Below are 144,179 nucleotides of genomic sequence, written 5' to 3' on the forward strand. Positions count from 1 at the left end.
TTCCCCCCTGGCCCCTTGACACAGTGTCAGAGAGATGATGTGGCCCTCCTGCAAAAACTTTGGACACCCCTGCTCTAAATGGACAGAGCCTTCATTATGTCAGGGGTTCTCCCCTTCAGTACAAAGCGCCTCAACAATTAAGATCCACCTGTGAGACCCTGCTTCAGGGTCCATTAGGTAAGGAGGCACTGAATCAGCCTCCACAAGCAGGGCCTTCCCCACTGTAATTTTGGAATGTGAAATGAGGAATGAGCCTTCCTCTTTCGGGGCACCTTCAGTAACTGATTAACAGCCCAATCCTATGCACACTTTCCTGAGAGTAAGCCCCATTGACTGTAATGGGACTTACTTCTGAGTAGACATGCATAGGATTGGGCTGTTATTAAGATGTTTTTATATAAACTGTATACACACACAGAGAGAATCTCTCTCTCTGCATTTTTACACTATGTATTTTCTCAAGTTTCGTTTTAGCCCACAGTTGGTCCCTGTTGCGTATATGCAACGTTGGGCAGAAACGGCTTAATGGGCGTGGGCGATGCGCTCTTTTCACTGGTGTAGTCTTGGAGGAAGGCCCTGTCCTCTTAGACCTGGGAAAGAGTCACGCGCGCTGATGGGGACCTTGTGGCACTCCTTGGCACCCTCTGCACGTCCTCAGAGGCCCTCTCATCTCCAGGCAGCGGGCCTGGGCAGGACACCTGAGTGATATGCAGTCCGGAGCCGAAGTCGAGGAGTGGGGCACTGAGGATGTGGGGCGGGGGGCGCATCGCACCCCGCGGCTGGGTAGTGACTCCGGCCCCGGCTGCAGGCCGGTGCCTTTAAGGCGCGCGTCTCCCCTCCGCCGGGCGGCTCTGATTGGGCGCGCCGCCTCCCCAGGATGACTTCACGGCGGCAGCCCCCGCCCGCGCCGCGGCTCTGAATGAAGACGGGCCGGTGAGCTAGAAGCGCAGCCTGGCGGCGGGGGACGCGCGTCTGGCAGCTGCAGCGGGGCGCGGGGACACGCGGCAGGTGGATCCCTCCTTCCTCCGCACACCTGTGCATCTGCAGCAGCAGCAGCATCCTTCCCTCGGGGCAGCAGCGGGAAGAAGCCGCTCCCGGGTCTCGGCATCCTTCCTCTCTTGGGTACCAGCATCCTTTTGGTCCCGCGCCTGCTAGTTTCCCGGGTACCAGCCTCTTCCCTCCTCAGCATCCCCGGCTCACCAAGAGGGCCGCTCTCTCTCTCTGCCCCCCATCCTTCCACCCGCTCCCCACATCTTGCCTCCCCGAGGCCCCCCACAGCAGCCAAGACGCCGCGGGCTGTGCTCCGAGTGAAGAATGGGGCGTCGAAGCTGGCCAAGCCCCCGGCGGCGGCCGAAGCCCCCGGCGGCGCCCCGGGCTCCGGGCTCTTCATGGAGCGTTCGCAGAGCCGCCTCAGCCTGTCGGCTTCCTTCGAGGCTCTGGCCATTTACTTCCCCTGCATGAACAGCTTCGATGAAGAAGACACGGGTAAGGCTGGTGCGGGGAGCGGGCGATGCACAGTGAGGCGTGGTGGCGGCAGCAGAAGGGTTAATCGCGGGAGTGGTGGAATAGTTGGGGGGCTGCACCCCACCGCACCCCTAATTTGTTGGCAAGCGCTGTCACCAATAGTCTCTCCAGCATGTGTTGCACAAGATCACCTTGTCCCTCCCTCTCACCTGCCATCTCACCCCCAGGTGAAGATAAGGACAGAATTGAATGGCAGCAATTCAGGGCTTGGAAGACAGGTGTTTGGACAGATGTTGGGAGCTGGAAATGGGAGGGGAAAGGCTCCCACACCACCCTTCGCCACTGCCGAGCATCTCTTCATTGTCAAACATGTTGCAAGCCCCAGGAGTCCTTCTCTGTGGTCTCCCCCCTTCTCTACACTTCAGCCTCCCACCCATCTCCAGCTGTGCATTTGCTCCCGAATGGAACAAAAGAGAGGGGGAAAGGTTTTGGAGGTGGCTGGTGGCGGAGGGGCACTTTGGTGGCCCTTCTGCCCTCCGTTAACGCGAAAGACACGCGTGATACTGAAGAAGTGGGGATGGTGGGCAAACAGTCGGTTAACCTTGCGCCTGCCAAGGGCGTTTTGGGGGCAGGCGACAGGGAGAAGGGAGGGTGGGAGCCCAGCGATCTCAAAAGGAACAATATGCCGTGACGTTCTAATAGGTAGAGATGAATGAATGGAACAAGGCCGTTGGTGATTGCGCAGGCTGATGAGTGAATGGGTCTGGGGTTTTGAATGGAAACAGTGGGCAAGGGGCAACCGAAATGGGTGTAAAGTTGGGTGGGGAAGAAGCGCGCTCTCTCTCTCTTTCTCTCTCTGGCTTTAATCTCTTCCACTACATCCCAAACGGTGTTTCTGGAGGTAGGAATGCCAGTGCAGCTAGTAGCTGCTGTCAAGATATTGGGGTAAGAAGGATTGGAGGGACCCGATTTGGGAGCTGTGCTTGGCGTTCATCAGGACAATGTGGTCATAGATGCACTGACTCAGCCTGACTCAGTATGAGGGGCTGATGACACCCCATTTGAACCACCTGACTCCCCGTAGCAATCTGCCATCTGCTGCCCACCACACACACACACACACACACACACACACACACACACACACACACACATGTATGTATGCATGCGTGTGAGAGAAAGCGAGCAGAGAGGGGCATCCTGGGTCAGGATCCTGAATTATTGTGCCGAGATTAAAAGGTCATTCTTACACATAATCAAATGAAGTCCCTGCCTTTTGGTTTATGCTAAAGTCAATGTATTTACAAAAACAGGGTACAAGTCTTAATCCTTCTATTAAGCTCCTCAGCCTTCTGGATAACGTGATGAAAAGGAAGACTTTAAATATGAAAAAAGAGTTCTCTCTGACTGTACGTTCTGTCCAAGCATTGTGAACACCAGCAATGACCTCACAAAAACAAAGTGATAAAAATACATTGCTTTGGCTACTCACACAACAAGCCCTACTGATCTCAGAATAAAAATTCTTACTGTAGTTACTTAGAATCAGTTTGTTCTGTGAAGGTAGAGAAATTCAAATATTGTTAGGGTATTTCTGTTTGCAAGCTAGGTGTCATGTTTAGTGAGCATAAATTCATATGGGTTGTTTGGTTTGAAATAACATTCAAAAAAGCCTGGGAGAAAGATGCTTTTATTGCTTAATTGAAATGGATGAGTGAATACTGAAACTACTTGACTTTGAAAGAGGGGGTCTTTTTGCTGTGGAATGTTATTAATCCATCACATTTAAAATTGTGAACACGTCTCCTCCCGATACACTTGTCAGGAGCCAGGATTGGCTAACTGCAGCTGCCTGTGTAGTGTATTTTTGGTGACATTGATCTGCATACTTTCTGAAATGACCCTTGGCCTAAACTGATCAGACTGTACTTCCCTCCACTACCACCTGGATCATTGGGTGAGGCCATTCCCCATTCCAGAGGAGGAAGCCTGAGAAAGTGCCAGAGAAAAGGCAGTATAGTCCCTCACCTTGGGGCTGGCTTTTCTTCCAGCAGCAGGAACTATGTCACTTACCCCTTGTGCCACAGCCTTGTGCAAAGTTTCACTGGCCAATTGTTGACAGAATGGGGGGGGGGAGGAAACAACACCACTTCATTAAGATATGTGTGTAGTTGTGTACAAGAGTTTCTCTTTATTACATTGCTTCAGATCTCTTTTATTACAGTTTTGTCTGTAGCTGTCTTATGACAACAGTTATAGCCCACATGCTATTAACTTTCCTCTATGGGAGGAGACTTGGATTGAACAGTGTCTGTATCTATCTAGAAGTAAATCCCATTGTAGTCAATGGGGCTTATTCTCAGGTAAGTGTGGTTAGGATTGCAGTCCGAGACTGTGCAATGTCAGACAAAGAAGCAACCCACCTGAAAGTATATGGGCAGCATGAGCTGTGCACTGGTGGGGTGGTGGTGGAATCAGTGCATATTAGATGGGTAGACATGTACAAATTTAGTTTAAAAGAGCATTAGACTAGAATTAGAAAATAATTCTTATTTGTTAGAATTAAAAAAAATTTAAAAGACTCCAGCAGAGACAAAGGAGCAGTTGAGTAATGTACCAGATAAGGGACATCATGAATTATCTGCAAGAACAAACATGCATAAGGGCATCACACAAAGGTTAGTGTATGTTAAAATCTGGACATGGTTCATTAATCAACACGGAACACGTGAGATGATGTGTGGATTGCACAAGCAGCTTGCAGTAAGTATGCTTTCCTGTTTGGAGAAAAAAAATATATTTTCCTATTTGGAAAAAAACAATGTATGACTTGTTTGGAAAAAAAGTGTGTAGATATGCCTTGATTCTTGTCTGAATTTCTAAATTCAATAACTCACAAATGCTAATAGCAAAATTTCTAGCCCAAAAGATGAACATCTTTACTCTGGGTCAGAAAACCTAAATTAGGATTTGCTCCACAAAATATGTGCCGTTACATAAAATACATGTTGCTAGACTAGTTTATTAAATCCTGAATGTCAACACAGATCAGAAGTAAATAGTTTGGGGCATGTGTTTGTACAATTGGTGTTTTATTTTTATGATTGTTCTTCAATTTTGTTATTGTAAACTGCCTTACATCCTGTGGGGAGAAAAGCAGAATACAATTTTTTAAAAAAGACAAAATAATAGTTATAGTGAGCTAGTACAACTAATCTGAAAGAGCTAATGTGATATGGTGGATAACATTTTGAACTTGGAACTGGGAGACCTGGGTTCAAATCATAGCTCAGCCATGAAGCTTGTTTTGTGACTGCAAGTTACTATCTCTAAGCCTGATCTATTTCAGAAACTAGTCTTCCTTTCAAGGCAAGTGAGTTGAAATGAACAAATAGTCTGTCAGTTTCAACTCTCCCTCTCAGTCCCTCTCTTTGGTTATACAGTCCTAGAATTGTAGAGTTGGAAGGGACTTTGGAAGTAATCTAGTTCAACTCTCTGCATGGTATAGGCAACTGCCGCAGCATAACCGACCAGGTGGCTGTCTCACCTCTGCTTGAAAACATGCGTGATGGGGAGCCCACAACTACATGAGGCAGACTGTTCCAGGGCCAGACAGCTCTTGTATGTCAAGCTTAAATCTACTTTTTGTAGTTTCAACCCACTGTCTTAGTCCTGCCTGCCCTGGTCACAGAGAACAAGTCCTCTTCTTCTGTGTATCCCCTTCAGATACATGGAGACAGCTGTCATGTCTCCTCTCAGTTTTCACTTCTTCATGCAAAACACACCAAGCTCTTTTAACTGTTCCTCGTAAGACTTGGTTTCTGGATCCCTCGCTATCTTACAACACAATCCAATGCTTGTCCAGTCCTGGTGGAGCATGCCCCTCCTCTGGGGCAGACTGTCAGAAAAGTGTCATAAAGCACTTTGCATCAATGTACGAATTCATGGTGCTAGGTGAATGGGGAGCCATTCGTGGGGAGTCTGGTACCAGTGTAAGGAAACACCATGCACCAGAGCAAGTAAAGCCTGTGCTGGGAAGTAGAGGGGTGGGGAGGGGGTGTAATGGGGGAAGGGGAAGGGGAGGGTAGCAACAGCAGTGGATACCTCCTGTGCTGGGCAGTAGAGGGGTGGGGAGGGGGTGTAATGGGGGAGGGGGAGGGTAGCAAGGGGAGCGGGTACCTCTCTCCAGGTGAATGAACAGCCATTTATTAGCACTCTTTGGAAATGGTGGTTCAACCAGTTTTGAATACATTGAACAGAAGTATCATCAAGCCCTCATCTTACCAACAAGGATATTAGGGGAAACTAACAGTCAAATGCTTTGCTGAAATCAAGGAATACTATGTCCATGGCACTTCCATGATCTCCAAGACTAGCATAAAAAAAGACAAGGTTAGTGTAGCACAATTTGTTCTGGATAAACCCACACTGGATCCCAGAAACCACCACACTCTTTTCTAGGAGTTTCATTTAATAATCTGTTCCAGGATCTTTTCAGGTATTATTGCAAGCTGTCCAGTCTGCAGTTCCCTGGTTCTCATTCATTCTCTAGGAGAGATTGCAGACAGTGACTTTGAGTCCACATCTGCAAACCCTCTTAGTACTCTGGGGTCCTGGAGACTTACATTCAGTTAAAGTAACTAGGCATTTCCTTACCATCTCTTTACATTTCTTGAACTGTGATGTGTCTGTCCGTCCGTCCCCCCAAATCAGGGCAACTATTGTTAGGTTGGACCACTTTTCTGTTGTGGAGAAGACATGCAAAAATAAGAAATGAGACTGTTAGAGGGGCTGCGGAAGTGTGTGGTGGGAGGAGCTTCTCAACTTTACTCAAAATAAGCACTATGGGAAACCTTCTTTCAGCACCTTATACCATTATTAGGACAATGGCAGAGTGAAATTGACAACCTGCGGTCATTTTCAGTCAATAACATTTTGCTTTGGCTGGGTAGGAGCAGCAAATACAATGTGGGAGCTCTGCAAAGGAACATGCGAAATTGCTTAATACTCATCAAACCAATTGTCCATCTCTACCCCACATGAGTTCAAGCAAATAGGAAAGGTCTGGGCAGGTGAAGCTCATCCAACAGAAGTGACTGATCCGGGCAGCAGCAAGGCAGTGGTGAATGCTCTTCATAGGGAAAGGACTGATCACTTGAAGTTTTCCTTAGTGGTGGTGGGTGAGGTATCCCTAGCATACCTGTCCCAACCGAAGAAGGTGATAGCATTGCATGTTGTGTAGTTAGGACCGCACCAGATTAGAATGAATACTGTGCTTTCAGAAAACATCATTTTAAATTTGTTGCATTTACAAGCTCTTTGGGGCAAATTGTATGCATGCCCCCAAATTCTCTTGGCTGAGAAAGATTGCAAACATGCATGCACATACTCCGTATTCAGATATCTGGACACAGTGGCCTTGCTTTTTGTCCTGATTAGAAATAATAGGCTTTTCCACTTCAGTTGTTCAAGATTTGCATGAGCAAATGCTATCTCTTCTATTGGCCATTTATGCCAGGGAAAAATATCCCACAAAATGAATGGGTGGATGCGAACTTTGCCTGTTCATAAAAGCACAGAATTCTAAATGGCTTCCTTTGTCCAATAATTATGGTCTGGCAAAGAAAAACGTTTGTGTGTCTCCATGTTGTGACATCAAAAAATTAGATTCACATTTTAAGAATGCTAATGATCTAGTTAAAAAAAATCTGAATTATCAAATGGCGACTTGTGTCATCAAACCCCAAAGTACATCTAAGAATATTCTGAATATGAATGCTGCATCTGAGAGATTGATATTACCCGTCACTTGTGGCAGAATCAAGTGGCCCTGAGCTGTGAGAAGAGAGCTGGGACACCAATAACAGTGGAAACATCAGTACTTTGGCTTGTTAAGGGTGTTTACTTGGTCTTCCATTTTCTCATTCATGGCTATTCCAGTGTTGTTTTGAAGGAAGCAGACAAATAATTTGTGAGAGCACAGGAAATGACATACAGAGTCGCAGAATACAATGAACACAGCCCCTTCCTTCCAATCAAGTTGAGGCTAGCAAACAATGTAGACAACATATTAGTAGCCTGAACTGCTTTTAGGCTTGTAACTATAGGCCTGTGGACTTCTGTGGTTAGCACTGTAGGTTAATGTGACTAGTAGCATAGCTGGGGGGGCAGGTAACCTGGGGCAGGATGATGCCCCTGTGCCATCACGTCATACCCCACACCTGTGCTATTGCCCCCTCCTCTCAGCGTGCATGGCTCTGGCCCTGAATATGACTCCATTTGGAGCTGTACAGCGGTGAGGGCGGGCAGAAGGGCCTATTTTGCTTGTTTGCCATGTACCTCTGGTAACTGCTGTCACCCTCTCAGTGGAGGTGGCAGAAAACTGCCGCTTTGCTGGGGGTGGGCAATGTACCCCTGGGCCCAACTTGGCCATGCCACTGAATGTAACAGCTCAAAAATGTATACGTTGAATTAAAGTTAATTTATTAAATAATTGTAATTTTTAAAGTGTTTAGGTGTTCACTGGTCATCCTAATGTCTTTGCAGTGTGAAGATTAGCAGCAGTTTATTCCTTATTGAGCAGTTGAGTACTATTTGTATGTTTTCCTGATCTCGAAGTTAATTGGATATTTCCTGATCTCCAAATCCTTAATACTCTTTTTTTTTTCTTTAATGAAAACAAAAAATTCTTGGTTAAGGTCTGAAATATTCCTGATGAGTCAGACCCTGAAGTTGTCACCTCCATTATGGTTCCTTTCCTGTCCAATCCTGTGCCCCTTTGCTCTGAAGTCCATTCCATTGGGTTCAGGGGGAGGCTTATTCCCAAGTAAATATGCATAATGGATAATTTGGTTAAAAAAAATGATCTTAAAAGAGATGATTTTTTTTTACAGACAGGTAACTCATTTTTTCAAAGCTCTGTGGTACAAAATGACTTTTTTTCTAGTGAAAAAAGCGATTTCACTGCTGAGTAATCCTCAAAAATCCATCTCATAAGTTCTGTCTCTGTCAGTCCACAGTGTAAATCTTGGCGAGACCTTCTCATATCTCCTTGAAGATGCCCAGCTATCGTCAGCGGTGCAGGATTAACAATAACAAGGAAGTAAGCTGAAGGATAGATGCTCAGCCAAATAAGAGCTCTTTTTCAAGGCCAAGGAGTCCAACTCAACTATTCTGGAATGCATACCATCCAGCCATTTAAAAAAAGAGTGCAGCCTGCAAATACATGGAACCAGGCAGTAAAAATGCCATAGTCAAAATAACTGGGACCAAGTATCTTAAAAAATGGTTGCCAATGACTTCCTTTCTTTATGAGAGTAGGATCCTGGCTAGAAGGGAGCAATGGGGAGAACTTCTTTTTAGCCAAGTCCAGTAGCCTCTTCATTTTCTTTTGCATAAGATGGAATGACAGATATTGTTTAATTAATATTAATGTTAAATTTAATATTTAAAAAGGCAGGTATGTATTAGAATATCTTGTGGGGCTGGCAAGACAGGAAGGAAGACAACTGACTGACTGTGAAAGCCCCAGCAGCTGCTAGTTCTGGTCAGCAATTTGTATATTATCAGATATGGATCTGTAGTTGAAAACATGAATTTGAAACAGCAACTATATTAATTACAAACATTTTGCTAATATGGGGGCACAATTTATGACAATGGGCTGCTAAGAGGTTCACAAGTGAAAAAACATAGGGAACCACTGTTTTAAAGGAAGCATTTTTCATTTGTGCACATAGCAAGGGGGTGATGTGATGCAGTGTGGGTGGGAGTGCATTTTGCAATGAAAAACATAGCAAACAACCCTGAAGGTTAGGCAGCTGCTTTGGAAGGATTATGGCCTTTTCCATTGCCCATTATTGAAATGCTGTGATGTACAGACCAAAGTTGCCCAGAATTCGTAGGGAGATATTGTTTTTACAAGTCTGTTAAGGAAGAATCCATTCAGAGATTTTGGGGCTCCAATTAAATGAATGCGTTTTTCCTACCCATCCCTGAATAAGAAAAAAAGTGTCAGCTATGACAGCATAAGCGCATCCTAACTTATCCATACCATGAAGAGTAATCATCTACCTGGTCTAAAATAGCTCACTGTTGCCAGTGTGGTTTAGTGGTTAGAGTGTTGGACCTAAAACATATGTTCAAATCCTGCTGAGTAACAAAACTTGCGGTTGGCTTGACCTCAGAAAAAACATATGAAGCTGCCCATTCTGAGACAGCTCATCAGTGCATCTGGTTCAATATTGTCTTCACTGATTGACAGCAGCCTTCCAGGGTTTCAGGGAGAGGTCTTCCCAACCCAGAAGATATTAAGGATTACCTGCAACCTTCTGTGTTCAACACATGTGTGTTACCACTGACTTATGGACCCTTCCCCAAAGAGAATAGCAGCACACTGAGTTGTGCTGAGGATAAAGAGGTGGGCAGCGCAGTCTTATGGTGGCTGCTGGTGCCTCAGTAGAGCAGAGCCAAAACGACTGCTGCTGTATCCTGTGGGGTCAACGAGCCAACTGTAGCCCTGTGGGTGTACTCAAATCCACACCATTGAAATCACTGATGCAGATTCGAGTGGGCCTTGTAGAGCTTTCATGTGCTGGAGGGGGGGATAGGATTCAGTGGCAGCCTCTGCTGCTGTCCCTGCCCCCTCCCGGACCTGAGCTACCCTCTGAGCTGCCTTCCCCCACCCAGTTTTGCCCCTTCCCCCTGCATGGGAACACCTTCCCACTGCTTGGTGGTATACTTACTACCATGGGCTCTTGTAGGACCACCAACCGGAACCTCTCCTGGCTGCCACAACAGGCCTTATGGCGTATTTGCGATATGAGATAATACACAGGCCGCCGGCACTGCCCTTCATAGGATTGGGCCCTCATGTACACTACCCTGAGCTCTTTAGAAAAGTGGTGAGATAAAAATGTATTAGTAATAACATTACCTGGTGCAGCGCATGAAGAAGCAGGGAGGGAGTCAACCCTGAATATCACATAGATTTCTTCTGAAATGTGGTGTGGCATATTTGTGTATTCTGAGACTACAGGCCAGGGACAAACCAGAGAATTAAGATACCTTTTCAATAATTCTTTTTGTACTAATGTGCTATGTTATTATATAATATCAAGACTTCTTACTGAACATTTTCATATGCATTCCTTCAGTTCCAGTATATGACAGATAGTTGTCAACTTCCTAGAGAGTCCTTGCCAACTTTCAATCAATCAATCAATCAATCAATCAATCAATCAATCAATCAATCAATCAATCAATCAATCAACAGTATTTATATACTGCTGTTCAACTAAAAGTTCACAAAGCAGTTTACAGAGAAAAATCAAATCTATCCTATAAACATTTGTAATATGTTCATTTACACATCAGGAGCTGTAGCTAATCCTCCTTGGAACAGAGGTGTTGCTGATTCCCAGCAGCACGCAACCCATTTCCTTGCCGGAAGCAGTGTTTTCCTAGTGCTTCCCTTTCTCTAAATAACATCCTTACAACCAGTTACAGGAGAGCATTTCATTTATTTTTATATTCTCTAGGCTACATTTCAAGTGTTTCCGATACCTCACTGCCCCCTTTAATTTTGCAGTATCCATGATGTGGTACTGTCTCTGACTTAGTTTTGTTTTTGTTGTGCAAATTGCATCCCAGGCACTGGTCAGAAAAGGAGATATATTGGACATGCATCTACACTGTAAACCTTTGAAGTGCATCAATCGTTACATTTTATAAGGCAAATCAAAAGTGGCACAATATTAAAACTGTGCTTAAAATCTTTCCCCCCCCCCCAAATGCTTTAGTGATCACTTGACAATTCTCCCCTCCAAACTCTTCCCCCCCCCTTCAGTTAATATACAGTACCATACACTTTCCTCACTTTAAATGTTCCCATATCTCTTTCAGCTAGTGTGGAATAAGATGCTCCCCCCATTTGCCTACCTGGGATGTTGGCCTTTAAACTGCTCAGTGACTAGAAACTGATGCAATTGCATCATAACAATGTGGTGATATTTGCTTGGTATGTTTAACCTCTCTCTATACATCTCCTGCCAACCCCCTCCCCTCCATTTCCTTACCCTGCATGTCTCCCCTTTCTGATACCCAGTGAAACTGACAAGGTCAGGGGAAAGACATGTCAATTTCACCAATGCCTCCTTACTAAATGCAGGTGGTGGTTGAAAGGGGGAAAACAGGCCAGTGAAATTGCAAAGGCTTTCTTTCCTCTTGAGACCAGAGAGTAGGGAAGATGATGGGAATGGCTAAGCTACAGTTGCTCAAGGTCATAGAAAATGAAAAGCAACTGGGTAAAGGAGCCATGCCTGTTAACAGGGAACAAAGAGACACTTCAATACACAGATGAAAGGTTGAAGCATTTTTTTAAAAGCAATTTCTTAACTCTATGGAAAAAAGTAGGCAGAAGATTAAGAGTGTGCTTCAAATGGAACACATCTGTTGACACAAAACAGGAAGGCTGAAATGCAATTGTCAATTCATTTTCCTGCATAGTCATCAAATCAGTTTTTAAAAAACTGACAAAAGCATATTTAAAACTACATTCCTTACTTTCACACATGCATACCAAAAAGAAATGTTTTATGTGACATGTAATCTGTCTACGAAGGGGATTGGGATGGAACTTCTCCCCAAAGATTTTTGTGTGGATCTTTTTCGTGTAATTTTATTCGAGATAAACATTTCCCTGGATATCTTTCTGTCCAGGAGCAAATGTTCTCCTGCCACTCCTGTAAAATTAATTCCAGTGCAATATTTATTAACTTAAAACTATAGCTCATTTACTTTAAAGAAAAGCCTTTGGTCTGTCTATTTTTTCTACATCATAAGCACTTGTTTTATGATTTCCACACCTTTTTTAAAAAAATGAATGCATGCAGCTGCTTTGTAAAAAAGAGATGCTGTTCAATTGTACCAGTTGTTTTTGAGGAATAATTTATTTGTACTGGTCTTCTGAGCGATGAATTACCTTTGCTGACTTCTGAAGTCTCAGATGAGAAATGTGCATGTTTTCCTTTCAATTCAGTTTTGTCAATCAAAAAAAGGTTTTAACCACAGACAGTGACAGCATAAAAAACATATGCCACTAAATGCAATCTACAATCATAATAAAAAAATAACAGGCAAACGTCTACTTATCACTACTTTATACAGTGTCAGTCTATTTTATCTATTCCAATGTTCTGCCTGGCAGTGGCTCTCTACCATCTAGGGTAGAGGGGTCTTTTCAACACCTCCTTTGAATTTGAGATGCCAGGGATTAAACCTGGAACCTTCTGCACATAAGCACATGCTCTGCTACTGAGCTATAATCACCACCTCCAAGTCTTCAGTGAAAGCCTTGCCTCATTTCTGGATCGGGGTGGAAGTCTGGCCACTCTGAACATAGCAAATGTATTACTGTGGCAAAATAAAAACTTAAACCTCAGCTCTTCCAGTCTAAGTTAACTTTCTAAGCAATTTCTTCACATAAATGGGACAGCACAGATGAGAGTGACAACACCTTCTTCAGCTTTTGCTCATGTTTCAAATGAGAAAATCTGGAAATTAGCAGTGTGTTTCAACCGAGTTTGCCATCTGACCTCTTTTAATTATCAGAGTTTTGATTCTAATCATTGCGGTCTTGACCTCTTGTTGGTATTTCTGGCTTTGAAGTGTTGCCCAGGGCAGTTTAAAAATACATTAACCAATTTGAACGGAAGCATTAAATTATCTGAACAGCTGTTTAGCAGACTTTTGATGCTGCAGCCCATCACCCGTTGCTGCAACATCATCAGTTTTCATTTCAGTGGAATTGACCAGGAACAGTGATTTATGAAAGTAAGTCTTTCATGGTACATTATAGCTGATGCTTTGTGTATTGCAGGGGTGTCCAAAGTCTTTGGCAGGAGGGCCACATCAGCTCTCTGACACTGTGTTGGGTGCCGGGGGAAAAAGAATTAATTTACATTTAAAATTTGAATAAATTTACATAGGTTTACATAAATGAATACATTAAAGATGAACTTATATGAATGAATGAAGGTCTTGCAGTAGCCCAAGATCTATAAAATACCTAGCACAAGGCAAGGCCAGCCTTTCCTTCACTGCCACTGCTGCAGCACAGACGTGAAACAGCAAGCAGTGGAGGGAGCCCTCGTCCCACAGCTCACATGAGAGATCAAACAGTCACCCTCATGCTGAGATCAGTTGTATGGGGCCAGAGCGGGCTCCAACAAATCTCCAGAGAGGCTCATTGGTGACTGAGGGCTCCCTGAGGGCTGCATTGAGAGGCCTCGAGGGCTGCAAGTGGCCCCAGGGCTGGGGTTTGGGCACCCCTGGTATATTGGAAGTTCTTATTTATCACCTGAATAAGAGAGAGGGGACTGTGAAAGTTATAGATGAACAAGAAAAGAGAGTCCAGGCACATAGCTTAAGAGCATTTTGCATAAACAAAACAGGCATATATGCAAACTGGACACTTAACATCCATCTGTATCTCTGTTGAGTATCAAAGGAGTCATATTCAGACAGCTGATTTTCAGAGCTCCTTTGACTTCCCAGTTGTAAAAATGCTCTGTGGAAAGTGTTCTAAGGAAAAAGAGGCACATTTCTCCTGGGGAGGTCTTTATTCCACTGGTGATCCTGGCTCTGGGCCACCCAGGGCCAGCAGTGCAGAATGCTACTGCTCCCACCATTGTGTCTGGGGCATTCTGAGGGCCAAAGGAGGCCATGCACTGCCTCCTCTAGCCCTCAGAGGACCTTCCAAAGGTTGTAGAAGGCCTAAAATGTCACTTCTCGTTTTTGGAAGAAAACTAGAAGGCCCTCCAAAGGCCTTTTGAGGGCTGGGGAGGCCGAGGAAGGCAGGGGCTGAAGAGGCCGGTGGCAGTGCCCCTGGAGGCATGGTGCCCTGGGACATTTGCTCCCCTTGACCCCCTCTGGTATGCCAGTGCTTTTCTCATGATATGAAACCAGCTGCAAATGTCATTGTGGCCCAGTGCCAGTCCACCAAGGGATGAAGGCAAGGCACCAAACACAGGAATAAGAATGGAAGAGACCTCAAAGTGTAGAGATAATTTCTTGCCCAATGAAATTTAAGTATTGTTAAGTCTTCATTAAGAGCAGTGCAGTTCTTTTAAGGAGAAAGATGGTGCAGAAGATGATTCTGAACCCTTCTTAAAAGGATCAAATTAGAGCAATCCCCCATGAAGAGTTGCAATACTCAAAACACAATAAATGGTTTCTCCTTTATATTGAGGACCCTTGAGGTCTACTTCCTTTTTGTTCTAGTGCTGATCTCTGTCAGGTATGTGGATCAGTATGTATGCCTTTCATATGTAGATTGCAGGATTCTGAAGTATGTGAGCAGCTTGCTCTGGAGTTGGGGAATTTCCTTATAAGGAAATGTTCCCCTAAGGAACAGTCAGGGCCAATTTGGAGGTTCATACAGGAGTCAAAAATTACTGTGGACTTGTAGAGGTGAACAGCAGCTATCATAGCTACTGCTTTGTACATGTGTGAGCCAGCACTTTGAATTGAATCCAGAAAGAAATTGGTAACCAATGAAACTGTTGGAAGATCTGTCCAATATTATTTGAACAGCCATGTTGGGGGGGGGGATGGATCACATTTATTGACACACCTGTGTTGTCACTGACTGCTTACCACCTGTACACACTGCCATGAAAAAGATCTTGGACTGTAGCAAATGTGTGCCTACATCTAGCACATTTTAGATTGTGCCTGTTATACCCTCCTGTGTTTTGGAAACGATGCTATTTACTTTCTCTTAATCTTATCTCGCATCTCCTCTCTCAGATTCTCATCTCCTTTCTCAGAGCCCAATCCTGAGCTTGGCGCTCCGGCTTTATGCCGGAGCACACTGTTGCAAGTGTGCCATAAAGCACATCTGCGAGGCTTACTGCCGAACCAGTGCCTGTGCTAGCCCAGCGGGCACAGTAAGTGGGGGCAGGGAGGGGGGCAGGGAGGAGGAGATCCGGGGAGGCATGGGGAGGGCGGAGAGAGGGCAGGTGGGAGGCGTGCCAGGGGGAGGGACCGGGGAGGCAGGAGGCAGGTCCGGTGGAGCTCCACCGGATCCTGTCCATGTAGGGCTCAGCACCCTACACAAACGGGATGGAATTTTTTTAAAATCTCATTTTTCTGGGCAAGTGTACTTAAATCTAAAAAGCGAATTGTTCCCAAGGGTCCTCTAGAATTAATTTAACACTTTTATGACGATAAACTGATTCCAGGAGCGAGATCTGGGAGTAATTTCTTTTTAGGTCTCTTCCATACTTGCAAAATAGCTAAGATAAGCACATCCTGACTATTTTAGCCTCCTTGCCTTCTCCTCCTTGCCTATGAGGAAATTGCTCACTGCTACTACTTTCTCCTGGAAAAGAAAGTCTCAACTTTAGCCTGTCTCAAGCAACTGGCTTTAATTTACTGCTATGCTACAGATATACATACGCATGAGCACATGTGTTCACAATGCTTTGAACATTTTCTTTTTGGAGGGGCTACTGTGTGTGCCTCTCACCCTTAGCCATCAAAGGCCATTCAAGCCAGCTCTGGCAGCAATAACTGATCATTACTGCTTGTTAGCAAGCAATCAAGTATACAAAAGATAGTCATCCTAATAGCTGTAACACCATTTAATTAGACCATTGAAAAAGCCTATGCAGCCAGTAAGGATTTTTGCCATGTTCTAACCAGTAAATGTTAGGGACTGAATGTCCTGCTAAACAATGCAAATAAAGATTTAGAGTTGCTATTCCTCCTTCTGATCTAACCTTCTGTGCTGTGTTTATACATATCCCAGGCTCTGTTTCCCATCTCAAAAATCTGGAAATGGGGATTATTACGTCTGAAACAATCCAAAGACTACTGTGAGTTACAGAAGGAGGCTGAAGACCTAGTACTGAGTTATGTACCCACTCTGAATGGGGTTTCACTCCTGCAGGAATAGGTGTGCAGCTTGGAAATTCTCCTGGACTCTCAGCTCTCTCTGGAGAACCAAGTGTCAGCAGTGGCTAGAAGTGCGTTCACCCAGCTTTGGCTGGTGCACCAACTGAGACCAGACTTGAGCCGAATGGATTTAGCCATGCAGTTTCATGCTTTAGTGACTTCAAGACTGCTGTAATGTGCTATACATGTGACTGCCATCTAAGATGATTCAGTATTACTATGATTGCCCTTTCGTTTCAGATTATCACAGTCCTATTTGACACCTAATGGTTTCCTTATGAGTGACCCTATTTTGGAAATCTCTGTACCCTTTTAAGAAAAATGTGAAAACCCCATTCAGTGGAATATCATATCATCTCCTAGCTGTGGTGGAAGCAACAGACTTAATGGGATAGGGCAGCAGTTCCCAAACTGTGGGTTTGGATCTGATTTTTTGTCGGTCATGAAACTGACAAATGGATAGCTCACAATGAAAATGTCTTGAGCTCTATGGAATGTGAAACTGAGCTGTACGTGTGTGTTTACTCGTGAGTAGGTGACCCTGCCTCAAGTCTATTTTGAAGGGCTGAAAGGAACACCACCAGAATTGTCCCCATCCAATGAATGCAGCCCCCCAAAAACTCTTGAGAAAAAAATCCCCCCTTCAAGGTGACAAAGACAGTGTATTGAGCTGTATGAAAAGTGAAACTGACCCACTGATGCATATTTACTTGTGAGCAGATGAACACGCCTTGATTCTTATCAAAGGCAAGTCGTAGGGGAACGCAAGGTCCCTGGAATGGTTCCAGTCCAATGAATATAGAGCCCCCCCCCCCCCCAAGTAAAAAGTATGCAAACAGAGGCTTGAATGGCTGGTAAAGTGAAACTTTTTTTTAAGGCTGGTAAACCTAGGTGGGTCCAAATTGAGTGTAGTTTTTAAAAGCAGGTCCTGGTGCTAAAATGTTTGTGAACCACTGGGATAGAGAAATTCCAGAGGAGATTATGGAAAATGCCACTTGTTTACTCATCATTTCTCTTTGCTTTTATGGATATTTTTGGGTCAGCACAACTCCTGAAATCCCTTGCACAGATGTTGCCCAAGAAGGCTATTACATCTATTGTCTGCATTGTTACATAAATCAGCTATACTATTCTGAAGAGATAAGGAGCTGGCTTATTCTGGATCAGATCATGGGTCCAGCTACCCCAGTATTAGATGTTATGAACATTGACTCGTCAGAATTGTTTGTTCTGAAATTGCATTTGCTCACAATTCCTTTTTTTAAATGGGGAGAATCCAAATGATGGGGTTTGCTTTCCTGTATTATCCATGCTATCCTCTTGTTGTTGTTTTTGTAGTTTTTCTTTTTGGAGTGGCGATTGGTAATGTGTGTCGTGTCCCCAGCCACCCACCCACAATTGCAGTGCCAATCTGCCCAGTGTGGCCTGGCACAGTGCTATGGGAACTATTATTAAGAATATTTGAATACAGCTTTCCAAGAAAAAGTAGTTGACAAAGCGGTTTACCTAGCTAAATGAGTCTCTGTTCCCAAAGAGCTTACAATCTAAAAAGTTTTAGGAGTGCTGTGTCTTTAATTTAAAAAAATTCTTTTTATTTTAGATTTTTATTGTTATGAACTAAAAATCTAAAATTTAACCCTCCAGATTAAAAATCTCTTAGGGTAATATTAATAATATATTATAAACATGAAATCAGAGGAGGAATACCAACAGAAGACAACCAAAAACATTTTCACAAGTTGCTAGGAAGAAAAAAAGAAATTCTGAAGCTTTTCCACCTTCTCTTGTTTCCTGTTTAGTGAGTTTAGCAGGTTTACTTTCTCTTATTAGCACTTTAATTACTCAATTCCTGTTCCAGGGCAGGACAGCTGTAACAGATGATTTTGTCTCATTATGTTTTTCTTTTTCTTTAATTGCAAAATAGCACTAGAAATGAAGTAAAAAATAATGAGTAGGATATCGGTAATTAAAGCTCTCCTATGGGAAGGAAGAACTGACTAATTGTACAGCAGTTAAGGGGCAATTCATTTGTTGTGCTGCGGCTTTGAACAGGAAACAATGAAAGTGAGAGAAGCTGCAAAGACAAAGCCACTAATTAATGTTGTAGGGGACCTTTGAATGGAACTTGCCTGTGACTAAGTGTTATAGGAAGATATTTGCCATGAGGATGGGCATTGATGGATAATAAGAATGCTATACAGAGGGACTATATAGAAGCATTCTGCCCCCTTCCCCCCATACAGAAACCGCAGATATGGGGGAATGCTATTAAAATAACAGCCTCCCAGCCCAATCCTATACATGTCTACTCAGAAGTTAGTCCCATTAAAGTCAATGGGGCTTACTCCCAGGAAAGTGTGGATAGGATTGGGTTGTCAATGCCCCCCACACATTTTACATTGCCTTATTTTTTGTGTAGCTGTGCTGAAAGTGCAGGTGTTTCGAGCTGCCCTGCTTCCTGTTAGTTGCTCTGTAGTATGCAGCCTGGTCTCAGCACCACAAAAAATAAGGTAATGTAATGGGTGTGGAGGGCAGATCTGTGCATAATAGAATCCGCAGATACCAGAGGTGTGGATACAGAGTCCTTTCTGTATTGAATTCTATGGAGAACTATCCTTTAAGGGGTGATGCCTCAACAGCACTAGGGAACCTTGACCTGGAAGTAACCTTGGGTTTTACCAATATAGGATCCTTTAACTGATATCCTGGGGCTTGAACCTGGGTCATATTTGGGACATCTGCTCTACATGGAGCCCTTCCTCCACTCTCTTGTCTTTCCATTGTTTGGATATTGAATACGGAAGTCAAACATCAAAAACTGCCATCTTATATCCTTGAATAAGAGCAGTTTTGGTTTATGCGAAGAGGAGAGCTGCAGCATTTCTCTAATGTGCTTGCTTGCTAATAGGATCTGATGTTTCAGAGTTAACTGAAGTCATTTTCTCACTGGCTGGGGATGGCTATAGCATTGTTCTTGTTTCCTGGTTGAGCATTAGTGTCTGGTGATTACTCAACTTACAGCAACACCTCATGCTTGGATGGTTGTTGGGGAGAGAGTTGGGAATAGCACTGTGGGAAGAGATACAAGCCTTTGCTTCATAACTGGGTGAAGAATGTGCAGCTGACTCTGAGGGACACTGTGGGAGCTAATGTCGATGTCAAAGACTAGCATGTTCGCCCTGCAGGCTTGCCTGTTTCTCCTTATGTGCTACACTTGGATCTTTGTAGCTAGATAGAAATCTTTAAAATGCCATAGTTCTCCAATGCTCACTCTTCATAATGAAACACATCTTCCAAAACAGTAATTTTCAACCAGTGTGCAGTGGCACATTGGTGTGCCATGAAAGGTCTGCAGATGTGCTGCAGGAGTTTGGAGAACAGCGGCTGAAAATCGTGGAAAAACTCTTCCGGGTTCTGCGGCTCTGATTCTAGGGCAACTGGCTGTAGTAACGAATTGAGGGACAAACAATTCCCTAGAATTGCCCTAGAATCGGAGCCACAGAATTCAGAAGAGTCTCCCAGAAGTGAGAGAAACTGGAAGCCAGAAAACCATAGAGGTCAGTGTGCTGTTAGACAAAAAAACATTGAAAACTGCTGCTTCTAGAAAGTGTGGGGCCCAAGGTTTTCCACCAAGAACTTTTCAGTGAACTGGAACAAAAGAGAGGGTGAAACCATCTTCCTCACTTTTAGATGGGCGGTTACGCGGGTGTACTTTTTAAACATGTGCACCGAGCCAAATGGAGCTCTGGCGAAATCCCACCAAAACTGTCATCCCAAAAATCACTGGCCCGCCGCCAGCCAGATTTAAAAAAAAGCTATCCCTAGGACTAATTCTGGCCACTAGGAGAAATGGGTGGGGGGAAAATGAATGTGTACAAAACAATATATACGCGTGTATTCTCTCCAGTGCTGTTTCATACCTTAAGTCAGCAATTTTCAATCTTTTTATCTCATGGCACACTGACAAGGTGCTAAAATTGTCAAGGCACACTATTGACTATTTACAAGGCACACTGCACTGCTGGCAGGGGCCATCCCCCAGTGGCCCTCCCCCATATTCCCGTAGCACACCCGTGGACCATTGGCAGTGGTTGAACTGCCTTAAGTAGTTGCAGGGTTAACGTCATAAGCATTCTTTGAATTGTTGAAAACCAAGGATGCAAGTTAAATTGGTGACAGGTGGACAAGCCGCTGTTCATTCTTGCAGGTAACAGATGCTGGGTCACACAATGATTTATGAGACTGTTCCTAAGAAAGCCTCCTCATATGCTTAGAGCAGCCAGGTTGGTCAGGATCCAATAGCCAGGCAGTTTGAACTGACTGCCAGCCACTGTAGTCATCGTGGCAAACTCTAGAGTCAGCTTGATGTGAGCCATATTGATGCCGCTTGTAATGAGACGGTCTGTGTCAAAATGCTGCGCCGTATGAGGACATTTCCATGGCAACATGCAGATCCCATGGTACACTGCCTTGTACTTCAGCATCAGCACGCAATAACCCTGGCTGCACATTCTTCCCCCATGAGAGGGTTCGGAAATGACACCATAATCCAAAAGAACATTGAGTAAGGGTGCATTGGTGGAGATTATGAGACTCTGAGCGACCAGATGCAGAGGAGGAAAGGGCTTCTTTTCACAGATGGGTGGAATGGGGAGAACTGGCAGTTGGATTTTATTGTGCAGAGGTAAGAAAACTTGCACGTGCTCATACTCTCCCTGCTACCCAGGTGCAGGAGCCCCATCTGGTCATCCTGGGTACTTTCTGCTACCTCTTCAGCACAGTTTAAACGCACTCTTGTTCATACAACATGCAACGCTGACTTGCGTGAAAGCTTTGCTGAAAATTGATGGCCAGGATGTCAGCTGGAATTACGATTATTATAATTTATTATTCACCAAATTTGCAGTCTGCCCTTCAGCGGTTTACAACATCGATAATAACAATTTTTAACCAATTAGGATTCAACAAAAACACTGAAAACATCCCTAAAGCAAGCCTATGGAATAAGTAGGGCTGATCCAAAATGAGCTTCCCCATTTTGCCATCCCATCTTCAGGGCCTCTGAGAGGGAGGGTGCAGGGGGTATATCGTACCTGGGCCTGGGGTCAAAAAGGGGGCCTAGGAGCCAATTTCAGATTTGAAGGGAAGAGACCCTAAAGAAACTTTTTACCCCCTGATACTAATAATATTCCTCTTAGTGGCTGTGCCCATTTCAGTAAGGCAATCTTTCTGCCTTTTTATTTTTCTAAGTAAAAGATTTTTTAAAAATATTGTCTCATAATTTCTCATTATTTGATTAAAAAGGAGATCTTTTTCCTTTCTACTGTATTTTACAATATTTGCCTATTTCTATCCAGGTAGCTGATTTCGTATCTGTGCCTGTGGAAGTATCTGCCACTCCCCCCCCCCCCACACCCATACCCAGAGGTGTGCAATTAGGAGCTTCAACAGTATAATTCCAAGACTATTCCTGCATATTTTCAGACCCAGGCTCTTTGCTCCACCTTTTGATTGCTTCGCAAACAATACAGTTTTCCATTCGCAACTTGACAGGGTGCTGATTCTGCTGTTGTTCAACACGAGATGACAGCTGTTCATAGACACCACTGCCTGGGAACATCTTTTTTTTTTGACATAAACTTATGGCCTGGATAGGATCTGCTTGTTTTCCTCCCGCGTAACTCTCTCCTGGTTTTGCCCGTATCGTAATGTTTTCTGCACGCCTATCAATTAATTCAACCCCTGCTGCCACTTTGGCATACGACACATTCCCTCCAAGACTCTTTGTTTCCCTATTTATGCGCCTTCGGTATGCAAATAGTTTATGGTGTTTATTTTCTTGTATTGCAGTCCTCTACTTTCTCCATGTGTACAGTCATCATGCAGTCTCTCTTATCTGTTGCAAGACATATTTGCATTTCCTTCCCTATTTATTTATAAATAAGAAGGGGGAAGGAGCATTTGTATCACTTTAGCATTTGCTAACATTGCTCATCAACAGGCCTTTACTAGAACAATAGTTTTAGAAGATACATTGAGGCTGCAGTCCTGCACTCATATTTACCTGAGAAGGTTCCACCAAACTGATGGCCAATCCTATTGAAGGAGTATGCTGGTGGAACGCTGCCTACCTTCCTATATGGCTGTCACAAACATGACTAGGCCAGTGTGCAGAAGCTGGCTGCCACTACAAGCATTGAGTGGCCAGCTCCACAGCCGATAGATGCTAGATGCCTACCGGAGGAGGTATGCTGGCATGGGGAGGGAGGATGGTGGAGGGAGGGGGTTGAACTGGGTGAGGAGGTGGATGGTACAGGGGAGGAGGAGCAGAATGGTGCGACCAATGGCATTATTATTGGCTGCAGATTAAACAAATGCTCACTACCTGCCTCCAGTGTGCTACTGGTGGAGCTGGCCATATGGTTTATTTAATCAAGCAGGAAATGCAGAGCACACTGGGAGCAATCCCAGCCATCCCTGTTTTGATTAAAGAGCCATGGAGAAAGGAGCCAGGTGGGGGGTTGGGGAGGTGTCACTGGGAGAGTGGAGGACGGCATTATTGGGCTGCCTTAGGCTTCCTTTATCTCAAAGAGGCTACCAGGACCCAAAACTCCCCCATAGGATGCAGCGTTTGCCCCATTGGTGTAGGTGCATATGTGCCAGGGGAGTTAAGTAGGATGGGGCTACCTGTCTCCTGCTTGTGAATCAAAGCTGGGAAAGGGGAATAAAATATGAGTAGTGCTTTGAGCTTTGGCAGTGAGCACTAACACAGTGGTTCTCAAACTTTTTGCACTGGGACCCACTTTTTAGAATGAGAATCAGTCAGGACCCTCCAGAAACGATGTCATTACCGGAAGTGACATCATCAGTCAGGAAAATTTTAACAATCCTAGGATGCAGTCATACCCACACTTACCCAAGAGTAAGTCCCATTTGCTATCATTGTTAAAAGCATACACATAGTAGCCTGGTAAAAGTACAGATGTGTAAAATTTTCCCCAATACAGTCATATACCATGACTAATCAAGTCTAATATATTAAAAATAAAATATTGAAATGAATGGGGACGCACCTGAAATTGTCTCACAACCCAGCTTGTGGGTCCTGACACTGCACTAGCAGATGATCTTGAATTAACGTTCCTTATGTTTCTTCTGCTTGCTGCTCAAATGTGTCCATTGACAGTCCAGGAAATCTAAATGTTGTGGGTACTGAGATAGTTGTAACTATGTATCTTGGAAATAGTTTTACTTCTGGTATTCAAGGAGTGAGTCACAGTAGCAATGGAGCCTTGTTTGGACTTTCTGCTGTGAGCAATCGCTGCTGTTGATGACAGCAGCCTGTGCATATTTATGGAAAACATCCCCCCCTTGCATATAATTGTATACGTTGAGGGCTTTCTCTGTGCATTTGGGAACCTTACTTTTGGAGATAGTCCAAGATATTCAGTTATCCAAGAAGGGGTTCTCTTTAGACATAGGAATTATTGTGCGTAGGTCAAGGGGAGAGCCTGCCACCTCAATGCTGCACACCACCCCATGTGCATTCATTGTACATTCTTTAATGTTTGAAAAGAACTTCTAGTGAAGGGCTCCCAATTCTGTGTTGTCCACATCATGCAAATGCAGGCATGGGGACAAGGATTGCCCAACTAGGTCCTCTGCCTGACACCAGCCTGACCCACTGCTTCCGCCTCTGCCAGGGTGTGAGTGCATGTGCCCCTTCCAAGAAAATTCTTTTAGCGCCTCACTTTGCAAAAGCAAAAATTGTAGGACTTTCTGCTTTATCTAAAGAGATTGCATGAAGGAGGACCGAGGTGAGGGGGCAGGGAAGTGCTCCTTCCTCTTGTGGTCCCTTTAAATAAAACAAGAAATTCTGCTCTTCCTCTATTTAAAAAGAGCCATGTGAAGAAGGAACAAAGTAAGGAAGAGCATCAATGTGGCTCTGTCCACAGCAGGCTGGAGTGAAGTGGTGGCAGATTTGGGGTGAAGGACACCCCGATCTGCCACTTCCCACTCTAGCTGCTCCTGATGTTAACAGTTTTCCTGCACGATGATGTCACTTTCAGCCATGATGTCACTTCCAGGTTAATGACTTCACTTCTGGTGGCTCCCAACAGATTGTCATTCTAATAAATGGGCCCCGGTGCTAAAAAGTTTGAGAACCACTGATCTAGTCAAGTTTACTGCATGCTAAACCTCCTCCCGTCACATCAGTCAAGAGAAGATTCAGTTCCTTTGGTGAGGGAAGTTTGCCCACAGTATCTTTGTGCAGGTTCCTTTTATTTTAAAGGTGCTGGATCAGAGAAACTACCCATATGTTGTGGCAATTGTTTTTATTGGTTTTTAAGGAATAGTGCACACAGTTGCACTTTGAGGCAGTGCTGATCAATGACAACCCTAGATTAATTCAAGGGCACATCCATGTGAGTTCCTTATCACAGCTCCTTGATTAGTTTATCCAGTCCACTCAGACTTGAAATTCCATTTTGAATGTCGAATGTGAAGCTGCTTGTGCAGCAAATGTCGAGCTTTGGAAAGCCCACTGCCTGCCAGCTTGTCACATGTTTGGCCTTCAACTCAAAGGTGGGCAGGGTGCCCAAGGCCTAGGGGGATTTTTTTAAAACCTACAATAATACTAGCATACCTGAAGGCAGGAATCTTTCCTCTTCCTGATTACTGTATTCTTGCCCCCAAATATGTACTGCACAATTCTGGGTGTGTTTATTAACTTGCACAAAACTCAGTGCGACTTACTTTTGAGTAATTGTACATTGGATTTTAGCCTTACAGTTATGATCAGAGCTTGAGTGCACTTTTCAAAATAAAAATCCTGCACTAAAGTAGATCTCAAATTGTCCACCAGCTTGACTTCTATTATCTGAATAAATTAGGGAAATTTCCTTAGTTTGCTTATGTTACATAATGTATACTGCTTCTGCTGGTCATATGGAAGAGCGATAGATTACACTGGAATCTGAAACCTCACTAGCTGAAAAGTGCACTCAAGCTCTGATCATAACTGTAAGGCTAAAATCCAATGTACAGTTACTCAAAAGTAATTACTAGTCCTCATGGCTGTGGAGACACATCTAAAATGCATTGGTAGCAACTAGTGAGCTTATTAGCTTAGTAAAATTTACAGTTTCACTAGTTGCTACCAATGCATTTTAGATGTGTCTCCACAGCCATGAGGACTAGTAACATCTGTCTAGCAATCTGCGATTCAAAGAGATTTCTTCAGTTCAAATGACATATGACCTTTTGGCACTCAGAAATTGTAGAATACACACAAGCAGACCTTACATATAGTGATTCTCCCCATCATGTCAGGCAGGTAGCCGTATTCTTTAAACTTCCTTAATATGGAAACATGACAGTTCTTCCCATCATGCAACAATGGAATAGCCTCTGTGTTCTCTGCTGTGGGGACTTTGAAAGGACAGCACTTGGAACCAGAACAGGACAGTTCTCAACTACGATAATAACAGCCAGCTCAGTTGGGGCCCTATATAATCACATCCATGTCCTAGTTGGTGAACCAGCCTTTTGATCTGGAGCTTTAATGTGATGTACCTGGACATGGAAATGGGGGCATGTCAAACTGACGCTGCAAAGAGTTGGGTTAATGTGATTCACAGCAGCACTACTGTTGGAATGGACTTGTTTTCAAAGAATACTTTGAAGGCATCTTCAGAGCCGCTTCCCATGTTCCTGGGAGGGCTTTGTAGTGTTATCTTCCGTAATGCAGGGAGTATGTTACCAGCAAGTTGAGTGTGGCGTGAAACAATGCTATCAGGGATGCTGTTAAAGATAAAGCAAGAAACTGGTGCTGATGAGCCTGGTGCTTCCCAGAATGCAGTGCTCCCTTTAGCTGTCAATCATACCAGGACAAAGAACAGTGTGACAAACTGTGTTTATGGGAAACCAGGAACGTGGGATTTCTTTTACACTTCTGGGGAGAAAACATCTTGCCTTATAGTGAGAAGCTGGCCATGAAGGCAGAATAGTCCAGAGTGGTTCTATGCTCAAACTCTGTCCAGGCCCAAGCCAAATTGGTGCCCAAAGCAGTACCAAAGTCTGTGCTCCCTCATTCCTTACACCCCCCCCATGCTGCCTTCCCCTCTGCTTCCTCATCTGAACCCCACCTTGTGTTCCACCTCATCCTCTGCCCCAAATCCACAACTCTCTGCTTCTGAACCAGATGGGCAGGCAGAGCCTAGGGAAAAATTTGACTGTTCTATTCCCCCCCCCTTCCCCAAGCCTATTTACAGCAAAGAGAGCTGGGAAGAAGAATGGCGGGCAGAGAATGACGTAGGGTGCCTCAATCCCTCTCACGCTCACCTTGCTGTCCTCCCTGCAAGGGAAGGGAAGCAAGATGGAGGGGGATCGTCAGTGCTGAATTTAGGCATAAGCTAAACAAGTTGCTACAGCTTAGGGTCTCACAATCTGTAGGGGCCTCTAAAAAAGTTCAGATGGGAGGGTTACAGTTTTATATGTGCTGAAAAATGTATATTTTATGTAGACCTTTTTAAATAGTGTGTGCAGCACATCTTTGGTGTAATTTTTTAACAAGGGCCTTTAATTTTTCACAAGGGTCCTCCAAACTTAAGGGCAGGCCCCAAAGTTACCATGATCACGGTGCCCTCCCTCCATGGTGCCCTGTTGCAGCAGTGCCAACTTCTTGGATCTTGCGAGAACTCACGCAATCCAAGATGGTGGCACTGGAACAGCTGCTAAGAAGAGACTGCCTGCAGGGGCAGATCCAAGGGAACTGTCTGCCTGCAGGCAAGGGTGCCTGCCAGGCTGGGGAGCAAAATCAGGTGCCAGGGGAATGCCCACTGGGTGGGTGCCGGTGAGATTGTCTGGAATGGGAGTCCAGGTCTACCCAGCTGTTAGATCTGGGCTTCAAGGCCAAGCAGGAGCCCAGGTCTACCCACCCAGCAAACCTTGGCTATGGAGGCCATCAAGTTCAATCAAAAGCCCAGGTCTACCTGCCTGGTTGACCTGGGCTCTGGAGTTGGTAGTGCTCATGCCCCCCCCCCCTGAACACAAACACTGGACCCACCCCTGTGAGTTCAGCATGGTGCCTTGAGGTGCCACAGCACAATGTTTGGGAACTACTGGCTTAGGACCTCACTGAGTCTAAATCCAGCACTGAGGATTGTGGTGGTGGTGGTGGTCCTGTATCTCCCCCCTCCAGCACAGCCATCAGAATCCTTCCCTTCCCTTGTGGGACAGGGAGCACGAGAGGGTTGTGGAGGCAGCACTGGATGAGGAGGCTCTGTTGCCACCACTCTGATCCTCTGTTTGCCTACCTCCCTTCCCTTTCAAAGCAGGACAAGTGGGAAGGTAGGCAGGGTGATTGGCTGCGTGAGTGGCTGCTCAGGCAGAGGGTAGGTGCTGGGTGTGGGACACCCCCAGTAGTTCACTACCTTCCCACTTGAAACAGTTGCTTTACCTGGCCACATGTGTGAGTTGGACCATCCTTGGACCACAGGCAGTGGCAATAGGTTTGTATTGCTGCATGATTTGTGAGGTTCTGTGGATAACTGTTTCATCAGTTAACTGGTGCTTACAGTTATGGAGATGTCATCTTTATGGAGGCTCTTTATCTGAGACTGCGACTCTGAAGTGCTACCATATAATTGTGATCAATTGCTGGAGAAGCTGTCATGGTTCTCAGCAAGCAACTGTAGAGGCGTTATTGTTCCTTGGTTGACAGAAGCCAGACAAAGAGTCACTGTGCACTAATCCATTGTTCATGGGTTGACGTTCGTAGAGAATGTATTGACCCAGTTTTTAGACTTGCCTTATATTTGGATAGCGGAAAAACAAGTGCATGGAATGAATTCTGTTCATCATACTAACCCTGTAGTCATACATAGTTGATGTGGTTTTGTCCTGGTGTCTGTCTGTCTGCTTGTGCCATGACTCCTGCAGGTGTTCAACTCTTAACTCTACTTTTATGATTAAAAAAATCAATAACTAGGGCAAATCTAGGTTATATTTAACACTGTTCTGTTTCAACTTGACAACCAGCTATTGAACACCTACAAGTTTTTTAAATCTGCGAATCACTCCGAAACTGATGTCACAGTTGTTGCTGTGTATTAATAGGCACATAATTGTACTCACATTTAGGAAACCGCTCTGTGAACAAGCTTCCTCAAACACATACCGTTCCCGTGATTGAAAAGACCAAAGGCTGCTAATCCTGTTGTTTACAGGCTGTTTATCCAGGTACGCACCCCATTACTAAAGAAAAAAGAAACAAAAAAGAATTTTGGGAGTAGGATGAATTTAAATTTTTTAAATTCACATTCTGAATGATGGGGCTGATTATGAGCTCTTAACGCTAGTTCACCACTGGCACTGAGTGTTGCAAAGGTGCTGTAAGGCACCGGTCCAGCTCAGCATCAGCCGGCACTGGCTAGCACTGGTGGACCGCTGCTGCTCCACTGTTCCACGGTTGCCCAAACTGCTGGGCGGCGGCAGGTGGGGGCATGGGGGGAGGCGGGGAGGAGGCATTCCAGGGCAGGGGGAGGCAGGAAGAGGGCAGGGAGGAGGTGAGTGGAGGGGGAGGAAGTGGGGCAGGAGGGAGGCAGAACCAGAGCAGCTCCACTCCTTTGCATCCAGAGCCTCTGTGTTGGGCTGCGGGCCTGACGCAGAGGCTCTTGATTCTACGGCAGCCCAAGAATCAAGTAGCCCCATTGCGGGTCTGCTTGCCTTACTCGGGGGAATTGGAGCTGCCGCCGGCTGCCCTGTTGTGAACAGGATGCCCCGGCAGCCTTTTTGGCACCGCAGCAGTCCTAGTGCAGCTCAGGATTGGGCAGCTCAGGATTGGGCTGTAAGAGTCCTGAGTTTCTTGTGTTATACGTGACATATTCTTCCAAGCTAGGAAGCCGAATGCTGAATTAGAAAGCTTGAAACTAGCAGCCTGAATGCCTGATGAAACTAGATCTAATGCTTAACAGGAAGCAGAAGTTATCTGCTTCCTGTTTAGCATCAGATTTAATTCCTTCAGGCTTTCCACAGCCCGGTGTCGCTGCTCTATAAGCTTGAATGCTTATAGTGACCTGTTTAAAGCAAGAAACACTTCCTGATAAGCCTTTACGGAATATTAATGGGTGCACAGGGGAGGCTCAGATTCGTGGATACCTGAAACCACAGATACGGATCTGAAGATATGGGGGGGAGCTAATTGAATTGAGTACACAAAGAAACCACAGAGAAGGGAGCAGTTGGGTCCAAGCTGTTGTTGGAATACAGCAGCAGCAGCCCAATCTTATTCAGGGTTTAGGATGATGGATCTCATGATCTGCCCATATAAGCCCTGGATGAGCAGCCTGAAAGCCTCGCTGTGGTGATGCACTTTGGAGCTGTTTGTGCAAATGGCTGGAGGCGCTACACGCATGACAGAGTGTCCCAGATACCCCACTGGCACAGTTAGGTTGGTGGCAGTGGTGGTTTGGGGAAGGATCAGGGGCTGTTCATGAGAGGGAACAGGCAGGCAGAGTGGCAGTTTGAGGATGGTTTGGGAAGCATGTTGGGTTTAGAAGTGAATGGAATTTTACAAATTCATGGAATTTGTTTTATTCATGAACATAGATTGGCATTATGAATAAGGAAAAATAGGTGAATAGGGGAGAAACAGGACATTCATCGCAGGTTTACAATCTCTTTCTCACACTCACTCACACACACATGAGAGACAGACAGACAGACAACAACAAACAGCCACTGGGAAAGATGCTGAACTGGGATGAAGCTGGGCTGTTGCCCTCCCCTTGCTAAATATGAGAGAACCATTGCTTAAAAGGTGTCTCTCTGAGGTGATAAAGAATGAGATCTGTATATTACGATGCAATCAACATGGTACAATTTCCCCAGGGCCCTTCTAAGAAAAATCTACAGCACGTTTAAGGTAATTGATGAAGAACTAGGCCGTAAATAGGTTTTGCTATTTGGTGGCATAGAATTTATCAAGAGGGTGTGGTCCGCTGGTCTTACAAAGCAGCCAATCAATGAATGTTTGATTGCATCCTCGATCGTAGTCATACTTCATGGGCCTCGGACATTGGACTGTGGTTGCTCGTAATTGGCCATGTTTCCTTCTGCTCCTCTGCTTTGCCTTTTCTTGGTTTTCCTTATTTTTTGACACTGTTGACTCAACCATGAGGTGAGTTGAAGTGGGCTGTGTTAGTGGCAGATTGCGAGAGGTCCAAGGGGGCAGCAGATTCTGAGTGCCCTTCACCCCAAGCCTGCTGCAGCCTGCCTGCAGCCTGATTGATGCAAACTGTATGATTCGCTTCCTGTTTACCCATGCAAGAAGGGGATTGTCCCTCTTCTTACCCTACTCCTTGGGCAGTTTCCTTAAAGCCAGGCATGTCAGACTTCTGGCTTTATTTACAGGTTGTTGGCAACCTTCAGTCTTGAAAGACTATGGTATTGCGCTCTGAAAGGTGGTTCTGGAACAGTGTCTAGTGTGGCTGAAAAGGCCAATTCGGGAGTGACAATCCCTTCCACACTGGGAGCAAGTGCAGTCTGTCCTTGGTCTGTCTCCCTGGCTATGGGCCTTCCTTCTTTGCCTCAGACTGTTGGCCAAATGTCTCTTCAAACTGGGAAAGGCCATGCTGCACAGCCTGCTTCCAAGCGGGCCGCTCAGAGGCCAGGGTTTCCCGACAGCGTGAATGAAGTTGCCCGCTTTGGATACATGGAACTAGTAGTGTGGTTCTTTGAATTGCAGCCATACATTTTAGAAGCTCATGAATAAAGACTGAGGTTGAACTGGTAACTCGTAGAGCTGAGCTGACCTTTGGTGTCGGAGTGAAAGCAACAGACTTGTGAACTAAGCCAAGTTTGAAATCGGAGCCCAACTGAGGAGAGTTGCAGGGATGGGGTTTGACAGAGGGGCACCTTGTTTACCTTTCCTGAGGACATGTGAATGTTCTAAGAACATTTACTTGAATGAAAATTACGTATCTGATGGTCATGGAATTTGTTTTATTCATGACATAGACTGGCAGTTATTAAGAACATAAGAAAAGCCTTGCTGGATCAGGCCACAGGCCCATCTAGTCCAGCTTTCTGTATCTCACAGTGGCCCACCAAATGCTCCAGGGAACACACAAGACAACAGACACAATCTGTGTCCTGGTGCCCTCCCCTGCATCTGGTAATCAGAGGCAGCCTGCCTCTAAAACCAAGAGCTTGCACATACTTACGATGGCTTGTAACCCGTAATGAACTTTTCCTGCAGAAATTTGCCCAGTCCCCTCTTAAAGGCATCCAGGCAAGATGCCATCACTACTTCCTGTGGCAAAGAGTTCCACAAACTAATTACAAGTTTGTGTATTGTTTGTGTATTGTTTCTTAGATAGTCCTTACAGTATTGCTGTTATCTAGCTTATGTGTTAACGTTTACAATATATAAAAGGGTATGTCCACTTAGTGTTTCATATGCAGACTGAACTTATTTTGCTCACCCTTTATATTTGGTTCTACAGTATCTCTGAATGGAATATCTGCATGATTCCCATTCTCTGCAAGCATGTATGGCACTTTCCTACTTTTTAAATATGTTCTTATACCCAGTGTGTAATTAATCTGTGGAACTCCTTGCCACAGGAAGTGGTGATGGCATCTTGCCTAGATGCCTTTAAGAGGAGAATTGGACAAATTTCTGGAGGAAAAGTCCATCACAGGTTACAAGTCATGCTAGGTATGTGCAAGCTCCTGATTTTAGAAGTAAGCTACCTCAGAATGCCAGATGCAGAGGAGGGCACCAGGACACAAGATGTGTCTTGATGTCTTGTGTGCTCCCTGAAGCATTTGGTGGGCCACTGTGAGAAACAGGAAACTGATGGACCTTTGGCCTGATCCAGCAGGGCTCTTATGTTCTTAAATGTGAATCAATATGATACCATCCTTGTATTTTTAAGATTTGACTATAAGTGTTTTAAAATACTAACCAGTCAATAAACAAGCAGGAATTCTGTGAAAATTATATTGGGACACTTCATTGCTGCTCTTACCCTTTTCAAATCTACACAAACAGGCTACAATATAAAGGGTCCATTCATTCACTCCCCTCTCCTGCCTGTGTTGCCAGTAGTATGTCTTTCCAGCTTAATTTTATTTGAATATCTTCCATTTATATGGAAGATAGTCAACATTTTCCTTAACATTTTCAGAAATTGGTTCTATTGTGTGTGTTTAATACATCAAGCCGTCCTTGAGCCTCAACCAAATAGGTTTCAGCAGCATGTGACAGTGAAAGGTGTAATTAGCAAGGCTTGTAAACTTGGTGTGAGAAGGAGATGTGAAATAAACAGAAGCATTTGAAAAAGGCAAAGTAAATGGTATATAATTAATGCCAGGTAAAAGGGTTCACTAAAATATTATGGTTTCACAATGGCTGCACTGAGAACATGGCTGTTCTAAGAACACCTTCAAGAGATGATTCCATTAAGCTGGACCTAAATGAATGAACGGGTTTAGCTGACACTAGTACAAGATGATGTAGTGGACAGAATGTTAGACTAGAACTGGGGAGATCAGAGGGCAAATCTCCATTTCCCAAGCTCATTGGATGACTGGCTCCTTCTCCCTCAGCCTAGCCTACTTCATAAGGTTGTTGTGATGGCAAAAAAAAATATTTTTTCATCTTGAAGTGATCATGCTTCTCAGAGTCCTCTGGGGAAAATATGCAATGCCATTTGATGGGTCAAACTGATGGTTCACAAGGTTGTCTTTAACTGAACACCTCAGGAAAAGTGTGGAGGGTGGAATGATCTGTTCCATGATCCATTTATCTCCAGTGTCCTGGAGCCAAAGGTTTATGAATACCAGTCTGGAGATCAGTTCGTTTGTCTTCTCTGACAGGTGAGCTGAGGCCTTGTTTGTACTTGCAACCGAATGAGGCCTGGTTTGTGTATGCAATTGAGTTGCAGTAGACTAGAATGTTCCACTTTGGGTTGCAGGTGTCGGGTGTCAGTTCTGAACATTCTTCTCTCCCAAAAATGTAAGCAAAGCACCACCCAATGCTATTTGGGTGCAAATAGAAAACTACCACATGTATCAGACTAGATCAGAACTTTTCTGCCTGACAATGATGACTAGTTTGCATGTAGTGGGTTGGTTTAAATGTGAGAGAGCATCAGCATTCCAAAATCCACCACTGAAGTTTGAAATGATGCACAATTAATACTACTGCATAAGTGGACCTGGCCTGAACCTTTCCATCGAAGAAGTTTCAGGACAGAATCCTTGTTGACCAACCTGTTAAGAATAGAGGTGAACACACTGAATCTATTGGCCCATCTAGGCCATATAGACAGGATCTTTCCCAGGTGGCTGGGGCTGCCGTCTCTATACAAAGCACACATTTTATCCCTGAGTTATGCGCCCCCCCCCTACACAGACAACCACTTGGTAAGCTGCTTGTCTGTCACAACCTGCAAATAATGAAGAGAATTTTAGTTTACATTCCCTTCCAAGGAGAAATCCTGAAGGTTGGTTAAAAAAAAAAAATTCCTCTCTCCATTTGGCAGGATATGACAGACAGGCAGCTGACCAAGTGGCTTCACACACACCCTAAGAACATAAATAGAGCCCTGCTGGATCAGGCCAAAGGCCTATCTTGTCTGGCTTCCTGTATCTCACAGTGGCCCACCAAATGCCCCAGGGAGCACACAAGACAACAGGGGAGCACACAAGACAACCCTGCTACATTGCTGCTTGTTAAAAGCATTCTCCATCTTTGCCCATTTTACGGTGGAACGTGGAACAAAGGTGCCATCCCACCTCTCATTGTCTCCTTCTTTGCTAAACCCTCCTGTGTTTTGTGGATTTGTCATGGAGGTCTGGCAGTGAGAGCTGTAACAAATTGACAACAACACAGTAAATAATTACGTCTTGGCACAAAATGTCCTCAGCACTTTCATCTTGTCGGTGAGGCATTATTAAAAGCTGCATTTTAGGGACCCATTAAACTTCAAAGATAAAATCTCCCCATGAAATGCTTTCTGACACTGTGAGATGACTGATGTCACAGCAGGAATACCAATTATGCTTGGGGATGAACACATTTTTTTAAAAAAGTATAAAACAACGTGTTTGTTAAATAAAACCTGCATTATCCATTTATGCTTAACGTTGCTTCTGCACTGTAAAACGGTGACAGTGCTTCCCAGCAAAGCAAAAAGTAAGGATTTAGGTGATGTTTCATTTGATTGAACTCAAGGCCTTCAGTCTGTCTTTGATGCAAGTGCTGTTTCCAGTGGTGTTAATGGGAACTGCAAGTATTAAGGAGAGAACATAAGAACATAAGAAATGCCCCACTTAATCAGGCCATAGGCCCATCTAGTCCAGCTTCCTGTATTGGTCTAAGAGCCCAACTGCTTAGTTGCATTGCTCTATGAGAAAGAGTGTGAAGCTTGAAATTTTGAAGGTCTCCCCACCTTTGATTTGATTAGTGGTCTAAAATTAAGACAGCTTCTGGAAGAAGGGAACTGAGATCTAAATTCTAAGAGGTCTTTTCTAGGAAGATGTCAGCCACCAAACCTCATGTACAGAGTGCTTGATTGACTGAGTGCTTGATTGATTGAGTGCATGGCTTCTGTAAGGGTAAGTCTTGCCTCACGAACCTTATAGAATTCTTTGAAAAGGTCAACAGGCAGGTGGATGTGGGAGAACCCGTAGTCATTATATATCTGGACTTTCAGAAGGCGTTTGACACGGTCCCTCACCAAAGGCTACTAAAAAAACTCCACAGTCAGGGAATTAGAGGACAGGTCCTCTCATGGATTGAGAACTGGTTGAAGGCCAGGAAACAGAGAGTGGGTGTCAATGGGCAATTTTCACAATGGAGGAAAGTGAAAAGCGGTGTGCCCCAAGGATCTGTCCTGGGACCGGTGCTTTTCAACCTCTTCATAAATGACCTGGAGACAGGGTTGAGCAGTGAGGTGACAAAGTTTGCAGACGACACCAAACTTTTCCGAGTGGTGAAGACCAGAAGTGATTGTGAGGAGCTCCAGAAGGATCTCTCCAGACTGGCAGAACGGGCAGCAAAATGGCAGATGCGCTTCAAAGTCAGTAAGTGTAAGGTCATGCACATTGGGGCAAAAAATCAAAACTTTAGATATAGGCTGATGGGTTCTGAGCTGTCTGTGACAGATCAGGAGAGAGATCTTGGGGTGGTGGTGGACAGGTCGATGAAAGTATCAACTCAATGTGTGGCGGCAGTAAAGAAGGCCAATTCTATCCTTGGGATCATTAGAAAAGGTATTGAGAACAAAATGGCTAATATTATAATGCCGTTGTACAAATCGATGGTAAGGCCACACCTGTAGTATTGTGTCCAGTTCTGGTTGCTGCATCTCAAAAAAGACATAGTGGAAATGGAAAAGGTGCAAAAGAGAGCGACTAAGATGATTACGGGGCTGGGGCATCTTCCATATGAGGAAAGGCTACGGCGTTTGGGCCTCTTCAGCCTAGAAAAGAAGCGCCTGAGGGGGGACATGATTGAGACATACAAAATTATGCAGGGGATGGACAGAGTGGATAGAGAGATGCTCTTTACACTCTCACACAACACCAGAACCAGGGGACATCCACTAAAATTGAATGTTGGGAGAGTTAGGACAGACAAAAGAAAATATTTCTTTACTCAGTGTGTGGTTGTTCTGTGGAACTCCTTGCCACAGGATGTGGTGATGGTGTCTGACCTGGACGCCTTTAAAAGGGGATTGGACAAGTTTCTGGAGGAAAAATCCATTATGGGTTACAAGCTATGATGTGCATGTACAACCTCCTGATTTTAGAAATGGTCTATGTCAGAATGCCAGATGCAAGGGAGGGCGCCAGAATGAGGTCTCTTGTTATCTGGTGTGCTCCCTGGGGCATTTGGTGGGGCTGCTGTGAGATACAGGAAGCTGGACTAGATGGGCCTATGGCCTGATCCAGTGGGGCTGTTCTTATATTTATGTTCTTATGACCATTTGTGCTAAGTCTTCTGTAGCACCAAGCAGGTGTGCAAATCTCAAAAATGTGGATGGTGCATTTCTTTTGTTCCCTCATCAGGTGACCTGGGCAGAAGCCAGCTTCATATACTCTCAGTATCTTTATTGTAAGCGAAGGAGCCTTCCGTATTTGCCCCTCCAATTTTGTTACTTTCCAAAGTGCCCCTTTTGGAAAATGAGCCAGGTTTCCCAAATGGTAGATGTTCGTCGCAGTGTCACCCTGGGGACAGGCAGTTTCTTCCAAAGACTTGAAAGTAGTTTGGAAGAGAGCAGTGGTGTCACTAGGATTCGCGTCACCTGGTATGGGAGGCCTGCGCGTCACCCCTTGCAGTGGGCAGGGCAACGCCCCAGGTGGTGGGTGTGGTGCTGTAACATCACCCCGCCCCCACTGGTTTTTTTGGCTGTACCTTTTGTTAGAACACAGATATTTCAATATGGTTTGTTTCATTGCATTCTGCATGAAATTACGCATTGATTGATATATAGCATGATGGTATTATTCCTCCAAATTCTGATTTTAGTGATTTTAAAAACTTGTAGAGTCACACACACACTCACCCGTGTCAACTTACTAACACCTTATTGCAGCAGTTCTCAAACTCTTAGCACTGGGACCCACTTTTTAGAATGACAATCTGTCCAGGACCTGTTGGAAGTGATGTCATGGCCAGAAGTGACATCATCAAGCAAATTAAAATAAATAATTATAAATTAAATTAAAATAAAAGAAATAATTAAATAAGGAGGAACCAGTCCTGTTCCACCAAGTAAATCTACTCTGAAGTAAGTCCTATTGTGGTCAATGGGGCTTACTCTGAGGAAAATGTGGGTAGGATTGCAGCCTGTGAGCCCAATCCTATGCATGTCTACTCTGAAGTACGTCCCATATGTTCAATGGGGCTTACTCTCAGGAAAGTGTGGGTAGGATTGCAGCCTGTGAGCCCAATCCTATGCATGTCTACTCTGAAGTAAGTCCCATAGTGGTCAATGGAGCTTACTATGTAGTCTGCCTGCATTAACACTCCCCCCCCCCCCCAAAAAAAAAAAAGAATTAGTGAGATTTCCAGTCCTCCCCAGTGCCCAGTTTAAAGTTCTATTTCAGGCATATCAAGATAAAGACCCAACTGGCTTCTCACGTGCAAAATAGAAGACATTCCCCTTACCAGTTCAAGCCTCTTTTTTGTCCTTCTTAGTGGAGGGGGGAGGCTGCCTTCTGGAGCATTTGTTGTACTCCAGCTCCATCAGATTGGGACAGTTCTGGTGTCCTCACATTCCCCTTTGCCTGGCCTGACCACCAGTCAAGGTAAGTTCACCTACTCACGAGTGAACGCGGCCACATGGCTTCGTTTCCGGCTCAATAGACGCAGCTGGGAGGGAGGCAGGGACATCCTCGGGTGTTTTTTTGGGGCTGCATTCATTGGATCAGAACCATTCTGGTGTCATTGGATTCCTCTCAGCCTGCCCTTTCCGAAGGACTATGGCAAGTACGCCTACTCCTGAGTAAATGCGTGATACGGCTCACTTTCACTTTCCATAAGGATCCATGCATTTTTTCCTTCTGGTATTTTGGCCATACCTTTTGAACGAAAGGAGCGATTTCAATTGATTTTGCATTGCATTCCACTGGGAATTCCGCATCCAATGGTGTATGGCATGACGCGGTAGCTCCTAATGCTGCAGTTTTAGCGCGTCTTCCCCCCGGGGCATTTCGCCCCCCCGGTGTGTCACCTGGTGCGGCCCGCACCCCCCTAGCAATGCCACTGGAAGAGAGGGATTGCTGCTCATGGGATATATGCTCATCCTATTTCAATCTGGGCAAGCAAACTTTGCAGGCTGTTGTGTTTCACTTCAAACCCTGCCAAATCTGAATGCTAAATGTGTCAATGGGACAAAATAGAGCAGTGTTTCTCAAACTGGGTCGGGACCCACTAGGTGGGTCACAAGCCAGTTTCAGGTGCGTCCCCATTCATTTCAATATTTTTTAAAATATATTAGACTTGATACTACCATGGTATATGATTGCATTTGGGGAAATGTTACAGACCTGTATTTCAACAAGCTACTATGTATACTCTTTTAACAATGATAGTAAATGGGCTTACTCCTGCGTAGATGTGAGTAAGATTGCCACCTAGGATTGTTAAAAATGGTCCTGCTTGATGATGTTATTTTCGGTCATGACATCACATCTGGTGGGCCCTGACAGAGTCTCAATCTAAAAAGCAGAAAGTAGATTGATTGTGTGCGAACGTTCACACACTAAATGTGTGCGAACCACTGAAATAGAGGAATCTTGCTTGGGTATTTGTGCCTTTCTCAAACCACTTTCTGTTTTCTTAAACATGATTGTCACCAGCCTGAGCCACAAAGGCTGTGATAGACAGGTGGATGCAGAAAGCCCTTGGAAGCTTCTGTCTGTTTGTTGTTGTTTTGATCATTTGGAATGCCTCTTAGTGGCAGTGGGAAATACAATTACGGTGAGACAATAAAGGTGAAACTGCAGTAAACGTAACAAATAACCATAACAGGTAAGACATCCCTGCTGATTTTCACTGGTAGAAAAACTGCTTCAATGCACTGACAATATTTTGATAATGTCATTCTTAGAGATTAAATGTAGTGGAGTCTCAGCATTAATGGTAACTTCTCTCATTAAAGGCATATTGACTTTCTCGCTCCTGTGTATAAAAAATGTCATTGGTATTCTTACTTTAATGATAAAATCAGAAACCGGTGGTTCCATCTCTGTCCGTGTTTGCTAGACTGGCAATTCACAGCACATCGATAAAAGCGTCCCCAGGCAAATCAGATTCTGTGTTCCTTAGCTCCTGGCTTATGTAGTTTAGTTTGTGTCTGACTTAGTAAATTGCTTTTTGCTCAATAATCCATTGCCCTCCAACTGTTTTATTGTCATTTTGATTTATTAATGAGTTAGGCACGGAGAGGCGCTCCTCCTACTGGGTGGCGAAGAGGATCACGCTGATCACATTTTGCAAATGCAGCTGGGCTTTCTTTGAAGAATACCGTGCCTGATTCAGACATGATGCCAAACCTGGTACTACATGAACAAGTCTGGTACCTGTATGCTCCCTCTACCCTTCACATGTTCCCATTTCCTCCCTTCCTTTTGGGTTAATGGCAAACCGGTTAATGGCCGGATCCCAAAGGATCTGCTCTATGGAGAACTCGTGCAAGGAAAGCGCCCTACAGGTAGACCACAGCTGCGATACAAGGACATCTGCAAGAGGGATCTGAAGGCCTTAGGGATGGACCTCAACAAGTGGGAAACCCTGGCCTCTGAGCGGCCTGCTTGGAGGCAGGCTGTGCAGCATGACCTTTCCCAGTTTGAAGAGACACTTTGCCAGCAGTCTGAGGCAAAGAGGCAAAGAAGGAAGGCCCATAGCCAGGGAGACAGACCAGGGACAGACTGCACTTGCTCCCGGTGTGGAAGGGATTGTCGCTCCCGGATTGGCCTTTTCAGCCACACTAGACGCTGTGCCAGAACCACCTTTCAGAGCGCGATACCATAGTCTTCCAAGACTGAAGGATACCAATATATATATATATAATGGCAAACCATCGCAGGTTATTACTTCTGAACTGGACTTCCTCTTACATCTGCCTCTGCTTTCAGTCACATGTGTGCTTAATAGGGTATCAGTTTAAATAGCAATGGGAGAGTGAAACCTTGGTGCAATGGTAGTAGTTTGTCCCTGCCACAGTTTGCATCCTAATTATGTGGGAGCCCCCATGCACTATTTTTAAATTTAAATAAATCTATTGACAGATACTGTTTCTTATTGAAAGGAAGTCAGAAATTATTGACTTAATTCATATTCCACCTTTCAATATTCCACCTTTCACACAAGCACAAGGCGACTTGTTATGACCAAGGACTGAAAAAAACAAACCAATACAACAAATTTCAAAAAATTACAACCATAAAACCAGTATGAAAGTAGCAATACAAATAGTCAGGCCAGTATGAAAACCAGTTTATGCACTAACATAAATCAAATAATTTCACTGTCTAATAAAAGCCTTAACAAAAAAAGGAAAGTTTTCAGCTGCCATTTAAAATGGCAAGAGAGAGAAGGAGCCTGACATATGACTTTGGGGAGAGAGCTCACATATATGGTATCACTTCTGGAAAGGTCTTGTCTTTGGTGCCTGGCAGTTGAATCTCAGAGGCAGGGCAGAGAGCAGAACCCCTGACACAGATTTGAAGGCTTGGGCATGTTCATATGAGAGCCAGAGGTCCTTAAGGTAACTGAGTTCTGGGTTGTTCAGGTCTGTAGTGAATAGGAGAGAGGAGGGTTGGAGGGCAAAATGAGTGCAGTGCCTAAAGTTTAGCAGTGGCTCTTTCTCCCTTGCTCTCGCTCTGCATTCTTCCTAGTGTTCAGACTGAGGTTTGCACGGTAAAATGGTTGCTTTTACTGCCACTCCCCAAGGAAGCCTGCTTTGGGAAACCTCTCTTCCAGAGTCTCAAAGAGCACTAAATCTAACGGGGGGGGGGTCCCCTTAGAAAACAAACAGTAGCAGAACACGGCAATCTCAGAAGCATGGGGCATGGACTTGTTTGATTGGAAGATTTATGGTCCCTCTACCCCCCCCCCCTTGACTTGATCAGGTGTGCTGGGTTGCCCAGTAGCCTGACACATACCAACCCTAGCAAGAGAGCTGACCAGGGCATATTGACCTCAGAGAAACAAGTCAGGAAGGCAGCAAATCCACTCTCTGACCCAACTGCCCTGATGCTCAACTCTTCTACTGAATTCAAAGCAACCATTGCAGCTGGATGCCTCAGCATGTCAGTGTTCAGGCAGTCAAAGCATCACAGAAGCTCCTTGGTCAAAGCTTAGATGGTTGAGGCCAAAAACAGGCAAAAAATAGGGGGAAATCAGGGATTTTTTTTTATCACAAGGGCTTTAAAGTCAACACTGGTAATGGAATTACACACAAACTCTTGAAACATGAAACTTAGCCCTTCTCTGGTTATTAGTCACACAACATGGAAAACATGGTCCCTGGACAACTGTGACAAGTGTAGGCACCAGATGATGATTGCACTTCATGTTTATTCGTGTGTAAAGTGTTTCACAGCACTTTTTCCTCACAACCACTCTTTGGGTGGTTGTATAATTCCCATTTGCATCATTGTATAATTCCCATTTCACAGATAAGGAAAAGAAGAGGCTGACTGTGTCTTACTTATGGCCATTCAATGCATTTCTGGCTCTGATCTTCCCTGTCTCAGAGTGAAGACAGATGGTCATAATATTTCAAGAAAAATCCTTGAAGATCCATTGCCTGCAATGTGAAGCTGTCTTCCTCTCAGCTTTGCACTTAGCTGAGAGATGGATGTTTTCTTTCAAGAGTCATGCTCAGTCAGATGTTGGTCTTGCCTTGTCTCTCATGCTTCAGGTGGCCTGCCCACCTTTTTAAAAAAATAAAAAATAAAAAATGCTGCATGGAAGCCAGTGTAGTGTATTGGTTACAGCAGCATTTCTCCAACTGTGGGTTGGGACCCACTTGTGGGATCATGACCTGATTTCTGGTGAGTTCCACAGAGCCTCCAATGAAAACACGGGTGATGGAAAGATCAGATAAATAATTGCCTCAAGCCCTGCAGGTATTAAAAAATCAGATAGTTGCTAACTACTCTGCAAAGAGCTGAGCTCCTACAGTTTGCAAATTTGTGTAAATATAGGGAGATAAATGTCTGAGCATCTTTTTTCTGATGTGTTTTTCCCCCCAAGTAGGTCAATGGCAGGTAGTGGGGTAGGCGAAGGTTGGGTCACATAACAAAACCCCTCAAGCCTTAGGGCTTTTCTTTAGGACTGCCTCATTATGAGAAATTATTGAGGTTTTTGCAAATAAATAAATGTTACTTATAAATAAACCATAATTTCTTTCTAGATCACCTTTTAAGTCTCATGAAGCTTGATGGATCGTGACAGAGTGTCATTTTTAAAAGGGGTTCCCAGTGCTAAAAGGTTTGAGAACCACTGGGTTAGAGTGTTGAATGGGGGGGGGGGAGGCGTCCGAGGTTCAGATTCCCACTCAGCCCTGAAGCATGTTCTTCAACCGTGTTCTCTAGTCCCAAACTCACAAAATGGTTGTGAGGATACAAGGGGGAATCGTGTAGGGGAAGGATGGCATAAATACATAAGCAAATGGCGCACTTGCATTTGTATTTATTCATCCTTTGTGGCATTGTTTAAAATGGCCATTGTTAAAGAGATGTTTTTTAAGACTGATGTGGGGATTTCTTGGGTCAGAGGGAGGAGCTGGGCCATTTAGAGTTGGCTTCTGCAACAGCCTTTCAGAGCCTCTTTTCCTAGATCTGGACCCTGGAGAGAGAAAGGGGGAATGGTGCCTCTGTAACAAAAGCATTGACGGTGCTTTTGACCCAACCCTTCTGCTCTTCAAATATCATGTCTGTTTTCACCCCCAGACAGTTCAACACATTATTTGCTCATTGATTATGAGTTTGACTTTGACAGCTTTCCACGTTTGCTGCTCTAGTTGAAATCCCTGCCAGGAACAAGCAGAACATCTCCTTTTTTTATTCTGTTTGGTTAACCAGATGAGACCTTTTGACTGCTTCGCTAACAGGCACGGAGAGTGTTTGCCACAAATGGAAAGACATGCAGAAAAGGAACGGGAAGCCGTTCATACTGATGGATGTTTGGAATCACCTTGCAGTTATTTTGCCAAGCCCTGCATTGTGAATGCTGTTGAGGAAGGATGATGAACTGTCTCGGCACAAGCCCTCCCTCTAAAGGTGCAACATGTGCTACTTAGCAGTATTGGAGCAGATGCATGCAATTCTTCCATCTCACAGTTATGACTTATAGGGCACAATCCTAACCAGGTCTACTCAAAAGTAAGTCCTATTTTGTTCAGTGGGGCTTACTCTCAGGAAAGTGTGGTTAGGATTGCAGCCGTAGATGTTTTACGCCTCTGTATGGTGGGCAGAAATCTCACATGTCACATTGATGAGCAGCTGCCACCACCGTTTTCACTTTTGTCAAGGCAGCACAACCCTATCATACTTTGCCGTGGATACTTTGGGCCAGAATTGTACATGGTTTCCTCCAACAAACCATGGTTGGCTTTTAATGGAAGACTTCAGTGCTACAGGAACCTGAGGGGCCGAAGACAGTTATTGTAGAGTGAACAGAAGCCGAAGAAGAAAGGGCTCATTGACATAATTCATGCCATTTCCCAGATGAAAAGAAGGACATGCTTGGAAAACACCTATTCTCCTACCCAGGATGACTGCTGGAGCCCATCCTGCTGCCCTACAGATTGCAGAAGGTTCTTCTCAATCTGCTGAACACTGTATTCATTTATTCTACAGTAACTTATCCTGTTTTTAAAAACCAAGATGTTGTTTGTTCTTTTGGGCAAAGAGGTATTAGAAACACAGAGTTGCCCTGTAATACGTTATCAGAAGTTGAGACCCACTGTGGTGTAGTAGTCAAAGTGCTGGATTTAGGAGCAGAGAGACCTTAGTTTATAATCTCCACCACTGGGTGAACTTGGGCAAATTGCTCTGTCTTGGTCTTCCAGGGTTGTGGGAAGAATAAAATTGGTCGGCGAAGATCTTTTCTATTGCCCTGCACTCCTTGGAGGAAGAGGAAGATAGAACTACTGTATAACAAATAGTAGAACTTCACATTGAAGCTCTGGAGCAAGTAAAATAGCAGGGTGGGTACTCTATGACAACTTAATATTCATGCAGTCATGTATGCATACTCAAAAGAAAATACATCCAGACTCCCAACTCAAGAGAATTGTATTCTGTAGACCTGAGGTAGAAGACTGAAACTGGAATGGCATATCTAGCCAATGCACTCTAGAAATATATGAAATCCCTCCACTTCCTCACCCTATTGGCAGCCTTCATTCTTGAAAGACTATGGTATCACGCTCTGAATGGTGGTTCTGGCACAGCGTCTAGTGTGGCTGAAAAGGCCGATTCAGGAGTGACAATCCTTTCCACACTGGGAGCAAGTGCAGTCTGTCCCTGGTCTGTCTCCCTGGCTATGGGCCTTCCTTCTTTGCCTCTTTGCCTCAGTCTGTTGGCCAAGTGTCTCTTCAAACTGGGAAAGGCCATGCTGCACAGCCTGCCTCCAAGCAATATGCTCAGAGGCCAAGGTTTTCCGTCTGTTGAGGTTTATTCTTGAGGCTTTCAGATCCCTCTTGCAGATATCCTTGTAGCGCAGCTGTGGTCTACCCGTAGGGTGCTTTCCCTGAACAAGTTCTTCATAGAGGAGATCATTTGGGATCTGACCATTGCCCATTCTCACAACATGACCAAGCCAACGCAGTGCTCTGTTTCAGCACTGTATACACACTGGGGATTCCAGCTTATTCCAGGACTGTGTTGTTTGGAACTTTGTCCTGCCAAGTGATACCGAGGATGCGTCAGAGGCAGCGCATGTGGAAAGCGTTCAGATTCCTCTCCTGTTGTGAGCAAAGAGTCCAGGGCTCGCTGCAGTACAGGAGTGTACTCAAGACACAAGCTCTGTAGACCTGGATCTTGGTATGTTCTGTCAGCTTCTTGTTGGACCAGACTCTCTTTGTGAGTCTGGAAAATGTGGTAGCTGCTTTACTGATGCGCTTGTTTAGCTTGGTATCGAGAGAAAGAGTGTAGGAGATCGTTGAGCCAAGGTACACAAAGTCATGGACAACCTCCAGCTCATGCGCAGAGATTGCAATGCAGGGAAGTGAGTCCACATCCTGAACCATGACCTGTGTTTTCTTCAGGCTGACTGTCAGTCCAAAGTCTTGGCAGGCCTTGCTAAAACAGTTCATGAGCTGCTGGAGATCTTTGGCAGAGTGGGTGGTGACAGCTGCATTGTCTGCAAAGAGGAAGTCACGCAGACATTTCAACTGGGCTTTGGACTTTGCTCTCAGTCTTGAGAGGTTGAAGAGCTTTCTGTCTGATCTGGTCTGGAGATAGATGCCTTCTGTTGCAGTTCCAAAGGCCTGCTTCAGCAGGACAGCGAAGAAAATCCCAAACAAGGTTGGTGCAAGAACACAGCCCTGCTTCACTCCGCTTTGGATGTCAAAGGGGTCTGATGTGGAGTCATCAAAGACTGCAGTGCCCTTCATGTCCTTGTGGAAAGACCTGATGATGCTGAGGAGCCTGGGTGGACCTCCAATCTTGGGGAGAATCTTGAAGAGGCTGTCCCTGCTGGTCAAAAGCCTTCGTGAGATCTATGAAGGCTATAAAGAGTGGCTGTCATTGTTCACTGCATTTCTCCTGCAGCTGTCTAAGGGAGAATACCGTATCAGTGGTGGACCTGTTGACTCCAAGTCCACACTGTGATTCTGGGTAGACACTCTCTGCAAGTACCTGTAGCCTCTTCAGTGCAACTCGGGCAAACAGCTTTCCTACAATGCTAAGGAGAGAGATGCTGCAGTAGTTATTGCAGTCACCCCTGTCGCCTTTGTTCTTGTACAGCGTGACGATGTTTGCATCCCTCATGCCCTGTGGTACTCCACCTTCTCTCCAGCAGAGGCAGAGGATTTCATGCAGCTCAGTGGCAATGATCTCTTTGCAGCACTTTAGGACTTCAGCAGGGATGCTGTCTTTCCCAGGTGCCTTGCCAGAGGCGAGGGAGTCCAGGGCCACGTGAAGTTCTGCTAGGGTTGGTTCACTGTCAAGCTTCTCCAACACAGGCAGGCACTTGATGTTGTTCAGTGCTTCCTCGGTTACTGCATTTCCTTGGGAATACAGCTAAGAGTATTGCTGCATCCAGCATCCCATCTGCTGCGCCCGGTCCTGGATGACCTCGCCTGTGGCAGACTACAGAGGGACAGTTTTCTGTGTTGGACCTAGGGCCAGCTTGATACCGTCATACATCCCCTTGACGTTGCCTGTGTCAGCTGCTATCTGTATCTGGGAACAGAGTTGGAGCCAGTAGTCATTAGCACATCTCCTGGCAGTCTGCTGGACTTTGCTGCAAGCAGCTCGGAGGACCTGCAGGTTGTGCTCACTGGGACAGGCTTTGTATGCTGCTTGAGATCTCCTCTTTTCCTCAATGACTGGTGTCAACTTCTCAGAGTGGGCTTCAAACCAGTCAGACCATGATGACAGCAAAGCTCTAGCAGGCGTTGGCCATTTTCGTTCATCCTCCCAGTGCCGATCTGGCCTAAGCAAGTCGGCCACGAACTGTGATCAGCACCAACTGAAATCACCAAGGTTGAACAATGGCTCTTTTTCGGGGATTTTCTTGATAGTGGTGGCCAGGTCATCATAGAATTTGTCTTTAGCTTATGCTGAAGATGACAGAGTCGGTGCATATACACTCATGAAAGTGACAAGTCCTGCTGATGAGTGGAGCAGCAGGGACAAAATTCTTTCACTTCCTGCAGAAGGTGGGATGTTGGATTCCAGCAGGGTATTTCTGACCGCAAAGCCAACACCATGTTCCCTGGTCTCATTTAGTGGTTTTCCCTGCCAGAAAAATGAGAAATTTCTCTCCTTGACAGACCCTGAATCCGGCAGCCTGTCTCTTGAAGGGCGACGATGTCCACCTGCAGTCTGCTCAGCTCCATGTCGATGACAGCTGTTTTGTGGGTGTCGTCTATTTCTTGCAGGTCGTCAGATAGGCTGTTACCCATGCAGCAAGTCCCCCCTCTTCACGTCGCTGAAATGGTCCAATGGAAAGGCAGAAGCCTATACAGTTGGTGCTAGTGGCATCGCAGGAGTTGCCAGAACGTGAGTGTGTTCAGCCGCAAACTGCCTTAGGGACTCCGGCTCCGGATTTTGCTTCAAGGTTGACTCCTGAAGCCTTTTCCACAACTGGATATAGCCACAAGGCAGTGGAGGTTTGAGGTCAGAGTTTCTTTCTCTTAGATGAGCTGTCTTCCTAGGCTGACGAGCCTCATCTACCCGGTGGCTGTTTAGTCGCCTCTTATGACAAGTACAGCCAAACTGGGGTTGTAGAGGGAGAGGATTGCAGAATTATGGTGGATATAGAAGAGATTGTGGGACATGGAGGAGGGAGGGGAGGATTGTGGGACATGGAGGGGTGAGGGGGCAGTCTGGATTGTGCTGGATAGAGAAAGCAGAGGGAGGAGAGGATTGCAGAACATGGAGGGGTAAGGGGGCGGGCTGGATTGTGCTGGATAGAGCACAATCCTCACCCACAGCCTTCCAAAAGGCTTATTTTTGTTTATTTTCTCCGAGAAGCACCTAGGAGGTGGCTTTTGTTCACAGAGTCAAATGAGCTGTGCAAGCATGATGTGGTCACCCATTTTCCAAGGAGCAGTCAAGGTTCCTTCCAAGTTGGAAGGGGAGGGGAGGGGGGATAGTTCAGATAAGAACAAATGTGACCTTTCTCTTGGTCTGTGGCCCTGAGATCTCTTGCCTTCAGTCCTGCTTCTGAGTCACATGACTGGCCTGGATCATTCTCCCTTGCCAGGCCCCCAACACCACATACCCATGGAGGCATCTCTCTCTGCATGTATCAAATAAAAGAAATAAAAAAGTTTGCAAGAGAGCAGCAACCGAAATGATGTTGGCGTATGAAACACGGTGCCATGTTGAGCTTCCTTTTTTCAAAGGCTGCTTTTTGTAATTCTAGTTTTTGAATAAAGCATCAAAGTGGGTGAGGTTATTACATGTGGTGCATGCCCTAGTTTAAACCAAGGACTTGCCCTTGCAGACATTTTTTTTCTTAACCCATTTCTGGTCAGCCCACAGTTGTACACATTTGAGTCCTGTTGTGTATATGCAATGTTGGGCAAAAATGGCGTAACGTGTAGAAAACCTTAGCACAAGTAGACATTTTTCCACTCCATGCAAACTCCATTTCCACAGCCTAGATCTACTTTTACTGAACCTTGTGCTGTCCAAGCTCAGTCAGCGTGCCAGCTGTGAACCCTTGATTGGAAGAGCCCTGTAGTTAGTGCAACAGATGTTAGTTGCAGGAAAGGTTGGTACACCTTCCCTTCATTTGGGTTTCTCATTTTCTTTTGCTAGAGCACTGCTCCCCACTGGCTAAGCTGGCAGCAGCTCAAGGTTTTTATGGACACTTCTGAGCTAGGCCTGTCACAGCTGCTGCACCAAGAACATTTGCATTTATGGACTTTTTCTGTCCAAATGAGTGTAATCTACCTACACTTGGCAGTGCTCTGCCATGCATAAAAGTACAAATTGAACCAGCATTGTCAAGTGAATACAACAATCAAGGACAGTGGCATAGTTAAGGGGGTGCAGAGGGTTGCAATTGCACCAGGCAACAAGTTTTATGGGAGCAGAAACCTGAGCTTGAAACTAGTGGCCAAAATTGTGAAAACCTTAGTATTTTCGAACAGTACCATAATGTCGTATGCGTTTCGATGTGGAATTTAATGCAGAATGCAACGAAACAAACCATGTCAAAATATCTCTATTCTATCAAACATTATAGCTAAGTAACCAGAAAATAAAAATACAACTGCATTATGTAACAAGAACTAGATTTGCTTCACTCAAAACTGACCAATGAGACTGATTGTTCTGAGAGCCAATTAGGTGTTGTTATGATACTGTAGGGAACCAATAAGGTGTTGATATGGGGGGGGGGAAACTGGGGTGGGAGGTGGCAGAGCAAGTGGGAGGTGAGCTGCTGGGGGAAGGAAGCTAATTTTCCCTCCACTTACAGGGGATCATTGTGAGCTCAGCACTGGGCTACACGATCATTAGCTATGCCACTGATTGGGGCACACATACAAACCCCATTTTTGCCAGGGAGCCATTGGTTGGCCCTATGCAAGCCCCCATTTCTCACCATTAGCCACAAACTGTTAGCAATATAGGTCACAATAACAAAAAAACAACTAAACAAAACACCAAACCAGTGCTTTGGGAAAGATGAATTGTATGACAGTAGGGTGAGCATCTGTCATCCAACTGCCTCATTTTAGAAAAATGGATGTTTTCATATCGCTTTCTAGGGGCAACAGTAGCACAGGCTGCAATATTAACTTTAGATTTATAAGGTTGTCCCCAACAACAAACTGTGCAATCCAATCATTCTGCTTTAGAGCTGAACTGCAGAGAGTTCTTTCACTTGCACCGCAAAATTCTCCAGACACAGAAATGGTGAAGTAGGAATAGAATTTTATGACCTTGCGGCTTACCTGCCAAGCCCTGGAAGCCAAGCTTTGGTGCTTTCTCTGTGATGTGAAACAGTACAAGTGAACACACATTGATTTTCAAATTGCCCAGTGGAAATGGAGTATATTATACTAAAAACAATTCGTATAGTTTTTTGGATGTAAAAACTGTCCATACTAAATAAGAAATCTATTATTCAAATATTTTCTTATCTATCATATATTTTTGGATGTAAAAGCTGTCCATACTTTTTGCTTCTAAAAGCCCATCTGCTGTGGCGCACACTTTGGGAACCCCTGCCTTAGTTGGAGGACTGGCTGTTAAAAGGGGTGGTGGTATCCACTGTAGGGCTTGTTTGAAAAATGTGCACTTCTGTTTCTTTGAGTGTTGTGACCTATGAGATAAGGGAGTACACAAGATCATACAGAGAACATGCATCTCTGTTTCACTGGGGGATGTGTAAGAATGGTTGCCTATCATTTGTTTAGCCACTATTCTGTCTTGAGGCTGATGTGATTATTCTCTGTACCAAACTGTATTCAGATGAAATGGTCTAGGGAAGGCAACCTTAACATCGGTGTGACCAGTTCTATTGATGGCAGGTGATCCTAGGAGACTTTGGGCAGGCAGGTTGTCAGCTGAACCAATTGTATGGCAAATGCTTTCTGTATTACCTCTGGGCCAGTGTGGCTTTGGTGCCTTCATCTGATTGCTGTTGGTTGCTGCAGTGTGACTGAATGTGTGCAGAATTGTAACACAATTACAGGTGCTGTCAAAAAAGTACATGTTGCTCTGAATATATTTAGAACAGGAAATTTGTCACGCTGGATCTTAAATTAATTTTCCTTGCCGCCATCCATTTCCCCCTTGCTCTTATGAAATTTCCAGCGTGTGTGAGGCTTTGAAAAGCTCCCCGGTTAATTATGAGGACTGTAAACATGAATAATGATGGCAAGACCACAGGTAGAAAGGCAGGCTTGCGGCATCATTTCAGCACCGTCGAGATAATTTACAAGGCCTGTAATATTGCAGCCTCTCCCTGCAGACTGACCTTGTTTTAATCACTACTTCTTGTAAATGGTTTCTAGTGCCACTCTAGAAATCTGCTCCCATCAAATATTTTTCCATTAGTTACAGTAGAATGGAAATTGTACCCACCCCCTTGAGAATGCATGTGACTGAATTCCGCTGTGTAATAAATTAGTTCCATAACATGATGTTTAGATGGGGTCCCTCACATCAGCACAACATTCCTCCTTAAATGCATCCTTCTGGATCAGGGGTGCCCAAACCCCGGCCCTGGGGCCACTTGCGGCCCTCGAGGCCTCTCAATGGGGCCCTCAGGGTGCCCTCAGTCTCCAATGAGCCTCTGGCCCTCTGGAGATTTGTTGGAGCCCACTCTAGCCCGATGGAACTGATCTCAGCGTGAGCGCGACTGTTTGACCTCTTGCGTGAGCTGTGGGACAAGGGTTCCCTCCACTGTTTGCTGTTTCACGTCTGTGGTGCAGCAGTGGCAGTGAAGGAAAGGCTGGCCTTGCTTTGTGCAAGGCCTTTTATAGACCTTGAGCTACTGCAAGACCTTCATTCATTCATATAAGTGTGTCTTTAATATATTCATTTATGTAAACTTATGTAAATTTATTCAAATTTGAAATGTAAATTAATTCTTTTTTCCCCCGGCCCCCAACACAATGTAAGAGACTGATGTGGCCCTCCTACCAAAAACTTTGGACACCCCTGTTCTGGATGCTCAAGATCGGCAACACCAAAGCTATAGCAAAGCAGTTGCAGAACTGCAACTGAATGAATGGAATATGTTCCTGGTTATTGTGATGTATCTTTTTCCCCACTATATTCTCAATCTCTCAAAATTAGGTGTTATACCAGTGACTGTCCTTCAAAAATTGCTGCTAAATATTTTCATTACTAATCGGACATCCTCCTCCTGGAGAATAATTGTTTCCCAAACCCCTCTAGATTTGGATTGCTGAACAATTAGTGAAACACATGAGACAGTTAAAAGAGTAAAGGGGAGTAGGGTTGCAATCCTGTACATACTTACCTGGGCATAACCACACTGAAAACAGTGAGACTTGCTTCTGAGTAGACATGCATAGGATTGTGCAGAAACTGTTGTTTGTGAATGGTTGCCAAGCCATGATCTGAAACCATGGTTTGAAGTGCAAGCCATGTTTGGGGCAACCTAGTTTGGTGTTTTTCATTTGAACTGACAAACCATGGTTTGGGATGTTGTTTCAGTCTTGAATACCTTTGTTTGGAATCACAAAGAGATTTTCTAGGGAAGTGGAGGAGATGGTAACCAGCTTGGAACTGTGGTGTGCTTATATGCCTGGAACACAAACTATAGCTTGGAAAATATGCTACAGTTAAGCCAAACCAGAGTTTATCATTATTTCTGAACCAATTCTCTGTCTCTGCATCTGTTCCCAATTTTAAAATAAGGATATTATTGTTTCTCTATTTTAGTAGGGAAACATTAAATACTGTGTGGTGTTCATTTACGTTGACTGTATTCATGTTTGTGAATTATATCAGTAGGTTACAACAAACATGCTGTATGTAATCTTCAAAGAAGATGGATACGTCACTTTGCTCTCTGTAGTCACAAGAATCTCAACTGGCCTTTACTTTATAATCATGTTTCTAACGCTTGTATCTGGGGGGAGGGGGCTTGATGCCTGTGTTGCTGCTTACGCATATCTCACTGTTTTGAGGAACTGTGTGATGTTTGAATGTTCGAGATGAACCATCTAAAGACTCGCGGTACTGGCATACGGTTAAAAGATTTAGCTGATGACTGTAGGCTTGATATTCTTTCTCAGTAGGCTTGAGTGAAAGATTCAAAGCTACAGGCTGAGCCTACTTACCCATGGATTATTTATCCATGGATCTGGCTCAGTGCAGGTCTCCCAGACCCAAATTAAGCCAGATTTGGCTCAACCTGAAGCCTCCGAAGGTGACCAGAGCTATGCTCTAGTTGCATCTGGAGCTCTTTGGGTTCCATAGAGGCCACACACAACTTTTATGGGCCTCAGAATGACCTCTGAAAGTCCGGTTTTTGGCTGCGGAAACGGAGGCACCACCTGTATATGACATTTTTTAAAAAGTACAATGTGTTCATTAGCAATAGTTCATCATCTGCTAAACTGGGCTAATGTGGAACTATAACTCTTTACAGGTGAGAGGTTATATGTTTAAATGGTTCCCTGTAAGAAAACCCACCCTTCTCATATACTAGGACTGGACATTATTATTTGAGAAATTTATATCTCGCCTTTCCCATGCCAAAGCAAATGCCCAAGTAAGCTTACAAAGTTCAACAATAAATGTACAATGTATACCATTAAGTAAAATCATTGTTTATCAGTCAAAACCAATAAGTAAACGCACACACAAACTAGTGCCATCAGTACAAACAGTTTTATCCTAGTTTTCCCTGAGGCTCTATTAAGAACATAAGAACATAAGAACAGCCCCACTGGATCAGGCCATAGGCCCATCTAGTCCAGCTTCCTGTATCTCACAGCGGCCCACCAAATGCCCCAGGGAGCACACCAGATAACAAGAGACCTCGTCCTGGTGCTCTCCCCTACATCTGGCATTCTGACTTAACCCATTCCTAAAATCAGGAGGTTGCGCATACACATCATGGCTTGTACCCCATAATGGATTTTTCCTCCAGAAACTCGTCCAATCCCCTTTTAAAGGCGTCTAGGCTAGACGCCAGCACCACATCCTGTGGCAAGGAGTTCCACAGACTGACCACGCGCTGAGTAAAGAAATATTTTCTTTTGTCTGTCCTAACCCGCCCAACACTCAATTTTAGTGGATGTCCCCTGGTTCTGGTATTATGTGAGAGTGTAAAGAGCATCTCCCTATCCACTCTGTCCATCCCCTGCATAATTTTGTATGTCTCAATCATGTCCCCCCTCAAGCGTCTCTTTTCTAGGCTGAAGAGGCCCAAACGCCCTAGCCTTTCCTCATAAGGAAGGTGCCCCAGCCCCGTAATCAGCTTAGTCGCTCTCTTTTGCACCTTTTCCATTTCCACTATGTCTTTTTTGAGATGCGGCGACCAGAACTGGACACAATACTCCAGGTGTGGCCTTACCATCGATTTGTACAACGGCATTATAATATTAGCCGTTTTGTTCTCAATACCCTTCCTAATGATCCCAAGCATAGAATTGGCCTTCTTCACTACTGCCGCACATTGGGTCGACACTTTCATCGACCTGTCCACCACCACCCCAAGATCTCTCTCCTGATCTGTCACAGACAGCTCAGAACCCATCAGCCTATATCTAAAGTTTTGATTTTTTGCCCCAATGTGCATGACTTTACACTTACTGACATTGAAGCGCATCTGCCATTTTGCTGCCCATTCTGCCAGTCTGGAGAGATCCTTCTGGAGCTCCTCACAATCACTTCTGGTCTTTACCACTCGGAAAAGTTTGGTGTCGTCTGCAAACTTAGCCACTTCACTGCTCAACCCTGTCTCCAGGTCATTTATGAAGAGGTTGAAAAGCACCGGTCCCAGGACAGATCCTTAGGGCACACCGCTTTTCACCTCTCTCCATTGTGAAAATTGCCCATTGACACCCACTCTCTGCTTCCTGGCCTCCAACCAGTTCTCAATCCACGAGAGGACCTGTCCTCTAATTCCTCTATTGTTCTACATGCAGCGAATTCTTTATGTTGGAGCATCCTTTTGATCCAGAGTGATTATTCCAAATGTGCAGGTCATCTCTAGCTTTTGTAAAAACTTAGCTTTAATGAAAATTAGCTTGTGTAGGTGGATCCTGGTGGGCCTGCAAGTTCATTTCCTCTTCGATGTAGGAAGAGCTCATTAGTGATTCTGAGTTCCTTCCGTGGCAACAACTCGGACTGTGTGCCAAAATAGAAAAAAAAATCAGATTATTGGACTGGCCTGCAAGCTGTCTCTTTGAAGCATTGCTAATTCCACAATAATTTCTTTTTTTATTATGAGCTGGCTTTAATATGTGAGTGTCTTTTGCCATTCTTCATACTACAACATCCTTTTCTGAGGATTCTAATATCTTTTTTACCCTTTAACATGGGAAACATTTTTCTTTAATGTTACTACCAGAAGCAAAGGCCAATGCAAGGTTAATGGAATGGAACTAATTGGGAAGGTCAGTGCTGACTGGAGGACTGGGGGGGGGGGAGAACGTGCAAGGCAACTTAAATGAGGAGGGGCCTCGGCCCAGTCTGTTGGTCCTTGCCACCAGAAAGAAAAGATGCCCAGGAGTGTCAATGCAGGTTCATAGACACAAAATGTCAAAACATTCCAACTGCCATTGCCAGAATGGTTTCCCAACAGATCAGGGAGGAGGGAAAGGAAAGTAGGATCAGGCCAGGAAGAACCGCTTTTTACCCATCAGAGCTGGACCGTTAAAAGGCAGCAGCTGATCTCCAGCTGCCTAGTCTGGCAAGCCTACTTACCCAGACACTAGACGTTTGGAACAAAATATTTTTTCTAGTCTGAAATCTTTATTGTATATAAGTTTATAAGTCATGCAGACGTCAGGCATGAACTACATATCAGCAATAAGGATTACAGCAAATTTTGCTGAGAACATGTCTGTTTAGAACTAAGGCCCATTAATGTCAGTGGGACTTACTCGCAGGTAGGTGGGTATAGGATTTCAGCCCGAGAGCCCAATTCTATTGTTCTTCCTGATGCAGGGTATCAAAATGGCCACTGGTGCTTCCTGCAAGGGGGGGCAGTTGCAGAGGTCTGTTCTCTTACCCAGGGATTAAGCCTCCATGGTGTGCAGGTCTATTCAGACCTGCACTAGTTAAATAACTGGCATAGATCCATGTGACCCATGCTGCGGGATTGGGTCAAGGAAGTGGGTTAGGATTTGGTGGCTGCTGCTGCTGAACCCACCCCCTTCCTGGTCCTGTTCTGCCTCTGAGAGAGGGAGTGCATGGATTGTTTCAAATCCTCCTTTGGGGAACGATTGGGCAGGAGGTCTGGTCTAGAGGGTTGAGCCTCCATTTGCCTGAAGATAACATCCGAAGGTCGCCAGTTCGAGGCGACCTTGAAGCAGCTGACAAGCTGAGCCAAGCTATTCCATATGCTCTGAGCGTGGGAGGATGGAGGTCAGAATGTGCAACCAGATCAAGAAAGAAACATCTGAATGTGGTGGTTTCTTGAAAGATAGAAACCTTCTTTCAAATTGTAAAAATCCCTACAGGGATTTAAATTGCCTGCCTATGTAAACCGCCTTGAATAAAGTCTAAGGAGAAATCTGAGGACCAAGAAAGGCGGTATAGAAATACCTGTATTATTATTATTATTATTATTATTATTATTATTATTATTATTATTATTATTATTATATGGCTGTTCCCTCTTACCATGTAGAAACTTTTAGCATGTAGCTGCCTCCTGAGCAGTTGAGAGGCCCTGCTTGAGTCCTGATAGCCACATGAGATACAATTTGCATAGTTTGGGTGACTTCAACCATACCAGCAAACCCTCTTGCCGAAAAATGATGTTTCTCTTGTAATCTCCCCGAACTCCAGAGGAGTCACTTCTCACAAATCCAGTTATGAGCACCCATGTGGTGAGCTACCTCCACTTAACTCCAGAATGCTTCTTCTGCCTCATGGCAGGTTTCTGATAAGATTTTGAACAGAAAATGCACAGTTGGAGAGGCTTGTCGTGACTCTAGCAACAACCCAAAGAATGAAGCAAACTGATGGATTGTTGCCCTGAGTGAGTCTCCTGACATTTTCTCTCATTTCCCCAGCAGATTATTGAGGCCGCATCATAGTTTTGCTGGTTCTTAGGCACATTGTAAAGTGCATTGCTTCGGGTGCTCAGCCCCTTAAAACAAAGACTTCTGACATGCCTGTCAGTGGCAGGTTGGCTCTTCCAGACATGCTGATCCTGAGTTGACTTGGTTAAACTGCATTCAGAAATGGGCTTCTCTTATGTTCTTATCAGAAAAGTCAGAGTCACACTAGATGTGATGTGGGAGATGGTGGTCAACCCTCCCACTTGTTCTCCTCTCCCTTGTAAAGCTCCTGTCTGCTTTTTTTTTTTTTTTTTGGGGGGGGGGGTTCAAGTAGAGAAAAAGTGAGGAGGGAGGTCTATTAAACATTATTTCATAAACCACCACTTCCCTGCCCTTCAGAGCAAAGATAGCCTAAGACTTCCCATTCCCTAAGATGGTACACTTATGCTGCTGCACTTCTTGCACAGTCCTACCTCTTTACCTCCTCCTTCTACTCTCTGGGTTATAAAAGGTAGAGAGAAGAAAGTGGAAGTATAGGAGAGACAAAAGTGGTAGCTATGATATCAGTGGGGCTGTAGTCCACCACTCTTTTTTCCTTCACACTTTCACTTCAGCTCTATTCTTCTTTTTTTAATCCAGGGAGCAGCAATAGTGAAGGAGGCAGATGGGCCGAGAGCATCCCCTCCACTAGTCTGTGAGCTTTGGCAACTGCCTCAGCCTGCCTCCAAGACAGGCCAACCCTGCTTCAAAGTAGCCTGATATGACTGCTCATTAATGTCTTTTGCTTTTTATCTAATTAATCAAAAATCTCTCGTTTGGCTGTTAGGTGAAACTGGCTGCTGTTTGGGGGCTAACAAAACGCATTTCTTGAGAAAAGTTATAGTTTAACTTATGGAACATGCTCCAGAAGAAAGGTATAGTGGTGGCTGCCCGTTTTAGATGACTTTGAAATGGATTAGTCCACTGTTTCTCAAACTGTGGGTCAGGATCCACTGGTTGGGCTGTGAGCCAATTTCAGGTGGGTCGTGTAGTGCCTAGCTCAGCCACTATTGAAAATATAGAGCTGGAAATATAGGAGACAGAGCTGCAGGTCAAGGAAGGCTCCTGGTGGGAGAGAGCCATGGTGCTTTGCCTTGAATAGGTGGAACACTGGAAAGGGGGGAGGGCTGTGTGGTTGGAGAAGGATCCAAGTCTATGTTCTGCTTTGGCTTCCGAGCTGGAATGTTTGAATTCCAAGCTATGCAAAATAACGGCACGAGTATATTGTGTAATGGGACTGTTGGCTGATAGCGGCTTAGCTTTGAAGCCTAAATCGATGATGTCACTTCTGGCCATGACTTCACTTCCAGGTTAAGGACATCACTTATGGTTCTGACAGATTGTCATTCTAAAAAGTGGTCCCAGTGCTAAAAAGTTTGAGAACCTCTGGATTAGACCATTTCATAGAAAACAGGTTTATCAATGGCTGTAGGTCATGACGGCTATATGGAACTTCTGTATTCAAAGGCAATATACCTTTTAATACTGCTTGCTGGGTGGTGTAGAGTAGGGGAGGCCTGTTCTTGTACACCTAGTGAAGCATTTGGCTGGCCACTGTGGGAAACTAGATTGCCTGACTATATGCCCCTTTGTTCTAACCCAGCAGGGCTTTTCTTATGTTCTGAATTCAGTTGTTGATTTTGACCTCCTCAAAGCACACATTCACAACTAAACAGTGTGGTTTATTAGAGGTACAGGTACACACAGTGCAAATGAAAAGCAAGTGAGCAAAAGAAAGACCTGTGCAGAATATTACCTAGTGAAACTTAGCATGTGCAGAGAGGGGTTCATCTTGCAACAGAATGGCATGAATGCCTATCTGTTGTCTTTTGGACCAAAGGGATTTTTTTATTCGACTCAGAACAGATGTGTAATGAAATGCCTCCTGGCAAATGGTCCACAGAGAGTTCTGTTCTCTGCCTAAGACAGAAAAGCAGAGAAAAAAATTATTTAAAAATAGCATCAGCAGAATCAAAACAGAGACCCTCCCACCACTGGGAGTAACACATAGGTAACCCTATTATAAACAGGAAAATGTAGCATTTAAAGTTATTTGAATTAGACTTTTGGAACTTACGGTTCTGATCTGCAGAAAAGAGAATCTGTTGGCAGTTTAGCAAAATCATTGAAATTCGTGATTCACTGGAAAGTCTGGGGGAAATGTCTTGACAGCAGGTTCCTATGTTCCTGCACAACTGGCCACAAGGAACATTTTCTGGAACAAATGTTTCTTCCCTTTGGACATCCCTTCACTTGAGACAGGAAGTTAAGTCTGTGGACTGCATAGCCCCTACTGGTCCTTGGCAGGAACATCTCGCCATTATAATGATCCTGTAAATTTGGGAGTAAATTCCAGCAAGAATATCTGGATGATTGAACAAATGGGAAATCTGATGACATATGTATTTAAACTAATATGCTGCCCTTCAATTAAAAAGAATGCAGAGGGGTTTTGTATAGAGTAGGGGTGCCCAAACCTTGGCCCGGGGGCCACTTGCGGCCCTCGGGGACATCCAGTCTGGCCCGTGGGGTGACCCCAATCTCCAATGAGCCTCTGGCCCTCCAGAGACTTGCCGGAGCCCACGCTGGCCCGGTGCAACTGCTATCAGCATGAGGATGACTGTTCGACCTCTTGCATGAGCTGTGGGATGAGGGCTCCCTCCACTGCTTGCTGTTTTACATCTGTGAAGCAGCAGTGGCAGCAAAGGAAAGGCTGGCCTTGCTTTGTACAAGGCCTTTTATAGGCCTTGAACTATTGCAAGACCTTCATTCGTTCATATAAGTTCAATCTCTAATATATTAATGTATGTAAATTTATTCAAATTTTAAATGTAAATTAATTATTTATTTCCTGGCCCTCGACACAGTGTCAGAGAGATTATGAGGCCCTCCTGCCAGAAAGTTTGGACACCCTGGGGGGCTTGGATCAGGCCTGACGCATGTATGCGCATGTTGGGGGAAGATACATATTCACATCAAGCAACACTTTTTAATAAATAAATAGGCAGGGGCCAGCAGGAAGTGGGAAAACTGGCTGGCAGTGCAATCTTACATGTCTTCTCAAAGGTAAGTCCTATTGAGCTCAGTGGAACTTACTCCCAGGTAAGGGTGCATAGGATTGCAGCGTTAGAGCCCAATCCTATGTATGTCTACTCAGACATATGTTCCATTATAGTCAAAGGGACTTACTCCCAGGAAAGCATGGTTAGGATTGTAGCCTTAATCACCCTTTTCCTGGAAATAGAGAGGCCTGAACCTACAAAATGAGTCCAGCTAGTTGGCAATCCAAAGTGGGTCACACATTGTGCAGGTGTAGTGTTGATAAGCTTCCACAGGTGCTGTAGATTTCAGCCTGTTGGCACAGAAGTGCCTTCCTGTATTAAAGCACAGATCGCTTCAAAGTAAAAGGAAGAATCATGGAAGGCAAGCTAATGCCAATCTGGTCCATTTTTATTCAGCCTTGGATCAATACTACTTAATTTAACAGATATGGAAAGGCAGTACTTGGAGATGCCTCTACAACCCACAAAAATTAATTACCTCCTGTGTCACTAATGTAGAAGCCCAAGTTTGGATGCCTAAATGGAGAAATATTGAATGGAAACCACACTAAATGGAATTTTAAATGGGAAGCTGGGGAGCCAAGAAATTCAAGTACTAAAATGTATAATGGGGGGAGGGGGAGGAAGGAAACAATAATACTTAAGGCACAGTGTAACCAATGGTAAGAAAACTTAATTTCAGTGTGCAGGATTTAAACATGTGCTCAGATTTGACTGAATCATACCTTTAGTATTTATACAGTGTTTTTCATAACAGCTCAGAGTGCTTCACATACACCTTTCCACTAATTCTTGTTACAGCCTTACAAGGTAGGACTTTATTATCTCTGGGTAATGGCTGTCAAGACCCAATAGGGTCAAGTCTCAAGTTCTCATGGGAACTGATTGTTGGTCCAAGAAGGCATGGTCCACTGCACCTGAGATTGCACTGTGAGATGCTGTTTCCCCATCTCCCCTGGGTATGCAGAGTACTTTCCAACACTAGCCCCTATGTATTTTTCCCCCACAGATGCTGTGGGTCTCTGTTACTCACTCCCCATCCTCATCTAGCATTGGTGGGTCATGGCCATAGTCTTCTTTACCATCATTATCTCCTTCTCCCCACCATCCAACCATCCCCAAGAATGGTCAGGAAGGTAGTAGGGAGATTAGAATAGTGGGGTCGAGCAGAAACTTGAGGAGTGAAGGAGGAAGCCAGTGGAATAGTAGTGCTCTTAAACTATCCACTGCTGAGTATGAGGAGGCTGGTAGGGGTGTGGAGGGTGGTGGAGACATGGTGAAGAGGCAGTAGAAGGGCACGGTATGCCACCCAGCACCTCTAGCTTTTGTAATCACAACCTTCATTACTGTTTTGAGAAGGCTGTGAGATGCCATAGTTTGGCTAAAATTGGGAGGAATCACTTCCCCTTCAATTCAGACAGGCCCTTGTTGCCTCCACTGACCTGGCAGGGTTGCCAAGCTGTCATTCTGGCCATTTTCAGAATGATGCTGTAGGGAACAGACCAGCAGTTTCCCTTACCTACACCTTTCCTGGTGGCTCAGAGAGGAAGATGCCTGGGCACTACTGCCAGATGCCCAACTTCAAATCTGCTGGCAACTTACAAAAAGCCCTGAGCTCATTGCTGATTTGCCACTGGGCTTCCACCTCATTGCACAAACTGCAATCACTGCACTACATCATCCTTCAACAAGAAGCAAGCAAGTCCCCCTGGACACCAGCATTGTAAACAGCTACTCATTCAAGTATTAAATATGTAGCATTTGCATATGCCATTACTGCTGTGAGCCCCCTGGCTGAATCTGGCAATATATGCTTTAGAAACAACATGTTTTGACTGTTTGGCATGATGAATTGGACTTATAATGCTTTTACACATGTCTGAATTGTGCCGTCTTCTGGAAAACCTGGGATGGTGGTCTGAACCAAGATGTGGTGACTCATGGTACTGGCCCATGCTGAGTCATTCAAAGCACCATGTACACCATCACCTCTTGGTGATGTGACTATGTAACCCTCATGTGTGAATTCACCCTCTTCTGTTGACTTACGTGGCTATAAAATTCATAACAAATTATCAAGACCTTGTTGGTATTATTCAAAAATATCAAGATATAAAATTTTTTGGCCAATAGTGGTGTCACCCTCCCTATGCACGTCGCCCAGTGCAGCCCATACTCCCCACACACCTCTAGTAATGCCAGTGCTGCCAGGCAGTGTAAACAATGTTGACTCCTTAGACCAGGGGTGTCCAAACTTTTTGGCAGGAGGGCCACATCATCTCTCTGACACTGTGTCAGGGGCAGGGAATAAAAAAAGAATTAATTTACATTTCAAATTTGAATAAACTTACATACATTTACATAAATGAATATATTAGAGATGGAACTTATATGAATGAATAAAGGTCTTGCAATAGCTCAAGGCCTATAAAAGGCCCTATGCAAAGCAAGACCAGCCTTTCCTTCACTGCCTCTGCTGCATAACAGTTATGAAACAGCAACCAGTGGAGGAAGCCCTCGTCCCACAGCTCACGCAAGAGGTCAAACAGTCGCCCTCACATTGAGAACAGTTGCATCGGGCTAGCACAGGCTCCAGCAAGTTTCCAGAGGGCCAGAGACTAGGGGCTACCCACGGGCCAGATTGGGAGTCCTCGAGGGCTGCAAGTGGCCCCTGGGTTGGGGTTTGGGCACCCTGCCTTAGACCAATGGTCTGGCTTAGTTAGCTTAGCCTGTCTGCATGCATGACCAAGTCTGTGAAGTTTAGGTAGTCAAAAAGGCTCTTGTCTGCATGGAACATAACATTGTAGCACACCCATTGCCACTGTGGCTCTCTGTCTTGGGCCAACATTAGGTAGCAGAGGTCCCAAGAAATACTGGGTGCCATGTTCAAAATAAAGGAGTGAATAAAGAATTGAAGCCTTAGGTCACTGGTTCCCAACCCATGGTCCGGGGACCACAGGTAGTCCGCGAGACCCTGAGAAGTAGTTCACAAGGTCTCAGGATAAAAAATTGCTTTGGGTCACTTCCAGTGTCTCACTGAGTGAACAGCCCCCATGGACCACCAGAGAGGGTGGAGAACAGATTGTTTGCACCTGGCAGCAAACCACAAATCTTCTCTATAAATAATAAATAATAAATCTTTTCTAATTGCAAGTGGCCTGTGTAACCTGTGATGTGGGCCAACCTGGAGCCTCTGGAGGTGAGGAGAGTTGTGCTCCTCTCACCTCTGGAGGCTCTTCTGAAGCCCACAGAGGCTGTGTGCATCTGCCCACGGACTCTGTGGGTTTCAAAATGTAACCCGGAACCATTTAAAGGGGCCTCCTGTTTTTGCCGAAAACTGGAAGTCACCTTTAAACTAGTCCGGGCTTCATTCTGAAGCCCGCAGAGGTTGCAGGTGGATGCTTGTGGCCTCTGCGGGCTTCAGAAGAGCCTCCAGACCGACCGGAGCTCAGCTCCAGTTGAAGGGGGGGGGAACTGCAGGTTTTAAATACCCACAGTTTTCCTTATTCACGGGGGTTCTGGAACCCCTGTAGGTGATGAAGGCTGCCTGTATTACAAATTTTAATGTATTCTTTGTGTGCTGGGGTGGGGGTGGGGCTTGCATGTGGTCCGTGACAATTCTAATTTTTGCCTCAATGGTCCGCGGTCTCGTAAAGGTTGGGAACCACTGCCTTAGGTGGACTGTAAAGAACTCTCCATCAAGCTGGTCTGAAAACATGAGACTTTCTCATCTGTAACCAGCAGTCTTTGGGGGACATCTCCTTAAACATTTCCTTGAACACTGAGTGATGGCTTTCAAAGCCACAAGGCAGCACAAGCACTTTGCTAGCTGTCCTTGTCATTCCCTTTGTGCTCTTCCACTGCATGAGTCGCAAATTCAAGCAGACAGCTGAGTTGACATGACAGTACTGCGAATCTGCCTGCAGTCCATTTTGAGAAACCATCTCAAGATGCTTTGGTTGAGACGGCTGAGGAGGCTGTTCTATCTGGTCTGGCTTGATACAGTTTGCAGAAATAAAAGCTCTTTTGGTACTGTGGTGTCTGGAATAGGGCTCTGGTGCTTGATGACACTGTGATGCTCTGTAATAAAGCGGAAGGCTTGCGCTGGCAGTGATCTTTAGCATCTCCTCCTTCCCAGCCTGCTCTTCCCTGCTTTCCATCTGGCTCAGATTGTAGGAAGCATCAAAGGCAAACTGGGAAAAAAAACTGCAACAGCAGCAGCTGGTCCAGGTCAAGCCTTTCACTTCTGGGACAACGTGTGGCACTGTGGGAAGCAGTGCATGGACCCAGATGCTATCTCTGAGTGCGCAAACTGCTCCCAACATTGTCAGCACCATGCATGAACTGAGAAACTGGCATCAGCATGAGCAAGTGTAGGGGAGGCATCACGTAACATATCTGGTGTCAAATAGGTGCTCTGACCTCCCACGGCAGCATTCCACACCCAGCACTGGCAAGAGCAGTGCATGTGCTACTGGGGGGGAGTTCAGTTTCCCAGTAACACCAGACTGCAGTTGGGGTGCTGGGAATGGGCAGCAGCCCATCAGAGGGAATGCTACCTGAGGGGAGATGCCCAGATTGGGTTTAATAGTCAAATAATTATGCATTCAGTGGGAATAATCTGGGAAGGTCCTCACTTGTGGGAATGCCCAAATAAGGCAAGGATGCTATTTGGCGTTATGTGATTATAACTCAGTCTTGACACTCTGTGTATTTTGGAAATCTAATTAGTTATAAGTAGCCTTTAGCATTATACTACATATTTTATATTATAATTGCATTTATATACTGCTTTCCTTTTGTGCAATATTGAGAACATGGAGTTCTCAAACAATAATCCATCCAGGCACTAACCAGGCCTAGTCTCAGCAAGGTGCATCATGATGTGCCTTCAGGACTGATCAATTTTGCTTACCTTGAGCTCTGTGTGCCTAAAGGGTGGGTGAATTGTTGCTTATAGGTTCAGGATGGCCACTTGAGTGGGAGGGAGAACACACATTGACAACATTGCTTAATGACGGGGTTTGTGGAACATATCCCAGTAGTTAAGCAACACCTACCTGTACACAATTTCCTAGGTCATAAGGAGAAGGAAGTGGAGATTCCTTTGGCAAGATTTGGCAGGAGACTTGGGGAGACCTGATCCTCTCCCTTTTCAAAATGATCCACTGATATGGGGACTGTGATGTCAGACCACACTGCAAGCTCAAAGCTAATAAACCGTGAAAAGAATGCAGTCTGGTGCGGGGGGGGAGGGGGAAGGTTGTCTCACCAGGTGAGTCGTATTCTCTGCAGACATACTGTTCCTTGCATGAAGAAGGTGTCATCTAAGGGCAGGGCACATTTTGCAGCCCTCCTTTATTAAAAGGAGTTTGCGGGTCTTTCTCAGCATTCCAATATTGTATGTCAGCTGAAACTTCCCGATGTCAGCCAGAGCAATTAGTGCTAATGGTACTCATTATATATTCATTATATAACATAATTTATTCTAAAAAACGTGACCCATGAGAGCAGGTGATTAAAATAGAAACTGTTAATTTAAGAGGATGGGCTTTTAGGAGACCGGTCCTTCAGAAAGAGAATCTGTGGCATCCAATTATTCTGTCCATCGGTCTGAGTTCCAGGAGGAATGGAGATTTCCTCGGCAAAGAGTCACCATGGAGGCTAGTCAGTGGCCCAACATGGGTGACTTTTACAATGTCTCCTTTTCTCTGATATGACTGTCATTTGTTTACATAGGTTGATGCAGAACCTGAATGAGGCCCTTGCCAAGTTGTTTGATCTAGTGCAGTGTTTCTCAACTAGCGGTATGGGTTCCATCAGTGGTACTTGAGGTGGTGTCTGGTGGTACTCGTGGGGCCCCTGTCCAGCAGCGAGACCAGGAATGCGACCCAACAAGCAGTGGTAGGAGACTCGGGAGCATGCTTTTCCACACTTGAAAAAGATCTCCTGTCCACTCTGAGCCACTTACTGATTTTTGTCATGTCGCATCTGGCCTCCCAACCCAGAAGTAACTGGCAGTGATGTCATTGTGGTACTTCAGATAGGTGAACCATGTGAAGTGGTATGGCAGAGGACAAACCTTGAGAAACACTGGTCTAGTGTTTTGTTTTACATCCTCCTGATATTTTCAGCCCTGATTTGTTGTCATTAAAAAAAAAAAATTGTTGTACTCGTGGGGCCCCTGTCCAGCAGCGAGACCAGGAATGCGACCCAACAAGCAGTGGTAGGAGACTCGGGAGCATGCTTTTCCACACTTGAAAAAGATCTCCTGTCTACTCTGAGCCACTTACTGATTTTTGTCATGTCGCATCTGGCCTCCCAACCCAGAAGTAACTGGCAGTGATGTCATTGTGGTACTTCAGATAGGTGAACCATGTGAAGTGGTATGGCAGAGGACAAACCTTGAGAAACACTGGTCTAGTGTTTTGTTTTACATCCTCCTGATATTTTCAGCCCTGATTTGTTGTCATTAAAAAAAAAAAATTGTAGTGCCAGCCTCTTCAGTGTGGACCATCAAAGTGCTATTGAGGGTTTGAAGTGCTCTTGTGCCCTGACTAAAAACCTACCTACATACAGCTTCTGCCCTGTTATTGCTTCCTGCTTAGAGGACCTACTAGGGGATTCGTGATGAATTGCCCCTCCTTTAATTGCTTCTTAATTAGTCAGCTTCTGTTCGCCTTGTGTGTATGACAGAGGGGGGGATTAATTACTGGTTCCTTTTCATTATTTGTTTCTTTTATTTCCATTATAGCAAAACTGCAAGCATGGAAGGGTATTACTGGATAATATAGGGCCTTATTAATTGCCACATGGAAACACCATTTTAATTCAACTTCCAGAAGGTTACAGAAAAAGCCGTTCCTCTGCAGAGAAGTTTAGGGTATAAACAACCACAGCCAGGCTGTTTTGAAATTACTGTTAAGCTGTTATCTTCTTTCATTTACGGTTTTCAGTGGGGTTTTGCAGCTCTTCCAGTAACCTTCTAGAGCACTGCTTCCTAAAATTTTTAGCACTGGGACCCACTTTTTAAAATGACACTCTATCGGGGCCCATCTAGGTTTACAAGACATAAAAAAATCTGGAAAGAAATAATATTTTTACATATTTACATGTAATAATAACCAGAAAAAATTATCTCCCTATATTTACACAAACCTGAAAACTGCAGGAGCTCTTTGCAGGGCAAATCTGATTTTTGAACAACCTCAGGGCTTGAGGCAATTAGTTATCTCAGTATTTCTCAGATTGTGTGTTGGAACCCACTAGGTGGATCGTGAGCCAATTTCAGGTGGGGTCCCCATTCATGTCAATATTTTATGTTTAATAAATTAGACTTGATGCTACCATGGGATGTGACTGCATTTGGGGAAATGTTACAGACCTGTACTTTTAACAAGCTACTATGTATATTCTTTTAACAATGATAGTAAATGGGACTGACTCCTGGGTAAGTGTGGCTAGGATTGCAGCCTTTGGGATTGCAAAATTTTTTCCTGCTTGATGATGTCACTTCCGTTCATGACATCACTTCTGGTGGGTCCTGACAGATTCTTATTCTAAAAAGTGGATCCTGATGCTAAATGTGTGAGAACCACTGAGTTATCAGATTCTCCCATCAGCTGTGTTTTCATTGGAGGCTCTGCTTAGCTGCTGTGGGATCCACCAAAAATCAGGTCGTGACCCACCAGTGCGTTCTGACCTACAGTTTGGGAACCACTATTCTAAAGGGTTTTTTCCCCTATGTTTTGATACATATCAGAGTTTATTTGAAATTACAAAAAAAGAAAATTGAACTGGCAGATACATGGCTATGGCAAAGTGATCTCTCTCTCTCTCTCTCTCTCTCTCTCTCTCTCTCTCTCTCTCTCTCTCTCTCTCTCTCTCTCTCATATTACAGTGAAAGCTTTTTTAACCAATATCCAGCAGTGTAACTGGGAGGGGTGTTGTGCAGTAAGTCCGCAGGTGCCACAGCACACTATGTTAGTGGCCTTTCCCTCTCATCATCAGAGCCATTTTGGGCAGTGACAGCAACCTGCAGTTTCTTGGAACAGCTCTGACTGCAAGTGGGAGGGGCCACTGACATGGTGTGTTGTAGCGCCTGCAATACTTGCTGAGGAACCTCCCCCTGGCTACACCACTGGATGTCAGTTAACAAAGCTTTCACTGTAATTAGTGTGCATGTGTGTGTGTGTGAGAGAGAGAGAATTATCATTTTGCCATAGCCTTATCTGCCAGTTCAATTTTCTTTTTGTTGCAGCACCTGCAGTACTTACCACAACACCACCACCCCCCGGCAACACCACTGCCAACATCCATGGGGAGGAGGGATTGCCACTTAATCAAACATATCATTGAACGAAGCTCTTCTCCAAGCCCATGCCTGAGTCACACCACTGCACCTGGGACCTGCAGCTCCACCACCATGCTGAAACACTCAGGTGACTGCTTTGCAACAAGCAAAAAGCAACTGGGTTCATGTCAACCCTCAGCTTGCCACGCCAGAAAGCATGAGCTGCTTCTGGGATCCAGATGTTGCTGTTCTCATTTCTAGCACTTGAAGTCTTCATCTTCTTGGTGTGCTGTTTGTGTGTCCTATTTTGTTGTCGTCCAACCTGCTGTTGGAGGTCAGTTTGTTTCATCAGGTGTTTGGCCTGAGATTAGCTGATGGAAACTGCTCTGGTTATGGCATTAATTGCTGCCATTGTCTTTTATCTTATGGAGCATGTGTTTTAATAATGGGGTATTGTATTCTTTCAACTCTTTGTAAGCTACTTTGAAGTCTGTTAAGTAGAAAAGCAGGATATAAATTATAATATAATTGAATGTTACATCAAATAATAATTATTATTAACAGCATTTATATACCGCTTTTCAGCAAAAAGTTCACAAAGCAGTTTACAGAGAAAATCAAATAACTAACGGCTCCCTGTTCCCAACGAGCTCACAATCTAAGATGTGAAAGAGCACCAGAAGAAAAGCCATTAGAAAAGACTCTGCTGGAATGAGGAGGGCTAGTTACTCTCCCCCTGCTAAATAAAAGAGCAGCCTCTTGAAAAAGTGCCTCTGAACAGGGGCTGTGTTTTCACATGCTGGCTAAATGCCTAATCTCTCTCTCTCTCTCTCTCTCTCTCTCTCTCTCTCTCTCTCTCTCTCTCAATTCTTCCCACTCTCCCTCACTTTGCTTCAGAAGGAGATGGCCGGAAACTCAAAGGCGCGATCCAGCGGAGTACTGAAACTGGCTTGGCTGTCGAAATGCCAAGCCGAACTATCCGACAAGCCAGCCATGAATCCATTGAGGATAGTATGAACAGCTATGGCTCCGAAGGAAAGTAAGTTTTAAGAGGCCAACTGGGTAGAAGCTGCTGTGATTCTGCTTTGAACCAGTGCATTTCTTTACGCCATGCTTTCTAAACATTCTCCCTTCAGGGTACTTGCCTACCAGGATACGCGTGCTCATTACAAAGGATTCTGGGGCATGTTCTAGGGCAGGGGTCAGGAAACTTTTTTCTATTGGAAGGCCACATTTTATTTATTTTTAATATCTAATTTGTTATTATTTTCCTTAATTAGAAAAGGCATATATTTTTATTTAACATCATATAATTCTTTCCCTAAAAAGCTCTCAGTGTGTGACATTGGTGGGTGCCAGTTCACCAATTACTGAGTATCCATTGCCAGGAAAGAATAAATAAAAGTTACCAAAAGGTACCCTGAGTTTGGCATCACATCATGAAATAAAAGGCGGATTTTGTGAACAAATACACAAAAGGCCGCAGCTGGGACCCCAAAAGGCCGCAGGTTCCTCATCCCTGTCCTAGAGCATGCATGTGTTCCACCTGAGGCCCTAGCCAAGCCTACTGGGCCTTTCCATAACTCCACTTGAACTCGAGTGTGACAGAATATCCAACACGCTCTGGAATTTGCATACTGAAGAGAAAGAGGGTAGCAGTGGGCAAGCTTTCTTTTAGGGAAAGCCACTCTTGTCTGCCTCTACAGATATTTTTCACTAAAGAACCCCTGATAAGCTTATGAGGATTACAAGCATTCCTCAAAACACAGGTTGAACACCACTACCTGACACAACAGCCTGACACAACAGGCCTTACAGATGAGTTATGTGTAAAATATATCTGTTTTTATAAACCAAGCAGGGAAACTGGCGTGGGTTTTTGAAAGCTAAGTTGCTTGTTTGTTTTCTGTCAGGATCAGGGCTGAGTTGAATTTAATTTTTTAAAATACTGGTTTTGCTCCTCCTGGTCCCACTTCTCTTTGTTTGCCCCTGGTTGGCCACTTGCTTGAATCTGGAGAAGACTGTTGATGCTGTTAATGAGTGTTTGATACTTATCTTCTCCCCAACCGCTTTCCACACTCTGTGAAGATATGAAGGTGCCGTGTACTAAGTCAGCTGTTTAGTCTAACTCGGTATTATCTGTACTGATGAAAATCAATTCTTCAGCATTGCAGATAGTAGTGTTGTTTTTTACCAGCCCTACGTGGATATGTGGATGGAACTTGGAATCCTCTGCAATGCAGGGGCTCCACCATTGTGTTATAGCCCTTCCTTATGGAGTTGTTGCCTATTTTTTTTTTCTGGCAGGCCTCCTATCCTGGCAGTTTAATAACTGGGAGGCGGGTGGGAGCCACAGGGTATCACAGTGAGAGGTCCACGCTGTGGAGGAAGAGTGCTCCCTTGTGGAATGGGGTGGTTGCAGGGGTAGAAAACCCCTGAGGGAAGACCAAGCCCGTAATGATGCCTCAGAGCTGAGGTGCAAAGGGGGTTGCTGCACCCTGTCTCCTTCTTTCTACCCAAGGAATTCAAGGCACCTCCCAGGGAGGTTGTGGCAAGTGACCCCGTCACCCCCGCAGCTCCTTTCACCAAGACTGTCTCATCACAGGCAGGCAGGCTCTTTCGTAGACCCCCGCAGCTGGCCTTCCCCTCCCCTTCCTCTCTCCTCCCTGCTCCCCCTGCATGCTCATTTGAGTTAGCTGAGGCAAGCCCCAGCGTCTGCTCAACATGTCTTCAAGGCTTGCAAGCCTCCCAGCTGCAGGCCTCACCATGAGTTCTTTCCAGCCCCCTCATCTGCAAGTTTGAGTTCTTTCCAGCCCCCCCCCCCATCTGTAAATCTGCAGAAGGATGATAACTGACTGGTAGAAATGCATAATGTTTGGAAACATTTCACCTATGAAATTCTGCTTGGCATGCAGACTTCAGATCAAAGGTTTATGCTTTTTTTATTATTCCCATTATTGTAAAGATAAAATAATTTATTGAACAATATCACACATTCTGTATCCATGGGAAAAATGATTAGTTTCATGTTACGTGAGTTATGATCTGTCAGTTTTTTCCTCATTCTTCATGCTTCAGTCATCATTTTTCTAAGTCTGTCTTGAGGAAATAGATGATGGGTGAGACAATGACAATCTTAAAACAACCTTGAACTTAAAACAAAAAAACTTTCATTATGGCTTCTTGCAGTCATAATCCTGCTGCTGCTGAACTTTGGTCCCCAGACCAAAGTTTATTTACTATAAAGCTTTCCTGATCAAGAGAGTACAAAAATGATAGAAATCCCCAGAACAACTTGATGAAATTGGAGTCACTCATATAGTACTGAAAGAGATATTACACTGAAATTGCTTGACACCTCTGATCTGCCTTTGCCACATGGTTGGATGAAATACATATACTGTAAATTCTCTTTAGTGGTACCATTGTGTTAAGCCACAGATCCTGTAACTAACGTGTCTTTCAGAACTTCACAATATAACATTAATGGACCGATCCTAACCGGTCTTTGAAGTAAACACATGTTTGACGTGTACATGCCTTTATAATGTTGCAAACAGTGCGACACCAGTGGCCATTTCAGGGTTGCCTCCACAAATTGAGGTGGCAGCCTCAACAGGCTGCCGTAGAGGGCAACCTAAGCAGAGGTCGGTAAGGTGTCATGGTGGTTGATGGGTGGGAGGAACAGGGGAGTTTCTGGGTGGGGAGGGGATGGAGGTGGAATGGGGGACAGAGGGGTAATTCCCAGGGGAAGTGACTTGCACCCCATTCCCTCTTATCAAACCTGTGCCAGCAAAATGACTGGCACAGATGCTAGGAGATCCATACAAGCATTGATCACTTGCCCAGGGTAAGGGAACAAAATTTTCCTTAACATGAGGAGAGCTCTGTGACTGCCTTCCTCATCAGGGTGCAGTATGCTCCATTGGCACAGCTGCATTGGCGGGGGGTAGGAGTATTTAGAAAGGATTGGGCTGTTGGCCAAGTTGTTGTCAAGTTGGATAAACTATTGGGGCTTATCCAGTGGAATTATTTTTGTTAAATCCTTAGTCTTGACTGTGGACAGGGCTGACCCATCATGAGGCCTACTGAGGTGGTTGCCTATAACCAGGGCCTACGAAAGGAATTTTATCAGGGGGTACAAAGTTTATTCTGGGCCCCTTCCCAAAGGGGGAGGTGTGCAATGGGGGCAGCAGAACGGGGGGCAAAACAGGATAGGATAGGCTATGGGATAGGCTCAGGATAGGCTCCCTGAGGCCTCACCAGCACTAGATGGGCCCTAGCCTTTGGCCTGAGCCAGCAGGGTTCTTCTGATGCTTTTATAATCAGTTTTCAAATGCGCCATCATGGAGTAAGATCTTGGGGCCCAATCCTACCCAAAATTCCAGCACTGATGCAGCCATGTCTATGGGGCATGGACTGCATCCTGCAGTGGGGCAGGGCAGTTATGGAGTTATTGACAGCCACAATAGTCTTTGAAGCTCAGGTCTACTAGCCTTCTTGATGCAGTTCAAGTCAGCAAGTTCAAGTCAGATCCTAGGAACTTTCTGGGCCCCCTCCTTTGGCTCCTGGGCCCCCTTTCTGACCCTGGGCCCAGGTACAAATTACCCCCTTTACCCCCCTCTCCTAGGCCCTGCCTATAACTGCAGTTTGGAAGAGTGTCCACCTCCATCTGCCCACTTTCCTCCCCTGCTCTTCCTCCTATTCCTGAATTGAAAAAGGGAGAGAGGACAGAGTGGAAGAGGATGTCTGAAGGAGAGGAGAGTGGTGGGCTAGAAGAGCAGGAACGGAAAGAGCACTGGCTGACAAATCACCAAATGAGGGAAAGTAGCGTTTTGCACACCATTTCTGGCACAGCAAGTCTTGGGTTGGCTGTGGCTGGAGAATGTCATTTCCTGTGGACCAAACTACACATGTAGTTAAACCTGTTTTTAGAAGACCTGTTTAATGTGGCAGTGGTCTTTTTATCTTTAAACTTTAATTATGGTGGTGTGGTCCAACCCAGGACCATAGCAAAGGTGTGAGAGTTTGTGTGTGTGTGTGTGTGTGTGTGTGTGAGAACACTTTCGCCCTGTGCTATTGTCATGCCAAAAATCTCCCCCAATGCAGCAATTTTCCACCAAGCAACCTTTTGCTGCCAGCTGCCAGTTTGGAGGACAATTTCCCACTTTTGGGCAGGGGTGATTTTCAGCATGAAACAGGATGGGGGGAAGTGTTTAAAGAAACACCTCGCTGTTCATTGCATTTCACGCTACATTTTATTATAGATTGCAATAGTTATTAACAAAAAGGACCTTGTCTTCATTAGCCCATCTTCTAAAAACGGATTTGACATCATGTCTGTCTGAAATTTCTACTTGAATGCATCATTGTCATGCACGACAACTTCTCATCTTTCCTTCCAAGCCCACCTCTCCTTGAACTCTGCGCATTGACAAAGGCACCATCTACCCTGCTAAGCAAGCTCAAATATTCCAAATAAATAAATTTTTATTTAAAGGTACCATGCGAACAGAAGAGCTCCTTCATTCACATGGTGCCCTTCTGTAAATAAAGCCAGAAGTCCTGTGCTTCCAAGTTTGCAAAAACCATGCAAGGATCACAGTAAGGAAGCAGGTGATCAATTTCCTGCTCAGGCAAGTGGGAAGTGGATCAATGTGGCTCACATCCACAGTAGGCGGGAGGGAGGCAGCAACACTGGCAGCGGATTCGGGATGAAGGGCACCCTGAATCCATAGTCCCTCCTCCCCCTTGCCATCTGCCACTGACACAGGCTACATCAGGTTGCCTCGTGGCTAGGCTGGCAGTGGCTCCAGACAGCAAGCAGTGCTATTTTGAAGTGGTAACATAGTTTATGTTGTCCGCATCAACCTGCCTCCGGGGAAATAATTCCGTGATACAGTCACAGTTCTGTAACTCTGATCCCTTCCTGCATTTCAAAATTCTGAGGATTCAGAACTGAATTTTGTCCTCTCGGCATTGCGAAAAGAGGAACTGTTTTCCATGCCAACAGGGATTCTCTCGTTTTTAGGCCTATGTAGTTCAGCCACTTGGGAACAATGTACAGATATCTTGGATCATTGGTACAGTGTCGATGCAAGTCTAGCTGCTTTCATGTTCAGGCTCTGATTAGAGCGAGAGGGCAACAGCAGAATTCCAAGGGAAATAGAGCACCTTGCTGATCAGCTGTACCATTTCAGCATTCTGTGTTTGTTAAAGTTAATCTCATGCAACTGTACTCTTAGGAAAAAAATGCTTCAATGCACTCTGGTCTGTCATTGCCGCAGGGGCCGATATGAAACCTTCTCAACAATCAAGTTATTGGGGAGGTGGGATTAGTCTAAGTATTCACCGTAGTAATAGGATCCTGCTATTTGAAATCTTAGAATTCTAAAAAGAATTTAGAGACGTTTCCTTAATAGAAAACTATTCTAAGGAAAGGATCATTTGTGAGCATGCCCTAAGGTCATCGTCGTCATCATCAATAATACTAATAATACTAATAATACCACATTGCAACAAAAAGTGCACAAAGCTGTTTCCATAGCAATAGGAATGAAGAAATGATCCCATTGCAAAGAAGCTCAAATCTAAATAGAAGGATATAAGAAATACCAGCAACAGCCACTGGTGATGTGGAATGCTAAGTAAGCTGTGTTTAATGCCAGCCTTCATTCCTCTTGTGAATACTTATGGATTCCCCAAACATTACATGCACCCCTTTTATGGTTCAGTCCTATCAAAGGCCTACAGCAGAGGATCTTGCAATCTTCTGCCATAGGTCCCTTTGCAGTAGTATGAAAGCATGTGTGACAGAGCTGCCAGCATAAATGTGCATGTGCCAGATTCACCTGGATGTTCTATTGGCCCAGTTAAGGTGTTAGAGAGGGCGGTTCATGGGGGTTCAGGGAGGGGAGGGGGAAGAGTAGGCAGCAGGGAGAAGGCTAGAGGAGGTGGATCTTGGTGGCAAAAGTGCACACCAGATCCTATCCCCCATTTGCCAACCTGCGCCACCCCCTTCCTTGGATTTACACCAGCTACAAATGGCTTTGGTTCATGGAGACCTATAGGTGGCCAGAAAGCTTACCAAGGGGTAAGTAGAAAAGTTTACTATCAAGGGTTATTGGTAAAAAGAAAAAAATTGGGGCCTTCATAGTATGCAGAACATTCTCTTTTGGTTTGTGGTAGCATGATGGAAAATAGATTGGGCTGTTAATAGATTGGGCTGAGTAAGTGGTGAATGCTTGATTTTAACTGTGATATATATATATATATATATATATATATATATATATATATATATATATATATGGAATCGATGTTCTTTTTCTTGCTCATCTCTAAATGCTCGTGTTCATTTTTCACATATTGCTTCCAGGTTTTCCATGCAACCCATGAGATCTTTGCCTTTAAAAAAAAAAGCCTTTTCCAATCCTTTTTAGCAATTATTCCCCTTCCATCACCAATTTGGTGGCGGAATTTTTAATGGTAGTCTCTATGGCAAAGGTCAGAAACTAATACCCAGTAAAGTTGTATATATCTGCCATGTTATATTTATTATTGTCTGTGGACTTCTAATATGCCAATAAAGGTTTACCTAAGTAAGTAAATAAAAAAAAGTAGTGTGAGTTGGTTGCTAACCATGCAGATAGATCTGAGGTGTCATGTCATGGAGATTAGAGGTGAACAGATAGACTCACAGAGATGGGAGACATAAGCCTTGTTCAGCTGTTCATCCTGAACTCATGGAAGAGGGGGCACAGGAGTATCCCAGCTAGCCATGCCCACACCAGTGTATTCCCTGGCTGCACACATTAATTGTTCTTCTGATCACAGTTGTCTGCAGTGGCAAGACAAGACAGAAGTTCACATGATTGGGAGCTCCAACCAGTCCTCATTGTGAGCACAGATAGAAAAACAGTTCATGATCAGAAATGAGTGAGGCCCTGGAACATGCTTCAGGGTAGAGCATCCCTGGTCATTGTTTGGCTCCAGTTAATACCTTATCCTTGCAAATAATTGTGTTCACTGGATTTATTTTTAATCCCTAACAGAAAAAAGAAGTACCAGTTCAGTAGTTCAGTCTTGCAGTTTCTAGCAACTACTTTTTGTATGTTCTTTGCATTAATACCAGATTCACCTGATCTTGAGGCTGAGCTCTGACATAGGAAAGTGCTTCTGACTGAAATTTCAGAGTCGGAAGCATTAATTGTTTTGGGCATCTTCCATTCCAGTGGAGAATTTCAAGCTTAGCTGTCTCCAAATATGTCCTGAGTGTATTGCGCAATATGCAAGATGCGGCAGGTTAATGAAGGTTTACATAATTCCCCCCACCGGCAACTGGTTTTCCTGGAAATGCTGAATTACAGTAAACGTTCCCAGGAGAAAATAATGGTAGGCTGTTGCAGCCATAATGTGTGCTACCTGTTTCTGGTTTTCTGTTGATTACCGCTGGGATGATGAGGTTGCAGAAAGCTAAGGTGACTTTCTTACCTTCATATAACTCAGTGGGGAGTCACTGCAGGGGATACAGGAAAGGCACTGTGATTTGACGCAAGGAAGACAGAAACATGTCCTGCAAGGACACACTGCCAATTTGCTCTGCCTTCCCTTTCCAGTTTGATTTCAGCTCTTAAAACAAAATGTTCTGTTGCTGCTTCTCAGAGGCTGGCAGCAGGGCGTGATTGGGAGGCATAGTTCTCCGTACTATCCAAAATATAGCATGGGAGGCTGCAGAGGTACCTTTATCTGAGTTTGACGCATGCCCACCCGTGAAGCTTGAATATCTTCATAAACATTAACTGCCCATGCAAACTGCAGATCTTGTTGCCGCTTTAATCACCAGTGTCTCTGTACAGAAGGAGGGGGAATGAGACCTGTTTACAAAACCAAGAAATAATATGTGGGCACTGGACATGGTCCCTCCGTCCAGGATTCTTTCTGTTTTGTCAGCATTCATTTGGAAATGTGATGCTGGAGGCAAACTGAGCAGAAAATTGTCTAGGTTTTTAATCCTATTGAACAGGCACAGAGGATGTGAAAAGACACTGCATAGACGGTGGTTCAGTTCAGGTGGCTGTCCTAGAGGAGGTACAACGCTGGGCTCGTCACCTGCCTTCCAAGGTCTGTCTGAGCTGGTTGCGAAGCGTATGATGAAATGTCTCCGTGTGCCTGATATGATTGAGGATATTGCGGAGAGCCAGGCTGCTTGGAAAGAGGGGATGCTGGAAGTACATTTAGCTGTCCATATTAGATCACGTCAGAAACAGTAAGGGCTAATCCACTTTAAGGAGCAGAAATGATGAAGAAAAAGCCCATTAATCCAATTGGGAAAGATTATTTGCTCCATTTATTCTGTTAGGCGATCGGTCAGGCAACACGGTGCCAACATAGTTGGGAAAAAATGTTGGCTTTCGAGCAACTCTGATGCTGTAATGAACACGTTTTAATGTATACGGGGGCAGGTTGTTGGCAGTTTGCTCCGCAGAGGTCCCACGCTCCCATCTCCATTAGTGCTTTATTTACAAACAGCATTCTCTAGCTAAAGTTCTCAGCCCACAGGAAGAAGAAAGATCCCTTGCAAATCTCTTCCTTCACTCATATTTTATTCGCTCCTAACTCTCTAGGCAAGGGCAGATCAAATATGCAGATGCTCACAACAGATTCCAAAAATGGTGTCAATGCTGGTCCTGGTCTGCTCCCAAGTATGCCTATCACAGCCCAATCCTATTTCCTGCCACACTATAGCTTGTAGCCCTGCCAACGGAGCGTGCTCTGCATGCTGTGATGGGAGGGGGGGGGAGTTTGACCAGAAGGCCAACTATTTTGGTAGGTCTTCTGGCAGCCTATGGGTCTCCTCAGACCCATGTGAGTTATGACTTGGTGTAAGTCCAAGGAAAGGAAAGGATGGGGCAGGTTGGAAAATGAGGGGGGATAGAATCCAGCATTAGCTTTTGCCACCAAGATCCACTCCCCACCCCCTGCCCCCTTACCCTGAAACTCCCCTGAACTTCCCACAAACCACCCCCTCTGCACCCTGAGCAGAAGGGCTGGGTGAGACTAGGGCACATATGGGACCATCAGCAGCTCTGTTGTGTGCAGCAGTGGTGCAGCTTTCATGCCATTAAAATGGAGTCCACATCAGCAAATCACAAGAGTCACTGCCATCGGCCCTTGATAGGATTGAGCCATCAGTCATCTTTGTTCAGTACTCCCACTGACAGTGACATTTTGAACCTGTCTGTGGTATAAGCTGCAATCTTTGCTTTCTGTATTCTCCTTCCATTCAGTCTGATAATTGTGGCTAGTGACTATTTGATGTTCCAGACCCTCTTCCGTATGGTCTGGTTTAGGGCCATATGTTCAAGGCCAGCAGCGTTATTCTGGTCTCAGGTGCATTAACTCATCAGTGTGATCAATTGATGATCAACTTCCATACCACTTCTGCATGCAGCACCCACTCCATATTTACTATACTTTTATGTAAAATGCTAACTTCGCCCCCCGTCTCAAAAATCCCTGTTTCAGACATATAGTTCAGTGTTTCACAATAAATTGTTCTGTGAAATCCTCTTATTCCTACTCATGAGGGGAACCCCATATATCTTCCCACATCACTCCTAGTGTCTAGTCTAGTGGGCTGACCTTATACAAGGCAGCTGCTCATCTTTAGATATATGTATATTTGACACTTTGACAGAGGGCCACTAGGGTTTCTGCACTGCTTCCATCTATGTGCAGTGTATATTTGCCCCCTGTAGTCATTCTACACCCTTGACTTCATCCCAAATTTCTTCCTTATTCCTCACTGCCCATCCCATAGCAGACTTCTCATCCACCAGATAAGAGTTGCATATGATAGTTAACACACAAGTACTAAATATCCATCGAACCGTGCCTGTGTGGGGGGATGTCCACTAATACTGCCTTGTACTGAATCAGGTCATTATCCCATCTAGCTCAGTACTTCTTTGATTGATGGTGGCTGTCCAGGTACCCAGCTCTGCTACCTGAGAACTGTTTTACTGGAGATAACAGGAATTGAATCTGAGATCTTACTACCCCAGAGCTATGTCCTGTCCTCATCCCGTGACCAGTGTGTCCAGTGTGAACCTAGGCAGGTTGCTGAGAGTGAGGTCAGTAGGGAGCACTCCTGCTCTCCGTTAGCCACGTATGTTGTGAGTGGGTGTGGAGCAATAGTTCTTGGGGGTTGGCAAGGTGGACAAGACAAGACTGCAAAATCTTTAGGCTCTGAAAGACGAAAGCATTGACTTGGCACTTGGTAGCAGCACTTGGCATGCAGGATCTCAGAAGCAGTTCAAAAATAGATTTGAAAAGAGGTCACAAACTCCACATGGACAAGAAAAGAAATAAATGATACGTTTTGCCTAAACTTAGCTGCGTAAAGATGCTCTTCGCATACTGATGCGTCACAGTTGGCAGGTTGGAGAGGAGCAGCTCCCACTTGGGAGTTTCTTCAAAGCATTCCTTGCTGAGAGCAGCTTCCAATCATTAGGCTGCTAGAACCACAGTTTGCTTTCCAAAAACAGGATTTTTAAAAGCAGGTCAAGAATATGGGTTCCGTTGTTGGGGGTGGGAAAAGGGAGGCTAAGCCTGGCAAGCAAAGTGAAAGGGGTGGGCAGTTCCTTTGTGTGTGACCTACATGCTGGTAAGAAGGACAGAATAACAAGGTATGCTATGTGCTGGATTTGTGTTTAAATACCGGCGGTAGAAAAAAAAAACCTGAGTGACCAAGATTGGATTAGACACTAAGATGCAAAGATGACAGTGCCACTGGGACTGGTCCAAGACATGAACAGACATGAACCCCGCCACCCCTTCTGGCACTCTTCTTCTGCTCCCTGGTTTCAAAAAGGAAGAGGGAACAGAATGGAAGAGAGCAGAATGATAGGCTAGCACAAATCCAGGGGGCAGGATCAGGAGTGAAGGATGCAAATGGGCAGGTGGTGGTGGGTGTCCCTGCCAAAGCACCAGTGGCAGTCCTGGGGGAGTCAGGGGGCCTGTGGGGCAACACTGTCACACTGCCACTGCCACCTTGGCTCGCCCTCTGGAGCCCTTCTGTGGGCCCCACACTGCCTCCACTAGTGATCCAAAATCCTTGTGGGGCCTCCAGAGGGCTGTTAAACAGTACTTCCAGTTTGTAGAAAACCAGAAGTACTGTTTAACGGCTCTCCAGAGACCTCAAGGGCTTTTAAAGCGCCAGTGAATGTCGTGCAAGGCTATGTGATGGAGGTAAGTCTCTTCTCCAGGGAGGTGGCCTGTTGTGGTCCTGTGCTCCACATGCGCCAGGTTCACAAGTGCAAAGCACCACCCAAAACACCCAGCTCAGTGGGTCTCATGGATGAACTAGTCTTGCAGAAGCTGTATGTATCACCCTTGAAGGCTGAAATATGGGGAACAACATTTGGTACACATGTGCAGGACACCATTCTACGTTCCAAATTCAGCTAGCCGATCAACCCCTACCCTCTTGGTCAAGAGACTCAGGCAGAAATACACCAAGATGCAAGATCTACCTTTAGCATTGAGAAATCAGAGTGAAACTTGATATATATGTTCTCATTTTTGTGTGTAATGTTGGAATACTAGCTGATTCTTCAGACCAGTAGGAAGAAATATGCAAAACTGCACTGTAGTGTGAAATCACAAGTGATGCCTCCAAACTTAGTGCTCTATGTATTACTTGTATTTGTCTCTCCCCTTTCTTCCATCCTACAGTTCAAAACAGTCTAGATAGGCTTCCAGACCACAGAAGCCTATTTCCCATATAGACCAGACCAGACCAGACCAGACCAGACCAGACCAGACCAGACCAGTAAGGTTGCTGCGTTGTACCATAACCTGAGACTAATTTTATCAGTTAGGCACTGCTGTATGAAGAACATTCTGTGGCTATGGATTAGAACATTTCATTTGTTCCATTGTCCCAATGCAAGTGGTAGCAGGGCTTATTTGAGCCAAGACTCAAGACTGTAATGTGTTTGACCTATTGGTGGACTCTCCTCAGTTTGCATGTGCTCCAGGCAAGTGTCTGTTCTGGTCCTCTTCTCCATAATGGTGGAATATTTTTCTATTCTACCCTTCTCCAGAAGGTGGCCAATCCTATCCCAGGACCAATGGGAGAGTAAAATGGTTGGCAACCTTCAGTCTCAAAAGACTATGGTATAAGCCTACAGCACCCGGTATGCCCAGTTGGTCTCCCATCCAAGTACTAACCAGGCCTGACCCTGCTTAGCTTCCAAGATCAGATGAGATCAGGCATGGTAAAGCTGCAGAGGAGAGAGGGTCAAGTGTTTGAGTCGTAAATATTATAAATCCTTAGACCAGCAATTTTCAACCAGTGTGCTGTGGCACATTGGTGTGCCATGAATGGTTCACAGGTGCGCCGCAGGAGTTTGAGAGAAGTTCTTTATTAGTAGGGCCAATGGGGGAATGTGATTCTGCAACCTGTTGTGCCTTGTCCATTGTCAAAAAACTAATGTTGTGCCTTGACAATTTTACCACCTTGCCAGTGTGCTGTGAGATGAAAAAGGTTGAAAATCGCTGCCTTAGATCTATGGGGGTCTAAGCTGATAGCATCAGTGCAACACCTTGGGGGAGATCTCATGCATAGTAGTGGGGTGCAGCTCACTCTAATATATGAAGCTCCCTAGGCTGTGGTGCCTAGACCAGCCATTCCAGGACCCCCTTGCTATCAAGTAAGTTTACAACTGATAGACTCAATAATAAACGATTTTATGTCTGTGGCCCCCTTCAAATGAGCCAGGGCTCTCAGGGGGCCAGATGGGCCTTAGGTAGTGGATGAAATTACCTAGGATGTAATATATTTAGTTTTCCCCACCTGTTCCCTGATTTTCTAAGACTCACTGCAATAATTATTTTCTTAAACATTCCACATAAATTAAGTCACATCTGAAATGAATCATATGGAAAATAAGCCCTTTAGTTAGGATTCATAGTTCTAACTTTGTAAACATTTTCATAAATTAACAGTCAATTTGTTCTTGTTTGTATCCTTTCCCCCCTTTTATGCTATTTGATTTTTCACACATTTTATTTTATCACAAATTAGCATCTCCCCTGAAATTATTTTCCTTTTAAAAATGCCTAGGTTTTGTGCTACCCTGAAGTAAATGGTATAGTTAGCTTTTCCCTATCTGAAGGGGACTGAGCTAATCGCTGATACTCAGTGTATTCCCCCTGCCTAAACCACCTTGATTTGTATCTAGCATTAAATTACAATAATAATGATAATTTCCTGATTATGTTCCTGACACAAATTTCCACCAGTGTTCTGTTCACCATCTCTCAAGACCACGCAGCTCCATGCCCCTATTGATTTCCTATGTGGACAGTGTAGTAGATGATCCTAAGCGCATGCAGAACAGATGTGATGTTTATAGTGCAGACCCCAGAGGGCCAGATTTGTTTTGTAGATGCCATAAATAGTTGTTGATACACAGTGAACATGAACAAGCAAGCTGTGAAGTCAAGGAGTAGATTTTGTTGTTCATTGTTGCACATGCCTGATCTCGTTTGATCTCAGAAGCTAAGCAGAGTCAGGCCTGGTTAGTACTTGGATGGGAGACCACCTGGGAATACCGGGTGCTGTAGGCTTATACCATAGTCTTTCGAGACTGAAGGTTGCCAACCATTCTTCATTCCTGTTTTACACGTTCTAATAGATCTGCAAGGCTGACCTTGGTGACATTAGATGCAGAGAAACGGAGCTCTTGACCTAACACCTTAGCTCTTGAAAAGCTTATATTTAAGTCTCAGTGTAAGAATGTTGCATGAAGAATTGAACACCTCAGCCCTCTTCATGCATTTAACAAATTCTTGTAAGGAGAGGTGGTAGGTTCTGCCCCTTTCTTCACACCTGCACACTGACTGCCGAGAAGAAGCTCCTATGAGTGCATCTGTACATGTGGAGGGTACTGATCCTGCAAAGACAAGAGTTCCCAACTGAGCACATTCATTGAATTTGTCAAAAGGGCTTTTGTGATCCTACTTTAGTGATCTGTTATCCAAAGGAGCACAAATTGCAGGCTTCATGGCTTGTTTTGAATGTAGGTGGCAGAGCAACTATGGACATAGGTCAGAAAGATGTAAAACTTTTTTTCTCTCTGTCCATCCCACTTCTTTCTCATAACCTGACTAAAGTTATCTGTTTACTGCAACAGTGCTGCCAGGCTCTGGCATTCCCCTGGGGGCTGGGGATAAGAATAGGCTCTCAGTTTGGCTGTACTTGTCGTAAGAGGCGACTAAACAGCCACCGGGTAGATGGGACTCGTCAGCCTGGGAAGGCAGCTCATCTGAGAGAAGGAAAACTCTGATCCCAAACCTCCACTGCCTTGTTGCTACATCCAGTTATGGAAAAAGCTTCAGGAGTTAACCTCAAGGCAAAATCCGGAGCCGGAGTCCCTGAGGCAGTTCATGGCTGAACACAGTCACATTCTGGCAACTCCTGCGACGCTGCTGGAACCAACTGTATTGGCCTCTGCCTTTCCATTGGACCACTTCAGTGACGTGGAGAGGGGGGATTTGCTGCATGGGAAGCAGTCTATCCTCCATATCTACCTTACCCAGGCGTCGCGCACTAGAGAGAACACTCTGTTCCAGAACCACTATTCAGAGCGCGATACCATGGTCTTTCGAGACTGAAGGATACCAACACTGCCAGGCTCAGTGACATCTGCTGATTTTGTTAAACCCTGATGATACAGCACGTAGGGGTCCTGGGACAGATTATTATTAATTAATAATCACCATTAAGATTCACTCAGCTATATGAAGTTTGGAGGAGGAGTCAAGTCCTATTTTGAAAGGCTGTCTCATCTCATTTTCTGAAAAGCCATTAAGATGCTGCTGCAACAGGAGCATCGTTAATTGAAATGACTAGTAGTCAAAGGTCAGAAGAGACTGGATATCCCTTTTTGACTGCAGGGAGGCAGCTTGTTGAGTTCAGCAGTGGTGTGGCCTGTGCTTACTTGTCTAAAAGGTTAGATGCTCCTTCCAGGTCTCATGGAAGTCCTGCAGCATATTGCCTGTCAATATTTTATGTGATATGGGGTGAAATAGCACTGCGGTGGCCCAGTAGCATAGCCAGGGAGGGGTGGCGGTGTGGTAACTACTGCAGGCACCACAGTGCCCCATGTAAACAGCCCTGCTAACTCGCCATCGGAGCCATTCCAGGCAGCCACGCAACGCACAGGCATTCAAGTGGGAGGGGCCACTTACATGATGCGTTGTGGTGCCTGCAGTACTTACTACACCGCCCCCCCTCTGGCTACGCTACAGCAGTGGCCCTCTGCTTTGGCATCAGAAACTTCTCTGTTGCCTCATTTATAATTTGCAGAGCCTAGGAGAAACAGTGCTTTGCAGCTTCTTATTGGGTTTAGGCCGAGTCACGCTTGCAATTTGGGCCCACACGTGCTGATGGATCCAGGGCTCATTCACATCGCTACCCCCCTGCCCCCTCCCCTTAAGGGGGCAGAGGCCCTCTAGTTAGGGCATCATGACACCCTAGTTTGAGAAGCCCTGGTTTATACAGTAGGATTGCAGCCTTAATCATGCATTTAGAATAATGTCCAGGTTGGCTCTCAAGAAATCTGTCCCATCAATGCTTAGTCTACACCAAGGGTGGGCAGACATTTTGGCAGGAGGGCCACATCATCTCTTTGACACTGTGTCGGGGGCTGGGGAACAAATTAATTTGCATTTCAAATTTGAATAAATTTACATAAACGAATACGTTAGAGACTGAACGTGTATGAATGAATGAATTCTACTGAGCTTATGTATAATTCACATGAGAACTATAATACAGGCATGTAAAACTGCATGAGAACTATGAACTGTTGGCCACACACCTCTTGCACAGTGAAAACGTACAGACCAAGTCAGAAACACATGGAGACATAAATTGCTCAGAGGCAGTGGGGAGGGGGGGTTAAAAGCAGAAAACACAGGGAGACTATAAAAGGTTTTGCTCTAACTCAGTCAACAGCTCGCATCTGGCAGTCGTGACCAGCAGCCAGAGGCCAGCACCAGCAGCCAGAGGCCAGACAGCAGCAGTCTCCGGCAAAGGCCCATTGGAGTCTGGGGGGTCCCTTTGGGTCAGATTGGAGGTCCCCAAGGGCAACTAATCGCCCACAGGCCAGGGTTCACCCACCCCTGATCTGCACACATATAGCAAAACGAGAGTTGAATGAACATGCCTATTAAAGCGTCCTTATACTAAGTCAAACTAATGGTCCATCTGGGATGATATTGTCTACACTGACTGGGGTGATATTGTCTACACTGGGGTGAGGGTAGCAGCCCTCTCAGGCAGTAGTTTCCCAGCTCTACCTGGAAATCCTAGGGAATTGAACCAGGGACCTTCTGTAGGCAAAGCAGGTGTTCTACTACTGGGCTACAGCCCCATCCCTGGCGGTGTCATGGATTCTTACTTCAAGGAAGGAGGGGTCTGCTCGGACCCACACTAGCAAATTTGCTGCTCAGATCCCTGTGGACCCATTCCATGGGATCTGGGTCCAGGAAGGGGGCTAAGATTTGGTGGTTGTTGCTGCTGCCGCCAAACCCCCCTCTTCTGGAACCCAATCCACTCTTCTCCCACCCATATTGGTGCCCCATTCCACCCTCCCCTCACCCTATCACTGCCTTGTTCCACCCTCCCAACTCCCATTCTGTCCTCTGCCCCATCCTGCATCCCCCACTGTCTTATCTGCTTCGGCAGGTCTTTGATGATCCTCTGGTACATGGGAGAAGGTTCTGGCCAGTGTGTATTTTATGACTGTGGTAAGGCAGTTAGCCCTGACAGAATACTCATTTCTCCAGCACTAAAGCCCAATAGGAGTGGGCTGGAAATGAATTTACTAAAACCTGAATGTAATGTGATTTTTTTTTAAAAAAATGCAATTCAATTTTTGGCCGTGTCATTTCATCTTACAATTTGAGGAAGTGGCATCTCCTCATTGATTTGATTTTGTCATGTTTAAAATGTGAAATAGAATAACTGTCAGCTGTCAGACTGAATTATATGCTAAATGTCATTACATGTCAACTATTAAATGCATTAAGTAGTTAAAGACCAATGTTAAGAGAGTGGTGGCTGCAGCTTGAACATTACAGTACTAGTGCCCAGACTCTGAAATGTCTTCTGTAGATCTATGTACCAGGAAATAATTTAGGCATTAGGTAAAAGTGATTATCTTTATCCAGGCCTCTTAGTTCAGGATATTGCTGTTTTATCTGTTGCCATTTTTAATGCATTAGTGTTTTAGGCTGCAATCCAATGCACATTTACGTGTGAGTAAATCTGTATTTCTGAGTAAACATGCATATGATTGCACTGGTGATGTTTATTGTTTTACTTGATTGTTGTTTCTGTGTTAAATGCTACTGTTTCTTGTGTTCTGGTCATGTGATCTGCAGCTGTAAGCTATCTCACAATTTAATTTAACTTCAGTAGTGTTTGACAGCTGCCGTACAATAGTATTCATTTATGTCCAACCTTATCAGTGAAATCAGTGCTGTTGCATGTCAACTATTAAATGTTATTGAATCTAAATTATACCATTGCAGCAGTGGTTCCCAAAATTTTTCAACAGGCAGCTCCCTTGACCTGCAAGGCCAATGGTTCTCAAACTCTGTGGTCTGGGACCCACCAGTGGATCATGACTCAATTTTTGGTGGGTTGCAAAACTGACAGGGCAGATTAGGCTATGTGCATCAAGGGTTAAACAAGCTGCTACTTGGGAAGTGCTGCTGCCCAATCACCATTACAATCATACCTGTTGGCATTTATAAATCAGGCACCAACCTCTAGGTCAGTGTTTGTCAACCTTTTTCATCTCATGGCACACTGGCAAGGCACTAAAGTGGTCAAGGCACACCATCAGTTTTTTGGCAATTGACAAGGCACACTGTGTGGTCATTGGGGGGCTCACATTCCCCAATGATCCTATTGATAAATGACCCTCTCCCAAATTCCCATGGCACACCTAGGAAGCATTTGTGGCACACCAGTGTGCCACCACACAGTAGTTGAAAATGGCTGCTCTAGGTCCTCTGAAAAGTTTGAGAACTAGGCCATTGGCCACAGCTCCCCATTAGGGGTGTATGGGGTGATAGGATTTTTGTGAGGATTCTGTGGCTCCCCTGGCTGGGTTCCATGGCTCCCTGGGAGCCACGGCTCATAGTTTGGGAACCACTGCATTACGTGTTAAAAGAAATTGCCAAAGCTAAGGCTGAACTCGGCCACAAAACAGAACACTCTTTTCTGCTGTCAGCTGAAATAACAGGACTTGTCAGTGTCCAGGATTAACTCCAGGCATTTCAACCATGGTCAATAAAAACCCTTCTGGATTAATCCTGCATTGAGACCAAAAGACTCCTTTTCCTCATATGATCTCTCTTGTTCTGAACCATCTTTCCTGTAGAAGCTGCTACACATTAATGTTAGGCGTAATTGCGCATTTCTGGCCCTGTTACACACATCCCCGCAGGGAACTCATACCAGCCTAGTAAAACGGTTCACTGCCTCTTTAAATTAGTCTCAACATTAGTTTCTTGGAAACCGCTCAGTACGCGAGGTCAAACATTCATTGATGCTTCCTCTCTCTTTCATGCCCAAAACAAACTGTCTGCCTCTGAAAATGGGTAGCTAGTAAACTTTCAATATGTTAATTTAGGAAGCGGCACCGCAGCACCTTCTGTGGCCCAGGGCGGTAACTTGTGGCATCACTCCCCTGCGCACACTGATGTGGAAGTAACTGCCGGTGAACATGATAATGTTGCCATCAGTTGCTTCCGGGTTACGAGCTGTTGAGTGGCTGCAATTTCACTTCTCCCTGAGAACAGAGAGAAGCAGGAATGCCACTGCCTTCCTCCTCCTTCCTCATGCCCTTGCATTTGATCAGGATTGAAACACTAAGGCAGTGGCACCAGGAAGGAGGGGGCGAAGGAGGAGGAGTAAGGGGGTGGCAGGGCGATCTGGCTGTCGCCCCCTTGCTCCTTCTTCCTTGCCACCCTCTTCATCTCACTGCAGCTGCCTCTTAGCGTTTCGAAGTAATCCCCAATTGGGATTGAAACACTAAGAGGCGGTGGCTGCCATCTTGGTTGGGCCTCACATGAATCCCCTCACATGACATTCCAGAGTGGAATCGGGGGCATACTGTCCCCGCCTCTGCTAGCTATGCCACTGTATTTACGGCATGTGCAGATTTTAAAAAGACAAAAGTGTGTTTTTCGTTTGGCATGACCCCAGCCTTGACACATGTATTAATTCCTCATTGTGATATTACCTTTCATCTGTGTCCTTTATGCACACATGTGTTCAAGCACTGGAGTGGGATGTGTCTCTTTTGTCCCAAAGTGGAAGGCTCTACACATTCTCAGAGGTGTGCTTTACGAAGGCACTGGTTATTAATTCATCCCTGGCCGTCTGTAAGAGAGGTGTCTTGCTATTCTCACCTTACCTTTCAGTCTTCAGCAGTTCTTTCGCCTCCTTAGGGCGGGCCTCTACCTCAGTGGTGAATTACATGCAGAAAATCCCCATTTAGCCCCCAGTGTCTGCTTGTAAAAGGATCTCAGACAGCAAAGCTGGGGAAGACCAAGCTCTGTATCAAAGACCTTGGACAGCTCCTGCCGGTCAGAGTGGATGGTATTTATTTGACATTATTTATTTATTTAAAACATTTATATACCCTTGTCCCCAAAGACAAGCTCAAAGCTGTGTCTTGAAACTTAAGGCACTATTCAGCTAGATGGACCAATGGCCTAACATGGTATTATTCAGCTTCATCTCTCCTGAATTTTTACTGAATGTGTATCCTTAATTCTGCCTCCATAATTTGTAGCTATTATCCTTGTGCATGTCTTTTGCCCACAGTGTGGCCAGTACACCTCCAAATGCCAATAAGTTCCAGAAATAACCTAATAATCAAATATTGCCTGACACAAAACACCACCAAAAGTTAGGAGTACACATGCACATGATGCTCAGTCACCTAGGATCTTGTTGCACAAAGGCGTCCTTGAGGTGGGTGCCACCTGGGTCAGTGATGCTTATCAGAAGAAGCTCCATGTCCTGGAACTTAGGGGGTAAAGTCATGTCATAATCTTGTCACCCCTGACCTTCCAGACTCTCACATTGATTTAAATGTGAAAGCCTGCCTCCCTTCAGTGACCTTTGGGCCACTTCGGGATCAGCTGTCACACGCTCTTGCTGGTGAGCAGCGAAAACGCGATCAACGGTGAGAGCATGCAACAGCTGAGCCCAAAGCAGCCCAAAGATCTCCGAAGGGCAGTGTGGTGGCACACACCCCACCAGGGAACATCATCCCACCCATTGCCCCCCCCCCTTTTGTGGGACCATTGGGGCTGCATTTTTTTCCTTAGGTGTGTATGACCTCCATTTTTGGAGAATGTGGTACCCATGAGGGTGGATGTTGTGAGTGGAGGACCTCAGCAGATCACTGTGTGATCTATTCTATAGAATCCATTATGAGTAGGATTGCAAGGAGTGTGTTAGAAATATTTTTAGGATTCACCTAATGATGGGCCTCCAAGGATTTTAAAGTTGCTTGCTGGTGACGGAGAACTGGACAAGACCCATTAGCTCCGTGAATCTACCGATACAATTTCAACACAGTGAAAATATGAAAACCTCTTTGCTTGCTTTAAAGAAGAGTAATTTCACATTTGCTGGAAGGAGCTTGAATATGTTGTTTGCATGAACGGAGATCACCAGGTGCAGTGTACAAAGGTATAGATGTCCTTTGCTAAAGTTTCAGAAGGAAGAAGTGGGGGGGGGGGAGAAGTTGGACAGATGGTGGCTGAACCAGTTGGTGCTGGCCAGAAAGTGGATTAACTGGGCCAAATTACTCATGACATCAGATGAGTCATCATCAAACTTGGAGCTTATTTTCACTTTTGAATGGTGGCTGTGCAGTCAAAACAGATGAGGACCATGGCTCAGCAGAAGGTAGTGTTTAACCCTTTATTCTGTGCCATTTTCCCACTGAAAATTCCCTCCAAAGCTGCTGTAGGCCCAACTGCAGTGAACTGCACCTTAGGAATCCTATTCTGGGGGTGATTTTCAGCAGAGTTAAACAACCCCTCAAACTGTCCTGCAGTACCAATCCACACTGAATTCAGCCCCCGCTCCCCAATGCCTGCTATTCAAAAGTGAAAAGGAAGTCCCAAATTAAATGATGATGTTTTTAACATCACACCTAGTTTGGGTTGTTAACTTTTCTGGATAAGGCTGCATCTCAAAACATCCTAGTTACCATCACATCAGTTTAGAAGCTGGACAGTGTCTGGTTAGTGGTTGATCAACACACTGGTATTGTAATTAAGAAAACCAGTTCTTGTATGGGGGGCAATGCAAGCCCAAATTCTGGGAGGAGTAAGTATATCAGTATAGGGAAATGTGCACACATTAATAGTGGGACAGTAAGAGCCAAATATGAAATTATAAATGAAATTTAGAGTCCAGTCTTACTGACTTTTGTGGGGTCTTCTTTCCACTGGGACCGTAAAGCAGTCACAAAAGTCTCTCTGACAGCATGCCACTTGGTGCACTACCAGAAACAGTGGTGGGAGGATGGTGATGTGGCAAAAAGGGGCAGAGGAGGGTGGTGATGCAGTGAGGACAGGGAATGGGCAGATCCCATCCCCTGTCCACAAGGGGGCAGGATTAGCACACTGACTGCAGCACAGATAGGAAGGCTTGTGCAGGAAGATCTGATCCCACGTGGACCTGTGCCAGCTATTTAGCTAGTGCAGGTCTGAGTAGATCCCCCTGTGCCGTAGAAGCTTACCACCAGGTGAGGGAATGATTGTTCTCTTACCCAGAGGAGACCTCCTGGACTGCACTTTACCATATGAAATGCAGCGGTTGCATTTTGGTGCCACTGCATTGGTGGGGGTAATGGCTTTGTGGTGTAAAGAATAGGGTTGGGCTGTTATAAGGAAACTAGTCTGAATGCACTACAACAGATGGAAAGTGTTTTAATGTCTTGTTTTCATTTCTGAAAAAGGGTCTATTAAGCTTAGCAATGAATTTTTGTATTGGGGAATTTATGCTTTCATCTGCTGGATTCCATTGAAAATGAATATAGAACTCTAGTCTGTTCAGTGTTAAATTTTCTCCCAAAAGTAATTGCCTCCGGAGGAAAAGAAAATGCACACTATCAAAAATATTAATTGCAAATTATGCAGTGGTGCAGCCTAGAGATGGTTTTGTTTTTCCTGGTGAAGAAGCGAGGGAGGCCAGGAAAACTGCCCTAGATTAGAGAAGGATGGCCATTTTTTCCAAATGGATTTGTTGTGATGATCATTGTGTGTCTTTAATTATCTATCAGTAGCTCATATCTCTTGATGGCCAGAGAGGGGAACTGAATAAGAATGACATGTCACAAGCCACAGTGAAAATCAGTGAAAATCACAAGCCACAGTGGAAACCACAGAGCTCTTACAAATATCTCTTTATTTTGTGTGTGTCTCCAATTATCTTAAGGCTGTTTTGTTAATGGGTTATTGCAAAGGCTTGAAATAATGACTTGTCCCAACTAATTTATTTTGCAGCTTGAATTTCAATGGAGTTCATTTGGCATCCGCTGGGCAGTTTAGCGACTTCCTGGGAAGCATGGGACCAGCTCAGTTTGTGGGTCGCCAGACCTTGGCTACAACCTCCATGGGTAAGGAATAGAACACCGCTAATCAAATTCCACGTACTCTAGGCCTACAATCTCTAGACCAGCCATTTCCAACCTTTTTCAGCTTACAGCACACTGACAAGGCACTAAAGTTGTCAAGGCACACTACTAGTTTTTAATTACTTTATTATGTAGTTAATTAATTAATTAATTAATTAATATATTAATATAATATATTAATTAATATAACTAAGGGCACAAGCCTAACCAGGTCTACTCAGAAGTAAGTCCTAGTTTGTTCAATGGGCTTACTCTCAGGAAAGTGTGGTTAGGATTGCAGCCTAGATCATTACATGACAATGAAAGAAATTCCCAGGAAGCTTGGAGGGGGAGGTGCATGTGGTTTCTGGAAAGGTTTTGAAGCAGGTCTGTTCAAACTGTTATCAATTGATATGTTCCGATATGCCAGGAGGTGTTGGCAAAGAGAGATGAGACGGAGCATACTGGAGGGACAGTGAGGAGATGTGGCTGAAACAAGTGCAGGATTCACTGGGGTGGGGGGGGAGAGAGAGAGAGAGAGAATGGGAGGCAACTGACTCTGGACTTTGGAAGATGGGGAAGAGGGAGGGGTGGGGAGGGGCAGTAAGAGGGGTTAACTGCAATTATGATGGGGGATATGTGTGCAGGAGGGGAGGAGGTGGGTGAGGGGGGAAGAAAAGCATCACTTGCCTGCTCATTTATTCAAGAAAGAGTGTGACCAAGCCTCTGTACGTCTACTCAGAAGTAAGCCCCATTATAGTCAATGGGGCTTACTCCTAGGTAAGTGTGGATCGGATTGTGGCCCAGTGCCTTTCCTGCCAAAGCCTTGCCAGGGGAGGCAACGCAGGCAGGGTCACTTTGGGGCATTGCTGGCAAGGAAAAGGGTCTCTCCTGGATCCTTCCCAGGCAGCTACTTCTGGCTCCTACCCTGCTTCCACCTTCAGGCTCACTCTCACTCCCCCCCCTCGCTCTTGCCGCTGGCCCTCATTCCCTCCACGTTCCACCCCACCCGTTCTTCCAGGCTTCTCGAGCTGCCTGGCTGGCTGCCCAATCAGCATGCGGGGCAGGCACCTGCAACAGCAGGAGTGTCCAAGCCCCTGCACGGCTGCCCCTTTTTCTCCTGCTGCCGTGAGATGCTGCAAGCTGCCGCTTCTCCTGCGCACAGCAGCTGCTGCTGCCGCCTCCGCCTGACTCCTTGGCACGACGGCATACCTGAGGCAGCCTCATGACACACCAGTGTGCTATGGCACAGCAGTTGAAAACCGCTGCTCTAGACTATGAATCAGTGACCTTGACAATATTCAGTGCTCTCGGTGAAGTCAAATACATATACATCCCAGGAAATTAGATAGGATTTTTTTTTTAGCTTCAAATGAAAAACTCCATATTCTTCTCACTTCCCTTCCACCACTCCCTTTCCTTTCTTCTATAGTCTCTCTTGTGTCTGTTATAAAGCACTGTGTACATAGACAGTTGCCCAAGTGGACCAGTGCTAGCTGGGCTGTCAGAAGAACCCAGTCTCTGTGTACATGGTAGGCTGAATGTAGAAAATCAGCATGTCCAGGATTTCCTGTGGGTCATAAGGGAAGACCTAACTTGTGCGTAGTTATCATTTGAAGGCAGGTCGCAGAGCTCTGCAGTATTACAGAATCTCATGACAGAGTTCAGGAGTTTATCAAGACCTTCTAACATAAGCATATTTTAGATAATCTAATGTTTGTCTATAACTTTCCTCTTATTTGATGTCCAGGGGATGTGGAAATCGGATTACAGGAGCGAAATGGACAACTGGAAGTGGACATCATTCAAGCTCGAGGACTGACTCCAAAGCCTGGCTCCAAAACCCTTCCGGGTAGCGTTTTTCAGTCTCTCTGAATTGTGTCTTTGTCTTTTACAAACTGCTAACTCTACCTCCACAAAATGCTAGGGAATGGCTAGCTCAGCATTTCTCAAACTGCAGGTTGGGACCCACTAGGTGTGTCAGGAGCCAGTTTCGAGTGGGTAGCATAGCACATAGCTCAACTGCCATTGAAAATACGGACCTGAAATTACAAGCTACAGATCTGCTGGGCAGGGCAGGCTCCCAGTGGGAGACAGCAGTGGTGCTTTGCCCTGAATAGATGGGATGATGAGACACTGGAAGGGCTGTGAGGCTGGAGACAGATCCAAGTCTGCATTCGGCTTTGACTTCTGAGTTGGAATATTTAAATTCAAGCTATGCAAAATAACAGCATAACACTCTGTGTAATGGGACCTTTGGCTGATCACAGCTTAGATTTGAAGCCTAAATTGATGATGTCACTTCCAACCATGACATCACTTCCAGTGGATCCCAACAGATTGTCATTCTAAAAAGTGGGTCCCAGTGCCTACTGGGAGAACCACTGGGCTAGCTCATTGCTTGACACTGACAGAGGGTGCTTTGGTCATGTATGGTCTCTTTAAGAGGCCATCTCTCAGAAGACTTCAGGATGAGTAAGGCCATGTTGAGAGAACTGGAAAGAGTCTCAGTTTTGCAGTTGATGCCTATACTTGGATTATGTGATCTCTTCAGGAACCCAAACAGTCCTAGGCCAAGATGACCTTGAAACAGGGGATGTTCAGATCAGTTGTGTTTTTCCCCCTCCACCAATACTTTTGAGCAGGGAGGTTCCCCATAAATTGATTCATGGTGCATGCCACTTGATTTCAGTCACCCAGGACAACCTACCCCAGTTAGAACCAGGGAAAGGAGCCAGTGGGCAGCCAGTGCAATCAAAGGGACGTGGCAAACTCATATTTCAGCTGGATGGCACCCAACCCCCTATGCCTTTCCCATACTTAAAGTTTTGGGAACAGCAAACAAGACCAAGATCTGTTTTCAGTGGGGAATGTGGAATATGGGCAAAGGGAGGAAAGTTGGGGGAAAATGCACATTCCACATATTTGAGATTTAAAAAAAAAAATGTTTCAAAGGAAAGCTATGCCCCAAGGTGCTCTAATCCAAATATATACATAAATAAAATATACTCTTCCCTTATTATCTGTACCTAATTCATTCCTGAAAACAGACCATATAGCAAAAATCTGGATGAGTAGAATTACTACATTGATTTTGATGGGAAAAATTCTAATGTGTTCCAAACCCATTCCAGGTTCATCCAAAAATCATCCTAAATGCCTAATACCATAAGGGAAAAAATTATGTGGCATGATAAAATAGAACAAACAACAAATCATAACAACATTATGCAACATCAATAAAGTGCTATAGTGGATGATGAAAATTTTTCACAAGTGCTAGAATCACATAATGAGGTTTAGCATTTATCCACTTTTCCCATGAGTTTTCTCTCCTTCTATTCTTTAGGACCCAAATTCAGTGCAAAAACAGGTACTTACAAATGGTCCAGCTGCAGGGTGGATAAGCCAGGCTGTTTACCAGCATTTCCCAGGACAGAGAGGGATGGGATCCCAGTCATATGTGACAAAGTTGTGCTGCCACTTTCTTGGATGCTCTTGGATTCTTGGATGCTCTTGGATCCTTGCCAGCTGCCCTTTTGTGTTTTTTTACTTGGCATGTAAAGCTGATCCAGTAATATCAGGACAGCGATGGGAGATGTTAAAGCTTTCCTACTTCCCCCTGCTCTGGTCCCAATCCACAGGAGCCCAATCCAGCTATCATCTGGATCATTTAAAGCAGAGGTGCCCAAACCCTGGCCCTGGGGCCACTTGTGGCCCTCGAGGACTCCCAATCCAGCCCTGAGGGAGCCTCCAGTCTCCAATGAGCTTCTGGCCCTCCGGAGACGTGCTGGAGCCCACACTGGCCTGATGCAACTGCTCTCAGTGTGAAGGCCAACTGGTTGACCTCTTGCATGAGCTGTAGGATGAGGGCTTCCTCCACTGCTTGCTGTTTCATGTCTATGATGCTGCAGCAGCAAAGGAAAGGCTGGCCTTATATGTGCAAGGCCTTTTATAGGCCTTGAGCTATTGCAAGACCTTCATTCATTCACTTAAGTTCCATCTCTAATATATTCATTTATGTAAATTTATTCAAATTTGAAATGTGAATTCTTCCCCCCCCCGGCCCCTGACACAGTGTCAGAGAGTTGATGTGGCCCTCCTGCCAAAAAGTTTGGATGCCCCTGATTTAAAGCCTAAAGAAATGACTGTAGGAGCACCACCTTGACAAAGCAGATCAGGGGTGTCCAAACTTTTTGGCAGGAGGGCCACATCATCTCTGTGACACTGTGTTGGGGGCCAGGGGGGAAAAAATCCATTTACATTTCATATTTGAATAAATTTACATAAATGAATATATTAGAGATGGAACATATAAATGAATTAAGGTCTTGCAATAGCTCAAGCCCTGTAAAAGGCCTTGCACAAAGCAAGGCCAGCCTTTCCTTTGCTGCTGTTACTGCATCACAGACATGAAACAGCAAGCAGTGGAGGGAGCCCTCATCCCACAGCCCATGTGAGAGGGCAAACAGTCGCCCTCACGCTGAGAGCAGTTGCATCAGGCCAGCACTGGAACCAGCAAGTCTACAGAGGGCCAGAGGCTCATTGAAGGCTGTGGGCTCCCTGCAGCCCAGATTAGGAGTAGCTGAGGGCCGCAAGTGGCCCCTGGGCCGGAGTTTGGGCACCCCTGAAGCAGATTGTAAAAAAAAAAAAAGTTATTTGTATGTAATGTGAGAAGAGACCAGTGCTCACTGTGTGCTGTTCTTCCAGCTGCTTACATCAAAGCCTATTTACTAGAGAATGGGGTGTGCATTGCTAAGAAGAAGACCAAAGTGGCTCGCAAATCTTTAGATCCCCTTTACAATCAAGTGTTGCTTTTCCCAGAGAGCCCACAAGGCAAAGTATTGCAGGTAAGACAGATGTATGATGATGGGTTGGGTATGTGCAGGGAACCATATGTGTGTGTCCCCCCTGCTGTTACAGAGCAATCCTAGGTATGTCTGCCCAGAAGTAAGCCCTATTTAGGTTAATAGAATTTACTCCCAGTTAAGTGCTCCCACCTCAGTTTTGTTCCCAAGTGCGGTGCTTTACTTCATAGAAGTGAGGAGCAAATATGCTCCTGTATTAGAGAAAGTAGGAGAATCCTCCCTGAAATAGCGTCTAAACTGGGTTCCTATTTTTTGTTACACCAACTATTAAGAAGCAATCCTCACCCTGTTTGAGAAGCTTGTGTTTCGTGGTCACACTATAGCCTAACAGAATGTAGGGAACTGACTTTTGTTGTGATTTAGGCTGTGTCCAAGTAAGTGCAAGCACACACACCCCCGCTTCGCCCCCCTTAGGGATGCGATCCTGGGGTTCACTTCCCTGCCCTTACCCTTCCCCCGCAAAAACTTACCGAGGGAGTAAAGCTCCCTCGAAGTTTGAGAACCACTGGTCTATGCAAAAGACTCTTTAAAGAAGTATTCAGGGTCTCTGCTCCCAGCTGGTCAGCTGAAAGCCTGATAGAGCAGATTTTAGAGATGAAAAGAGGTTGCAAGGAGTTGGATTACATGACTTTAAGAAGTGGAGCCTGCTCAGCTTTAAAACAAACATTGAGCCAAAAATTTAAGAAATCTGGCCCATAGATTTCTAGATACTCTAATCCAGGTTGGCCAGCCTCCAAGCATAGAGGCGCAACAGGCAACACCAAAGATCTTATTTAAAAAAATGGAATGGATTCTTTCAACCTCAGAGTTAAAGGCAGGCACCCAAGTTTGGATGCTATAAAGAATTGGGGAGAGATTTTGGCATTAAAAATACATATATGAATTGCCCCAGGTATAAAAAAAAAAGTGCAGAATAACCTGAATCATAGATTTTGTAGTTTTAATCTCAAGGAGCCAATGGTAAGTCCAAGATCATTTACCAAGGTGGAGCCCATTTATCCATGTTAGTTCTGTTCTGTGACCCGGCACAATTAACAAAAAATTGGTTGTGCTAAATTCCATAGAGTTAAGCACATACGCTGCAGCCTGACACTTGGGGCTGGAAGGAAACTGAGGCAGCTGTTATCAATCCCTTCCCCTCGATCCTTCGCCTCCCCCTCCTTCCCCTTTCATAGGTGGGATGCTGAGCTTTTAACAGTCCAGTCCTATGGGTTTCTACTCAGAAGTAAGCCCCATTGTAGTCAATGGGGCTTACTCCCAGGAAAGTGTGGAGAGGATTGTAGCCTAAATCTCATACTTTGCTTGCTGGGAAGGCTTGCTTGTGTCAGTGATTGCCTGCACCATCTGGGGGAAGGGGAATTCGGAAAACACGCCCTGGGTTTTTTTAAACCAATTCCCTCTGTTGCTACCACACCTGCCCCTGTGTGTTTGTGTGTGAGAGTGAGAGTGAGAGATAGAGCGAGAGCGAGTGCCCGCTCCACCTTGCTGCACGTGTTCTGGCTACAGAGATTTTCTGCCTCCCCTTCCCCTCTTCATCCTCGGCTGGCTCAGGGGCTCCAGAAGTGTTACTGTTCCTTAGGAAAGGGAAACCTCTTCCATGGCTCCAGGAAGCCATGCCTTCCAACTTTTTCCCTACCTGGGCAAGGCGGAGCCTTTTTGCAGTGTTTTGTGACTTTCAGTACCCCCACCCCATTCGGGTTGAGACAAATCAGAAGATAAAAAAAATCTGTGGATAAATAGGCTGCACCTGTATAGTGGAAATTCAGACCCAAGTATTTGAATGTTTTTACTTGTTGGATAGATTTGCCATGGAATAGCCAAGAACAATTTTTCCAGGAAATATTTAAAATGTAAAACATAATGACTTTACAATTCTACAAATCTGTAAGTGGTGGTAAGTAAAAAAGCAAAGAAGTTGAATAGATAGAACAATGTCTGGATTCCTGGAGACGCTTCCTATTCCTCTTGTTCGCTAGGCACTTTATCTGTCCAACAGTCAGACATAATTGTTCCTTCCTTTGCAAGTAGCAATGTAGAATAAAGTCAGTTAGTTGCATTTTCCACTGTGGAAATGCAAATCCTGTTGACCTTCCGTTTGGGTGCCCTTCCCTTCGTCTTCAATATGGTTCAGGTCAAGGATGTTTTGTATGAATGTTCTGTCATACCCGCCCGCCTCTCATCCATGCAATATTTTTATGAGCTTAACATGATTCTCCCTTCTTCATTCCCCCATTCTTGTTTTCAAGGTAATTGTCTGGGGAAACTATGGACGTATGGAGCGTAAACACTTCATGGGAGTCGCCCGGGTTCTCTTGGAAGAATTGGATTTGTCAACTTTGGCTGTAGGCTGGTATAAGCTTTTCCCAACATCGTCCATGGTGGATCCTGCTACCGCTCCACTCCTGCGCCAATCCTCACAGCTTTCCTTGGAGAGCACAGTAGGACCTTGCTGTGATAGGTCTTAATGAGCACGGGAGTTCAGGGGGACTGCTTCTCTTTTTCAAACCATGCTGTCAAGGTTTTGTTTGCTGGGACGCTGTCCTCAAGTGCATTGCATCTTCAATCCGTCCTTGGGGGAACCTGAAGGTGAGGACAGCCAAGTAACCTTGGACAGAGGCCAAGATGGAGGCCAGTGACCTTTCTCCATCCAAGTAGGAGGAGCTGCCTGGCATGAGTTCTAATTATGAAGTGACACACACACACACAACACTCACTTTTTGTTTCCATCTTTTTCACTGTCATTCATGCTTCCTTATGCCAGACCAATGTAAAATGTTGAAAAGTTGCAGCATCTTTTTTAATTGGGGGAGATTTATTTTAACTTTCCCTTTTACAAATTTGAAACGGTGAATTTTTGGCAATTCTTAAATGTTCAGAACAAATCTAAAACAAAACAGCAGTTTCAGGGGAACTTTATGGATCCTGTAAGGGTTTCTCTTTCTCTCCCTTCTTTAGGGATGAAAAAAGGGAACTGCAACTATTTGTTTAGAATGAGTTCCACAGTTCTGTTTGATGTACAGACATTGTACATCACTGTATTTTTTTTACATGGTGCCAAATTACCAGCAGTGTCTTTTACTATAGGACTTAGGCCAACTATACTGCTGAAGTCTTTTTTGTTAGGAGTAGCAAGAGAGTACGCTTTGGTTACACCAGCCAGTTCTAATGTGAAAGAGCCTAGAGAGCAAATTAACTGGAGTGTTGTGCAGAGAAATGCTAAATGTGGATAGGAAAACATGCAGAAAGAGCTGTGATGTGTTAGCCCATTGCTAGAGAGGGACACTGCGAACTTTGTAGATGTAAAAACTCCCCGCGCCTTTAGCTCAGCATTTGCTGTGCTTCCCCTTGTTGTGGTTTTGCTTCTGTATTCTGGTCAAGCTTTGTATTATTACAAAGTGCATATCTCGTTATGTGCCACACACTTCTGGAATGGGGATTGGTATGAGTTAGCAATGCTCTATTCCATCGTTGCAAACAAAAGGATAATAGGTTGCTTTTGTACACATATAATGGAAATGATCTGAAGATGGATTTCTGTTAGAGGTTGAATGCAAGAAACTTTTAAATTCTTGCACTTCAAGAAAAGGAGCGCTGTATGAAGGAGGCTTGATGCAAAGTGACCTGGAGAGACAGGAAGAGGAGCATCTGGTTTTTCCAAGAGATCAGGCCCAGAAAGTGTTAATGAATTAAGGGCATTTTCACCAGTGACACTTCATGTGCTTTTAACCTCTTGCATCATTTGTGTGCCCATGTAACACACTGTTGAGTGGGCAAGTGAGAGGGAGGGATGTCTACTTACATGCATTGTGTGTGTGTGTGTTTATGTGTGTGGCCAATGAGTGGATATACTCTACCCATAGTGCATTACTGGACCTCTCTTAGCCATGATTACCATAGAATTCCATACATTCCAGGCTTGGCAAATGGGGGAGGGGGCGTATCATCTCCAGTTCTATCTAGAGGGGTGTGTGGAGATCCTGCAGAAGAAAACTTACTTTTGAACAGAGTTAATAGGAATCAGTGGAGCAGTGAGACCGTTGTCAAAAAACTGCAGGTAGTAAAGTGATTTTTCAAGTCACTTGTGAAAACGCCCTTGTCACTGAAAGTAGGATTTGTGGATTTTTTCTTTCTTTTAAGAAATGCAAAAAATGAAAAAGGATTATGTAAATATTGAATGTTAATTGATAAAGAAGAGACCTATATATACTCTGCAGACACCACAGTAGGCAGCAATGGTCAGCAGAAAGAGTCACCTATGGTACAGTAGCTGGGCAGTTCATTTGATAGAGCGGATTACATAAATGAAGCAAAACAGTTTACTTGGACAGGTCCCGAAGCTCTAGAGAAGGATTTTAGACTGGCCAGGAGGCTCTGTCTATATTTAGAGCTATGCTTTTTACTTTACTAGCTCTTCCTTTTCGTTCTCATGTCTGACAAAGGCTTTCTTGCTGCAGTCTTGACATTGTTTTGCTTTTGCGGGTGTCCAATGTTGATCTCACTTCACGATTTTCCTGTGAAGAACACCCTGTGTTCGCACTTAGGGGGCCTTCAGGAAATGGCTTCCTAACCATTTGTTATAGCACAACCTAATTTAACCAGGTCTAAACACAGACTGCAAAATAAGCATGGCTAAAGCATGAATTGCGATAGAATGAAAGCTAGACAGTTGTATGTTATAGGTAGCGTTTTAATGGTTTGGGAAATGATGACCAAATGACTACAAAACAAAAAGGGGGGGAAAAAACAGGCCCAGTTATGAGCTCTCATAGAAGTAACCTAATATAGATAATAGAATAAAGGAAAACTAAGAATTTTAAATAGATTAAAGTCAGGGAAGCCCCAAAGCTTCAACCTAATTATCTTAAATTTCTTCTGTGCCTGTGGTTTCCAGAAAACTTCTTTTCCAATTTTGATTGTCAGTTTTGGCTGAAGAAAGGCACTTGCATGCCAATCAAAATATGCTGTGACTCTTTTTTAATTTAAAAAAACACATTGACTGTACTTCAAGCTGACACCACCACATTTGTGTATAGTAAATACCAGGCAATATTGTACAATATATATATAATATATTTATGAACTAGAATAGGTTGGCTTAGTTATAGAGGTTGGTCTCAATGACTTTTTTCATAATCTTGTCTTAAAAAAAAAAAAAACTATAGGAAAACAAACACATTCCAAACTGGGGAGTTTATTGAATTGAACAGTAGACGTTCCTGCTGCTTTATACTTCAAAGATGTTTCTGTCATTTGAAGCTGCAAATCTAGTTGGTCGTGTTTTGCATGTGGTGTGGTGGTCTGACACCAATGTTTCATGGGAGGGGTGGGAATAAAAACACTGAAACGCATCCCCCGGATGTGATGTCAAGACTTCATTTTGAAATGTATCTGTTGAAATGCTGGTTATCGTCATGATTAACAAATTCTGTCATGCCATGTCCCGTGTCTTCCCAAAATGTGAATGGGCAAATAGATTGGGTTGAGTTAAAAGTACACAAAATGGGAACCACCCCAAAGCTGCTTCAAAATAACTTTTAACAGAAAATACCCATATATTTCAAAAAATATGATGCATTCAGATCACTACTGACTCTTCTTAAGGCTACTACTGAGAGGTGTATTGCTCCTTTTTTCCTCCTGCCTAGCCTCTTGGCTCCAATATTGAAATGAAAGTAAGACAATCTTCTATCTGAAGAATCTTACAGGTTTTTTGAAAACCCAGTTTGTCTCTACCTTGCTCTCCACCACCACCCCCTCCCCCACACACACCCTGAAGCATAATTCCATTAGGTGTGGGGATTTGTCCCTAGAAGGAAAAATCAGCACCCCTTGCAAAACACTGCTTATTTTGAAAGAGCCCAATATGTTTTGCATCTAAACTTAGTTTTTCGGCAGGTGCAGGTTTGGTTGTTGCTCCAACACTGTGATGGATGGAGAAGCTGTCCCTGTGCCAGCCTTTTACCAGAATGTCCAGAGAGAATTCAGAAATTCCAGATAATAAGAGCCAACTAATATAATTAGACATGAACACCACTTCTTGTGCAACACCTAGACTGGGCCTTTTACTTCTGTTTTGGATCCCATGACACCAGGCCAAAGAGTTCCTTTAGATGTGCAAACCAGGGCTTTCTCCCCAGGCCAGACAGTAGCTCTTCAGTCTGAGTCAGAAAATGTTTCTGATGCCACCCCAATATTTGAGGACAGTTTATTGTGTAGCCCATTTATCTCAGGACCCATAGGTCTAACGTGTTTTTGCCATTTTGGATTTCTGAAGCTACCCTGACCCTTTTGCTGCTTTTTAGAAGTTTAAAATAGAATTGTGTCTCTTCTGTACATTTTATGGGGAAGTAATAGCTGTGTTTTGAAGAGTTAGTATGTGCCCCATAGGTAATTGTGTTCCCTGTGCTTGTTCTCCTAAAATTTTGCTTGATGTTAATGGGAGGAACTAAGGATCGGCCTCTCCAAATGACCACCTTTGCCCTTTGGTTAAAGCGAGATCACCAAGAACAAAATAATGTCCTCTGTGCCACTATCCCAAGAACACCCAAAGTGTTCAGATCTCTTACCCTGTTGTGGTCTTTAGAACCAGGAGGAATAATCTCAAAGCCAGAGTTTGTTCAGGCACAATGTGGGTTTTCCAATCTTTTGGCAGTGCTTTCATCCCCACCTACCTGCATTTTCTGATACAAAAAATAGACACAGAGACAAGTATCAGGTTGTCTTCTTAGCTCCTAGAGCTGAATTTTCAAGGGCAAAAGTGACAAAGAGGACACATGTCATTGGCCTCTTATTCTCACTGCACAGAAAATGCCCAGGTTCACACAGATGGTCTGTTGTTGGAGTGGGGAGTTGAATCTGGATCTCCAGTGCCTCTAAGCACCAGATCATTCTTCCTCTTTAAACAGAATTGTTTGGGAGGATCAGGGATTAAGCAAAACCAAGCCTGCTATTAGCTCAGCCAATGCTTCCTAACTTGGGAGCAAAGGACTTTTTGAAGAAAAACAAAACAAATTGTTGTATATAAGTACACCTTTTTAATGTTTTTAATACTGGAACCCTTATAAATATACTGTTTTAAAAAAGTAGGTCTTCAGGCATATGAGATGTCATAAGTTTATGTACAGAAAGAATTTATGTATGATGTTGAGGCAGTTAGAAGCTCAACATAAGCATGTTTAGCAGTAACCATTCTAGATAGCAGGACAAACATTTTTAGGAACCTCATTTTAAGTAGTATATCCTATACTGTTTAATAATTTTGACACTGGAGAAATATTTTATTTAAAAAGAAAAATGCTGTATGTTGTTTTTTTAAAAAAATATGATATAATTTAACCTTTTTAAAGAAAAGAAACTGTTTTATGGTCTTGGTACAATGTGTATCTATTGTTTTCTTTTCCCAATTCAGAGAAAGCTAGTTCAGCATAATCCTACACGTTTGCTCAGACGTAAATCCCATGTTGTTCAGTGGAGCCTACATTCAGGTAAGTGAGTTTAGGATTAAGTCCCACTGAAATGAATGGGGCATCAAGGCCCAGCCCTACCCCACTTTCCAGCACTGATGCAATGGTGCCAGTGGGGTGTGTGCTGCATCCTGCAAGGGAGGGCACTTATGGAGGCCTCCTCAAGGTAAAGGAACATTTGTTCCCTTACCTTGGGGATGTGGTGCAGCTGCATTGGTCCTGGAAAGTTGGATAGGTTTGGGCTGAGACATCAGTTAGTTGCAGCTTGTCCCGTTGAATTCAATGAAATTTCAGCACAACTAACCTTCTCTGGATTGGGGCCATATTGTTTTTCTGTTAGATACTCTGTGATATATTTTATTGTCATTTTTTTGTTTTTGTTTTCCAAAAACTGCAAAAGTATGTAAATAGCTACCAGGAAATAGTCCTATAGACACTTCACTTGAAATTATCGTTATTAATATTGTCAAGAATATTTGCAATTGTTCATATTACATCTCTTGCTAAGATCTAAGCCTAAGATCTAAGCCTTTCTTGAAGGAATTGATGTTGTATTTTCAAGATGAAAAAAGCCTACTTAGCTAGTTTGTCATAATCCTGTATTCTGTAAACAAAAATTTTTTTTATAAAGAGAGTTGAAATAGGCTTACAAGCAATAATATATTCTTTTTGGTATGCGAAGATTGTGGCATGGAGTTGGCAATATATTCCGCAAGTAGAATATGTGATGACAGACTTAATTCTTAAGGTCTGGATAGGCCATGCTAATGCTGGCCATGTGAATATTTTAGAAAGAAGGATGGGGTAGTGCCATGCAGAAAGTTTGATTCAATGTACATGTGTAAGCAAGTCAATTCATTGACCATTAAGATCTCTGTAGTTGACTTTCCTGCTACAATTGTCAAAAAGTTTCAATATACACTCACAAATGTGTCGGATCTCATATTTCAGATAATCGTTTAGCATTTTGTTTCAGCCACGGCCATTGCCAATTGCTCTGTGTTCTGAATTTGATGGCAACTCTGCCCTCTAATGGCCAACTTGGCAAAGACACCTCATTGAAACGAAGACATCCAGTGCAACCCTGGAAGCAAGCCCCATTGGTTTCATTGGGCTTACTTCTACATATACATGCATAGTATGGACTGAATAAGATTTGTTTTCTGAGCAGTTCCATCGCTTATCATGGTACGTGACACCAAAGCAAGGGAGTTCATGCACCTTTGAAAACTAAACTACCAGCATGGATTGCTCTGTGCGTCAGAGAAAATCAAATTGTTGTACTGAATTTTCGCATGATGGCAATAGGATATGAATAAAGACTTCTGCCAAATGGCAGGAACAGAATCTACTTAACCCTTAAGTTGCATCAATATTTAATTCAGTCATGTCCACACAGTTAATAAAATAATTTGACTCTGGCTGAAATGTAGCTCATGGAACTATTTTAAGCGAACAAATGGAACGTTTAAATTCTTTTGATGATAGATTTGTTGAGCAATGTTATATTTGCAATGCTGAACTACTAGGCCAGCAACTAGCAGTCATGGACCAGATTCAGCCCTTAAGTGGTCCATCTGCCTTCTGACTCAATAGCCAACTACACAGAGGCAGAGGAGGAATATGAATGAACTTCATCTGTGCAAACATGACTAGGCAGCAGACCATTTTAGAAGGTCAAGCATGGAATTTTGGTCTATCAGTCCTCACTTCTTTTCCCTTCTAGGCTAGTTGCCTAGAAGAATCTCCAACTATTAATTATATATGTATTTGTGCAGGAAGTAATGGGGCATAGAATGTGCAAAAGGATGAAAATGCCTTAAATTGGCAGACGTTGGGCCACCAAGCTAAGTGTTGTCTACACCAGTGGTTCTCAAACGTTTTAGAACTGGGATTCACTTTTTAGAATGACAGCCTGTCAGGATTCACCAGTAGTGATGTCATTAACCTGAAAGTGATGTCATGGCTGGAAGTGACATCATCATTTTAGGCTTGAAACCTATGCTGTTATCAGCCAAAGGTCCCATTACACCGTGCGCTTGTGCTGTTATTTTGCATAACTTGAAATTCAAACATTCCAGCTTGGTCAAATCAGAATACAAATTTGGATCATTCTCCAACCACACTGTCCTCTCCCCATTCCAGTGTCCCATTTTTCCCATCTATTCAGGGCAAAGCACTAGGCCTCTCTCCACCCAGGATTCTGCCCTGCCCAGCAGCTCTGTACCCTGTATTTTCAGCTTTGTATTTTCAATGGCAACTGAGCTAGGTGCTACATGACCCACCTAGTGGTCCTGACCTACAGTTTGAGAAACATTGATCTATACCAGGGGTATCAAACATAAGGCCTGGGGGCTGAATGTGGCCCCTGGAAGCAATTTATCCAGCCCCTGTTATAATTGGGCTCTCCCAGCTCTCTCATACCTTGAAAATATGGACAAGATTTGCACATTTTCTCTTTTGTCATTTGCAGCTGAGTTTCTATGTGAAAACAAAGTGCTTATTTCTGACCATCATCTGTTTAATGATGTCACTTTCTGGTTATTGATGTCATTTCAGCCCTTAGCAGCCACCATCAACGCTAGCTTCAGACCTCTGTATGAAATGAGTTGGATATTCCTGGTCTATACTGACTGGTATTGACTTTCCAGGGTTACAGACAAGGATTTTTTCCAAGACTTCATGGAACCTCTGCATGCAAAAAAGCTATGATCCTTTCCTAAGGAAGAAATTTCCATTTCTAGGGCTAAACAATATATTAGATCAGGGTTCCCAAACTGGTGGGTCACGACCCACCAGCCAGGGAAACACTGACCTATGCCCCTTTAAGAGTCAGGGGACAACTGAGAGCCAATGGAATGAATGAAAATCAGGCATGCATTCCCTTTTAGAACATGATGGGGCGAAGTGCTATTTTCTTTAAAGGAACAGAAATTAAGAGACCAAAATGCACATAACATGCATAGTTTAGAGCACATTTAAATGGTAAACTGAAAGGACACGTCCACAGCTGAGAAAAACTGACACTGATTCACAATTCAGGTTTCTCGCCCCTTCTTGCGTTTACTTCGTTATGGAAATTCACTGGGCTCAGCCTCAACATCTTAGATCAACCACAATGACAAAGCTGCCAATATCTAGCCTTCCCAACAACTGTCTCAGAATTATAAAGTATGAATTACAAATGACTTTTTTCTGCTTTCTATTCTGAATGAACAGTGATCATATATTTACATAATTAGCCAAGATAAGCTCAGAGATGACTTGTGAAGTCTTTAGGTGTGGAAATGTTCTGTGACTTACTTAAATGTTCTTGCTTCAAATGGGACTGAAGGACCAACTTTGGCTGACTCACACCCTGGTCTGTATGTGTGAACAAGGCCAGCCTTCCTATCATTCCTGTTGTGCCACATACCACATCACAGTTTCAATAGTTAGCAGATGGATATAACTAGATAACCCAACATTACTGGGCACCTGAAGCAGCATTGCAAATTCTGCCCCTTTTACCTAATTGGACCTCTAACTAGGGCAGAGCCTGAGTGGCATATGCCCCAGGCGCTATGCCAAGGGGGGCACATTCAGGCTCTGTCCTAGTTATGAAGGAAGCACTGGTGGCTTTGCACCCCCATTTCTTCTCCTTCAAAGGGAAGTTTCCACAAGAGAAGGAACAGGGACACAAAACCACTGTAGTAAGCACTCCCTCTGGAGCAAACTTGTGACATCATTTCCAGGTTCTCCTTGGAGAAGGAGGCGCTGGTGACTTGGCACTCCTCTTCAATGGGAGCCTTCACAGAAGAAGGAACGGGGCGTGAAGCCACCACATCTAGCACTCCCTCCTCTGGGAAGAACCCAGAAATGATGTCACAGTATCATGTGACATTGTGCCATCACTGTCCCAGGCATCATGGCAGTGTGTTACACCTCTATATCTGATGATCAGCCTCTACTTCTCCCTCTTCCTAGATTAGCAAAGGAAGAAGGGCACAGTGTGGAGGAAAGGAGAGTGGTGGGCGAAAGAAGGCAGAGCATTGGCGGTGGTCCGTCCCCATCCCCCCCCCGCAACCTGCTGCCAGAGGCAGCTGCCTCAGTTTCCCTCATGGATGATGACAGAATTATTATCTACCTATGTTCTCAAGGTCTCATTTTACCATCAGCTTGAAACCTTTATCGAACATAATGCACAAGACCTTAAAGACCCAAAAGAACATGAGCAAAGTCCCCCTTTTAACACCAAGTCCCATAGAAGTTTTAGAAAGGTGCATGAACTACCCTGTTCAGAAGCTTCTGTGGCAGAGTACATTGTGTCCAGTAACAGCACTGTACATGCAGCAAAGTGTGACTTAGCACATGGTATTCAGCACATTAATGCTGGGTGCTCCCTTTTGTCTCTAAGAAAAGATTCTGATGTGCTGTGTTCTTTGTCTGTCAGTTTTATCCAGACAATATGCGGTGGTTGAATAAGTTACTGTTTAGTGCAATGAAACTGTTGAAAAATAATTTTTAAAAAAATCTTCCTTTTTTTTCCTAAATTGAATCTGAGGCTCTTAATTGAATGTATATTTTTGAGCGTATTCTGGGCACCTTACTGTTAGGGCTCAGCACTAGAACACTTAACATAATAAAAGAGTGGTTTTGAACATGTGCAGAGTGCCTTCTTTCACCTCTCAGTACCAACCTACATCTGCGATCAGTGATTCCAGGTCAGAAAATGACTACTTGTACTTACAAGACTTTCCCTCACAAAGAAGGAAATGTAGGTGGTGGTGATGTACCACATGATGAAGCAGCTGTTTTCAAGCCATGTCCTTCAGCACTCAAGAATGCATGTAGGAAGTACAGCAAAATGAGAAGCAGTCCTCAAGATGAAGCCGACACCATAACTGTGCTGTATGCGGTGGCCATTTCTCCAAAGCCTTGTAGTCCTCATCAGCCTTTCAACATGTATTCCAGTCTAACACAGTGTGGCCTTTTTCAGCACTTACCCTCCTGAGTTCACTGAACATGAGGAGGGCTTAAAACAGGAGCATGCCCAGCCCCCGATCTTGATACACCCGGCAAGACATGGTTCCAAATCACATGGAGGACGCCTCCATGTGTGCAGCACTGCCATTTGCAGACAAGTGTGAAACATGGACCCACAGGCAGTGTGGTCAGCAGACATGTTGCCTCAGGGGGCATGGCTAGCCATCATATTCTAAGCTACTCCTTCAGTGGGTTGAGGGGGCTACTATTTGGGGTACAGTTTGTCAAACTTTTTGACCATGGGCTTCTTTCTTTTTCATTCTCCTTTACCTTGTTGGCCTCCCTCACTCAGCATCAATGATTTGTTCCACGGATGGGGGAAGAATGGATTGTTTTGTATAGGTGCATGTCGTCTGCTGCTAAATGTAAGGATTTGTGGATTAAGCCATTTCTGCCCAAGATTGCATATACACAACAGGGACCAAATATGTACATCTGTGACTTGGGCAAAAGTGGATTAAGGTACCAGGAATCTAACTCATGGTGGTGAATTCCCACTTCTTTCAATTTGAAATCCACTTAGATTTCAAGAGCTTTCTCCTCACTGCAATAAAACTTACCATCCTCCTTGTAATAACTGGCACATGTAGCCAATAGTAGTCAAGTGCATACACTTCAGTACTTTCTGGGGGTATAGTATTCCACTACCTTCCTCCCCCTCCCCACACCCACCGGGGCCACTGGAGCTGGCATTGAGCCCAGGGCAAGATGCCTGATTTCCACCCCACCTCCATCCTAAATTTTCCTACAAACCAGATGTTACTACATATTTTAAACCAGTTTTTTAACTGATTGTTTTAACTTAGCATGAGCAAGATTGAAATTAAATGAAAATATTTATCAAAATAGGATAATTTCCTTACTTTGTGTAGTGCTACTGAGTTTCTTTCCTTCTACCTCAGCAAAGCTCCTCTTGTTTGCTTTTTCTTCTTCTAATAACACATGGGCATCCAAGGACCGGCTTTCACTATCACATCATAATTATGTGATTATTTTGAAACAAAGCCCGGCTGAAATAAACTTGCCTGGCCTTTTTATATTTTTCATGTTTTTCTCTTTTTTTCTTTTCTGTGCTCCAGTGCTTGTATTTGTGCTCCATACTGTTAATTTCACCTTCAAACAATACGCAAAAACATGTCGACTTTATACAATGCTTTGTGTTCTGGACACACACTAAACTAGAAGAAGGGGTAGACTTAATGTCGGGGCCTAGGAATTCTGTGAGCTGAACTGGGTGACCAAAAACTGAGGTCTCGTAGTTCTGGTCTGAAGGTGTAAGGTTCGCTTCACCATGTTTGAATTGTACAGATACATGTCGGTGCCTATGGAGAATACATGGGTTTATTTTCACTATAGTTTCAATCCACTTCTATTCCCCCGAAGCATTCTGGGGGGGGGGCTAGAGTTTGTTAAGGAATCGCAGGGCTGTTAGAGCCACCCTTAACAAACAATAGTCTCCACAATGCATTGGGGTAATAGAAGAGCATTGATAGTGGATTATAGCTATTATGGAAATGCAACGTTGGATAGGCTGAGATTGAGGTACCCAAATTTATTTTGTAATACTTTTCTTTTATCTTGTATACTTGTAGTTTGTTTTGTCATGGTTCAAGCCACATGGAAGCCTGGGTCCTGGGGTTTTCACCTCCCTGCTCCTCTCTCCTCAGGCCTGCCCCCTCCCACAGAAAAGATAACAAACAATACAGTTTTAGATCTGGGGGGGGGGATCAGCAAGAAACAATGGGAAGAACTGACCCAGATAGAGAAGAGGTTATGTACTCCAACAGTATTCACATCTTCCTTGCGGTAAATCCCACTGGATTCAATGAGGCTTACTTCAGAGTAAGCCTGGGGAACTTTGCCCCCCATGGCACATTGGGTGCCATCACTGTCACCAGTACTGAGGATTCATAGGCCAGGTAGGATCCTTAAGTCAGTCCTACAAATCCAGTGTGATCCTTACAGGTCCTTTGCCAGGGAACAATCTGCGGTCTGGAAAATGTATATATTGTGTTGCTGATGTCATAAAATTTCCTGATTAGCAGGATGTAACCCACCTGGGTCACCTCGTCCTAGCCCCTGAACCTAGATCTGCTATCTAATGGGCAAGGCAACTCTGTTGCTCATTCATGCCATGCCTTCTTCCTATTCTGCAATGCTAATCAGAATAGCTGCTCCGGAAAGGAGGACAGACTCTAAATCCACATCCAGTACCTGGCCAGGGAATAATGGAAGAACAAGAATGCTGCAGGATGATGGCCCAGCAACTCTAAGATGGCTGACTCTGTGCAGAAGCTCCTAGGGACTTAAGACTATCCCAAAATAGAGAGAAAATAGGCAAGGGGAGGGAACAGGGCATTCATCCCAATTGTACAATAGCAACTCTTTCAATATAGCAAAATATTACGTTGTCAACTGGGTGTTTTCCCCGTTATGATCTGATTCATGCTGGCAGAGAATAGGTTGTGAATCTGTTTATTTATTTCCATCAATAAATGAATTTCAATCCCTCAGGACCTCACACCAAGCTATTTATCATTTCCTGAGCATCATGACACAATCAATAATAGTCCATCGTGTTTGCATGCAGTTCCCTCCCCCTAAAGAAGTGATTCTCAAACTTTTAGCACCGGGACCCACTTTTTAGAATGAGAGTGTCAGGACCCACCTGAAGTGATGTCAGGACCAGAAATGATATCATCAATCAGGAAGAGTTTTAACAATCCTAGGCTTCAATCCTACCCATACTTACCCAGGAGTAAGTTCCATTTACTATCGTTGTTAAAAGCATATACACAGTAGCCTGTTAAAAGTACAGATGTGTAACATTTCCCCCAAAGCAGTCACATACCATGGTAGCATCAAGTCTGATATAATAAAAATAAAACATTGCCATGAACGGGAACCCACCTGAAATTGGCTCATGGCCCACTTAATGGGTCCTGACCCACACTTTGAGAAACACTGCCCTAAAGAACCCAGGGCAGCGGGTATGGGATGAAAGTCTTCCCAGTGGGGAGGGAAACGTGCTCTGCCCATGCTGAGAGATGTTCCTTGCTACCTTTTCACATGTTCCAGAAGCAGAAAGCCCAAGCCCTTGCTCAAGTGAAAAGTTGCACCTGAAAGGGGCAGGAGATGGAGAGCAGCTCTAGGTTACAGAAAGAGAGACAGGGAAGAGCTAGTGGTCTAGATCTCCTTCAGTTCTTTCACATTGCTATAAAGTAAAAGGCAAAAGGAGGACACAAACAACAGCCACTGTCAGCTTTCCCCATTCCCAAACCCCAAAAGGATCATCAGCTCCTGGTAGTTGCTAGGCAACTGATGTCCTTAGCATCAATATTTCCTAGCAACCCAGGACTGTAATAGCAACGAATAATAAACAAGCAGGTGCCTTGCCTGTCTGGTTGTCAGCTTCCAAATGAATGGCAGCCACTGCCCCAGGGAACCAACACTCTGCACTTTCGATATTAGTTTCCCATGGTGGCCCTGACAGTGGCTTGCTGGGCCTTGCATTTGGGGCTTTTGTACTCCACCAGTCATGAGGAACCATGGCCTGAGGATAAACAAGGGGCTCTTGCGTGAAGCTGTTCCAGAACAGTTGAGGTGCTCTGTCAGTTCCCTGAATGGTCTTCTGAGCTATGTCATGGTGCTGAAGCTTCGCTTTTCCATTCAACTCAGATCATGAGCCCAGTAAGTCTTTGACCCATTCGTCATGGGCTCCTTATGAGAACACCAAAAGCTGCCTCTTGCTACATCAGACCATTCATTTGTCCATCTAGTCCAAAACTGAATGACAGCAGCTCTCCAAGGTTCCAGGTGGGGGGGGGGGGCTTTTCCTGAACTACTCAGAGAACTTTCTGCATGTAAAGCAAGCGCTCTTCCACTGACCTACAGGCCCATCCAGGGGCAGCATAACCCAGAATGCCACCAGATGCTGTCTTGAATCTGCCGCCTCTGAACATTTTTTTGAAAACCCTTATCTGCTCCTTGAACACTGCAGTGAAACTCAGAAGTATCATATAGGACTTCTGGTTTCATTTACAGGAATAGTGTGATCACAGAGTGAGTGCACAGCAGATCAGTGCTGTTTGATTTGCCGGCAGGCTGGAGGGAAGTGGTAGTGGCAGACTCAGGGGGAAAAGGCACCCTGAATCTACTGACCCCTTCAGACCCCTCGCAATCTGCTGATGATGCAACCTGCTTCAGGCGGCTGCAAAGGTGGGCTAGCACTGGGCTCATCCCACATGGCAAGGATGTGCACTGGAATGCCCATCCTCAGAGCATACAGTACACATTCTCTTGGCCTCCCCAGAAATGCAGCCAGCAAGTGGTTATATTTGAACCAACTTTCAGACACAAGGGGTAGTGAATGATAGGGGGCAGTGGGTTGTAAAGATAACAGATTTGCTTCTTTTGTTAGGACTAGACTCAGCTAGTTTGAACCACCTGAACTAGTGTTCCACAAGCTCCGCACCTCCACCATATGCTGCAAGTCCTTTTTATTTTATTTCTATTTTTCACATTTGTATACCACCCTTCCTCGGGTCTGAGGCTGGCTTCCAGTGTGATACGGAAGTTTCTGGAGAGTGGGAAAGGTGCCTTTTCCCCACTCCTGAAACTGCCCTATGTAGTATATAGAGAAAAGTTTTTGATCTCATGTCACGCATCCCTCCTCTGGATATCCTCCATCAATTTTTTTTTTTAACTGACATGAGATTATAGGTCCTAGAAACACACAGGTTCTTGTAATACTGGGTTTAAAAAATTAATTTACAAATTAATGTGCTTCTGCAGACTTAGGTTATCTCCCAAGCATGTATGAAGTAAACTACTTACCTTATTTTAGACTGTTCTTTTTTCACTTCCAAAATGGGATCAGCCATGTTTGTTATTAGAAGATATTATAAGATATTATATAAGCCGGGGGTGCTCACACTTTTTTGGCTCGAGAGCTACTTTGAAACCCAGCAAGGCCTGGAGATCTACCAGTTTTTTTTACAATGTTCACGCCATCATAACATATAACATTTATGTGTACAATGTATGTTGGTGTACCTTGAGCCCCACTGAGTATAACAGGACTTACTCCTGAGTAGACATGCCTAGGATTAGGCTGTGAGGCTGCAATCCTAGCCACACTTACCTGGGAGTAAGCCCCATTGAGTACAATGGACCTTACTCCCAGCGTTTCCTCCCAGAGGCACCTGAAGGGGGGGGGGGTTGGCACTCGTGATCTACTCATTTTGCCTCGCGATCTACCGGTAGATCGTGATCCACCTATTGAGCACCCCTGATATAAGCTATAAGATATATAAGATATATTATAAGATGTTATTAGATAAGGCATAAATGTCACAATCCAGCAAACTTTTCACAAAGGTTGCAGTTCTGTGCCCACTTACTTGAAAGTGAGCCTGATTAAACTCCATGGGGCTGTTGTCCAAATAGACTTACCTCCATAAGGACTGCCTCCTTATGCAGATTTAAATGAATGGACTAAAGAGAACTTCAATCTCACCTGGACTGTGGTGGCCTTAAAATTTTACCAATTTTACCCTGCTTTAAACCTAAGAACTACTCCATTGTTGGCTTCCCTCCAAACTAATTTAAGACCATGTATTCATTCTGGACTGTGCTAAGTCACACTCCTTAAAAACACTAAGGATAGATTGACTTTTTTTGTGCCCTCTGGGCCCAAGCAAATCTCAGTACGCAGATCAGATAGATTTGCAGGCAAGTAAAATATTGTTCACTTATATTCAGAACTGGGGGGGTCTCTACTAAATGCTGAATGGCACTTCTCTCTTCTGACCACGAGATGGCAGTCGTTTGCATCAAACAATGACCGCTGGCTTCCTTTACCAAGACAGAAAGTCAAGCTTTTTCACCCACTCTTGAAACAACAGAACCAGGGGTCAGCCTATGAAACTGATTGGCAAGGGATTCAGAACAGACAAAAGAAAGAACTTCACACAGTGCATAATTAAGCTGTGGAGTTCATTGCCCTGAGACAAGGGGATGGCCATCATCTCAGGGTCAAACTACAACAGCACATAAACACATGCTTTCAACTGGAAGAACTTAACTCCTTTGTCCTGTAAAAGACACCTGCAGTGGCAATCTCAATTAGAACTGGAGGGCACAGAGAGAGGGAGATCTTCTCCTCCCACCATCATGAAGGTTCCCCCCACCCCCTAAAAACTGATCTGCTAAAGTGGTGATCAGTAGCTAAGCAGGGTGCACAGAAATTGTGGCATAAGAACATAAGAACAGCCCCACTGGATCAGGCCATAGGCCCATCTAGTCCAGCTTCCTGTATCTCACAGTGGCCCACCAAATGCCCCAGGGAGCACACCAGATAACAAGAGACCTCATCCTGGTGCCCTCCCTTGCATCTGGCATTCTGACATAACCCATTTCTAAAATCAGGAGGTTGCGCATACACATCATGGCTTGTACCCCATAATGGATTTTTCCTCCAGAAACTTGTCCAATCCCCTTTTAAAGGCGTCTAGGCTAAACGCCAGCACCACATCCTGTGGCAAGGAGTTCCACAGACCGACCACACGCTGAGTAAAGAAATATTTTCTTTTGTCTGTCCTAACCCGCCCAACACTCAATTTTAGTGGCTGTCCCCTGGTTCTGGTATTATGTGAGAGTGTAAAGAGCATCTCCCTATCCACTCTGTCCATCCCCTGCATATCCCCTGAATATGGAGATATGCATCCCCTGCATATCCATGCATATGGAGATGTCCATCCCCTGCAAATGGAGATAGGGATTCAGCAAGATTCAATAGCCTACCCCTACAGACATATTCATGGGCAAATTGCAAAACGACAATGTATATTAAGATCATTTACTTTGATTTTGTTTTTTTGTTGTGGTTTTCTTCTTATAAAAACAGCCAAGGGGGGGGGGGACTACATCACAGGGTAGGGAGGATTCATTCTTTGCACCCACATTGCCGCCACAACCCACATTCCCTCAAAGCCACTAGCTGCAGTGTACCCATGTTTCCCCCCCCGCCCCCACAGCTAACAGCTTTATGGTGGGGGAGATTAGATATGGTGGGGGAGTAGCACAGGGGAAAACTGTTGGATCCTGTCCCATCCCATTATGACTACAATCCAATTTGGGAAACCATGTGGCTGTTTTATGAGAAAATTACACCAAGAATTCCCATCACAGAGCTCCAATGTAGCGAATAATTTCAGTATGTAGAACTGATCAGCTGACAGGCATTGATGCTTCTGAAAAATATTCAGGTTCCAAAATTCAGTGCTTGTGACTGACTGGTCCCGATGGCCTTCTCGGAGTGGTGCCTTGAACTAAGGAGCAGTAAAAGCACTCCCCCCCCCTCACCTTTAATGTACATTTATGGGTAAGTAAGGATTCTGATCAATATGTTTGATTACGATTACAATCCTGGGGACTGATGGTCATCTCAACCTGTTTATCCAGAGTATAAGGATCTGATCTTGTATGTGGGTGTCAAATGGGGGTTCTGCATCTAATGCCTTCTTCCACCATGGAAACTTTAGGCTACTTCAACCACTTCGCCTGGGGCTCATTACTGAAGAGGGTTCCACTAAACTCAAGCTGAACTTACCTATACATAAACACTGAAGGGATAAGGCTGAAAGACAGGCAAGAGCAGGGCTGGATTAATAACTGAGCTAAGGGTGGAACAGTTCATTTATTAAGGCATTTCTATTCCACCCTCCCATTCACAAAGAAATTGACTGCAGCAACTTCCATCAGAAAACAAGGCGGCCGCAATTTTCAAACTAGATGTTGAAAGAGATCTGAAGTTGTTTCTGTGGCTCTTTGCTCCCTGTTCTTTGTAATGTCTTCTAGCACACACGATGTGATGTCACCGCACTGTGTGAATCCTATGAGCTCATCATGTGAGGTAGCAGGGAGACACTGTGTTCCTTAGAACTCTTCAACCACACAATGGATTCTTGCTCTCAAAATCATAGAGAAGCAACCAATTTCTGCATCTTATAACGCTCATTTCTTTCCTAAGCATGCCACAGGCTAGACTGTTGCTCCGGTCAGTCCTGCTTTAAGGATACTATCCAGAGCTCCCTGCAGTACAGAAAATAGAATCCGATTTCATACTCCATTGCAAAGGAACAATAACTTGCTTCCTACCTACAGAACATTTTAGAATACAGTACTGGGAACCTAGGCAACAAGAGACACAGAACACTCTCTCTCCTACAGAAGGGCAGGGCAGCATAGTGGAGATAAAACTAAACATGCTGTGCTTAAAGTATACAAAGCTGCCTTATACTTAATCAGTCCATTGATCCATCTTGCTGGCTTGATATTGTCCACTCTGATTGGCAGTGGAAACTCTCTAGAACGTCTTTCCCGGCATTACCTCCGCATGCCAGAGACTGAATCCAAAACCTTCTGCACAGTCTGCCCTCTCCCACTGAGATACAGCCTCACCATATAATGGTTCTCCAAGGTGTGGCCCATACTTTGCAAAGGCAACCCCCTTTCATGATCTTGATCCCCCATGATCAACTGGGCCTGGACATCAATCAGAAACACTTTTCTAGACCCAGAAATTTCAGCAGATTGGAATGGCTGTCCGTATGGAACAGCTGCCTGTGTGGTTGTTGGGGTTTGTCGGTTCAACTCAGTCGGGCCACTGCTTTGGTAATTACTCTGGCTGAATTCAAAGTGCTAGTTTTGACTTTTAAAGCCCTATACAGTTTGGGTCCAGGGTATGTGAGGGACCGCTTTCATCCATATAATCCTACCCATCCTCTCAGGTTATCTGAGGGGGCCCTTCTGACTTTGCTGCCACCAGCAGAGGTGAGGGGGGAGGTAGCTAGGAATAGGGCCTTCTCGGTGATAGTGTGCTGTTTATGGAATTCCCTTCCCCTGGAATTGGGAACAGCCCCCTCTCTGGAGACCTTTTGGCAGGGCCTCAAGACCTTCTTATGTTTGAAGGCTATTAACTGACACTGGGGGCTGGTGTTTTTTAATGTATTTTAATTGTGGTGATCCTGGAGTTTTAGAGCCCAATCCTGAGCTCGGCGTAGTTGCAAACATGCCGTAAGGCGCATTCGTGGGGCTCATTGCCGGGCTCCCACCCGTGCTAGCCCAGCACCGGCCAGTGCTGGGCTAGTGCAGGGCAGTCACCCAGGTTCCACGGCTTGGCGGTCTCCTAGACTGCCGGGCTGCAGAACGGTAGGCGGGGATCGGGGCGGGAGTGGGGAGGAAGTGTTTTAGGGAGGGGGAGGCTGGTAGGGAATGGAGAGTGTGTGGGCAGGAGGTGTGCCGGGGGGGCGGGCGGGAGGAGGATCCACAGAGCTGTGTTCCGCAGGACCCAGGGCACTCGTGGAGAGCTGTGCGCCCTACGCAAGCGCCTTTTCCTTACTGCCAACCTTTTGGTTGGCAGTAAAGCGAGTAGCCCTATTGCGGGACTGCTTACCTTACTCGGGGGAAGGGGACAAACATCCCCTTCTCCCGAGGCGCCTCCTGCGGTAGTGCGGGAGGTGCTGGATTCAGCAGCAGCCCTCCTCCGTGCCGCCAAGCCTGGGTGCCCCGGGCAGCTCAGGATTGGGCTGTTAATGTTTTAATTGTTCTTAATATATATTGTTTGGTTTTATGTTGATATTGTTAACTGCCTTGAATCCCCTTTGGGAGATGTGTGTGAGAGAAAGGCAGGATATAAATAAATAAATAGTGAGATTTTGCATACATTGGATGAACTCTAATGTAGTTTGCCTACAAATGGCAGCAAGACTAGAGAGGAGGGACTCATGGACACTGCAGTTGATTTACAACCCAACAGCATGTCAGGCGGACTGATTTTCACCATGGTCAGGCACCGCAAACCTGGGATCCTCAAGGCTAGTTTGGGGTTTTGGTGTATCAAGAGTACAGATTTTGATGGACCAGGAAAGAAAAGGGCTTCTGCTCTTATACAGGCTTTTCGAGCTTGCAGAGAAAACCTGAAGAAAATGAAGCATGTTGATAAATGGAAACTTAGCAACTAAAATCAAGTCACGATTGACAGCTGTATCTTGGCTGCTGCTCCCAGTTTTAAAAGGGTAGTATCGCAGCTGGAGCAATCCTCTGAAAGGGAAAAGAGCAGGGAGGCAGGTGATGAGGTGAGGAAGGAGTGGTCTTAACATAGCAGGCAACAGCAGTGGTAGGCAGCTGCAACAGAAACATCTGCAAGACTGAGCAATACCTTTACTGGATCACATCTGCCCACAAAGATTGGCTAGGTAAGCATCCCATTACCACCTTCCACTGGTCAAAAAAAAAATGACGACACCTACTTTTTATAGAGTTCCTTTCTTCCCACTCCCTCTAAACACTGCCTCCTGCCCTAACAAACTTTCGAGACTGTCATCATCACCACAATGAGAAATTTGTTCATGTATCATTATGAATGCAAACCAGGAACTGAAACCTTAAAAAGTGCGTACGTTCAGCATGCTGTTAAATACATGCATCAGAGAAATGAATAGGTTGGATTGGCTTACACAGCTTGAATAGCGAACCTGCTACAGATCTTTACTCACCCCTTTCTGGCCAGACATGTAGCCTTTCAAGCTCAGGCAGGACAGATGGTTCTTGTTCCCTGTAGAAGCTGTGCAGAGTGGTGAGTGACTGGCTGTGGTGTCAGAACAGTCACCTCCCTTCCTCCTCCATATCCAGCTGTCCAGAATACTGAATGGCTGGTAGTTTAACATCACAAAGCCACCCTCCACACCTATCCATAGCATGTTTCATGTTTAAAAAAATACATAAAAGTGTGCTTTGTTTTTTTAAAGGGCTGCCTTACCAGTTAACCACATAAACTCTTTTTTAAAAAAACAACTAGGAACCTACTTGAAGGATGAGAGAGCCCTGAATTTGGATCCAGCTATATGTGTCATTAAAGGAGCAGGTGGAGGGGTTGGGAACAGATTTTGACCCACAGCATCTGTACACACTCACAGTTTGGGAGGTAAGGCTGGGGCCCACAGGACCTCAATGAAAACTGAATACTATCTAGATATTTTCTCCTGGGGAATAACTGGAGCTTTCTACAGGAGCACCGGCATCTTTGATGCACTGTGAAGCGCCATTATTTAAATCCCCTGGAAACTTGGCTTCCGATACAAAGCTTGCAACACACTTTACTGGAAGAAACTATTGTTCCCTGCTAGTAGTTAAAAAAAGCATGGCTCAGGCAATGTATCATGGTGACGGCAGCCGTGTGCCGTTGGTAGCTGTTTCAGAGCGTGCCTGAGAGGGGAAGGAGATGGAAAGAGGGCAAGCACAACAACCCACTCTTTCATTTAATAATTTATCATCAAAAGACAAGTTCAGGAGCAGAACACAGCTCAGAGTAAAAAAAAACAAAAAAGCACCAGTCCAAAAGAGCATGCACATTTCAGATTGACTTCCTCCGCAGTCGGGAGTGCTCCCGGCAGCTGGGGCTATTGGATGACAGAGTGCTCCTGGGAGAAGACAAGCCAGTGTGGTCCTTGCCACCCAGAGAGACTTCCATGATTTTGTAAGAAATTGAATTATAATAAACCAGATTCGTGTGGCAGTTAAAGGCCTCTGGGTGGGAAGGATCTGGGCTCCTGCTCAGCCGTGGCCTGTAACACAAACAGGTGCAAAAGGAAGGGACTCTGTTGGTAGGACTGGAAGATTTGCCTCTTTGCCTCTCGGCATCTTCCTGGATCAACGGAATGAGGTTCATTTGACTGGTCCTGTCTTCTATGGGGAGGAGCAGATCACTTCTGCTCCTGTTCTCTTCTCTGGGCTTCAGATTGATGTAATTTCTGGCTCGCCTCAAGGAGGCTCTCTCTTCTTCGTCCCGCCTCTCGTCTTCTGAGTTCATAATCAAAAACCGAAAGACAACCAAGTTAAGGAAAGCTCCAATCACCGTCAAGCCCACAAGAATGTACAAGAAGCTGAAAGCGACGTACGGGGGCTTCTTCTGCAAAGCTTCGTGCTTCTGTAGTGCCACAAAGTCCCCAAACCCAATGGTGGTCAATGTGATGAAGCAGTAATAAAAAGCATGGAAGAAAGTCCAGCCCTCAAAGTAGGAGAAGGCAGCTGCTCCGATCCCCAGCGTCCCCATGCATGACAGGAAGCCAACCACAACCATGTTCTTCATGGAGACAGTCGTCTGCCTCATTCCCAGGCACTTCTTGATTTTCCGAAGCACCATCCGAACCAGAATGTTCATGCGCTCACCCAGACTCTGGAACATGACCAAGGTGAGGGGAATGCCAAGGATCGCATAGAACATGCAGAACACTTTGCCAGCATCCGTCCCAGGGGCAGCATGCCCGTAACCTGCAACAAAAGAAGTTAACAGAGAGAAATGGAATAAGCAGCATCTCGATTGCAATCTAAAGCAATGGAAAATCTCTGCCAAGAACCCTCAGGGTCATTCCTATTTCTGGGTATTGTATTGCTCTGCAGCGATGATGAGCGATGCAGGGCATAATGACTGATCTCAAGGACTGGATGTTCCCCTAGGTTGCAGGGCCCGACTTTCTCCAGTGCGATGCACTACAAAAAGAAGATGCACCTCACCTGATTTTAAAGGGTCACATCAGGGAATGGAAATGAGAGCCCGATTTTGATTTGCATTTTTTTTTCCCAGTACAGCTCTGCTTCCTGTTTAACAATGACCAGGTTTGCTGAGCAAAAAATAGTCTCATTTGTTTCTGGGCTTCGCTGAAGATGCTGCTGCTGACTTTTCAAGCACGAAATGTATGACATTTTTCTAGTGTATTTGTTTTAACCCCTTTTCTGCCCAGCCCACAGATGTACACATTTGATCCCTATTGCGAATATGCAATGTTGGGCAGAAATGGCTTAACTGATTGTAATTGCATCATTTGTTGTTTATGAAATACTATCTTGTTAGCTACCCTGGGTTCATGTGAGGAAAGGCAAAATATCAAATTAAACAAAACCACTTGGGAACCAGACATCTTAAGGATTGTGTCGCTCTAGCCCAATGTGTTCTCCTCTGAGCACTTGTATATCTACATCTGAGGTTCTGCTCCAGATTCCCCCATCAAAAGTTACAGGAGGTGTTCAAGAAGAACAGGGCTTTTTTGGTTGTGGTGCCAATTTTATAGAATGACATCCTGCACTTTCCCACTGAGCTACAGCCTCTCTATCATTTTTCAGGATGTGGTTTCATACTTTCCACAGGCCTTCATGACCTTCAACTGGGCCTGGATATCTCACTTTTCTCTTAAGTTCTCATAAAACATTTTTTTCTCCCTTGGACCCAGAATTCTCAGCAGATGGGAACAGATTTCCGTACCGGGCAACTCAGTTCTTCAGAATGCCTAGGCTGGGGAGGGGGACAAAATTACACCATGACTTAATTACGACAAAAATGTTCCACGTGGAGCTGTCTGTGAAAACCGCTTGGAAATTTTGGTGGTTTCAAAATGTGGCAGTCAGATTGTTAAGCAGAACAAGGGGTCACGACCGTGTGACATCCCTGCTACTTCATCAACACTTCAATCTATTGCTATTTCCAGGCACAATTCAAGGTGCTGGTTATTACATTTATAGCCCTATGGGGTTCAGGGTCTGGGTACTTGAAGGACTGTCTCCCCCATATGCACACACTCATCCCTACAGTCCCCTGCTAAAGTATCTCCAATGCACAACATCATTTATGGAGGCACACTAGACTGCAATACATGGGAGGGCCTTCTGTCCTGAAGCGCTCACCTTACGGAAATAATAATAATAATAACAACAGGTATTTATATACCGCCTTTCTTGGTCTTTATTCAAGACTTTATTCAAGGCGGTTTACATAGGCAGGCTTTTATTTAAATCCCTTATTAAATAGGGATTTTTACAATTGAAAGGTTCTTTCTTTCAAGAACCACTACATTCAAGGTGTTACATTCCGATCTGGCTTCACATTCTGGCCTCCATCCTCCCACGCTTGGAGCAGATGGAAATAGCTCGGCTTCAGCTTGTCAGCTGCTTCAAGGTCGCACGGTGCCGGTGGCCTCAAACTGGCAACCTTGTGGATGTTATCTTCAGGCAGACGGAGGCTCTACCCTCTAGACCAGACCTCCTGCCCTGCTGGAGGGTATGTGGCTCCACTTTAGCTATCTTTTGCAGGAATGTGACAACATTCCTGTTTCACAGTGGCATAGCTAAGGGGAAGCAGGGGGTACATTGCCCCAGATACTATGCCTTGAGATACTATGCTATCTTGTCTGGTGGCCTCCGATAGGCACTTTCAATTTTCACTGGAAACTGGAAATGCCTATTGGAGGCCCCAAGAAGGCCCTCTTACAGGTATTCAAAGGGCACTTCTGGTACTTAGGGCAGTTGTCCTCCTTTATCTTGAGAAGGCCACCATGACTGCCCCTCCCATCACAAGATGCAGTGCGCACCCCATTGGCACAGCTGCATCAGTGCCGGAAAGTTGGATAGGATTGGACCATCAGTTATTTTTATTGTTTCAGTTCAGCTTCACTGTCATTTGTATCACAAATTGCAAGCTGTCTTGTATCCCTACTGCTGGAGGAGAAAGGCGGCATATAAATGTTTGCTTATTTGCACACAACAAAATGAATAAAAGTTGGCTTCTAGCCCCTTAGCAAGCTACAAACATTTACATACATTGTGTGGGTGGACAGACGGGTAAATATTTCTGCAAGCCACTAATTGCTGTGGACGTATTTGCACAGCTGAACGATGGTAGAAATGAAGTCTCATCACAGCATGAAGGGCATGAAGTCTCATCACAGGTATCAAAGACTGTCCGAATCAGACTGGAAGGTTGGCTATCTTGTTGGTTATCTAGCTAGCTACCTGGTTGGCAACCTTCAGTCTCGAAAGACTATGGTAAAAGCCTACAGCACCTGGTATTCCCAAGCGGTCTCCCATCCAAGTACCAACCAGGCCTGACCCTGCTTAGCTTCTAAGATCAGACAAGATCGGGCATCTGCAGGGTAACAGTTGCTGCTACCTAACTGGGTGAGAAAACCCTGTGGCTCTAGGCTTCATCTTCCTGACATGGAGGGGCTCATAGCTCACTGGCAGAGCAGCCACTTTACAAGCAGTGTACCAAGTGCAGTTCCTAACTTCTCCAGTTATTGGGTTGCAGTAATGAAAAGGTCTCCTGCCCAAGACCCTGGAGAGCCACGGCCAGTCTGATTAGGCAATACTGGGTTAGATGCAGCAATGGGCTCACTAAGTACAAGGTGTGTTCATATGTTTATTTATGACCTGATCAACTGCACTAGCTAAGCTAAGGTTGGTGCTGAGTCTCAAGCAAAGTATGGCAGAAGGTCAATCAACATTCCAAATAATGTGACTGAGCCTTCCCCATGTTCAGCTTGGTTTCTTGAAGACAGGTGCCAAATAAGAGGTTGGGAAGCATAACCAGTGGGCACATCAGTAGTTGGGCTATGGCTAGTGCATGTGGTCCATTTCTCTATACACATTCGCCAAACACCTGGGGCAGTTGTCTGAAAAGGGCTCCTGTAGTGTCCAAATTTTCAGGTGGACACGATTCTTTCACTGGTGCTAATTTTTCAGCACAGTTTTTCATAACATCCAAACAACATTTCTAATTTATTCAGATGTAAAAGAGGCCTCAGGGACAGAGTACTTTGTAATTGTTAATTATTTAGTATGGATTTTAATATGCATTAACATTGCCTGAAATAACACTCCGGGAGATGAGGTAAGCCCACAGAAATCTGAAACTGCAAAGAGAAAATATTTTCCACTGTCAATAATAGATAATAGTTTTAAATTTCCTACAGCCCAATCCTAAGTAATTTTCCAATGGGGCTCATGCTGCATTCTGTGGTGGAAGGGGTGGGGAGGGCAGCTACAGAGGCCTCCTCAAGGTAAGGGAATGTTTGTTCCCCTACCTCAGGGCTGTATTGCAGCTGGAAAGTTGATTAGGGTGGGGCTGTAAATCTTTCTTTTCAAAGAGATAAACAAGTAGAAGGGAACCATATTAGAAGTTGCAGTCAATCCAATCTATCCAAAATACCATTTTTCGGAAGTGTTGTTCAGTTGTGCAGGTGTCCTCCAGTCCACAAGCTGGTGATCTCCAGCAGATATGGAAAAGAAAGAAATTTGATGCAACAGAACTGCACACTAGCTCGCTATAACTAATGTTGATGACAGAGCAGCCAAAAAGTTACAAGCAAGACATAGCTACTGCTCTGTAATGGGCTCCATGTGGTGATCTGGTCCTTACACTGAGAAACTCAAGAGCTACATAAAGTTCCAAGAAGATTACAGAGGGATCAAGCCTTCTCCATTCTAACCAGTGCAGGTTTTGCATTTGAGTCAAGTCCACGAAGAAACTGCTGGGATAAACATCTAACTGAAGAGGTGGTAACACTGGAATAAAGAAGGCTGGTAGAAGGAGGAAGAACTCCCAGGTGTTGAAAGAGAAGATTCTCAGTTCTGTGCATGAGGGGCCAGGAAAGTCATTTTGGCACCCAAGGCAAAAAGTCTAAATGAACTCCATCTCCTTCCTGCTAATTAACAGGAAGCACAAAACATTGAGAGGTCCTTGTGCAAGCCTCTCTGCAACAATATAAATGAGACAAGAAAATGCTTTTGACACATAGTCCCTCCAGCTCAATTGTGTATGCGCATGGAACTTCTCAGCAGATTACCCCCAATGGTCACTGAATCCGACTCCTACTGTTTTGCCTTCACTGGCATCCAAAATCTGTCATCTGAGGAAGTAGCCTCACCTGGTGTAGCTTAATCAGTGGTGTTACTATGGAGTGTGGGCTGCACTGGGTGATGCGCAGAGGGGTGATATTACTGGCCAAAATTTTCAAAATCTTAGTATTTTCAAATAATACCATCATGTTATACATCATTTGATGTGTAACGTTATGCAGAATGCAATGAAAAAAACAGAGTTGAACTATTTCCATACTATCAAATGTTATAGCCAACAAACCAGTGGGTATGGGGCAATGGTAGATTACCAAGCCCACCACCCAGGGCACTGCTCGCCCACTGCATGACAGGAGATTCATCATGGGGGCAACGCCCTGGCCTCCCACACCAGGTGACACAATCCTAGTGACACCACTAAGCTTGATGGCTAACAATCCAAAGCAGCTGTTTTTGATGACTCGAGTCATGGATGTCATTGACCCTGACTCGACACCCGTGACTTGAAAAAAGAGTCTGGACTCGAAATGACTCAAGTTCCTATCTATTGTGTGTACATTCTTGCTTACTAACACACCCCACCACTACCTTTCTTTTTTCTGTGCATTTTTGCTCAAGGACTTATGACTCAAAACGACTCAGACTCGCCACTCGGAGGACATGAATTTTTTCAAGTCAAAATGACTCATGAGTCGTGGAGTCGGTGACTTGTGACTCGATGCACGACTTAAGCATAGTGGCTTGGGGACACCCCTGCAAACTGAGCTTTACAACAGTGGGACAGCATTTTCTGCCATTGTAAATGGCCATACAGTGGTACGTGCAGTGAGCTGCCAGAGGCCATTATGGAACTGCCACCACAGTGGTGTCAGAGGCCCACTATAGCAGCCAAATACATGTGGGACCACAGGTAAGCCAGCACAGTGGGTGAATAGCAGGAATTACAGAGTGGGGAGTATTAGGGAGATGAGTAGGTGGATGGGAAGCAGAACAGGAAGGGAGGAGTGGATCCCAGTGACACTGACATATGCCAGGATCCTATCCCTGTTCCTCTCCCTTATGCTTCTCATAAGGCAAGTCACTGTGCCAGCAAAATGGGTGTCACGGATCCAAGGAGAACCGCTGGGACAGTGGAGGCTTATCCCACGGCAAGGGAACAAAAGTTCCCTTTCCTCGAAGATGCCTCCAGAACCATCACCACACCCTCCAGCAGGATGCAGCATGCACTCCACTGACACGCTGCATCGGCAGGTGGAGGTTTAGTTAGGAGTGGGCTGTAAGAGACTGAGTTCCAAATCAGGACTTCCCTGATATGAATCTCATCAGTGCCATAAACTAGATGGGCTCGGGCAAGTCACTGCCTCTCAGCCTCAGTCCTTTCTCTCCCCCCTCTAATTTATGGAGCAAGTATTACTCACCTTGAAGGGTTGTTGTAAGGAATACCATGAAAAGAATTCACGTTGCACTTTGCTTTGCTTGCTCAGAAAGCACTAGACAAATGCTAAGTATAAGGACTGTGGCAGGATAATTTCTGGGTGCCACTAGCTTGCACTGGAGAGAATGTCAGCAAAAAGAGGAAAATTCAGATGCCGATGAAAACATGTTGTGTCCCAGCAGAATGGATGGAAGTGACATCGATGCTGTAGCTCTTTGATGACAGTTCAGCATAGGCACTCACTACACCAAAAAAATCTGCAGGTTTTGGCTCCTGAAAAGCCAGGTGAAGCTGCTAAGAACACAAGTAATCTTTCCTGCTCTTTCTTCTCCTCCTTTTCCTGTATGCAAGCTTGCGCATGTACATAGCTCTCTTTACTTTTATGAATAAACATCAGTGACTGCCGTTGCACTTGTTCGAAAAAGAGAGCGTCAAAGATGAATTATTCTGGCCGAATTACGTCAAGGCAGAGGAGAGAAGTTGCATTTTACCATTTATGGAATCTGAACTTTCTAATAAGAAAATCAAGGGGATTATCCCCATCAACTGAAATTTCACGTACATTCTCAATCCTCCCCTTGAAGGAAAGCTCTTTACACACCCAAAATACGTTATTTTTTCATTTTGCTAGATACTCTTATGTGTGTTTCCTATCGGCTGAAAATAGGGTGGTTACTTTTGTAATGCAACCAAAGGGAGATTGTTACAGAACGACTGTTGTAAAATACATTTTAATTTTTTTTTAAACACAAGTGCCCAATAAAACAATTAATGGAATGGAGGGAATGGCCAAAAACAGCCATCACTTCCACTTTTCGTTGGATGTAGTATTCAGCACACCAGCAATGAGACTGTAATGGGATGCTGCGAAGGATTCCAGCCACCATTGACCCCTAAGTTACCTTGAGGGCGAGGAAGGTGGTACATGACAAAAAAGGTGCTTGATCTTTCCAGGAAATGTGCACAGGCACACTTATTGCAAGTCTTTCCTCTCCACTCACAATACATAAAGGGGATCAGACTGATTTATGGAACAGAAGTTCATAACAGGTTATAAGCCATGATGACTATATGCAATCTGTGGGTTTCAGAGGTAACCTACCTCTGAATGCCAGATGCAAGGGAGTGGCACCAGGATGCAGGTCTCTTGTTGACTTGCATAAGGTACCTGGTGAGCCACTGTGCGATACAGGAAGCTAGGCTAGATGGGTCCTTGGCCTGATCCAGTAGGGCTCTTATGAGTGGATGGATGACTCACAGCCCAATCCTGAGCTGCCTGCAGCGTCCAGGCTCAGCAGCTCCCGTAGAGGGCTGCTGCCGGATCCTGCACCTCCCACACTACTGTGGGAGGCACCTTGGGAGAAGGGGATGTTCGTCCCCTTCCCCTGAATAAGGGAAGCAGCCTCACAACGTGGCTACTCTCTTTAGCACCGACCAAAAGGTCAGCGCTAAAGTAAAGGTGCTCGTGTAGGGCGCGCAGCCCTGTGGATCCTTTGGAGCCTCTCTCCCTCCCCCGACATGCATCCCACCCGCCCCCTGGAACGCCTCCCCCACACCCCGCCTCCCCTTCCACAGCCCGGCGGTCTGGGAGACCGCTGAGCCACGGAACCCAGGTGACCGCTGTGCGTTAGCCCAGCTCTGACTGGCGCTGAGCTAGCTCCGGCAGAAGACCGACAGTGAGCCCCGCAAACGTGCCTTATGGCACGTTTGCAACTGTGGTCCGCGGCATGGATCCGTGCTGCGGACCACAGGACTGAGCGCTCACTACCCATAATATTGTACGTGATGGTGGCTGGGGAGTTACTTCAAGGGATGCAAGGCTCCCAAAGGTGAAAGTTCAGCAAGCATACCAAGAGTAAAGCAGTGGCAGCTACAGCAATACCTTGACTTTCATCCACTTGACTCTCACCACTTTCCTCTTTCGTCCAGTTTCAACCAACCTTTCCCGACATTCACCAGAGTTCTTATGTTTATTTTTCTATTTCTGTTTATTTCAATTTCACATGCATTCGCATCAATCACATTGCTATTTCTGTTTTTTCGCCTGCCAAAATTAATCTGCAAGCTAAATAAGGCTATGCTTTGACGTTCACCAATTTTTAACTTTCATTCAGGCTCTGGTCCCTAACCACATGAAAGTGCAGGGTATTGCTGTGATGCTCATAGCTCAGAAAACTCTCCTAATTCATGTGCCACTATGAGCATTGGGGGGGGGGGGGCTAGAGTCTAATGCTTGATTTCTAAAATAAGAAGTACTGGGAAGCCCTCTTTAGATGTTTTCCCCTATTATGCATTCCTGTACTGGGGGGAAACAATCTTGCTCACCCCCAACCCCACCATTGATGTCATGATGAAGCCTCACCAATGCCCTCCCCACATATTTGCCTGCAGCAATAAATGCTGATCACAGAAGAGAACCTTCCTGAGATGATCAAACACTGGGAGGACAGGGCTTCATCATGTCATCACTAGCAGAGTGGGGCTAAGTGGCACCTTCTCTCACTGCCACATATAGAGGAATGTGTGGGGGGAAATGTCTGAAGAGGGCTGGACTCAAGCTGGGCTTAGAACTAATGACACCTGCCCCATTCCAGGTTCAAGTTGCAGCTGGTTAGTTACACAACACTGAAAGAAAAGCACTCCGTACATACTCAGAGATGCTCTTTTTTGCACATCGTGGATAGTGGTAGAGCTGTGAAGTGTTAAGGGCTCATCATAACACCCCTCACAGTCATGCACAACTAAGACTATACAACTTGAAATTTATCATTAGAGTGCTTTCTTCTCCTGCTGGACAACTCATGGACCCTATCCGAAACCAGCAAAGCACTTAGAGTGCATACTCAAAGGACTCAAGTCCTTTACATGCTTTTTGAAACTGAACATGTGGAAAGGCGCACCCCTCCCTTTTGGTGATGCCAACCTCCACATCTGTAGGATCTCACATAATCAGGAACCCTCCAAAATTCCTGAGTTCAGTTTCATAGAGAAAGTTACACACAAGGACTCCATCCCCATAGATCTAATGATCATTTGGAGGAAGTAGTATGGGTGGTGCTTCCCCACCCAGTCTTATCTTCACAAAAGCCCTATTAGGCAGATTTCACAAAGAGAGGGAGAGAGTGACTGGCCCAGGGTCAATCAGGGCCTTCCATGGCTGAATGGGAATTTGAACTTGCATCGCCTCAGTCCTAGTCCAACATGGCAACTACTTATCACATGGTTCTCCCTCCTCATGGCAACATGAAAAGCATCAGGATCTCTGACAGCACAAGATTACGGTAACTGTGCCTTAACTAGTCAGAGTAAGTTTAAGTAAAGGTACATAAATTTAACCCTCTTGCATGAAGATTCCAGTTTTTCCAAAAATAAAGGAGGTCACCATGAAGTTCACCTCCATCCTGAAGAGTCACCTGGCATAAGCAGGTGCATAGCTTTAAGGTTAAGCATCAGAACTGCTGGGACCAGTGGTGTTGGGTGTGTGTGCAAAGCACTAAGTTTAGCAGGGAGCCTCACCACAGTGTGCAAGTGGCCCCAGGGATAAGCAGGTACATTACGTTAAGGTTAAGCATAAGAACAGATGCTACCAGTGGCACAGCCAGAGTGGGGACAAAGCACTAAGTTTTGCAGGGAACATCACCACAGTGTGCAAGCAGTCCCTGGGATAAGCAGGTGCATAAGGTTAAGCATCAGAAAAGATGGGACCAGTAGCATGGGGGGAGGTGCAAAACACTTAAGTTTTGCAGGGAGCCTCACCACAGCGTGCAAGCAGCCCCTGGGATATGCAGGTTAAATACAGGAACAGACAGAACCAGTGGTGTAGTGGGGAGGCCCTAAATTTAGCAGGGAGCCTCACCACAGCCTGCAAGTGGCCCCTGAGATAAGCGGGTGAATCTCTTTAAGGTTAAGCATTGGAACAGACGGAACCAGTGGCGTAGCTGGGGGGGGCAAAGTCCTAAGTCTTGCAGGGAGCCTCACCACAGTGTGCAAGTGGCCCCCAGGGATAAGTAGGTGCATCGCTTTAAGGTTAAGCAACGAACAGATGGGACCAGTGGCGTAGCTGGGGGGGCAAAGCCCTAAGTCTTGCAGGGAGCCTCACCGCCTCTGGCTACGCCACTGGATGGGACCAGGGCGGAAGGGAGGACGATGCCGACGCCCTGCCCGCACTCACCGATGGTGGTGATGACGGTGATGGCGAAGTAGAAGGAGCCGGCGAACCTCCACTGCTTGCCGGCGCGGTGAGGCTCGGCGCGCAGCACCAGGCGCTCGAACTCGCGGTAGTCGTCGGCGGTGAAGCGGTACTTCCTGCGGAGGTCGTTGCGCTTCTGCTCCAGCAGGCGCCTGTGGCCGGTCTCGGCCTCCGACTCCAGCGCGTCGAAGACGGCGGCGCCCACCAGCAGGTAGGAGAAGACGCAGACGATCAGCGAGAGCGTGCGCAGGTTCTGCCGCTTCATGGCCGGGCGGGACACGGCGCTTGCCCCGGGGCCGGGCAGGGCGCATCAGCCGCAGGGCACCGGCCCCCGGACCACCGCCGCCGGCCTCCGGCCTGCTGCAGGCAGCATCTCCCTCCCTGCCCAGCCCGGTGCTCCTCCCCGCTGCGCCCAGAGCCCGAGCCTACGCCTGTCTACTCAGAAGCAAGTCCCACCGAGTTCAGTGGGAGTTACTCCCAGGTAAGTGTGGGTAGGACTGCAGCCTTGGAGCCGAAGCCTACGCCTGCCTACTCAGGAGTAAGTCTCATTAGAGTCAATGGGAGTTACTCCCAGGTAAGGGCGGGTAGGATTGCAGCCATAGTCAAAGCCTATGCCTGTCTACTCAGAAGCAAGTCCCATTGACTTCAATGGGGCTTACTCCCCGGTAAGGGTGGGTAGGATTGCCACCTAACTCCGGTTCACACGGGGGTCGCCCCCCGCAGCGACCACGGGGTGGCACCGTCCAGTGCACCGGCTCCCACAAGCATCACCGGGCAGTGCGCCCTGGCGCCGCGTCTGGCTCCCTCTGCAAAGCTGCCCCGGAGGGAGGCCAGCCCTCTGCCCACATGCAGCCCCGGGCCACGCCTCCGCGCTCCAGCCCGGGTGGGAGAAGGAGTGGCAGGCGGCGCCAGAGGCTGGTGCGCCAGCAGGGGCGTGGCGGAGGCAGGCAGGGGCGGGGCGGATGCTGCAGTCGCTGCTGCTGGCGACCCAGAAGGTCTTTCTCGTGTCCCTGGCAGAGGCTGCTGCTGGAGTGCCAGCCCAAGCACGTCCACAGCGCGCTCCTCTAGGTGTTTACAAGGGAGTAAGTCATTGTGTCCAATGGGACTTCTTCTCAAGTAAGTGTGAGCCTCCGGCAAACCTTGAGCAGCAGCAGCAGTGAGGGCAAGTGGGAGATGAAGGGTGGCACCCCCTGCCTGTCTGCTACCTGAAGCGACCACCTCAACTGGCCCCATGGATGGGCAAGCCCTGGAAAGATCTCACCTCTTTCCAGTTTGTGCTTCCGGTATGTGTTCTTGGGGGTCCTGGCAGAAAAGAAGAAAAGCCTCTGTAGCGCAGTGGCTGTAAGACCCAGATGTGAATCAGGCTGTTCCAAGGCTGTCTCTGCCTTGAACTTATGGTGGCCTCTGCCAGCTACTCAGCCTCAGCTCCCCATCTGCAATATGGGGATAATTGGGCTGCAATCCTATACTCCCTGATCTGGGAGTAATGGCCATTGGACTCAGTGGAGCTTAATTCTCAGTCAACAGGCATACAACAGCAGTTGTGGGGCTGCTTACCTTGCAGGGTTACTGAATCAGGGGTGAAATATCCCTGGCAGCTGCTGCAGTTACATACAATATCATGTGGCTTTGTGATGTCGCAGTGCCACATGATGTCATTTTTGGGTTCTTCCGAGAGAGTGGGGAAGCTTTGTGTACCCTGTTTCATTTCCCGTGGAAGCTGGGAGCATAATGGGGGCATGAATGGGGACACAGGGCACAAAGCCAGCAGTGTGCCCCACCCTCCAGGGAGAACCCAGAGGTGACCACTTTGGAAGGCAGTCACTTGTGGGTCATCTGGAAGGCAAGGAGTGCTGCTGTGCCTTTGCATACCCCAGTGGTATTCAAACTGGGGCATCGCGACGCCCCTGCCTGAGGGTCCTGGTCTCTTTCCCCTTAAGGAGCAGGGGCAGCGAGGAGGCAGCGGCGTGATCTGCAGGATTGCGCCACTCAGGGGGGCTGCAGGGGCTTGGGTACACTTGCCCAAGCCTCCTGCAGCCTCCCAGGGGTGCAAGGAGTCCTGTGCGACCTTCAGCAGGGCACCCCAGGTCAGGGAAAGTGAGAGTGGAGAGATTGCGCTCCGCTTCCAGTTTTGTGGAGGCAGAGCGCAATCTCTCCACTCTCACTTTCCCTGACCTGGGGAGCCCTGCAGGCGTTCGCACACAGCTGCCCGCAACCAGGGACTGCTGCTGCAGGGACTGCAGGGTGCACCCCAGTCCCTGCAGCCCCCTGAGCGACATGATCCTGGTCACTGCCTTCCCCCTGCCCCTGCTGCCTCCCCCCGCCCCTGCAAAGACTTGCTGCAGGTTTCACACTCCTTGAGAGTTTGAAAACTGCAGACATACCCCATTTTGTCTCCTGTGAAGCCTGGGAGCTTCCACAGAAGATGGAACGTGACACAGAGCCAGCAACACCCCACCCTCCAGGCGGAACCCAGAGGTGACTGGGCGGGGCCTGGGGACTAATGCACCCCCACTAGCATGGCACAAAGGCCACAAACCCCTCAGGCTCCACCCAAAATACGCCTTCTGGATAATACATGAGAAGTACTCTCCATGCTCAGTAAGCACCATCAAAACTTGTTGATGTCCCAATTATGCCAACTGTGTCCCCATTTTTGCTTCTGATGAGCCCTCAAATGCTGTTTCTCCCTGCTGACCTTCCTGTAGCTCTTTTCAGTGTGCAAAGTGCTCTACCATTTATACAAGCCGATATCTGTGTTATTCTTAGAGGTGGTTTCTTTCAAGGACCTGAGACCTTCTTCTTTGAAGGTACAAGGGTAAAGGCAAACTTCTGTACCCTCCAATCCTGTGTTTAAGCCATTTCTGTCCAATGTTGCATATACACAACAGGGACCAAATGTGTACACCTGTGGACCAGGCAAAAATAGATTAAACCAGCACAGTGCAAAACTTATGCAAGACAGCCATGTGCATCTGCTGACCTAGCCATCTGGATGGAACATCGCTCTAAGTTCTGGACAACTGCCATGGAAACTGTGCTACTTAATTTTTCTGTGCCCACATCCATTGCCAGCACTATTATCAGAGATCCCTTTCAGAGACAGAGGAGAAAGAAGCTTTGGTTTTATCACCACAAGTACAGGCCCCAAGCCATAAGTGCTGCTTGATTAATGAATTTTTAAATTGTGACTGCATTTTCAGTGAAAGGGTAAGGCTTCTGGAAAAACAGGCAAGGCCAGAGGCTAGTGCTGGCAGTTGTATTTGTACACATTACAAGAGAAGCAAAGAATGGCACACAGCAGGTCTGTGCTATGTGCAGCTAGGTTTGCCAACCTCTTCACTCATCTCTGCTCCTATGCCTTGTAACAGCAGCTTGATATGCAATCAGTATGTTGTAGTAATGCTCATTTCCATTCTGTGAAAAGCCTCACCCACTAACATCTGCTGATAAGGATGCTGCTGAAGACCGGGCTGGTCCAAGACCTCATGATGCCTGAGATACTATAGAGCTACTGCCTGTCAATGTAGACAGCACACAGCTGGACGGACCATGGGCTGACACAGTAGGAGACAGCCTCATCTGTTCAAGAAAGGCCTTACGTGATGGCCAGTGGAGTGAGGGTTGTTGCTGTCAAGCAGCAAGAGTGCTGTCTGGAAGCAGTGTCCCCACTGGCCAGCAGAGAGAAGGTGACAGAGTAATCTTCTTTGGAATCAAGTGTGATAAAGGGTGGGATATAAATGTAAAAGATAGATGGATAAGCACCTGCATAAGCACTGGGAAGGGTGGTGTAGGCATCCCATAGTGAATCTCTGGTTTTGTGAGTCATGTGCCCCAGCAATCCCACCCACTGTCTGCTGCTGGCACTGGGACATGTGCTAAATATTCTCTTTAGCCATACAAGCCTTGGCTCAAGGCATTGTGTCCCTTCGCTGCAGAATTCATGAGACAATCAGTTCTCTGATCACTGAATGCTGCAAGGCCACCATGCTTTGCCCACCTGAGACCTTCTAACATACAGTATGTTTCTCTACTTTATCCCCAGAATATCAAGTGGCGTTATACTGAAAGCCTTCATAGAACTGAGGTGCAGTATATCCTCTGCATTCCAATTATCTACTAAACAAATTAGGTTTGGTCTTGTTAATTATGAGGAATCTGTTTGCAAGCAAACATTGTTTATTTTACAAGTATCACGTAAAAATGGGGAGGGGCAGCGATGTGAGTTATCAAGGAGGATGGAAAGGCAAATGTCACTAGTGTTTAAGCAAGCATCTAATTAATGCATCAACCTAACTACTCTAAGCCACTAGTGAATGTATCAAAAGCCATACCAGAATGGAATAAGCAAGAATGTTTAACATGCAGCATTGGAAAAAGTGCTAATTTGATTCATTTGGATCAAAGCCAAGATCGTGTCAGTATAAATTTAGCTCTCGGCAATTTTTGCTGATAGATATTAAGCTATTCCCATGCCCTCAAATTGCTAGGAGACAAATAGACAGCACTCTGCCAGAACTAGCATCATGTGTTCATGTTGACTGATTTCTCTGAATTTACTGAATCTGAATCAATATTTTTTTTTCTGTAGTTCCTTCCCTTTTTGTTTTATACAGCATAACAGAACAAGCAGATGGCTGCTGGTGGGAATAAAACTCCACCAATCTTTTCTATTTTTAAATACAGCTGGCTGAAAAACGTGTTTGGTGTTTTGTTTTTTTTTAAAGTAAAAACAAATATTAAGAGCCATGCTTGGCTCATTTAGCAGATAATTCCATGACATTTGGGACTCTTTAAAAACATAGAATGTTTAAATTTCACTCAGATTTGGATCACAATAGCACAATCAACTTGCAGCTATTTTATTATATTGATCAATGTATGGAAACATGTCAGCTGCCTCAGAAGAAAAAGGATAGCTGCGTAGGAAGGAAAAGAACAGAGTGTATGGGAGTGAAAGTCAGAAAATAACAGCAGCTATTTGTAAAATAAGAGGTACATATTCTCAAGCTGGCCTGGAAATCATGACTTCTGAAGGGAAGGTCTTCCTCCTAGCTTTCATGTGCAAAGGCTTGCTGTAATGCTGGATTGTAGGTTCTCCGAACATAGGAAATCGCCCTGTCAATCTCCAGAGAGGAACTCAGATACTGTCAAGATATGTTTATATTTGAGATTTAGATACCATGAACCCTCATATGCTTCTGAGATAAATTTGCTATCTCAACGTATTGAGCACTGAACAGGAGTCTTTTATTCTTATTGTGACAGTAAATTAGTCACTATCTTGGAAGAAGGATTGACATAATAATACAATTCCCCACCGCCCTGTGCACAGTCACCGCTTAAAACTCTCTGACACATCTTGCAATGTAGCTTTTAAAAGTTCAGGGTTTGCAAATTTTCAGAAAAATCACACAGGGACCAAAATAGTTCCCCTTTCTCAAAAAATATTCCCCAGTCCGACTGTTGAGGCCAGTAACACACCTGCCTCCATGGGGCACAGGTCCTCAACATGCTGCCACCCCTGCATCACACACACACACCCAGGGGATACTGGGGAGCCTTGTGCAATACTCTGCAGCACTCAAAAAGCCTTCTGAGGCTTCTGGTGCTATCCCGACAAAACTGGAAGTGCTCTTTAAGATTGCGCCAGAAACCTCAGAAGACTTTTGATGTGCTGTGGAGCACTACATGGGACTTCGCCTGCCCATGGAAGGGCTTCAGCAGGCAGGTGGGGCCAGGTGGTGGGTGGAGGCAGCAGGGGCATGGTAGGAGTAGCACCTGGGGCTTTTACCCCCCCTGCCTCCCCTCCAGGTCCGCCACTGATTAACACTTCAGAGAATGCTGAATCTTTGAGCATAAACCCAGAAAAGAAATAGGAGTGAGCATCCCTCTCTTAATGGGGAGGGGGGAGAGATTCATTTCAGCTATTCTAGTTTTGCAGCCTCCAATTGTACATAGAAAACTAGTATGTAACAAATAGGGGCTACACTAGAACTCTTCTCCCTGACACACAAGATTCCTATGCTCAGACCACTTAAAAACCAAACAAAATTTGGAAGTGTCAAACCATGCGATTTTCTCCGCTTTCTATACCGTACTACTGGAGAGTGCAAGAAAGGGAATCAAGGGAATAACTAGTTAGATACCAGGAAGAAAAATGCTAGTTTAACCTTTGACTTTATGTGCTAGTTGTCTATGCGCAGATATCTTTTTTAAAAAACAACAACGTGGAAGCCATTTACCAACTGTTCATTAGAAGCAGTACATATCAGAAACAGGCTTAGCACGTCATTTGTTTCTGCGAACTAGGCCTACATCAGAAATCTGTTAGAGTTATTAGGGCGGTGTTGTTTTTTTAAAGTTGTCACCAATAAATCATCCACTCCGGCCGCCAAGGCTGAACTTCTGTGTGAGCTAAACCATATCATTGTAAAGCTATGAGAGAGGTGAGAAAGGGAGAGGGGAGTGGAAAGAATGGCAGAAATGGGGGGGGGGGGTGAACAGGGAAAGCTTTGTATTCAGTGCACACAGCCTGCTGAGGAGACTTACTGTTTGGGAAACGGGCACAAGGCCCTTCAAGATCAATGAGGATGTGCAGGATTGACAACATTTTATTTATTTAAAGAAAGATTGTTTTAAGGCTCTGAGCTAAAACTAATGCAGGAGTACACAAAAAGGGCTTCCAGTTTAACTCTCCACCTCTCCTTCTAGAGAACTACTGAGGAAGGCATGAACACTTGTGCTGAGGAACTGTTACCCTGCACATGCCTGATCTTGTCTCATCTCAGAAGCTAAGCAGGGTCAGGCCTGGTTAGTACTTGGATGGGAGACCGCCTGGGAATACCAGGTGCTGTAGGCTTATACCATAGTCTTTCGAGACTGAAGGTTGCCAACCAGTGGAGAAGGGATGTGTGGAGAAGAGGCTGGCTATGTTCTGCTTCAGGCACCACCTTCAGCTTGGACCATGCTTGCATGTGATACGCCCATGAATCTTAATGAGAAAAGTGGAGGGATCGTGTGGAAGGAGGCAAGATATGAGTCATTACACAACAAGGATTAAGCATCTCCCACCTAAGGCTCCATTTAGAATTCAGCAGAGTCCCAGGAGAAAGCAATGTTTTGATATCTGCATCTGACATGTCTCCTGGCTGTTGGCAAGCTACAGCCTAATTAGGCTGGAGGCGATGTGGTCCATGTAGGAAACCAAGTTCTAAATGCCTCCCTAGCTATTTAATGAGGCAGTCTTGCCCAAGTTGCGTAGCTGGTTCTATCTCCTGGCTGCAGGCAGCAACTCTCCTTAGAAGAGGGACTTCTAGATCTCCACACTTCTTCTCATTTTAGATTTTAACACCTTTTGAAAACGAGTACACGTTTGAAAAGGACCCAGAGACTGACCAGTGTTCTGCTGCTACTTTATTTCTTGGCATCTGCCCTGAAATAAAGTTGCCAACTTTTTTGGCTCTTGCCTGGGGGGAGCAAGGGACCCTGTACCCACCTTCTTATCTTCAACCCACCTTTTTTCTAGAATAAAATGGTAATAATTGCTGCCGTCACCAAGGCTGAAACCCAACAGACAGATGGGCCACTCTGGAGTTCATCTCTTCCAGATCCATGATGCATTCCCCAGATTCTGAGAGGGGGATGTCCCCCTAACGGATGCAGTTGCATAAAGGTATCAGTCACAGCTACATGGCATCTACTGAATCAAGCAGACCATACAGATTATACGATAAAAATAAAAGGGACGTTTTAAAAAATGGGTAATGAACCAAAATGAACAAAAGATAGTTACAAGCAGGTATATGCAAAAGATGTAGGTGATGCTGGTTTAAGCACAGTTCCTACAATGCAATGGCAATTAGGTAAAATGCAAGCAGGATAATAAACAGAAATCTGAGGCAACTTCTTAATTTAGTCACTGACTTAACTCTGCAAGATGACTCTTGTTCACCTCTCTCCTCAAACATGGGGACTGACACACTGGTCACTTGTTAAAAATCAGGGTCAGGAGATAGGAGCAGCCTTTGGCTTCACTTTATATGCTCTGCTCAGTGACATCACCATCAACTTCACTGGTCAAGTCATGGTCACCTGGGCATCCTTAGATGCCCTTCAGACCCTGGCCAGATGTGCAGCGGTGCCCAACGTTTGTTAATGCCAGCTTCAGTAGGAGTGGTGGCACACTAAATTGAGGTCTTCGGTGCCGGCGAAGCTTAATCTCTAAAACAATGGACAATGTGCTGGCCCCTTATGTCAGCAATGCTAAAGCATTTACTATTCCATTTTGGGACAGAATAGGGGAAATCCAGGGAGTTTCACCACACTGGTGCCTTTAGCAGCAGATGGCTTAGGCAGGTTCTCTCTGTTTCATAAAACTACAAAGTATATGTAGCTCTTCCAACGATTTTTTCTATCATGTAATAAATCTCTCCTGCTACCCCCAAATATTCAAAGCGGTAGGCACTGGCTTTCCAGACTTTCATTAATGAAAATGAGGACACTCTTGAATATTTAAAAAAACCCACTATTCTCCCAATAGTGATTACAACTCAAGCACTCCCTTTTCCACTTGCATCCATTGCTAATGGCCCTTCTCTGCCTATTGTATATTTATTCATTGACCTTGCAAGTATTGGAAAAAAGATATGTCAACATAGGACAACAGTTGTCAAGGTACCTTCCAGAGGACCGAGGGCCAAATCCTAAAGAATGCTGTAAGGAGTGTTTGCAGGCCCTTGTACCAGTGGAGCTCTGCTACTTGGCAGTTGTGTGGACCACTGGACCACTGGGCAGTGAGAGGTAGGTGGGGATGTGGGGGGAAGCAGGGAGGAAGCATTCCAGGATGGAGGGAGGGTGGGGAGAGGTTGGGGAGGAGGCGCGCCGGGGGAGGGAGTGGGGCAGAAGGGAGATGGGACAGTGGAGCTTCACTGAGCCGAATCCTGAGCCTTCATGTTGGGCTGTCCGCCCAACACAGAGGCTCTAAATGCTATGCCAACCTTCAGGCTGTCGTAGAATCAAGTAGTCCTATTGTGGGGCTACTTGCTTTACCCAGGGAAAGGGAACAAAAGTGCCCTTCTCCCAAGGAGACAGTGGCAGCTGCCTGAGGTGTGCTGGATGCAGTAGCCATTTTCGGTGCTGCTGCAGCCCTATGTGCGGGGCAGTTCAGGATTGGGCTGTAAGAGGTTATCTGACCCAGACCTTCACTTTATCCTCTTTGACCTGTGGGGATATGGCTCTACCTGGCTTCCTTTCTCTCCTTCTTCTTTCTCTCTCCTCCTGGTCTTCCAGTCTTGCAGGCCTCTCCCTGAGCTCTTGGACTGATGGAATCCACCATGCCATGAAGTCTCACACGCCCTCACAAAGGGAATAGCTCTACGACTCCCTGTTCCAAAGTATAGGATCTGAACAGCCAGCAAGGATATACCAGCTTATGAACTGTGAGTAAAGTATTTTTACTGTGAAACTGTTTTCTGCCTCTGCTTATTTTATTCTCAGCAGCAATCTAATGGGGGTTGGTGAACTGCTTCAAGAAAAAGGTCTTCTACTTTATAACTCTGCTTAATATAGAAAACTAGACCCTTTTTTCTATCCACGATGTCCTGCACTGGCTTCTAGTGCAAAATGTGTTCATGAATTGAATGCAACAGTAACAGTATCCTTTTTATTTAAAACTGGAGAACCTTGAGGAGGATGCTTAAGGCAGAACTGTGTTAAGTCAAGTATGTCGTTCACTCTGATGTTCTTGCTTCCCTCCCCTTAAATAGCAGCCATAAACTCCTGATCCAAATGGGGACCACAGCAGAAGCAAAGGGTTAAAACCCTCTTCCCACCAGAAAGTCTGGATTAGGAACTGCAACTGCTGCTGGAGGAGGATGACAACACAATTGTCAATGGTAATGACACTCTTGACATAACATGTAGTTTGATCCTTACTCTTACAATCTTGTATTATCAGGGGTTGTACTTCCTAAAGATAAGACAGGAACAAAATGTTGCAACATCTAACTAGTCCCTAAAATTAGTGACTGGTTTGCTTTTATTAATTGAACATATTGTATAAAATACATGTACCCTATCTTTTTGTATATGTTTTTCTGTTCGTTTTGTCCTCCGTATTTTTCTTTCCTCAGTCTTCCCCTTGCTTTTTCTCTCATCCACCCTTTTTTTTCTGCCTCCCTTTTTCCAATTTTCCTTCTCTGTTTATGTCTTTCCATCTCTTGTTGCTTTCAGTGTTTTCACTATCGTTGGCTCTTGACCTGTGTGCATTTCCCTGCTTCTTTCACTCTCTCTGTGCCTCTCCAATCATTCCTTTATTGTTTGGTTTAATCTTTTCGGAGAAAACATGCCCTGGATCAAAGTAATAGGCTGCTGGGGCTTAGTGGAATCCTTTTCTCTCTCTCCCACCTCCTCAATGTTTCAGCTTCTTTTGGTCGTGTTCAGAAATGAAGTCCCACTGGAATCCGTGAGCAAAAGGCCCTGAATCAAGCTAGTAGGCCGCAGGGACTTGCTTTGAGCCTTTCGTGTCTCTTGCTCCCCCATACCAATATTTTCCGTTTATTGTCCATAGCTTTGGGGGCCAGGGCAGTAAATCCCATAGGACCTCATGGGGTTTTCTTCTGAATAATCATGTCTCAATCATGCTGTAAACCTTCAGCACTCATGCACTGAGCTTCCAGCCTTCTTGACTTACTCTTTTCTTTTTCTCTCTCCTCCTTTCCCTCCAACAGATGGTGCAACTCACTGTGAAAAGAAAGTTCCTTTTCTTGTTTGGCCACACTGAAATCTTGGCAGGAAATGACTGCACTGTTTAGCCTCTTCTCTCTTTCTCACTGTTTCTCAACCAATGGTACAGGAGCAACACGAGGAGGTTACAGCCTGGATCACCACCTTCCATGCAGGTTTTCTCAGGCGAATGGTAGTGGGTCAGAGCAGTGGCCAGCAGCTGATCACCTTGAACCTTAAATGTGTTTTTTAAAGGAACATTTTTTATATGGCACATGTCTCTACAGAATGATCTGCATACAGGTACCTCCCTATCATCTGTGGGTGGCCCCTTTTTGCCTACAACCCTATTGGTACCAAATCTAGAGTTCAGCATTACAGGAAAAGATTTTCACACCTTTATACTTAGATCATCAGTAAGTTCCTCAGGTAACCAAAAGGTGTGACGTTTCCTATGAAAATATGCACCTCATTGTTCCCATGGGTCCAGATCAAGGTACAGCAATAACAATTTATATACCCCAAACTCCAGAAGCAAAGTTCCTGAACGAGTTTACTTTCTCTATAATGATAGTATAGGTATGAGTATTACATTAAAGGAGGAGCATAATAAAACGTATATACTATATACAGTTTCAAGGAGTTTAGGTTGGAAGCTGATTTATATCATATATTGAAGAAGTATTGTTAGAGGATTTGTCCCAAAAGCAGTTCCACAGCAGTTGGAAATCGAGGCAGGGTGAGGTGCTCTTGCATGTTTTTCCTTAGAACCAGAAATAGTGCCATGTTCCAATCTACCCAATGTGGGCACACAGTCTAAGGGCACAATCCTAACCTGGTCTACTCAGAAGTAAGTCCAGTTTTGTTCAATAGGGCTTACTCTCAGGAAAGTGTGGTTAGGATTGCAGCCTAAATATATGCCAATATTTCCCATAAACAGGCAAAATTAAAAAATACATCTCAGAAACATTTCAAATGTTTTTTTCCTTTGATTCTAAGACCGAAGGTGATATCTGCATATGTTTCTGTGATCTAAAATCAGATTTATTATTGACCTCTTTGGTCCCCACACGTTACAACAACAAAACTGTATTGTTCTCAATAGCTACTAATCTTTTTCCTGGCTCCAAACATTATCTAATCCCATTTCATCCCACTGTTTAATAAAATTCAGGGGAACAATACACTTGTTTTGCTAATATGTGAATTTAGAACTTGCTTTTCACCAGCAGGGGGAAGTCCTTAAGCAAATCAAAGGTGAAAGGACAGGAGTTGAATCAAAGCCAGGAGGACGAAGAGTTTTATTCCATTTCTACCCAAAGTTGCATATACACAACAGGGACCAAATGTGTACACTTGTGGGCCAGGCAAAAATGGATTAAGGTTCTCTATTTCTATGAATCAGTGGTGTAGCTAAGGGAGTGCAGGGGGTAGCAATTGCACTAGGTGACAAGCTTTAGGGGAGCAACAATCTGAGTTTGTCGCTAGTGGCCAAATTTTGAAAACCTTGGTATTTTTGAATAATACCATCATGTTATATACCATTCAACATGGAATTTAATGCAAAATGCAATGAAACAAACCACATCAAAATATCCCTATTCTATCACATGTTATAGCCCAGTAACCAGAAAATAAAAACACAACTGCATTGTGTAACAAAAACTGGATTTTCTTAACTCAAAACTGACCAGTGAAACTAATTGTTCCAAGAGCCAATTAGGTGTTATTATGATACAGCAGGGAACTAATAAGGTGTTAATATGAGTCAGCGCTCATTTCCATGTATCATAATACAGTTACCCCTGCTAACTGGGTAAAGAAGTGCTTTTTTCAAGTGGTGCTTCTCTTATATTTAGCAGGGGGAATTAACTGTCCCTCTTCACCCCAGTGCAGTGTCTTTAACCAATACAGGGCACACTTTATTTGTTTACTTAATTAAATTTGATTTAATCAAGGAGGGGGGTTTCAAAATCTTCTTCGACCACAGGTAGCAGATGCCTTAGCTATGCCACTGGGGAAGCAGCAGAGCAAGTGGGTGGCAAGCCACTGGGGGGGAGGAGGCAGATTTTTCCCCCTTTTCACTTTTTTAAAATCTTAGGCATGACATCATTTCCGAGGCTTCATTTTGAGCTCAGCATTGGGCTGCACAATCATTAGCTATGCCACTGGTCTGAATCAAAGACATTTGTTTTGATATCTATGACAGTACATATCTATAACAGCTACAACTCAAATGTATTCAGTTACATTGATTATCTGGATCAGCAGTTACGTTTCTGGGTGAAAGCTGGTGCACTCCAAC

At 45.0% G+C, this 144,179-nt stretch overlaps 2 protein-coding genes and 1 long non-coding RNA gene across 5 annotated transcripts; 2 read left to right on the plus strand and 1 right to left on the minus strand.

The window, feature by feature from the left end:
• The first annotated feature begins 1,388 nt into the window (after positions 1 to 1,388).
• Positions 1,389 to 98,813, plus strand: RIMS4 (regulating synaptic membrane exocytosis 4). Of its 2 annotated transcripts, none has more exons than XM_066625750.1 (6): positions 1,389 to 1,485; positions 68,649 to 68,790; positions 91,371 to 91,483; positions 93,231 to 93,332; positions 96,191 to 96,330; positions 98,595 to 98,813. In XM_066625750.1, the coding sequence occupies exons 1-6, from the start codon at positions 1,389 to 1,391 to the stop codon at positions 98,811 to 98,813; spliced, it is 813 nt and encodes a 270-aa protein (XP_066481847.1). The 2 variants fall into 2 exon arrangements, with proteins under 2 accessions (XP_066481847.1, XP_066481848.1); XM_066625751.1 differs by having other exon boundaries at positions 68,652 to 68,790.
• Positions 98,814 to 120,151: 21,338 nt separating this feature from the next.
• On the minus strand, positions 120,152 to 132,019 carry KCNK15 (potassium two pore domain channel subfamily K member 15). The gene is made up of 2 exons (XM_066624242.1): positions 131,132 to 132,019; positions 120,152 to 121,169 (listed from the first exon to the last, which is right to left on the minus strand). The coding sequence occupies exons 1-2, from the start codon at positions 131,412 to 131,414 to the stop codon at positions 120,253 to 120,255; spliced, it is 1,200 nt and encodes a 399-aa protein (XP_066480339.1). The 5' UTR covers positions 131,415 to 132,019; the 3' UTR covers positions 120,152 to 120,252.
• A 136-nt stretch (positions 132,020 to 132,155) lies between these two features.
• Positions 132,156 to 143,452, plus strand: LOC136648192 (uncharacterized). Of its 2 annotated transcripts, none has more exons than XR_010794328.1 (4): positions 132,156 to 132,432; positions 140,441 to 140,589; positions 140,917 to 141,045; positions 141,880 to 143,452. It is a non-coding gene; the product is annotated as an uncharacterized lncRNA (long non-coding RNA). The 2 variants fall into 2 exon arrangements; XR_010794329.1 differs by lacking the exon at positions 132,156 to 132,432 and adding an exon at positions 137,687 to 138,824.
• Positions 143,453 to 144,179: the final 727 nt, after the last annotated feature.

The sequence above is a fragment of the Tiliqua scincoides genome, chromosome 4 (genome assembly GCF_035046505.1).
Source record: "Tiliqua scincoides isolate rTilSci1 chromosome 4, rTilSci1.hap2, whole genome shotgun sequence".
NCBI classification, from domain to species: domain Eukaryota; kingdom Metazoa; phylum Chordata; class Lepidosauria; order Squamata; family Scincidae; genus Tiliqua; species Tiliqua scincoides.

Excerpts from the sequence above, each read along its gene's own strand:
- RIMS4 (XM_066625750.1), top strand. The coding sequence starts at position 1,389 with ATGGAGCGTTCGCAGAGCCGCCTCAGCCTGTCGGCTTCCTTCGAGGCT. Across the intron at positions 1,486-68,648 it reads CTTCGATGAAGAAGACACGG|AAGGAGATGGCCGGAAACTC; the intron begins GTAAGGCTGGTG and ends ACTTTGCTTCAG. Across the intron at positions 93,333-96,190 it reads TGGCTCCAAAACCCTTCCGG|CTGCTTACATCAAAGCCTAT; the intron begins GTAGCGTTTTTC and ends CTGTTCTTCCAG.
- KCNK15 (XM_066624242.1), bottom strand. The coding sequence starts at position 131,414 with ATGAAGCGGCAGAACCTGCGCACGCTCTCGCTGATCGTCTGCGTCTTC. Across the intron at positions 121,170-131,131 it reads CACCGTCATCACCACCATCG|GTTACGGGCATGCTGCCCCT; the intron begins GTGAGTGCGGGC and ends CTTTTGTTGCAG.